This window comes from Pelobates fuscus, chromosome 6, assembly GCF_036172605.1.
Source record: "Pelobates fuscus isolate aPelFus1 chromosome 6, aPelFus1.pri, whole genome shotgun sequence".
Classification (NCBI taxonomy): Eukaryota; Metazoa; Chordata; class Amphibia; order Anura; family Pelobatidae; genus Pelobates; species Pelobates fuscus.
Window position 1 is genome coordinate 300,545,041 of NC_086322.1, and position 144,179 is coordinate 300,689,219.

At 42.7% G+C, this 144,179-nt stretch overlaps 1 protein-coding gene across 2 annotated transcripts; it reads right to left on the minus strand.

The window, feature by feature from the left end:
* Positions 1-25,630: 25,630 nt before the first annotated feature.
* LOC134615163 (cadherin-like protein 26) lies at positions 25,631-95,956 on the minus strand. Of its 2 annotated transcripts, none has more exons than XM_063459624.1 (21): positions 95,891-95,956; positions 86,439-86,513; positions 43,119-43,223; positions 40,469-40,618; positions 37,881-38,025; positions 35,614-35,780; positions 35,031-35,162; positions 34,632-34,817; positions 33,209-33,525; positions 32,992-33,134; positions 32,429-32,659; positions 31,521-31,742; positions 29,544-29,659; positions 28,991-29,041; positions 28,830-28,880; positions 28,302-28,650; positions 27,505-27,561; positions 27,370-27,423; positions 26,431-26,490; positions 25,819-25,905; positions 25,631-25,712 (listed from the first exon to the last, which is right to left on the minus strand). In XM_063459624.1, exons 1-16 carry the CDS (start codon positions 95,930-95,932, stop codon positions 28,528-28,530), a joined length of 2,256 nt encoding a protein of 751 aa, XP_063315694.1. In that variant the 5' UTR covers positions 95,933-95,956; the 3' UTR covers positions 25,631-25,712; positions 25,819-25,905; positions 26,431-26,490; positions 27,370-27,423; positions 27,505-27,561; positions 28,302-28,527. The 2 variants fall into 2 exon arrangements, with proteins under 2 accessions (XP_063315694.1, XP_063315695.1); XM_063459625.1 differs by having other exon boundaries at positions 27,358-27,423.
* Positions 95,957-144,179: the final 48,223 nt, after the last annotated feature.

Sequence of the window (144,179 nt, forward strand, 5' to 3'; positions counted from 1 at the left end):
TATAGATATAGAGAGGACAATGATGGGTTAATAACAGTAATACAGATACCGTGAGGGCAATGATGGGTTAATAACAGTAATTTAGATACCGAGAGGGCAATGATGGGTTAATAACAGTAATATAGTTACAGTGAGGGCAATGATGAGTTAATAACAGTAATATAGTTACAGTGAGGGCAATGATGAGTTAATAACAGTAATATAGTTACAGTGAGGGCAATGATGGGTTAATAACAGTAATATAGTTACAGTGAGGGCAATGATGAGTTAATAACAGTAATATAGTTACAGTGAGGGCAATGATGGGTTAATAACAGTAATATAGTTACAGTGAGGGCAATGATGGGTTAATAACAGTAATATAGTTACAGTGAGGGCAATGATGAGTTAATAACAGTAATATAGATTAAGTTTGTTTGATGAAATATTACACCATTCTTTTAATCATTCCTATCAGACTGCCAGTTTTAGTTTGCGAATGAACATGCAGTAAGCCATACCCAGAGGCACAATGCTTTATTGACCAATATTTGTTTGTTGCTGTGTAACGGAATCCGAGAGCTGCTATAGGGTTATACTGCCTGAAATTAAATTTATCTTCACAATTTACTTTCCTTCCTAAATGGCACTAAAAACACATTTACCTATAAAATATTCGTGTAAACCTTACTAGAAGCTATAAAACAATGATATAAATAGATTGCAAGTTCTTCAGACCAATCACTCATATTACAGTCTGTTAAATTACAGCAGTGTTAATGGAGATATAATATATATATATCGATCATCTTTGAAAGAAGTCATGGAATAAAAGGCACACTGCCATAATATGAGCTGTAGTAATACAATCAACTGTAACATAATATTAAGCTGTAATAATACAATAAGCTGTAATGATAAAATAAAGTGTAATAAAACAATAAGCTGTAATGATAAAATAAAGTGTAATAAAACAATAAGCTGTAATAGAACAATAAGCTGTAATAGAACAATAAGCTGTAATAATACAATAAACTGTAATAATACAATGAGCTGTAATGATACAATAAACTGTAATAATACAATGCGCTGTAATAATACAATAAGCTGTAATAATAAATAAGTTGTAAAATACAATAAACTGTAATAATACAATACGCTGTAATAAAACAATAAGCTGTAATGATACAATAAGCTGTAATAAAACAATGAGCTGTAATGATAAAATAAGTTGTAATAATACAATAAACTGTAATAATACAATAAGCTGTAATAAAACAATAAGCTGTAATGGTACAATAAGCTGTAATAAAACAATGAGCTGTAATGATACAATAAGTTGTAATAATACAATAAGCTACAATAATACAAAAAGCTGTAATGATACAACAAACTGTAATAATACAATACGCTGTAATAATACAATGAGCTGAAAGGATACAATAAACTGTAATAATACAATGAGCTGTAACAATTCAATAAGCTGTAAAGAGAATCACTAGAAAGGTTAAAACATAACGTTTCTTATATATACAGATAAAAGTACTAAGTAAACCCAAAACAAGAGGGGGAGGGAAGGGAGAATAAAATAAAAGGTAAAGCAGAATTTGCTCCCCCTTGAAGAGCCGCTTACCGGCGAAACACGTCGGGCTCAACTAGACACCCAATCCTACTTTGGGATTTATACCTCTCTTTTAAATAGTGACTGAATTTCTGGTTCACTTAATTACCTATTCAGCTGATTAGATGTATATTTTTACAGAGGTTAGACTGAGCTGTAATAATACAATAAGCTGCAATGATACAATAAACTGTAATAATACACTGAGCTGCAAAAATAAATAAGTTGTAAAACTACAGTAAGCTGTAATAATACAATGCGCTGTAATAATACAATGAGCTGTAATTGTACAATGAGCTGTAATAAATAAATTGTAATAAAACAATAAGCTGTAATAGAACAATAGGCTGTAATAGAACAATAAGCTGTAATAATACAATGAGCTGTAATGATACAATAAGCTGTAATAAAACAATAAACTGTAATAATACAATGAGCTGTAATGATACAATAAACTGTAATAATACAATGAGCTGTAATAATACAATAAGCTGTAATAATAAATAAGTTGTAAAATACAATAAACTGTAATAATACAATACGCTGTAATAAAACAATAAGCTGTAATGATACAATAAGCTGTAATAAAACAATGAGCTGTAATGATAAAATAAGTTGTAATAATACAATAAACTGTAATAATACAATAAGCTGTAATAAAACAATAAGCTGTAATGGTACAATAAGCTGTAATAAAACAATGAGCTGTAATGATACAATAAGTTGTAATAATACAATAAGCTACAATAATACAAAAAGCTGTAATGATACAACAAACTGTAATAATACAATACGCTGTAATAATACAATGAGCTGTAAGGATACAATAAACTGTAATAATACAATGACCTGTAACAATTCAATAAGCTGTAATGATGAAAAAAGGAGAGACGTGAACTGTCCTTGTAAAGAGAATCACTAGAAAGGTTAAAACATAACGTTTCTTATATATACAGATAAAAGTACGAAGTAAACCCAAAACAAGAGGGGGAGGGAAGGGAGAATAAAATAAAAGGTAAAGCAGAATTTGCTCCCCCTTGAAGAGCCGCTTACCGGCGAAACACGTCGGGCTCAACTAGACACCCAATCCTACTTTGGGATTTATACCTCTCTTTTAAATAGTGACTGAATTTCTGGTTCACTTAATTACCTATTCAGCTGATTAGATGTATATTTTTACAGAGGTTAGACTGAGCTGTAATAATACAATAAGCTGCAATGATACAATAAACTGTAATAATACACTGAGCTGCAAAAATAAATAAGTTGTAAAACTACAGTAAGCTGTAATAATACAATGCGCTGTAATAATACAATGAGCTGTAATTGTACAATGAGCTGTAATAAATAAATTGTAATAAAACAATAAGCTGTAATAGAACAATAGGCTGTAATAGAACAATAAGCTGTAATAATACAATGAGCTGTAATGATACAATAAGCTGTAATAAAACAATAAACTGTAATAATACAATGAGCTGTAATGATACAATAAACTGTAATAATACAATGAGCTGTAATAATACAATAAGCTGTAATAATAAATAAGTTGTAAAATACAATAAACTGTAATAATACAATACGCTGTAATAAAACAATAAGCTGTAATGATACAATAAGCTGTAATAAAACAATGAGCTGTAATGATAAAATAAGTTGTAATAATACAATAAACTGTAATAATACAATAAGCTGTAATAAAACAATAAGCTGTAATGGTACAATAAGCTGTAATAAAACAATGAGCTGTAATGATACAATAAGTTGTAATAATACAATAAGCTACAATAATACAAAAAGCTGTAATGATACAACAAACTGTAATAATACAATACGCTGTAATAATACAATGAGCTGTAAGGATACAATAAACTGTAATAATACAATGACCTGTAACAATTCAATAAGCTGTAATGATGAAAAAAGGAGAGACGTGAACTGTCCTTGTAAAGAGAATCACTAGAAAGGTTAAAACATAACGTTTCTTATATATACAGATAAAAGTACGAAGTAAACCCAAAACAAGAGGGGGAGGGAAGGGAGAATAAAATAAAAGGTAAAGCAGAATTTGCTCCCCCTTGAAGAGCCGCTTACCGGCGAAACACGTCGGGCTCAACTAGACACCCAATCCTACTTTGGGATTTATACCTCTCTTTTAAATAGTGACTGAATTTCTGGTTCACTTAATTACCTATTCAGCTGATTAGATGTATATTTTTACAGAGGTTAGACTGAGCTGTAATAATACAATAAGCTGCAATGATACAATAAACTGTAATAATACACTGAGCTGCAAAAATAAATAAGTTGTAAAACTACAGTAAGCTGTAATAATACAATGCGCTGTAATAATACAATGAGCTGTAATTATACAATGAGCTGTAATAAATAAATTGTAATAAAACAATAAGCTGTAATAATACAATAAGCTGTAATACATACATTGTAATAAAACAATAAGATGCAATAATACAATAAACTGTAATCATACAATAAGCTGTAATGATACAATGAGCTGTAATTATACACTGACCTGTTATAAATACATTGTAATAAAACAATAAGCTGTAATAATACAATGAGCTGTAATTATACAATAAGCTGTAATAAATACATTGTAATAATACAATAAGCTGTAATAATACAATAAGCTGTAATAATACAATGAGCTGTACTTATACACTGAGCTGTAATAAATACATTGTAATAAAAGAATAAGTTGTAATAATACAATAAGCTGTAATAATACACTGAGCTGCAAAAATAAATACGTTTTAATACTACAGTAAGCTGTAATAATACAATGAGCTGTAATAAAACAATGAGCTGTAATTAATATGATTAGCAATAAAAATAGAATTATATGTAATTATGTAACATGCTGTATTGATACAATAAGCTGAATTGGTTTTGTTCCCTTTTACTGCCTCTAGGAATCAATGTTTGTTTGTGATAAATGTTACAATAAATACCAGTAATAACACTGTAATGATACTAATATAGCTGTAAATTTAGAATGGAAGGAGCGGGGACCTCAGCACATTTTGCTCCTGTGCGTCCATCTTGTCTTGTTGCGACTACTTGTTTGTTAGTCCACCTTGTACTGCGCTGTAGACATTGTTGGTGCTAAATGGATAATGATTAACTCTGTATAAGTTGGTCTTTCCTGACACAGCCTCTAGGAATGCCATGTTTGTCTGTGTCCTGAATGGGCTTTTCATATTAACCCTTCAAACACTGCTGTAACATGCCATGCAGGAGGAGAAATTGATCTCACTGAAAGTGATGGGGACCAAATATCACCCGTTCGGGAACCAGTGACAGAGTCCCTTCTGGATGTCGATTCATTTAGAAAGGCTAAAGATGTCTTCTGTCTTCCACTCTGTCTGACAATGATTAACTCACATTAATAAGATATAAAGGATTTTACATAAAATGGGCTTCATTTAGGGGATAATCCAGGGCTGACAGCGCAGATTAAGACACCCCCCGGCGTTAATGAGGTCATGCATGTTCGCAACCAGCGAGCTGTTAAAACAGATTAAATAACATGGTTTGAGCTGCGATTTCACCAAACTGGCGTCTCCTGAGATCAGCTACGGGGTCTGCTTAACCCATTCACTGCCAGGAACCTCATCACATACCGGGCCTATTATAATTATCTTTTATATAGTGACATGTCCTGTAACGCGTTACATTTATAGAAAGGGGACATCTGACAACAATGGCCTTCCATCTGAGGGCTGTAAATAGAACTTTGTCTGTGCATATTTTACAGAAGTAGTGGATGCAAGGAACTGTTGCCGCAGAGCCGGTAGTTCTTACTCCAGTCAAGAAAATCCCCAGTTCATACATAAAATTTCAGCAAACTGTTTTGTATTTACCGATTCTCTCTTTATTTCATGTTTTCATTTGTGGGTATATACACTGAATATTGTCCTTGCTCACCACTTGTCCTCTTCCCTTATTATATGATATTATCTGTTTTGTTTCCCGGTTATAGTCCCAGCTGCGAATATTGTCCCCAAAAATGGTATTTGACGGGTTTCCTTTAAGATGATCCCCTGTGGATCTGGGGAGATATAGATATACCGAAATGAAAACATGCATAATTTAATTTTGCAGGTATATATAAAAACAGCTTGCAAAAAGCTGCAGATCTCTTATCTGCAGCCTTAGCAAGCCCTCCCCTTCTAACCCCGCCCAGACTTTCTGTGACTGTCCAATCACAAACTTCCCAATACAGCTTTGCAAGACAGGTGCTCTGGGCAATTGCTGCTTTTTGAGTTTAGCTTCACTGAGCTAACCAAACCAGGAAGTAACAGGACCGGTTGTCTGATTGACTGACGGTGGGTGTAACAAGGTTCTTTTAGAAAAGTGCCAAATTCTACTGAATCTGCCCTTTTTGGAAATTGAAAAAATAGAGCTTTAGGTGATTGGAGAGTCCCTTTAATTTAGGCACCGAGATCAGTCTGAATCTGGCGGCCAACTTCTCTTAAAGCTGTACTCTGCCTGCTCCACTGGGTGTCACCCAGCCCAGCCTGGAGTTACTACTGTCTCACAGGTCCTTCACCGTGAGGGGAACATGCGCTCATCTCCCCCAACCCTGGAATAATCTCACACAAGAAGGTTACGTCTGTGTATGATGGTGGGGGGGGGGGGGGGTAATGATGTCAGAGTTTAGTGTGTCAGAGATATCCTTTTATATTTTAACTAGATATTAAAGAATTTGTCTCATATCCTCTCCAACTTTTAATTAAAATCCGTGATACTTCCTGTGGCCATCTTGAAATTAGTTCCGCATCGGGGCTGCTTGGTGCCCGATTTCCTCATTTGTGAGGCAACGGTGCAAAGACAAAATTGAAGATTCTCGAACAACCAAGAATGTTTTTCAGATTGAATTTTAATCTTAGCGCTGTAACTTGTAAAAACCTTCCGTTTGACTCCAACTAAATTAACCACAAGTTATCTGAGCGCAAATATCTCTGATGCCCCGAGGGTAATATTTTGTGTAAATACCCATAATCCTTGGAGCCAGCATTAGCACTAAACTGAGGTTTAGACATGTTAAATAATAATTAACAAGCCTGGTGGTAAATGGTGGAACTCGCCTGTTTTTTAACTTATTTTTAAGCCTCCCTGTGAATCGTAAAATTACGATTTTACCCCCCCCCCCCCCCCCCCCCACAATTTATTTAGACAGTTGTTTTCGTTTGAAGCCGAATTCTCAGCTGGAAACTTGTTTTTATTTTTTAAGAAAGCGAAGAAGCTGTCTGATTTTCCTCTCTGGCGCGTTGGCTGATATCCGTAGTCACATTGATCGCTGTACGCAAAGCCCGTGCCATTCTGACAGCCCGAGACACGGAGGGTTGGGGGGAGATTTTCTGGGATGTGCGAAACATGGACAACTATCAATCAGATAAAACAGTCAATCTATGGAGTGCTCTGGCCAAGCACGTCTTCAGCTGAAAGCCAATTGCGCCAACATTCGTATGATCTCTTCTTTCTGATTGAAAGGCGACACCATTATTAGACACTTTTACAGATCTTTCAGGACATCCCAGTGCAATCTGTATATATTTCCGCCTGTTTATCTGTTTAAAAAAAAAAAATCTGAATCAATTATTTCATTCTGTAGCGTGCTGCTAGGTTCTTTCTGGAACTGAACTGGTTAATCCGGATTGCTGGAAACCAATTATTTATTGTACGAAGCAGCAGAATCTCTAAGAAGCAGCTTACAAAATGGCAGGAGGCATCTTGGCGTGCAGCAGGGTAGGCAGGAAAGCCAGCATAGATTTGGAAGTATTAAGGAGTTTCAGTCGGAGACGGTAACTTTCAGCTTCTACTTTTCTTCTTAAAAGGATTGAAATGGCTCTTCGTAAAATAACAAACCAAAGTTTATATAAATGGGAGAGACAGAGAATTGGGAAATGGGGGGACTGATGGATAATTGCAGCAAATCACTGTCTCGGAAAGCGGACTCTGAAACCCCTTCCCTGTGGATTAGTGTCAGTCAAAGAGCGATTTATTTGGGGTAAAGTGCTAAAAGCAGAGCTGTCACTGTGGAAACCTAAATACTATTGCTGCTGATTGTTCCAGTTTTAGCACATTGCCCCCCGTATTGCTGGCTGCTTATGGAGACAACAGATTGATTCTACCAGTGACACTCTGTGACTAGATGATGTCATTCTGTTAGTGGAAACAGAAATTATGATGTCACCAATGGCTAGCTGCTTTTCAATGTAAACACATTGAGAGAAAAGGCAGTGTTTACATTGCTGCCCTGTAACACCTCTAGGTGCAGTCACTCAGACGACCACTAGAGGTGCATCCTGGGTCAGTGCTGCACAAGTTTAATGATCTTAGCCAAAGGGGTGGAGCGTGGGCAGGGCCAGCCGTGCTGGAAGAAAGGTGAGTGTATACATCTTTCAGTTCGCTGACAGGGGGCCGGGACTAAAATGTGTATTCATAACTATATTATCTCACAAAATGTTAAATTTGGTGTTATCGCTCTCACACTCTCTCATATTGGTCACTGGAAGTTCAACATGGCACCTCATGGCAAAGAACTCTCTGAGGATCTGAAAAAAAATAATTTTTGCTCTACATTAAGATGGCCTAGGCTATAAGAAGATTGCCAAGACCTTGAAACTGAGCTGCGGCACGGTGGGCAAGACCATACAGCAGTTTCACAGGAACGGCCTCGCCGTGGTTGACCATAGAGGTTGAGTGCACATGCTCAGCATCATATCCAGAGGTTGTCTTTGGGAAATAGATGTATGAGTGCTGCCAGCATTGCTGCAGAGGTTGAAGGGATGGGGGGTCTGCCTGTCAGGGCTCAGACCATAAGCCACACACTGCATCAAATTGGTCTGCATGGCTGTCGTCCCAGAAGTTATCCTCTTCTAAAGATGATGCACAAGAAAGCCCGCAAATAGTTTGCTGAAGACAAGCAGACTAAGGACATGGATTACTGGAACCATGTCCTGTGGTCTGATGAGACCAAGGTCAACTTATTTGGTTCAGATGGTGTCAAGCGTGTGTGGCGGCAACCAGGTGAGGAGTACAAAGACAAGTGTGTCTTGCCTACAATTAAGCATGGTGGTGGGAGTGTCATGGTCTGGGCCTGCTTGACTGATGCCAGCACTGGGGAACTACAGTTCATTGAGGGAACCATGAATACCAACATGTACAGTGACATACTGAAGCAGAGCATGATCCCCTTCCTTCGGAGACTGGGCCACAGGGCGGTATTACAACATGATAACGACCCCAAACACACCTTCCAGACGACCACTGCATTGCTAAAGAAGCTGAAGGTAAAGGTGATGGACTGGCCAAGCATGTCTCCAGACCTAAACCCTATTGAGCATCTATGGGGCATTCCCAAACGGAAGGTGCAAGGTCTCTAACATCCACCAGCTCCGTTATGTAGTCATGGAGGAGTGGAAGAGGACTCCAGTGGCAACCTGTGAAGCTCTGGTGAACTCCATGCCCACGAGGGTCAAGGCAGTGCTGGACAATAATGGTGGCCACACAAATTATTGACACTTTGGGCCCAATTTGGACATTTCCACTGAGGGGTGTACTCACTTTTGTTGCCAACGGTTTAGACATTAATGGCTCTGTGTTGAGTTAGTTGGAGGGGACACTGTTATACAGGCTGTGCACTTACTACTTTACATTGTAGCAGAGTATAATTTCTTCAGTGTTGTCACATGAAAAGATATAATAAAATATTTACAAAAATGTGAGGGGTGTACTCCCTTTTGTGAGATACTGTATATTGACGGGAATACATGTTTAAGTTCACTTTGAATTCCAAACAATTTATCCTTTTGTGAATATCTCTGCGTAAAAGGAAAACCGCCCTTTTCAGTGCAGTTGGTGGGTTATTCATTAGAGAAGAATTGCCAGTAAAGCAATCGGAATTTTAAATTTAAGGTCAAATAACGGAACTGAAAGCATAGTTGAATCCGAGAATTTTTCCAGTTTAGCTATTTCTGCTTTAATTTCGAATTCACTTTAAATTGCCAACAATTCTCACTTTAGGAAATAACTCTGTTAAATTCAAAAATTACTAAAGTGCTTTCTGCTTGCCAGCAATTGTAGGATGCGTTACACTGTATACCGCACTAGAAACATGCCGACAAACCGCCGCAGCAGCCGATTCTGACAGCAGAGAGATCATCCTACCCTGCCGCCCGTATCGATTCATCTGCCGGCATGACATAAACTCTGACCATGGAACGGCCATACATTCACACACGTCCAGTACGTTACTTGTATGTTTTCAGCCAGGAGTCTGGGGCGCTGCAGTTTATTTCATTTGGTTTTTGAATCCCTTCATTGCTATTTATTACACGTTGGTAACAGACGGTTTTTGATCTTTACAAAACACACGCTCCTTGCGCAAGCTTTGCATCTCCACTTTGTCTAATTATCCCTGACATCTTGCAAATGTTTGCAAAGTTCTTCAGGGAAAAAATACATACAGCTTTGTCTCTCTGACAACAAAGAAGAAAGTAGAGAAATGTGTTGTTGTTATTTATTTTTTTCGGAGGGAGAAAGCTGTTTGCTTCCCGTTGAAACACGATCGTGATCTTTATATTTGTGCTTTTGGCTGCAGAACCAATAACTCTTTCTGTCTGAGTTATTCTGAAATACTCAGGTGCCATCCGTCATAGCTAGTGTATGGGGTGCAAGCTTGCAGGATGACCACAGATCCCAATTAAATCTACTGTGTCTACGCCTACCATTCGATCAGAAATTCAGAGAAGCGCAGCAGCTCTGCGCGAAGGGAAATGGCGAGATAGGGGTGAATATAACAATGCGCAGTCTGAATATGACAAGCAGCTGTCCCTCAGGTCCTAAACAGAAATCTAGAACTCCTTTCTGAAGACAGAAATAAATTGGAGGTAATAAAAAATTAAATAATATTTCTTGTAAATTTTCTGTACTTTTCAAGGGTTTTATGTCCTTTTGTTAACTAGAAAGGTGCCTGCAAGTGTTGTGTAAGGACAGATGTACAGGATGTAAAGGCAAGACAGAAGGGGAATAGACTTATGATATAATGAGTCGGCCTTCGAAGTCCCATTTCCCATTGATTAGACAGCCTGATATAAAGCAAATTGTGTCCAAACGCACGTCCCAAAGTCAAAGGACACTGGAAAGAGTTAGGGAAATGGCTAAAATACCCATGTACGTGTGACCTTTTGAAAGAAATTTTAAAATGATTTTGGAGACTGCAGTTTTCCAAAACTCTGCGCATGTACAAAGATGGCGGCGGGTTTAGTACGTGATTCGGGTACATTTTGGCTCGGAGTTCGGGTGTTCGGTTGATCACCTGATTGCCCCAAATTGCTGTTCAACCCCAAATTAATTGCTAAGTCTAATTTAAAGGACAACATATGGTCACTAAAAAAAAACCATATGTCTGGAGTTGATTACTTGGTTTCAATCTGCCATTCAGTCCAATTTTTGCAATAACATGTCAATATTTGGTGAATTATGTGTAAATATCTCCATCTTGTGGCATTGATAGATGTTAAAGGGACTCTATAGTGCCAGGAAAACAAACCCGTCCTGGCACTATAGAATCCTACAGAACCCCCCTCCCGCAGCGCTGAAGGGGTTAAAACCTTACCGGTTGTGGGACATTGCACCCAGACCGCTGAAGTGATCTGTGTGCCTACAGTGTCCCTTTAACTGTACTTGCTGTTTTTTTTGGAAAATTGAGAGTATAAATTATGGGAGCTGCCATGAAAGTTAATGTGACATTTCCTCGTCCCGGTTGCAACAAAACCAAAGTGATCTTTCTCTCTGCATACGAAAAATATTATATATATATGTATTGTATATCAGTAAATGCCCTGAAAGTTTACAATTTTTCATTATGGCAAGCAGTATTACTGAGTTTCCCAGCAACAGACAAATGCCATCCTGTCTCCAAATTAACTAAAACTACTAATTTGAATGAAACGCCCTCTCTGCAGGATCAACGGTAACGCAGAGTGGCCTAATTACCTCAGTAATAAGCTGTAAAACGCAGAGTGTCATTACAGTAAGTAGTTAGGCAATAATGACTAGCCTTCTATTGGGATATAAACAGATTACTACAGACACAGTGTCACTTTCCAGGAATATACACCATTGAATTAAAGGAAGACTGTCCCTCTGTCTCTCCTGGCAAATAATGAGTTTAATAACCCTTTAGAATTTTACCTCTGCCTATTCCAACATCAGCAATGGGGGGACCCTAATGTGCGCATTGTGAAGGAGGAGGCTGTATAGAAACGCAGGATGAGATTTATTGAAGTGTTCTGAGAAGCGTTTTTTTTTTTTTTTTTGGCCTCTGGTTTGTTGTTTATTAAATTGTTCTAAAAATGGTCTAAAATGTGCTGCCTGTACTTTTGCCTAAATTCTCTTTATTTTATTTCTCCACGGAAATATGCATTTTACAAAAGACTGCCCATTTTAGAAACAGAACATTTTTTGGAGAAAAGTAACAGGAAGTTTTAAAAAAAAATAAAATGGGTACTTTCTAAAATTACACGTTGCAAAAAAAGAAACAGATTAACAGATTTTATAAAAAAAAAAAAAAGACAAAACTGTCTGCAACACTTTGATAAACCTCTCCCATTGTTTCTGTGTCTCCTCCTATCCCCATTCTATACTGACTGCCAGATGTAAAGGGCGGAGCTTATAACAATGATTGACAGGGAGCTAAGATGGAGGGGCTCTCTCTATACTGACTGCCAGATGTAAAGGGCAGAGCTTATAACAATGATTGACAGGGAGCTAAGATGGAGGTGGCTCTCTCTATACTGACTGCCAGGTGTAAAGGGCGGAGCTTATAACAATGACTGACAGGGAGCTAAGATGGAGGTGGCTCTCTCTATACTGACTGCCAGGTGTAAAGGGCGGAGTTTATAACAATGATTGACAGGGAGCTAAGATGGAGGTGGCTCTCTCTATACTGACTGCCAGGTGTAAAGGGCGGAGCTTATAACAATGATTGACATGGAGCTAAGATGGAGGTGGCTCTCTCTATACTGACTGCCAGGTGTAAAGGGCGGAGCTTATAACAATGACTGACAGGGAGCTAAGATGGAGACGGCTCTCTCTATGCTGACTGCTAGGTGTAAAGGGCGGAGCTTATAACAATGATTGACATGGAGCTAAGATGGAGGTGGCTCTCTCTATACTGACTGCCAGGTGTAAAGGGCGGAGCTTATAACAATGACTGACAGGGAGCCAAGATGGAGGTGGCTCTCTCTATACTGACTGCCAGGTGTAAAGGGCGGGGCTTATAACAATGATTGACAGGGAGCTAAGATGGAGGTGGCTCTCTATACTGACTGCCAGATGTAAAGGGCGGAGCTTATAACAATGATTGACAGAGAGCTAAGATGGAGGTGGCTCTCTCTATACTGACTGCCAGGTGTAAAGGGTGGAGCTTATAACAATGACTGACAGGGAGCTAAGATGGAGGTGGCTCTCTCTATACTGACTGCCAGGTGTAAAGGGCGGAGCTTATAACAATGACTGACAGGGAGCTAAGATGGAGGTGGCTCTCTCTATACTGACTGCCAGGTGTAAAGGGCGGAGTTTATAACAATGATTGACAGAGAGCTAAGATGGAGGTGGCTCTCTCTATACTGACTGCCAGGTGTAAAGGGCGGAGCTTATAACAATGACTGACAGGGAGCTAAGATGGTGGTGGCTCTCTATACTGACTGCCAGGTGTAAAGGGCGGAGCTTATAACAATGATTGACAGAGAGCTAAGATGGAGGCGGCTCTCTCTATACTGACTGCCAGGTGTAAAGGGCGGAGCTTATAACAATGATTGACAGAGAGCTAAGATGCAGGTGGCTCTCTCTATACTGACTGCCAGGTGTAAAGGGCGGAGCTTATAACAATGATTGACAGAGAGCTAAGATGGAGGTGGCTCTCTATACTGACTGCCAGGTGTAAAGGGCAGAGCTTATAACAATGATTGACAGAGAGCTAAGATGGAGGCGGCTCTCTCTATAGTGACTGCCAGGTGTAAAGGGCGGAGCTTATAACAATGATTGACAGGGAGCTAAGATGGAGGTGGCTCTCTCTATACTGACTGCCAGGTGTAAAGGGCAGAGCTTATAACAATGATTGACAGGGAGCTAAGATGCAGGTGGCTCTCTCTATACTGACTGCCAGGTGTAAAGGGCGGAGCTTATAACAATGATTGACAGGGAGCTAAGATGCAGGTGGCTCTCTCTATACTGACTGCCAGGTGTAAAGGGCGGAGTTTATAACAATGATTGACAGGGAGCTAAGATGGAGGTGGCTCTCTCTATACTGACTGCCAGGTGTAAAGGGCGGAGCTTATAACAATGATTGACAGAGAGCTAAGATGGAGGCGGCTCTCTCTATAGTGACTGTCAGGTGTAAAGGGCGGAGTTTATAACAATGATTGACAGAGAGCTAAGATGGAGGCGGCTCTCTCTATACTGACTGCCAGGTGTAAAGGGCGGAGTTTATAACAATGATTGACAGGGAGCTAAGATGGAGGCGGCTCTCTCTATACTGACTGCCAGGTGTAAAGGACGGAGTTTATAACAATGATTGACAGGGAGCTAAGATGGAGGTGGCTCTCTCTATACTGACTGCCAGGTGTAAAGGACGGAGCTTATAACAGTGATTGACAGGACGCTAAGATGGAGCTGGCTCTCTCTATACTCACTGCCAGGTGTAAAGGGCTGAGCTGATAACAATGATTGACAGGGAGCTAAGATGGAGGTGGCTCTCTCTATACTGACTGCCAGGTGTAAAGGGCGGAGCTTCTAACAATGATTGACAGGGAGCTAAGATGGAGGTGGCTCTCTCTATACTGACTGCCAGGTGTAATGGGCGGAGCTTATAACAATGATTGACAGGGAGCTAAGATGGAGGTGGCTCTCTCTATACTGACTGCCAGGTGTAAAGGGCTGAGCTGATAACAATGATTGACAGGGAGCTAAGATGGAGGCGGCTCTCTCTATACTGACTGCCAGGTGTAAAGGGCGGAGCTTATAACAATGATTGACAGGGAGCTAAGATGGAGGTGGCTCTCTCTATACTGACTGCCAGGTGTAAAGGGCGGAGCTTATAACAATGATTGACAGGGAGCTAAGATGGAGGTGGCTCTCTCTATACTGACTGCCAGGTGTAAAGGGCGGAGTTTATAACAATGATTGACAGGGAGCTGAGATGAAGGATAAACGGAAATGAATTGCTACGTTCCATTTTATTTTTCAGATCTCATAAACACATATTTGTTTAAATAGGCATAAAACTTAGTGGTAGCCCCCCTTTCAGATAATAAGATTTAAAGGGACAGTCTGTGTCACAGGATCGGGGCCTTGGGTGAGGACTATATGGAATTTATAATATAGACCACATTAAAATTACATTTTAAAGTTCTCATATACCCTTGTAAGTGACAACACAACATGTCCTGTCTAACACACGTCTTTGTTTCCATGTTCGTCTACAGTACATCGGTTAGACATGTATGCTTAACTTGAACATGATAACCTTTAAATTGTTCAGTGTTCTATAATGTTGACCAACTGTTATGGTGGGTTTTACCTTGTACCTGTGTGTGCTGTTGGGGCCATGCAGGTCATTCTGTTATACCTTCATGCACAACAAAAATAAAGAATTGTAAAAAAAACAAACAAAAGCTCTTGGAACAAAAAATAGCATCTATTATTGGATTACACATTCAGCATACCTGGCCGAAAACAACTCTTCTGACTCCTCTGCTTTTCATACGAGCATTTAAAATCCTCCGATTTAAGAAAATAAAAGGATTTTAGAATATTTTAGTGAGAATGATTGCTGGTTGCTTTCTCTGGAGACGAGAATTTGTCGAGCCGCCGTTTTTCACAAGATGTAAATAGACTATTTCTGTTATAATAGGGACGTGTCATGCTTTGTATAAACAGGAACTTAACTAATGCTGGATAAGTGGCCGTTCGTAATTATTTCATAAAAAGTATTATTGCACAGCGTCCCAGCAGTCATACCGTCATAGCTTTGTTTGAACAGGTCGTGTACCTATAAAACAGCGTCGGCAGTGGGTACGCAGTGTCTAAAGGTAATTAAAACCACTGAATCATATTTTATATTTATATCGGTGTTCTAGTCCCTATGTTAAAGGTTATACATCAGGAAATGCAGGAGTAATTGACACTGTAATGGAACCTTGCTGTTGTCCGGATATATAAAATTAAAACATTGTGGATCTGTGTTAGCGGTTACATGGAAATCAGTACGGACATTATAAAAGCCATGGCGGTTCCACATCCATTCTAAATCTGATATTAAATTTCATCACCTTGAAGCCCTGATGTTTCAGATATTATTGAATAGCTCAGCCGTTCATATGAAGGATTGTGTGAGATGCCAGAATATTCATACTTGTTTCTAGTCTGGCAGCTGCTTGCCTGAGTCTCCCTTTCATGGTATACCAACTACCTGTCTGAGTCTTTCTTTATGGTAATCCGGCTACCTGTCTGAGTCTCCCTTTTATGGTACACCGACTACCTGTCCGAGTCTCCCTTTTATGGTAATCCGGCTACCATCCTGAGTCTCCCTTTTATGGCATACCGACTGCTCGCCCGAGTCTTCCTTTTATGGTATACCGACTACCTGCCAGAACCTGCCTTTTATGGTATACCGACTACCTGCCTGAACCTCCCTTTTATGGTATACCGACTACCTGCCTGAACCTCCCTTTTATGGTATACCGACTACCTGTCCGAGTCTTCCTTTTGTGGTATACCGACTACCTGTCCGAGTCTTCCTTTTATGGTATACCGACTACCTGCCTGATTCTCCCTTTTATGGTATACCAATTACCTAACTGAATCTCTCTTTTATGGTATACCAATTACCTGCCCGAGTCTCCCTTTTATGGTATACCGACCTGCCCGAGTCTCCCTGTTATGGTATACCAATTACCTAATTGAGTCTCCCTTTTATGGTATACCGATTACCTGCCCGAGTCTCCCTTTTATGGTATACCGATTACCTGCCCGAATCTCCCTGTTATGGTATACCAATTACCTAACTGAGTCTCCCTTTTATGGTATACCGATTACCTGCCCGAGTCTTCCTTTTATGGTATACCGACCTGCCCGAGTCTCCCTGTTATGGTATACCAATTACCTAATTGAGTCTCCCTTTTATGGTATACCGATTACCTGCCCGAGTCTCCCTTTTATGGTATACCGATTACCTGCCCGAGTCTCCCTTTTATGGTATACCAATTACCTAACTGAATCTCTCTTTTATGGTATACCGATTACCTGCCCGAGCCTTCCTTTTATGGTATACCGACCTGCCCGAGTCTCCCTGTTATGGTATACCAATTACCTAACTGAGTCTCCCTTTTATGGTATACCGATTACCTGCCCGAGTCTCCCTTTTATGGTATACCGATTACCTGCCCGAGTCTCCCTTTTATGGTATACCAATTACCTAACTGAATCTCTCTTTTATGGTATACCGATTACCTGCCCGAGCCTTCCTTTTATGGTATACCGACCTGCCCGAGTCTCCCTGTTATGGTATACCAATTACCTAACTGAGTCTCCCTTTTATGGTATACCGATTACCTGCCCGAGTCTCCCTGTTATGGTATACCGATTACCTGCCCGAGTCTCCCTTTTATGGTATACCGATTACCTGCCCGAATCTCCCTGTTATGGTATACCAATTACCTAACTGAGTCTCCCTTTTATGGTATACCGATTACCTGCCCGAGTCTTCCTTTTATGGTATACCGACCTGCCCGAGTCTCCCTGTTATGGTATACCAATTACCTAATTGAGTCTCCCTTTTATGGTATACCGATTACCTGCCCGAGTCTCCCTTTTATGGTATACCGATTACCTGCCCGAGTCTCCCTTTTATGGTATACCAATTACCTAACTGAATCTCTCTTTTATGGTATACCGATTACCTGCCCGAGCCTTCCTTTTATGGTATACCGACCTGCCCGAGTCTCCCTGTTATGGTATACCAATTACCTAACTGAGTCTCCTTTTTATGGTATACCGACTACCTGCCTGAGTCTCCCTTGTATGGTATACCGAGTACTTGTCTGAGTCTCTCTTTTCCTATATATTTTCCTGTATCTATAATTATCATTCAAGTGATTGTGGAATGCTGGGCGAAGGGTTCCCACTACTAATCTTGTTTCCAGTGTTTACTGCAAATAAAATAAACATTAGTTATGGTTATTAAATAAGGAGGTATAATAGGAGAATACATTACTGGAGATAAAAATATAATATATGGAACCTTGGAGCTCAGATTTCTAATTCCGTCCTTTGTCCATTGTCTGACTTTCAGTAAGACTATTTCTCATTGACACAGAGCAATTTCTCACATGCCGCACCTCTAGTCAACGTCTCCAAGTGGATTTGTAAGAGACGGTAGCCGTGTCCTTTTTAATCTCCGAGCTTTTCACACCAGAATCGTGTAGGCCATCTTCTCAATAAGCAGGGAAACCGAGCAATGATTTTAATCTAATTCTTTCAGACAAGCCTCGGAGCGCACAGAAACTGTAAAAAGCTCATTAAATGCTGATCCTTCCCCACTCGGGATCCAGGGGAAAAATGTGCGTTTGGCTTAGAGTTTGTGTCAGTTTTACATCCATGACCGATGGCGACTAAAACAGGTCAAAAAAGCAACATGCTGGGTGCAAGGCCAGAGCTTTCATCTCTTCATCGCTCCCAAAATATGAACCAAAACCGCATGGACACACACTGAGCTGGAATGCAGAGTTTGTTCATTTTTAAGTCATCCTGCAGGAAAGGGTTTTTATTTCCTGTTACATTCTGAAAAATAAAGAGCTTTAATATTAAAACGTCAGTCTTCTAACTATTTGCCTTACTGCAGGTAGCCATCTTAGTCTACTTTTCATGGTTTTAACAGCAACGAACTGTAAAACCTGCTGCAGCTATAATCCCACCTCATCATTTAAATATGTCACGGAAGAAATTAGACTTCCCTTTGCCGTACAAGTATTTGTATGATGTGTGCCACCTATTCCAACATGTTCTTCCGTTTTAGAATACGAGGTTCTTTCACATTCTGAATAGTCCTTACATGGAAATGGGGTAACTCTGCCCCGGGAAATTCTTGCATTTCAGAAATTCATTTCTCCTGCTAGAACAGTACAGTGCCCACAGGGACTAGAATTAATGGCTCCCCCATCTGCTGACACCAGATAATCTAGACATATCATCGTTATAAATACACATGACTTAAAGTTGCCATTCTCTTTGTTCATGTTGCTGGTGGTGAAGAGCGACGAGGTACACGGGGTAAATAGACGTCCCGGTAATTCGCAGACTACGCAGTGCTCTTTACACACATGCACTGTGAGAATACGACCCTGGGGTCTCTGCTACAGAAGTTATAGCAGTTCAGGCACGTTATCGTCCGTGGGTTTCTTTCACTAACATGCACAGCTAACTGCTATACTAAGCACTAAGACCCGCTACATTGTCGTGTATCCACCAAATATACTGCACTGATAGCTCCAGTTCATATAGGATATTTTATCTAACGAGTCCACTAGCAATTCTCTATGAGTAACTACTCTATAGTGGATGACAAAGAGTAATATACCTGTATACGCTAAGAGACACACAACTCCTTCTTGGTAAATCACAAACACCTTTATTCTGGTTCATAGACAGAATATATAGCAGTTCTCCAAATAACACATAAACAACAGTGACCAATCAGGGACGTAAAAAGCCCAATTAATTATAACATGGTAAATTCAAACAACAGAGAGCCTAGTTTAAACCAGGCAATTCAATTACAGGTACAAAAGACAACAGGTAATGTTATTAAAAATATCAAACTCTAATTAAGACTTTATGTACAGGTAATTCCAAACGGAGGGGGGGGGGGGGACAATTAATCTAATTATCAGACCCCACTCTGCCTCCCTAATTTGGTACAGAGGATGTGCCATGACTGCAGGGGGTAAACCATCAACCATTTACTGTGACACAATGTAATCCTGCAGAGCCTGCTTTATTTTTCGAATTATGCATTGTACATAAATCAATAGGGAACATGGCTATGGTCTCTGGCATCTTTGGCCAACCAAGAGACAACATAGACCTAACATGATGACACAACAGTAACAAAAGCTTTGGTCTTTTACAGTCATATTCGTCAGATGCACACACACACACAATATTCACAGACTGAAGTTATACGACGATGAGCGGTAACCGCCTGTCAGCCCCTGGACCCGTTTGCACATTATTTGTGAAGAATTTGCCCCTATTGATATTTCTGTCTCCTCAACAGCTGAGCAGATATAAAGTCATCCATCTCTCTAATTCTCTTTAGCATTAACACTCTCTCCCACATTAGCGGTAATTTACATCTTGTGAAGTTTTATCTCCCAGACCCAGCTCGTCCTGTAAATAAACTGGTGTCAAATTGGGAATAGGAGAGCAATGAATGGCTGGCAGCGAGGTGCTGTGGTGTGATAAGCTGGCAGAGACAGAATATTTACAGAACATTTCCATATAATTAGGGCTGGCTGGGATATTGCTACGGTGGCCTCTGGATTCCTGGCCCCTGGTCGTACGGACCTGGTTTAACATTTCTCGGATGTTGTGGACTCTCCATCTCCCTGACCTCTGTTTCCTCAGTCGTTTTCTTTGGTTTTGCCTTTTATTTGCGTTTATCCCTGTATTATCTTATATTCCGGAGAGTCTGTCACACTTTTTTTATTATTTAAATCCTCATATTATAAAATTTTCATGTTTAACTCGTAAAGGACCACAATAGTCACCCAGACCACTTCAGCTCAATGAAGTGGTCTGGGTGCCAGGTCCCCCAGGTTTTATTCTTTCACATGTAAACATAGCAGTTTCAGAGAAACTGCTATGTTTATAATAGGGTTAATCCAGCCTCCAAATTGATAATGCTTTCCTATGAGACCGGCTGAATGCGCGCGCAGCTCTTGCCGCGCGTGCGCATTCAGCCGCATGGGAGGAGAGGAGGAGGATCGGAGGAGGAGAGCTCCCCGCCCGGCGCTGGAGAAAGGTAAGTTTTAACCCCTTTCCTCTCCCCAGAGCCCGGCGGGAGGGGGACCCTGAGGGTGGGGGCACCCTCAGGGCACTATAGTGCCAGGAAAACGAGTATGTTTTCCTGGCACTATAGTGGTCCTTTAATCCAGCCTCTAGTGGCTTTCTTCCTGACAGCCGCTAGAGGCGCTTCTGTGGTGTTCAATGTGAAAATTGCATTGAGTACGCAGAACGCCCATAGGAAAGCATTGAGAAATGCTTTCCTATGGGCGTTTTTAATGCGCGCGTGGCTCTTGCCGCACATGCGCATTCAGCTCCACTCGGGAGCTGACGTCGGAGGGGGAGGAGAGGTCACCAGCGCTGAGGGAGCCTGGCGCTGAAAAAAGGTAAGTGGCTGAAGGGGTTTCAACGAGTTTGTTTTCCTGACACTATAGTGATCCTTTAATGTATTTTATTCCAGACACCTTTCTTTTTTTTTTAATCTGACCTTTTTCGAGTATAATTGGCAGCGAGAAACATCAAGGAATTGCTCACTGGGTTGACAAACAAAAATATATCCTATTAACAATTAACTAAAGGTGCCCTAAATCTACTGAGAATATTCCAGCTGAGTTTATACATTAATTCTATGTACTGTGTTCTGTTTATCCGCAGTTTGTATTTCTGCAGCTCTCTTCTTCTCTCTACGCTTCTTATTTCCCAATTATTTTATGATGAAATATTAAAATGTAAGCAAAATTGTGTAAAACAAAGTGCGCAAAGGCTCCTGGTAACTTGACAACTGTTAAATAGACTCTATAGGTACCTAGACTGCTTCATCTCAATGAAATATCTCAATGACGTATCTCAATGAAGTATCAATGAGGTATCTAAATGAAGTATCTCAGTTAAGTATCTCAATGAAATATCCCAATGACTTATCAATTAAGTATCTCAATGAAGTATCCCAATGAATTATTAATGCAGTATCCCAGCGAAGTATCAATGATGTATCTCAATTAAGTATTAATTAAGTGTCCCAATGTAGTATCTCTCTGCAGTATCAATGATGTATCTCAATGAAGTATCTCAGTGAAGTATCTCAATGACGTCTCTCAGTGAAGTCTCAATGACGTCTCTCAATGAAGTATCAATGAAGTTTCCCAATGGACTATCTCAATGAAGTCTCAATGACGTTCCTCAGTGAAGAATCTCAATGAAGTATCTCAGTTAAGTATCCAAATGAAGTATCTCAATAAGGTATCTCAGTGAAGTATCCCAATGAAGTATTAATGAAGTATCTCAGTGATGTATCTCAGTAAAGTATCAATGATGTATCTCAGTGAAGTATCTCAATGATGTATCCCAATGAAGTAGCTCAGTGAAGTATCCCAATGAAGTAGCTCAGTGAAGTATCCCAATGAAGTATCTCAGTGAAGTATCAATAATGTATCTCAATGGCGTATTAATTAAGTATCTCGTGATGTATCTCATTGAAGTATTAATGATCTCAGTGAAGTCTCAATGACATCTCTCAATGAAGTCTCAATGATGTTCTTCAGTGAAGTATCTCAATGAAGTATCCCAATGACGTATCATTGAAGTATCTCAGTAAAGTATCTCAGTGAAGTATCAATGATGTATCTCAATGAAGTATCCCAGTGATGTATCCCAATGAAGTATGTCAGTGAAGTATCAATTATGTATCTCAATGAAGTATCCCAATGAAGTATCTCAGTGAAGTATCAATGAAGTATCTCAATGAAATATCCCAGTGAAGTATCTCAACAATGTATGCCAATTAAGTATCCCAATGAAGTAGCTCAATGAAATATCCCAATGACGTATCAATTAAGTATCTCAATGAATATTAATGCAGTATCCCAGTGAAGTCTCAATTATGTTCCTCAATGAAGTATCTCAGTTAAGTATCAATTATGTATCTCAATGAAGTATCCCAATGAAGTATTAATGAAGTATCTCAGTGATGTATCTCAGTGAAGTATAAATGATGTTCCTCAGTAAAGTATAAATTATGTTCCTCAGTGAAGTATCTCAGTTAAGTATCAATGATGTATCTCAATGAAGTATCTCAGTGAAGTATCCCAATAAAGTATCTCAGTGAAGTATCCCAATAAATTATCCCAATGAAGTATCTTAGTAAAGTATCAATTATGTATCTCAATGAAGTATAAATGATGTATCTCAATGAAGTACCCAGTGAAGTATCTCAACAATGTATCCCAATTAAGTATCTCAGTGAAGTCTCAATGACGTCTCTCAATGATGTTCCCCAGTGGAGTATCTCAATAAGTATCAATGAAGTATCTCAGCTAAGTATCCCAATGACGTATCAATGAAGTATCTCAGTGAAGTATCCCAATAAAGTATCTCAGTGAAGTATCCCAATAAATTATCCCAATGAAGTATCTTAGTAAAGTATCAATTATGTATCTCACTGAAGTATAAATGATGTATCTCAATGAAGTACCCAGTGAAGTATCTCAACAATGTATCCCAATTAAGTATCTCAGTGAAGTCTCAATGACGTCTCTCAATGATGTTCCCCAGTGGAGTATCTCAATAAGTATCAATGAAGTATCTCAGCTAAGTATCCCAATGACGTATCAATGAAGTATCTCAGTGAAGTATCCCAATGAAGTCTCACTGACGTCTCTCAGTGAAGTATCAATGATGTATCTCAATGAAATATCCCAGTGAAGTATCTCAACAATGTATCCCAATGAAGTAGCTCAGTGAAGTATCCCAATGAAGTAGCTCAGTGAAGTATCAATGATGTATCTCAGTGAAATACCTAATTGAAGTATTTCAATGATGTGGTCTGGGTGTGGTGCCCCTGCAACTCTTGCCTTGTAATGTTAAACATTGCCATTAGAAGATAAGGCTAATATTACAAAGGGTTATTCACTAAAGTGAGAATCCAAAGTGAGTTCCTAGTGAATTTCAAATTTGAGGCCACCGTAGCTGAATTGGAAGCATGTCTAAACTAGAGGGAATAACAATATATCAGGTTTGGCCTCTGATAGGGAGAGATAGTAACAAGGGAGTAACAATGTTCAGGGTACTGCTTTATGTCCTCTGATGGGGGGGAGTGAGTACTGAGGGAGTAACAATGTACCTGGTACTGCATTCTGACCTCTGATGGGGGGGGGGGCTAGTACTGAGGGAGTAACAATGTACCAGGTACTGCATTCCAACCTCAGTTTTGGGGAGCTAGTACTAAGGGAGTAACAATGAACCAGGTACTGCATTATGACCTCTAATGGAGGGAAGCTAGTAACAAGGGAGTAGCAGTATATTGGTTATTCCACTCTGTTGTCTGATAGAGGGGGGCTAGTAACAAGGGAGTAACACTGTATTGGGTACTGCATTCCAACCTCTAATAGGGGGGAGCTAGTACTGAGGGAGTAATAATGCACCAGGTACTGCATTCTGACCTCTGATGGAGGGGGGCTAGTAACAAGGGAGTAACAATGTATCGGGTACTGCATTCCGGAGCCTGATGGATGGGAGTTAGTACTGAGGGAGTAACAATGTATCGGGTACTGCATTCCGGAGCCTGATGGATGGGAGTTATTACTGAGGGAGTAACAATGTATCGGGTACTGCATTCCGGAGCCTGATGGATGGGAGTTAGTACTGAGGGAGTAACAATGTATCGGGTACTGCATTCTGGCCACTGATGGATGGGAGTTAGTACTGAGGGAGTAACAATGTATCGGGTACTGCATTCCGGCCACTGATGGATGGGAGTTAGTACTGAGGGAGTAACAATGTATCGGGTGGTGTTCATTGCTGGTAAGGTCAGTGAGGAAGCAGTTTTGCCTGGTTAGATAAACACTTGTCTCTCTCTATCACCATCCACACGTGTGATTATTACTGCGAGATTATGCTTTTTCAGTAACGGGGCTTTGTGCTATGATTTCTCTGTTCAATAGAAGACCACGAGCGCCCTCTGCTGGTTCCCACATACATTACACTGCTTAACATCACATTGGCCTAGTCTAGTTTAATGCAATAAAATCAGTGCTGGTTTTGGTGATTACTGAACAGGCATCAAGTAATGCTGGGGATAAAGTTATCTGTACTTATGGTATGAGAGGGTAACCATATTTTAATGGCCTTCAAGAATAATGGCGTACAGCATCAACTGGGCATGAAGGTCATCAAGTACGAATAGTATGCTGACCGCTCCCTGTAACCTGGGATAAAAATGGTAACTTTCTAACTGTATACAAAACCAAACTATTCAACCCGAGAAGTGCTGTAAGAGCTAGGCAACAATGTATGTTCTATTACTGCAAGACTGGGAAATTCAGGAATATCTCACCCTCTGTCCTGTACAGGCGATTAGCTACACACAGCCCCCTGTACTGTACAGGTAATATAGCTACATAGATTTCTTCACCTGTACAGGTAATATAGCTGCACACAGCCCCCTGTCCTGTACAGGTAATATAGCTACACAGCTACACAGATTGTTCTCACCTGTAGAGGTAATACAGCCCCCTGTACTGTACAGGTAATATAGCTACACACAGTGCCCTCTCCTGTACATGTGACGTGGTTACACGTACAGTTATGTTAGTAAGTTTTCCAGTGGAATCTGCAATACTCTAAATCCCCAGCAGGGAATGCATGCCACCTGCTACAAAATGCTTCCTGGTCCTGTTTCATTAATCTTCAACCAAGAAGGTACAGTAATGTAGGGATACTGGGTGTGATGCATCTCTGGTCCACAGGTTATTTTGCATTTGGGGTTATACGGTTTAGATCAGTGCATCATTTGTCCATTTATTGGGCCCAGTTATGTTGAAGGTTCCTCCACGGGTCTGTTCAGTATGTGCTCGGCACAAATATCTTCCAGAATGTTAAACTTGGAGCCCAGGTTCTCAACGCAGTCCAAGCCGACGACACTTCCCGTGATCGTAATAGCATCCAGGGAAGAGGCTCTGGACAGTTCTCCTTCCTCAACGAATGTCCGTGGCTTGTATATTTCCAGGTCACCTGCAAAGGACTTGAATTTCTGGAACAAAAATTATTGGAAGTATCAGCAACAGTGTAATCACTTGAGAAAGTGGGCAATTTGAAGACTGGTCTAGAACCTTGAGTTCGATTTCTACCTGTTTCAGGATAGTTTCCATGGTTCTCGAAGAGTTTCTGCTCATTGAATTGGTTGCAGACAGGTATGAGCGACGATGTGTACTGATCTGTAATTATTAGACAAATAGAATAATGGTAATTGTAGTCTTAGTCATCAACAAGTCTTGTTACTTTCTAATGCCATTTTATTATCGTTAATCACCCCTACATTCAAAAATCAGGTCATGATTGGTAATTATTCAACCAGACATGAAGAACTGGTTTAAATACGCGGCCAGTGGGGTCACTGAGTGCCCCATGCGTGTTGTGCACAGGCTGATATTTAGTGTTTGTCTGGTACTTAGCGACCTTCGATTATCTTGCAATCCTTAGATTTTATTCATAGAACTAAAGGCACGGTCCCTGGGAATGCCTCTAAATTGAGAACTAAGAAAGGGCAGGACGGAGTTTGGAACAATGCTGCTCTAAAACGACAGGGCTCTACAGAATTTAGTTTGATAGACAGGGGAGTGCATACAGATAAATTAATGATGCGAGATGAGTTAAAGATACAAGATGTTTCGGTAGACAGAGGAACAAAACACAAACTCTTTATGGAGACAGTTGGCGGAAAAAAACAACCAAAAACGTACTGTGCTCCGATAGGTGCCATTGCGATTCAAGGTATTCATTCTTCGGTTTCTATCGTAACTCTGAGGGAAAATCAGATATATTGTTATAGATTGGTGCTTTATCGCACATTTTGGAACTGAACAATGTTTGGGTTTGTTTTTGGATCATTTTATTAGTTCGTATATTGCAAAATGTAATGAGTAATGTTTATCGTTTTTAATAAAGGGTAAAGTGTTTTGAAGAAGGGGTGACTCACTGGGCCCTGTTAGGGTCTTTCAGGGCACTAAGTGCCACTAGTAACATTCGTGGGGGTCTGCTTTCACACACTGATCTAGGGGTGTGCAATTTGTTTTGCAACAAATTAAATTTTATTTGTAATTTGGCCATTTCGGCAATTTGAAATTAAATACATTTCCGAAAAACAAAAATGACAGTATCTTTGATAAATCGATTATTTTTGGATTAATTCATTTTGATACGGCTGGCTGAAACAGTGGGAGGGAATGGGTAGATAAATAGGTAAAAAAAAAAAAAAAAAAAACTAATATTAATTAATAATACAATTATTTAGGGTGGTTTAATATTTGCAAATTGCAGAAAGGAGTATATTTTTGTTATTAAACTCCTTTATTAAAACACATTTTTTTATAATTATTACATTACAATATAGAGTATACGATTATATTATACTATTCCCTTAGGGAACAACGGCGTTTGGAAATTTAGTTTCCTTCCAAATCAAATCATTTTCAAATTTCAGAATGACCAAAATTCAGAAATTAACGAATCGAAACTAAACAAATTTGTCTTACCTGCACATCTCTAAACTGCTCCTTTTATTTGCCACTGATATAATAATTAATCGAACAAGTTCTTTATAATCATACTAAACACGGTCGCCCAAAGTACCGTGCACCTCTAATGCTTAGTAACCATGACAACATTACCTCCCGACTCACCGAGTGCCGTCTAGCCGTAGCTCGATTGAAGGCTGTATAGTATGATGTTTGGGGCTAAAAATACAAGAAAGGATATAATGCAATCTCTGATGGTAAAAATGTTACTTAATAACCCCAAACGTGCCATTTGCGTACCTGTATGCTATGGGAACGAGCCAACTTTGGCTTAATTTGCCCAACAGCGTCCGATGACTAAGGGAAGAATAAAAACGTGAAATTTAATTAAGGAAAATGTAATTAAGCTATACTAATTAAACATATCTTTTTGGCATTTTAATCATGGATAATGTTGCTAATTATAATAAATTGTGAGCGTGAGCTCTAACAGAACCTGGACAGGTAAGACAGCAAAAAACTCAAATAAATTAATATTAAAATGAGCACAAACATCCCACAGAAACAATTTAAAATAAATTCCTCATTTATTCCTCATTAAGATTTATATACGGACATCGACTTGCTCTTTCTGTCCCCTTCTCTCTCTTTCTCGCTGTCTCTCTCTGTCTATTCTCCCTCTCTGTCTTACGCGTTTCTCTCTGTTTACGTTTTCTAGCTCCCTGATTGCCCATTAGTGTCAGTGACAGACGGCAACTATACTGATGATGAACTATTTGATATCTTTCTCTCAGATTTCCCTGGAATTATTTTTTTTATTTCCCCCCCCCATCTTCAAAGGTGCTGTTTCTTGTCTATCTCTCAGTCCATTTCCGTATGATGGCTGTAACTATAACTCTTCTCCCTGTTTGGGTTCTTGCTGTGGATTTATCTCTCTCTCGCTCAAACTTTAGCTAAGTTTTTAAAATGAGTCCCTCTTGTTCAGTTCGCAGTCCCAGGGGCTCCAGCAGAAAACAGTCAACTCTGCTGATTTGCCTGCAGTAAAAAGTGAAAACATTTATTTTTAATTAGTCAGCTTTTACTTGCTTGCGTTCTACCTTTTTCTCATAAGCATGTAAATTTATTCCTCGGCTTCTGCCAGAAACCTGCAAATATTTCACCGGTTTGCTGATTTGCGAATCTCGTTGGAAAAAAAATAAATGTGCAAATGCTTTTAATCTGAGCCCCGGCAACGTGTATTGCACATCTGTATGTGTGAATTGCTGGTCAGCGTTCTCAATCTAGATCATTGACTGTCTCCTCTCTCGTACTCCCTCCCAGAATTCATACAGATTGATACGGATCTGAACAAATGGCATAAAAAAAATCTAAATATCTTACTGAGAGTACCGGTGTGTACTGGCTACTGCGTCCGGGAAAATTCCCAACCATGTCATAATTTGTCTCCTATTAAAAATGAATAAAAGTAAAGAATAAAGAAAAAAATAAATAAAAGTATACACGTTATTAAACTGCAATATAGACAGTCCGTTAAAGAAATATTAATAAAACAACTCATAAAGTTGCAATGCGTTCTGACGACCATTTCACTGATGGGAAACACAAGAAATACTTTGCACTGTTACCTGGTTGTGGAACCCCGATCCGGCCATATTTGCTTTCAGCATTGCTGTATCCTAAACAACAGAATACAGATAGAGTGTTACAATGCAGCAAGTGGCATCGATAGTCCTATGATAAGGTCATGTTATCTCCCGATCTATCTGCAGTCAGCATTTATTATTACCTGGTTATTGGACAAGAGTCCAGCCGTGTTTCCATTCAAAGGTGCTGAACCCTAAGAAATGATTACAGAAAATTTTTATAGTCAAATGGAGTTTTTGTCATTTAGTAAATTCATTATTAAATGGGAAGTCTAACCATTCCTCAAAAGAATGTCTCATTCTTATATAGAGAGAGTCAGAGAGAGAGCCCAGGCACACAGACACAACGTTTCGGCTGGTACAAACAGCCTTTCCCAAGTAATTCTTGGGTTTTGTGAAAACCTCCTGTATTGATAGTGGGGGTATTATAATATGTATCTATAGTAGACTTGTACAAAAAATTAGTTCGGACTGGTTTATCTGAAACCAACACCTTTTTATCTATATTCGATCCGTCCTGGATTTTCTCCAGTGAATTAGACTCCGCAGGTAAATCTCAGGCAAATCGGTTCGTCCAGATTTGATTTGGACAAGCTGGTCGGAACCAATTTTTGCACAAGTTTAATCTATAATGAAGCTGATAGCACAATTGTGTACGATCTCCAATGGCGTCTTGGCTGGGCGTTGTGTACTCACTACGTAATCCTTGGTGCCTCCCTCTTCGTTGTATATAATAATGGAATTTAACGGTTCGTTTTCCACAGGAATCATCTCCTTCTCCTTGTTTATCTTGCACACTAACAAGCTCAGCCCTAATTCACAGGAAGAGAATAAAAGACACACTTTATTATTATTTTATAAACCTCATCAAAATATCCCGGATTTCAGAAAAAAACTAGGGAATCCCAGTTGGATTCTTATCTTACTGAGTGTATAAAAACCCCCAAAGGAATATTCCATTTTAAAAATGGGTCATTCACTATTTAGTGAATATACTCCCAATAAAAACATGCATGCACACAGTTCTTATAGCTGCATCATTTGCAAGCCCTCCCCTTCTTCCCTGTAAGATACTTCCAGTCTCTGCATGGGGAAATAACCAATCAGAGACTTCTAATTGAGAAGCCTCTGTAGCTGTCCATTCATGCATGGGCACACTGCAACAGTGTCCAGGAAGAAGGCTGGTCTGATGTAAGGTCTGTGAGGACCTTCTTCTTGTTGTTTAGTTGTTGGTGCAAATATTCTTGCACTAGGGGTTAACCCCCATTCAGGAGATTTTCTACTTTGGTACCCCCTTACCCTTCGATTTTTTCTAAGGTCTGTGAGGAGGAATAGGGAGAAGGCATGCGTGCTCAAGTAGAAACAAACCTCCCTGGCTTTTATAATTTAATGATAAAAGTGCCAATTTCTCATAGAATGCAAACTAGAATTATAATAGAATACTCCTTACCCATAAAGCACTTCAGCACTTTAACTCGGGAAATCAATGGCAGTGAGTATCTTCTACATATATCTCCAATATACAATGTGAATTATAGTAACCTGGTATTGGGAAACACAACCAGGAACTAAAATGTTTACAATGTTAGAGCTGAGAAGGGAGGCAGAATGGATATATCATGCAAAGTGACGAACTCATCTTCTACATTAAAATAAAACTAATGCCATCTATTATTTTACACAATCGCTGCACACCTATCGTAATTGAGCAATTAGCGTAGTGCTAGATATCTTTCAGTGGGATTTTTCTCTTTTTTGTGAGCATACATTTTCATTTTATAAAATCCTTATTGATCACCATCTTGGTGAAAACCCCGAACGCCGTATTGTGAACCCAATAATCTGTGGTTTTCATCGTTCCATCAACGTATTACCTGAAGGCTAATTATATTCATTATCTCGTAGAAGGATCCGTTAATAGCTTTAAAGTAGTCGGATTACAACCAATTAAAAGATCATATGTCTTGCTGGATACATGTATTTATTCAGGATAAAGATTCACCTGGCAGCTATTGGCAAGACACACCCACGGGGAAACACTTTTAGACCAGTCACTGTTTGGTATGTTGTAATTGCTCAGGATAAACACAAAATAGTCTCCTCTGGCCCCGACCCACACCTATAGAGTACAGGGATATTTTACGAGTCAGTCTTCCGTAGCAGGTTAATGGAGGTGGGAAGGCTGGTCACTTAATAATATTCTTTAACCTATGGTGTCAGAGTCAGGTTAAAGTAAAAGAAATGTGCGTCATAAAGAGACACACCAAACATGCAGTTTAGCTTGCTGAAGTGCTTTATGTGTGAAGAAGGTGTCCTCTTTTTTTCGTTTTACATAAAGTTTAGATTTCAGTAGAAATTGTCACTTTTATTAAGGAACCTTGTTACACCCCCCCTGGCTGTCAGACAACCGGTCCTGTTACTTCCTGTTTGTTTTTCTCAAAGGAGCTAAACTCAAGAGGCAGCAATTGCCCAGAGCACCTGCCTTGCAAAGACTTCTCATTGAACGGCATTGGGAAGTCTGTGATTGGACAGTCACAGAAAGTCTGGGCGGGTTTAGAAGGGGAGGGCTTGCCAAGAGATCTGTAGCTTTTACAAGCTGTTGCATGTTTTATTTGGGTATATCTATTAAACAGTAATGTTTATTCACCAGAGAATTGTAAAAATGACACATACCAAGAAATACAAACATAGCCAGAAGTAGTAGGATCACGGCACCTCCCCCCATTATAGGTGGTCCAGTCATTTTCTCTACACAGGCGTTTCCTTCCAGACATTCGCACACATAGACCGTGAGATTCTGGAGGGAGGTGAACCCCTGACGGTCGTATATTTCCAGGTGCAGAGTATGATTGCCCGGAGACGCATCTTTCAGTTTCCGAATTTGGAGCACATCGGCTACAAAGGGGAACATAGAATTTACAGTCACATGTTAAAGGAACCTACCGCCCACTGTGAGGCTTCAATGGCCTCTTTCCATAAATGTACAGTGGGTTATTGGGGTAGTAGGCAGTTACAATTCTTATTGGTGTTGTTAATTTTCAAACAATATGTCATGTTTTGTTCGCTGCTACTCCTCCCTAAATCTTGTCTATTAGAAAATGAAAGTGATTATTAATTATTCCATCAATCTCTGAGTACAGAATGCCTTTCATGTGACACTTTACCTTAAAGAGAGTCACTTATGAGAGATTTGGGTAAGGAGTGGCCCCGTGTGGCCCCAGGGGTTGGGGAGAAGGATTGACAGGCAGTGCATTCTTCCAATAACCGGATCTGCAGGTTTCGTAGTGAGAGGGCTGTTATCCGGTATTTCACAAGGTCATTGCTGCAGAGCGGACACCCCGGGGTAGAACCGTACATTGTGTTACACAATCAATGGGTATTTGAAGTAGTGTAGGAGTATATGTGTGTCCAATGAGACCGATACTGCACTGTACTTATATGTAAATGGACCTGTATACTGCAGTGTGTGTGTATATAAATATATATACATATATACAGCGACACCTATACTGCACTATATGCATGCACAGGGTTTCCTCTACTGTAATATCTATATACTGTTATAATCTCCTAGACCGTACCATGATTGTTCATGACTTGTAGTTTCTTTGTCTCGTAGTCTTTGTCCAGGACATCGAAGTGGTATGGTCCAGCATAGGGTTCCAAGTCTTTGTCTCTGACCATGGCTGAGATAATGCTTTCCTCTTCGCTGTAACACGTGGCCATGAAGGGGTACTCTAAGCTGGGAGCGTTATCGTTGATATCCTTCAGGTTAATGAACAGGTTGGCAGTCCCAGTCAGTGAGGGGATCCCTTCAAAAACAGACAATTTGGGATTAATTACTGTGTATTGTCTTACATCAAAATGACACTGAGAACATCTCAAAACCCAACAGGACACTCGATACAGCACTTACCTTACATTTTGGGCTATACCCAGGGGAAAGTGTATTTTACTGAGACTAATCTACACTAGGGACCCATATCACTCTCTAATTACAGATTAATCAAGATTAAAGTGGTCTATCACCATTAAGAGGCCTTTTAGGATTCTGTAATTTCTTAACCAAGTATTGCAACGCCTAGTTGTCTAGACTTCATTGTCCCTGACATATATGTGAAGCCTGTATGGTAAACAAACTTACCATCATCTACTGCCAAAATCTTCACCACGTACTTGCTGTTAACCACATATTCAGACTCTCTGTCCATTGGTCCTTTGACTGTAATTACGCCGGTGTCTTTGTCAATGGCGAGCCAGTCGGCAGTGTCATTCTCTATTCTGTATCTGACAAATAACACATATATTTTTTGTAAATGGACTGATTACCCATAGTTACAGGAAAATCTTCAGATACTTACTTGATTTTATTTGGTTTTACAACATCCATATCTTTGGCTTCCACTTTCTTCAGGACTGTTCCTGGTTCCATGGAGTGTTCTTCCATAGAAATGGCTATTTTATCTGGAATAAACAGCGGAGGGTCGTTTACGTCCAATATATCCACCACCACTGATTTCGCTGGCAGAGCTGACCTTCCTGTCTTGCTGTCTTTGGCTGGCGCCAGTTGCCATAAACCAGTCTTCGATTTCTCCATCACTTTGCAGCTAAAATGGGGTTCCTCGTTTTCTACCAGAACGGACAGTTGGCTTTGGGTGATTGTCTCATAATCTAGTGGCTATCGGGAAAAAAACAAAAACACCATAAATGTTAATTTCTTAATAACATTCCCGGAGACTGCAGCTCCTCTCCAAACATTGTCTCTATGATGGAAATTATACAGTCCCGAAAACTCTGGCAGGAAAATGAACGTTATTTGTCTGCTGGTGCTCTGCATTAACATGATAGCTATAGAGTACCATTAACCCTTGTATGACTCTATATGTCTTGCAATGGCCATCAATCATTAAACAAACAGCTAATAGATGATAACATTTCTCCAGGAATGATGAGATAGGAGGCTGCGTTCAGACTGGAGAACCAGAGATCAAGATAATGCGGAGGAAAATTGGACCTCGCTCGGTTGGTTATGGCCCCAGTACAGGTACCGAAGGATGGGTTATATGTGTTAGAGGTCTCTTTATTTCCCTTCTACAATATCCCACACTACAAATGCTACAGGAGATTGTTATAAGAGACAAGTAAGCTTTCTTTTCTGAGTAACTTGAAATCTTTCCTATTTATCATACCATCATGCATCTTATTCACATTCTGAATGGAACCCCTATGGAATCAGTTTGGAATTAATCAGATATGGGGCAATATATAAATAGGGTGATATATCGCAGTATTTACTCATGTGTCTAACTGGGGGTCAGTTTCTTGCAATCTGTACTATAAAACAGTAATTCTTCATTCCCTTTAATCTGTTAACCTCCAGAATACATATACTTTGTAAATAATGGCAATGGTCGTCAATAACCCAACTGGCACACATCTCTCCTTCATGCAAAGAGTTAATGAACTGACTACAGGTAATTATCAGTCTTTGTACTTGTAGTAAACAGAACTCACCTGCAGGGGAAGACAATGCGTACCTTAATTTTACTTCTATCTTCTCAGTTCTCATCTTTACGTCTCCCATGATGCTTTGCCAACAATATAGGTATAGGCGCATTATTGGAGATATAATCCTGCTTTTTGCTGTGCATTATAAATAGCTCAATGTGTAATTATCAATTATAATAAAAGACCTCTATGGTCATTTTCTGTATGGTGTCAGATTCAGATGATAATATATGCAGGATATGTTTCTATATAACTTTTATCAGGATCTGAATGTACCTTGACCACCATGAGAAGTCCTTCATTAGTCACGGGGTCCGTTGTTATTATGAAATTCCCATCATCGTTGCCTTCTGTGATTGAGTAAACCGCCCTCCAAGCCGAGGTGTTAGGCGTGTCCGAGTCAGAGACCCCAAATCTCAGGATGGTCACATTGACATCTCGCTCTGGGACAGAGGCCTGAAGCTGGGGGGAAAAGTGTGTCAAACATCAGTAACGCAGCAAAAGGATAAAATAAATATCGTTGTGACACACCATTGAGACATATCGTTGAGATGAAATGGGGGTGGGGCGGGGGGGGGGGTGTGCTTTTAAATGAGAAAATAGAAATAGAAGATGAATTGAGTTCTAGAAACATTTGCAGGTTTCACCCCACTCTGCGATGCCCTGTACCTGTACCTGCGATGCGCTCCAGACTGGTAAATGGTTGTTGCGATCAACAATATAGATATTAACTTCACAGGAGCTGCTGAGCTGGATGTCCTCACCATTGTCCTTGGATTCGACCACCAATTTATACTTTTTATTTCTCTGGGAAAGAAAAGATTACAGACAGATCAGGATGGTGGAAATAACAATGAAGAAAGTTTAGACAGGAATTTGAAGTGATCAAGTAAGTTAGGCAACAATCAACGACAGTGTGCACGGCGTACCGGGGCACTCAAGGCTGTAGGTTACTATAATGAGGACAAGAAATCCAGGTTAAGGAATATATACAAAGAAAAAGAGTAATGCAAGTTATATTCTGAAAGAAATTCTGCCATTAGCAGTTTTTTAATGATTCTGTATCCTTGACTGCAATCTGGTCTCAATAGATACAAAATGCAAACTGCAAATTACAGCCACCTGGTGCGGGCTGTCACCAACTAAGCTAAATGTGACGATGACAAATTCCCCCCTATTTACAGAAACTGCACCCATAACATCACAACCGGCACACTGCGAGCTAGTCAATACACCCGTTCTCGCAAGTCTGTCGCACCTCGTAATCCAGACATCCTTTAAACGAAATGAAGCCTTTCTCTGGTTCGATAGTGAACTCGATGTCGGAATCAGTCGGCATCTGTGACACAATACGATACACCACCTTGGAATTTAAGCTGTCTTCTTCATCTAAATCTGAAGCCAACACCGTAAAGACCGTATTTCCTACCGTACAGAGATATACAAATGACACAATATTAACATGGTGGCAGTTCTCAGCCACAAAATAACTAGCAGAAACATTACACTGGTTTCCATGGTAACTGTGCCAATTTTACAATTCTGCCCCATAATTACTCTTCATACAGAACCCCACTGTCTCCAGACTTCAGAATTAAGTAATAACCACAAACCAAGTTTACTGTTTGATTTATTGGGACGCCTTCTCCTTCACACCCAGCCGTGACATTCTACAGCTCTGACCCTGTGACGGGGCGGACAGACTCTACGCCTTCCACAAATGTTATTGGGAAGCAGCATGTGTTTCCATGGGAATATTAATCTTTGGAAAACAAGCAGGCTCTATGGGGATTATTTACTGTAAAATACATTGTTGGCAACTGATTATGTATCAAATAGTAATATCAAAAGAAATATAGCAGTCAAAAAAAAAAAAAGTAGCTGTACTTGAAATGTTGGTAATTTTACCATAACACTGTTCAGTGAATAAATCCCTTATAAGTAGAATTTTTGTATTTTCTGTCTGTCTGTTCTTTTTTACCCAGCAGATCCACAATATAAGACTTTTTTATTTCTTTCCCTGTTGTAACCATGACAAATGCTGCATGAACGTAGTCCCATGTAGCCAAAGCGCAGCTAAGCGGCGAAGGGCCTTGACAGGAGTTAGGAGGCGGGCATAGGAGGAGGAAAGGAAGTATGGAGTTATGGGTAAGTGGGATGGGAGATTTAAATAGGCAGCCATTTTGAGTGAATTCACTTTTAATTTCCTACCTGACCGGGTTTGTCCCACCCACCCTCCCTGTATTTTGTTTCTGGTGGGGGTTATCCCATTTTTTCACAGCGGCGGGATAGGGAGCTGAAGGAGAAGGAATAGGCTCCCTGGGATGAACGTGAAAGAAACGGAAAACTGTGGTCATTGGTGGTTGGTAGGTTTCGAGTCCTGTCGGTGGCTCAGAACCTGGTGGGGTAGAGGTATCCGGGTATACCCCTGCCGTGGTTAATTTATGTTTAGCACTTTAAGTTGGTATGTTGGAATAATGTTGGTATATGTTATATATATATATATGTGTTATTTATATGGGGGTCATTGCCTTTTATATTAACAGAAGGATTCGGATGCGAGGGCGGAGTATGGGGGGCAATGACCCATGTTTATTTGTTAAGTTATTATTGTGATTATTATTATTAATTTATAATTAATATATTGTTATTATTATTCAAGATTGTTTAATAAAGCTGTGGACAAATTTTCCCATATACTAGAGTGTCAGTGCGTTATTGGGTTAGGTATGTGGGAGGGTTGTCCTGGAGTCCGACTGCCCATATGGCGACTATACACCAGTCATGTGACTGTGCTTTATAAATAAATCAACATTAATATGATATTAACAATATATCTTAACACGTCCAGAATTCCCTGCGTCCGCCATCCAAGAAACCACATTTTTGATATATAACAGAAGAGAAATCAGGAAAATTCCAGTTTGGAACTTTTCCTACTTAGCTATTAGAAACTCAGAGAAATGCGTTTATATTTTTCTCTGGGTTTGTCCCAGCTCAATATCGGTACAACTCATATTACCCTCAGCCAGATATAAGACAGTGTTGATTTTATCTTCCAGCACACTGGAATTAATTACCACCGCAACCAACCCAGTATATTTCATGCCCATGGGCAGAGGGTTAAATCTGTGTAATCATAAAATAACATAAGTTGTCTTCGGGCATTAATGAGCCGGTTATTAAAATGTAAAATTCTTGTATAACAACAGTGTTTCCAATTGATTCTGCGAGGTGTGTTAACAGGACCAGAATGCAGGACTATTGACTGGGCTGGAGACAGGCGTGCGGTGGGATCAGCCTTTTTTTTGTGGAGGGAAAATGAAAGACATCAAAACAACATTTTTGGAAGCAGATAAGTGAGTGTGTCGGCTGGTGGGCACAGTTAGTTGGTGCATCAGGTAGCAATTAAATTGTTTGAGACTGTGCTAGAACCGCCGTGCAATTAGCAGGCAGCTGGGACACGCAAACAGGCTGACCTGAGTGTGCGGTGAGCAGATGGCGTGTACGGTTTAGTTGCTGTACCTTGCACAAAGCTTTCATTAACATAAACTTCATAAGACTTCTGGCTGAACTGTGGGACATTGTCATTAATGTCCAAGATCTTCAGCTGAATTCCGAGTTTTGTCCCCACTTTGCCGGAGGTTTTGTTTATAGCGTTGAATTTCCACTGAAAGGGAAAGAAGGAAAAGAGAAAACAAACATTTTCAAAGAGTTTGCAATTAAAACACGTCGGGGAGTGAGACGAAGGAGATGGGAGGGAGAGGAGAGAGAATGGAAGGAAAGGTGATAGGAATAAAAGGAAGCAGAGAGATACAAAGTGTCAGCTGGGAAGAAGTAAGAAGCTTTAGATGGAGAGGGATTTCATTTACTGCCAGTGATATGGAGACAATATTAGAATATTGTGAGCTATTTCCATGGGACAGAAAGCACAAATATTGACCCGATCTGTCCCAGCCTTTTGCAAGACTTACTAACAAGACAGATATGGTGATGTATCTGCTTAATTACAGGTACATCTACCGTTAACTCAGGTGTATCTCTATCTGACATTAACTAAGGTGTATTGCTATTGGCCTTTAGCACAGGTGTATTGAGCAGCATGTTAATATAATGTCTCTATGTGCACATAATGGCCACAAACAATATGGACAGTTACGAGACTAAAACTAGTGATCTGTGCAATATAAGGCATTGCAGGCTGCTACTGCGTTTAGCATAAAAGTACTGTAGTGGGCATAACGCACCCACCCTCCTTTCTTGCAGGAATGAAGCTTTATATACCGTCTCTTGCGCTGAGTGGAGTTTGGAATGGACAAAATGTAAGTAAATAGTAACAGCTTGTGACAGATTCGCAGTCCAGCCACTATGCCGAGACATTCACCCCATTTGCTCACTTAAAACTAAAGTAATATTTCCAGATTTTCCCCCCGTCCTTTATCAGGCGCAGCCCCGAAGAGCGCCCTCACTGCAACCCACCCGGTGACCGAGTCTCGCAGGGGAAGCAGCAAATCTCCTAGTGGTCACTCTGGCCAAGACTTTAACCGGGTGGTGATTCAGCACCAGGATTGCGTCAAGATCGCTCTTTTTAACCAGAGGGGAGAGCTATCCTGTGAGGACTTATTTGTATAATTCCGTATGTTTTGGGGTATATTGTGATGACATCTTGATGTCTTTGAGATAATTAACTTAGCGGTTCTGATCTAGTTATCGCACAGATTCAGAAGCGTCAGCGTGGGATTTACATTGTTCAAGCCATGGACCCTCTGTTGGGGACGTGCAGGGCTCAAGGCCCCCGTGGGCCCACCTCCAAGCCCTCCAGGGCCTGCGTCCAAATCCCACCCCAGGGCCCGCCTTCAAATCCCACCCATGGGAGATCACACACAGACACACGCACTGATACAAAAAGGACAAAGATACACACATACTGAGACACACATACATACTAACAGACACAGGGGCCCGGTCGGGCTATTACACAGCCGCAGCGCTGACCGGGCCTCTGAAGATATAGGGCCCATCGGGTGGTCCTAAATGCTTGGGCCACCCAATGGGGCCCATCAGCGTGCGGGCACCGGTGGCAGTTCTGCCGCTACACGTGGTGCCATGGGCAGCCAAGCCCCCAGGGCCGCCGGACCTGTTTCAGCTGTCATGGTTGTCACCCCCTGATGGCGGCCCTGTGGACGTGTGTATATTTATTGAGAATAAGTGTACCTTGTTCTCAATAAAGACAGTTCTTCTTCACCCTTCACTAAGTCTCAGCTAGTGTTTGGGTGACACGGCTATAACAGCTATAATCACTGCAGGTATCCAGCGCTGAGTGCTGAGCTCTGTCACAGCTAAATTGTGAAAATGGAACCCAAACATTGATAGGTAGGAAGGGAAGGAGAACACAGAATAGGGGAATTTAAAATAATGAGCATGACATTTGGGCCACAATACCCAATCTTAATAATTAATGGTCAGAAAGGAAGTAGTGTAAAATGGCACTTTCACCAAAATAGACGTTTTTAGAATATATGCAAAAATTATCTTCTTAAATATATTACTTAAATATATAGAAATATATCCCAATAAATTCACAATAAAATAAATACATTCCAGAACAAATATCTTAGTGATTTTATTGCACAATCTTAGACGCTGAAAAATTCATTGCTGGTCCCAACACTGACAAGACAAATTCAGAGGGTTATTTACTAATTCACCAATGAATTTCAAATTTTAGAACAAAATATCTCAATTGAAAAAAAAATGAAATCTATGTTTCTACGGGTTTAGCCTAATATGTGACGTTTCCTAGACATTCACAGTAGTTCACAGTGAAACTTTATCACGGTTTAACAAATGATTATTATAGACCGGAAGAGTAAATACCATCGGATGAAATTAGAGATTAAAGACTCAGGGAACCATGGAATTATTGTGATGAACTACACACTAACTTGCACAATGTCGGGATAAAACATCAGAGAGGGGAAATGTAGCGACTCGTATCTTAAATTTTAGTGAATAAACCACAAGATCCAGTTTAAAGGGTGGTGGATGCATTACCCCTTTCCTTTTCTATATTTTGTGAAATCGCCTACCGGATGACAAGACGGAATACTCACTTGGAACATTGGAGTGGCTTCGTAATTTATTTTCTGGTGCACGTAAATAGATCCATCGTCCTCATTGATGTGGAAGAGCCCCTTAGGATCCTCGTCCACCCCTATCCCCGTCAGCTTGTACTTCATTTGGTCATCTTCTTCTACTTGTACCTGTCAGACGTGGGGGCAGACAGAGAAACAGATAAATCACTACTGGCAAACGTGCGACTCAAACTCACTTTAACGAAGGAGAGATGGCAGACTGGGAGGTGGGAGGAGAGATGGCAGACTTTGCTGTGGGAGGAGAGATGGCGGACTCTGCAGTGGGAGGAGAGATTGCAGACTTTGCTGTGGGTGAAGAGATGGCGGACTCTGCAGTGGGAGGAGAGATGGTGGACTGCGCAGTGGGAGGAGAGATAGTAGACTTTGCTGTGGGAGGAGAGATGGCAGGCTGGGCGCTGTGAGAGGAGAGCTATAAGACTGCGCAGTGGGAGGAGAGATGGCAGACTGTACACTGTAGGAGGAAGTTAGCAGACTGCACTGTGGGTGGAGATATAGCGGACTGCGCAGTGGGAGGAGAGATGGCAGACTGTGCACTGTGGGAGGAGAGATGGCAGACTGTGCGCTGTGGGTGGAGAGATGGCAGACTGTGCACTGTGGGTGGAGAGATGGCAGACTGTGCATTGTGGGAGGAGAGATGGCAGACTGTGCACTGTGGGAGGAGAGATGGCAGACTGCACTGTGGGTGGAGAGATGGCAGACTGTGCACTGTGGGTGGAGAGATGGCAGACTGTGCACTGTGGGTGGAGAGATAGCGGACTGTGCGCTGTGGGACGAGAGATGGCAGACTGTGCACTGTGGGTGGAGAGATAGCGGACTGTGCACTGTGGGAGGAGAGATGGCAGACTGTGCGCTGTGGGTGGAGAGATGGCAGACTGTGCGCTGTGGGAGGAGAGATGGCAGACTGTGCGCTGTGGGAGGAGAGATGGCAGACTGTGCGCTGTGGGTGGAGAGATGTCAGACTGTGCGCTGTGGGTGGAGAGATGGCAGACTGTGCGCTGTGGGAGGAGAGATGGCAGACTGTGCGCTGTGGGTGGAGAGATGGCAGACTGTGCGCTGTGGGTGGAGAGATGGCAGACTGTGCGCTGTGGGAGGAGAGATGGCAGACTGTGCGCTGTGGGAGGAGAGATGGCAGACTGTGCGCTGTGGGTGGAGACATGGCAGACTGCACTGTGGGTGGAGAGATGGCAGACTGTGCACTGTGGGTGGAGAGATGGCAGACTGTGCGCTGTGGGAGGAGAGATGGCAGACTGTGCGCTGTGGTTGGAGACATGGCAGACTGTGCGCTGTGGGTGGAGAGATGGCAGACTGTGCGCTGTGGGTGGAGAGATGGCAGGCTGTGTGCTGTGGGAGGAGACATGGCAGACTGTGCGCTGTGGGTGGAGACATGGCAGACTGCACTGTGGGTGGAGAGATGGCAGACTGTGCGCTGTGGGTGGAGAGATGCCAGACTGTGCGCTGTGGGTGGAGAGATGCCAGACTGTGCGCTGTGGGAGGAGAGATGGCAGACTGTGCACTGTGGGAGGAGAGATGGCAGACTGCACTGTGGGTGGAGAGATGGCAGACTGCACTGTGGGTGGAGACATGGCAGACTGCACTGTGGGTGGAGAGATGGCAGACTGTGCACTGTGGGAGGAGAGATGGCAGACTGTGCACTGTGGGAGGAGAGATGGCAGACTGCACTGTGGGTGGAGAGATGGCAGACTGTGCGCTGTGGGTGGAGAGATGGCAGACTGTGCACTGTGGGTGGAGAGATAGCGGACTGTGCGCTGTGGGAGGAGAGATGGCAGACTGTGCACTGTGGGTGGAGAGATAGCGGACTGTGCACTGTGGGAGGAGAGATGGCAGACTGTGCGCTGTGGGAGGAGAGATGGCAGACTGCACTGTGGGTGGAGAGATGGCAGACTGCACTGTGGGTGGAGAGATAGCGGACTGTGCACTGTGGGAGGAGAGATGGCAGACTGTGCGCTGTGGGTGGAGAGATGGCAGACTGTGCGCTGTGGGTGGAGAGATGGCAGACTGCACTGTGGGTGGAGAGATGGCGGACTGTGCGCTGTGGGTGGAGAGATGGCGGACTGTGCGCTGTGGGTGGAGAGATGGCGGACTGTGCACTGTGGGTGGAGAGATGGCGGACTGTGCACTGTGGGAGGAGAGATGGCAGACTGTGCGCTGTGGGAGGAGAGATGGCAGACTGCACTGTGGGTGGAGAGATGGCAGACTGCACTGTGGGTGGAGAGATGGCAGACTGCACTGTGGGTGGAGAGATGGCGGACTGCACTGTGGGTGGAGAGATAGCGGACTGTGCACTGTGGGAGGAGAGATGGCAGACTGCGCGCTGTGGGTGGAGAGATGGCGGTCTGTGCGCTGTGGGTGGAGAGATGGCGGACTGTGCGCTTTGGGTGGAGAGATGGCGGACTGGGCAGTTGGAGGTGAGATGGCAGACTGTGCACTGTGGGAGGAGAGCTGACGAGAGTTAGGGTCACACTTATTGCTTTAACTATTTTGCTTTCTGAAGGACAATGAATAATGCTCAGAATTGTCTGTAAAATAAAATGTGATGATGAACACAGTGTATAGAAATTAGTTTTTCAGTAAAATTTATTGTACAAACCCTGCCAATGAATTTTGGGTATGGGCCGGGCAATTCCTCCTGAAGTTCAAATGTGTCTATGATCCATGCGCGCTTTGCGCGTTTCAGGGTCTCCACGGTGGATTGCTGCAAAGACAGGGAAGCGATCAGGGATGGAAACCACACAGATATAGGACATGTGATTAATCTATTTATACTCCAATGTGGTTCATTCAGATGGTGCATTTCAGTATAATTATAGACAGATTTAATGATAACTGGGCTGCATATTTACAAAATCCAATATATCTGGGTTGAAAGCACTGAGGACTATGCTGTCACTCATTATACACACTCACCCTAATAGTACATAGGGCATGCGTGTGCCATGGTCACAGTATGCACAGGGGGCACATTTCAGCCCCACAGGCCACTAATATTGAACAGCCCATCACATCCTCTTACAATACACACAGCCTCCCACACACACAAAACACATTTCCACCCTCCCCCACACACACATATACAACCCAATCACAACACACATCACCGCTCCGTCTCTACAGCCACTTCATACACAACCTCCCATTTACTAAGCCAGATCACACATAATGGGTAGATCTCTTATTGTACCTACGTGCAAAAACATAATATAACCCAATCTCCACCCCCTCCCTCTTACCATTTTCCTATAACTCCCCCAATATAGCAAGGAGAACAGATTGAAAAACCATCGCTGGTTGCTTTAATAAACCATAATTAAAAGGCATCCAACATTTAACTGAGAAAATAAATAACAAGTACTAGGACAGAATAACTTATGTCTAGGGTGGTGGCATTGAGGCCCTAATTATTCAGATCACAAGAGGATGCAGCTCCCACCTATTCCTGCAGTGAAGCCCCCATTGCTTTCGCCCAATCGGAGGCATACAGGATCTTAGGGTAGACTGCACCTCACCTATATGCTCTAGAAGGGTTCCCCAACAGGCCAACAGCCTAACAGAAACTTGCCGGTACTCCCATTATTTATCTCTGCATTACACTGGACCCGCACCTTCTTGCAGGAGCGGCAAATGGGACAGAACTATTGCTCAACAGAACAGTGGCACCGACAGACCAAAGTAACCGACAGCTGCCACAGGAGAGTTGAAGAAATAAACCAGGCAGGGTGGTGAGCTCGACAAACCGGGCCTCGCACCGGACAACTAACCACCCCAACTATGGAGAGGCGAAACTCAGTGCCGAACCCCGCCGGCAAGTGCTCTGCCGAAAACCCAGTGTGGGAAAAATGTGAAGAGGAGAAAGCAGAGAGAGACTGGCAGACTGGAAAAGCCCCCAATAAGCTATGAATAGGCCCCTCATTTCTGCCAAACAAAAAATATCTACTCGTTTGCGCTCCCCTCCAAGGAGACAACCCCTTAATTTGTTACGTGACCACTAGGGGGCCCTCCACTCCCATAATACACAGTATTCACATACAAACAATATACAAAGGCTCCCCACATATATAACTACCATACAGCCTTCATCACACACAAACGCAGAATGCCTACAAATACAATCGTCAATCCAGGTGGCGTGACTGTCGGAAATGCTAGTTAGGAAAAAACAAGAGAGGGGACAGAGAGAGACTGGCAGAGAACTAGCAGGAAAACGAGACACATACTCGTTGTAAAACGAGACGCGTACAGTATGAGCCGTACAGAAAGACACTGACATAAAAAGAGAAGAAAAAGGAAGAGACAGACTGACAGACAAAAAAACTATAAAGGAAAATGAATAAGAAAAATAAACTAATGTGGAATACACAAGGGGGTTGCATGTGGATTTATGCTTTGAGGAGTGAAACCCCTTTTATCAGCCCTGATGGAGCCTATACATTTTATTTGTCAGTCCTTGAAGTAAAATAGCTGAGAAGCATTGCTTAAGAGGTTAGGTTTTAGTGTTACGTTAATGCATGTTTCTTAAACCTGCTTGACCGAACCCTTCCCATCTTGCGCTGTGTCAACACAATGAGACAATTAAACCATAAAACACCTGCCCCATAAATCTACCAAAAATGTCAGGAACCACCTGAATGGGACGTACTAAAAACAACTGAAATGTTTGTCTTCCTCAATTTTACCAGCAGCGAGAACAGTATTTATGCATGTGTATAGCTGCTGGCCCAAATTATTAGAAGTATTTTTTTGCTGCTCAGTTATGTACAATAAATAGTTTGCATTTTAACCCTGCCTCCTCCGTTTTTAATAATTATTGTACCTGCTTATATGATGTCACACCTCCATCGTTTGTCATGACAGGTGCATTGTCACCAGTTGGGCAGGTTCCCAACACAACCCCCCCAGATAAGACACTGACACTACTGATATAACATAAGATAACTATTGATCATAACTAACGTAACAATAAAAGGTAATGACCCATAAACAATATAATTAACAATGTAACAACACATACACAACAAATAAAGTACAAATACATTTTCTAAACAGAACCGTGGTAGGGTTATGCCCAGATACTCCTACACCCCCGAGGTTCTGAGCCACCGACGGGCTCGAAACACAATAACCAACCGTAACGCCCTAACTACCCCTGCAATTTACCCAAATTTGGGTCGAATTTCTAAACCCTGAGCAAAAATGAATCACAAACCAAACAAGGCCAGGCATGTTCGTTATAATTACTTATTCCGAATTCCACTCAAAAAAAGAGATGATTGATGGCTAGAGGACAGTCTCTAGAGGAGGAAAAAAATGAGTCTTAAAAAAATATATATATATTTATCTATCTATATATATATATTTTTATATAGATATGTAAAAAAAACTACCAACGTTTCAGTCCAGCCTATGGACTTTCCTCAGGATCAACCCCCAGGATGATCCTGAGGAAAGTCCATAGGTTGGACTGAAACGTTGGTCATTTTTTTAAAAACATAGAATAATAAAGGAAGATTTTTAATAAGACCATGAGTGCTACTGACGATAACGGTCATTTTTATATATATATATATATATATAATGCACCAATCAGCGTACTGCAAATTATACTGTATACGTGATATTTATAAAATGTATATTATGCATGTATTTTACAGGACACTGATTGGCCTGTTTTTGTGTCTTTTTGTTTTTGTTTATCTGATTAATTTTCCAAAATGTAATAACATTTTGGACGAGCAGAACCACCATTTGGTCGAAATTCTGCAGTCCAGATGAATGTCTTATGTTGGGGCAAAGTTTTTGCCTTGCAGCATGGCCGCTGAGTCAGTGCAATGCCAGCAGCACTTAATGTAAAGCAGTACCCAGGCTCTGATGGTGTGTGAGTAAACACTGCATTAATATTACAGCGTGTTATACTACGTCTCCCGGCAGGCTGCCTGTCAGAATGGACCACAGGGGGCGCCCTAAGAGCAGAGTTTCTGTAAATTGTATGTCTACCAGTGTAAAATGGATAATGTTAATTGTGAGAGCTGTTAGAATAAAGTGAATGATGTTAAACATCTCACTGACTGTGTTAATTAAATAGTAGTAAATAATCTCATTCGAGGCATTCCACACTTGTCCCGACTTAGCTAAATTTTATAGGGACACCTGCATTCAAGCAGGGATTTTCTCTGTGACAGAGTATTAGAAGAAAAGCTAATTACTGTGAATTAGAAAGGCGATACATTCATACTGTTTAACCCCAGTATCTGCTCATTCACTCCAATAATCTTCTTATTGATTTCAAGACTGTGATATTCTGCACATGACTAAAATGTTCTTATTCACCCCAAGACCCTGAGAATCTGCTTGTTTATTTTGAGAATCTCCCTCCCTGATAGTTATAACCTCTCTCCCCCTGATACCCTGATAGTTATAACCTCTCTCCCCCTGATACCCTGATAGTTATAACCGCTCTCCCCCTGATACCCTGATAGTTATAACCTCTCTCCCCCTGATACCCTGATAGTTATAACCTCTCTCCCCTGATACCCTGATAGTTATAACCTCTCTCCCCCTGATACCCTGATAGTTATAACCGCTCTCCCCCTGATACCCTGATAGTTATAACCTCTCTCCCCCTGATACACTGATAGTTATAACCTCTCTCTCCCTGATACCCTGATAGTTATAACCTCTCTCCCCCTGATAGTTATAACCTCTCTCCCCCTGATACCCTGATAGTTATAACCTCTCTCCCCCTGATACCCTGATAGTTATAACCTCTCTCCCCCTGATACCCTGATAGTTATAACCTCTCTCTCCCTGATACCCTGATAGTTATAACCTCTCTCCCCTGATACCCTGATAGTTATAACCTCTCTCCCCCTGATACCCTGATAGTTATAACCTCTCTCCCCCTGATACCCTGATAGTTATAACCTCTCTCCCCCTGATACCCTGATAGTTATAACCTCTCTCCCCCTGATACCTTGATAGTTATAACCTCTCTCTCCCTGATACCCTGATAGTTATAACCTCTCTCTCCCTGATACCCTGATAGTTATAACCTCTCTCTCCCTGATTCCCTGATAGTTATAACCTCTCTCCCCCTGATACCCTGATAGTTATAACCTCTCTCCCCCTGATACCCTGATAGTTATAACCTCTCTCTCCCTGATACCCGGATAGTTATAACCTCTCCCCCTGATACCCTAATAGTTATAACCTCTCTCCCCCTGATACCCTGATAGTTATAACCTCTCTCACCCTGATACCCTGATAGTTATAACCTCTCTCTCCCTGATACCCTGATAGTTATAACCTCTCTCTCCCTGATACCTTGATAGTTATAACCTCTCTCCCCCTGATACCCTGATAGTTATAACCTCTCTCCCCCTGATACCCTGATAGTTATAACCTCTCTCTCCCTGATACCCTGATAGTTATAACCTCTCTCCCCCTGATACCCTGATAGTTATAACCTCTCTCCCCCTGATACCCTGATAGTTATAACCTCTCTCCCCCTGATACCCTGATAGTTATAACCTCTCTCCCCCTAATACCCTGATAGTTATAACCTCTCTCTCCCTGATACCCTGATAGTTATAACCTCTCTCTCCCTGATACCCTGATAGTTATAACCTCTCTCCCCCTGATACCCTGATAGTTATAACCTCTCTCCCCCTGATACCCTGATAGTTATAACCTCTCTCTCCCTGATACCCTGATAGTTATAACCTCTCTCCCCCTGATACCCTGATAGTTATAACCTCTCTCTCCCTGATACCCTGATAGTTATAACCTCTCTCCCCCTGATACCCTGATAGTTATAACCTCTCTCCCCCTGATACCCTGATAGTTATAACCTCTCTCCCCCTGATACCCTTATAGTTATAACCTCTCTCCCCCTGATACCCGGATAGTTATAACCTCTCTCTCCCTGATACCCTGATAGTTATAACCTCTCTCCCCCTGATACCCTGATAGTTATAACCTCTCTCCCCCTGATACCCTGATAGTTATAACCTCTCTCTCCCTGATACCCTGATAGTTATAACCTCTCTCCCCCTGATACCCTGATAGTTATAACCTCTCTCCCCCTGATACCCTTATAGTTAACCTCTCTCCCCCTGATACCCTGATAGTTATAACCTCTCTCCCCCTGATACCCTGATAGTTATAACCTCTCTCCCCCTGATACCCTGATAGTTATAACCTCTCTCTCCCTGATACCCTGATAGTTATAACCTCTCTCCCCCTGATACCCGGATAGTTATAACCTCTCTCTCCCTGATACCCTGATAGTTTTAACCTCTCTCCCCCTGATACCCTGATAGTTATAACCTCTCTCTCCCTGATACCCTGATAGTTATAACCTCTCTCTCCCTGATACCCTGATAGTTATAACCTCTCTCTCCCTGATACCCTGATAGTTATAACCTCTCTCCCCCTGATACCCTGATAGTTATAACCTCTCTCCCCCTGATACCCTGATAGTTATAACCTCTCTCTCCCTGATACCCGGATAGTTATAACCTCTCTCCCCCTGATACCCTGATAGTTATAACCTCTCTCCCCCTGATACCCTGATAGTTATAACCTCTCTCCCCCTGATACCCTGATAGTTATAACCTCTCTCTCCCTGATACCCGGATAGTTATAACCTCTCTCCCCCTGATACCCTGATAGTTTTAGCCTCTCTCCCCCTGATACCCTGATAGTTATAACCTCTCTCTCCCTGATACCCTGATAGTTATAACCTCTCTCTCCCTGATACCCTGATAGTTATAACCTCTCTCCCCCTGATACCCTGATAGTTATAACCTCTCTCTCCCTGATACCCGGATAGTTATAACCTCTCTCCCCCTGATACCCTGATAGTTTTAACCTCTCTCCCCCTGATACCCTGATAGTTATAACCTCTCTCTCTCTGATACCCTGATAGTTATAACCTCTCTCTCCCTGATACCCTGATAGTTATAACCTCTCTCCCCCTGATACCCTGATAGTTATAACCTCTCTCCCCCTGATACCCTGATAGTTATAACCTCTCTCCCTGATACCCTGATAGTTATAACCTCTCTCCCTGATACCCTGATAGTTATAACCTCTCTCCTCCTGATACCCTGATAGTTATAACCTCTCTCCCCCTGATACCCTGATAGTTATAACCTCTCTCTCCCTGATACCCTGATAGTTATAACCTCTCTCTCCCTGATACCCGGATAGTTATAACCTCTCTCCCCCTGATACCCTGATAGTTATAACCTCTCTCTCCCTGATACCCTGATAGTTATAACCTCTCTCTCCCTGATACCCTGATAGTTATAACCTCTCTCCCCCTGATACCATGATAGTTATAACCTCTCTCTCCCTGATACCCTGATAGTTATAACCTCTCTCCCCCTGATACCCTGATAGTTATAACCTCTCTCCCCCTGATACCCTGATAGTTATAACCTCTCTCCCCCTGATACCCTGATAGTTATAACCTCTCTCCCTGATACCCTGATAGTTATAACCTCTCTCCCTGATGCCATGATAGTTATAACCTCTTACTCCCAGTAATGTGTCTGAGTGTATAACAGAGCTCTACAGCAATAATACTCCCAGTAATGTGTCTGAGTGTATAACAGAGCTCCACAGCAATAATACTCCCAGTAATGTGTCTGTATAACAGAGCTCTACAGCAATAATACTCCCAATAATGTGTCTGAGTGTATCACAGAGCTCCACAGCAATAATACTCCTAGTAATGTGTCTGTGTATCACAGAGCTCCACAGCAATAATACTCCTAGTAATGTGTCTGAGTATCACAAAGCTCCACAGCAATAATACTCCCAGTAATGTGTCTGAGTATCACAAAGCTCCACAGCAATAATACTCCCAGTAATGTGTCTGAGTGTATAACAGAGCTCCACAGCAATAATTTTCCCAATAATGTGTCTGAGCGTGTAACAGAGCTCCACAGAAATAATACTCCCAGTAATGTGTCTGAGTGTATAACAGAGCTCCACAGCAATAATACTCCCAGTAATGTCAAAAAAGAAAAAGGGTAATAGGCGCTCACTATAGAAACCAGGCAGCAGTATACAGGACAAGGATTCCCCAACCTTGTGAGTGAAATAGTAGAAAGAGAGAGGGCGTATACCGCGCTTATAGTATTAAAAATAAAATATACAAAGATACATACATATGTTCTTGAGTATTTCAATTAGTCGTGACCTCAAAGGGAAATACAAATAGAAAAATAATAGCGCAATACAGCAAATATATTTATAGAAATAAATGATAAGAAACTAAGTACAGTCCACTCACATGAAGTAGAGCTATAACAGAGCTCTACTGTAAAAGCGCTTGGACGGTACAATCCCCGTCTTGGGATTCGTGGTGGTTGCCGCAGATGTATTCAAAGGTGCCAAATATGGAGTTGGTATAAAAAGAGAAAATAGCAGCAATATGGTGAAGTAAGTCCAAGTGGTAGAATAAAATAGTAAAAAGTAATGTACTTACACTTTCTAGAGCATGTAACCTGCTCTAGTGTGAACAGCTTAGGTGGTATGATCCCCACCAAGGATATACAGGATACCAGGAAATGAAGATAATAAAAAAGTAACTTAAAAGTATACTTTAATGTAAACAGACTAGACAATGAATATTAAAATATAGATATAAAATATAATATATAAAATATAGTCCCACTTAACGCGTTTCGCCTGATAGGCTTCTTCAGAAGTGTGGTGTAGAGTTCAAACAGTCCGTTTATATATCTTCTTTGATGATTAGATAATTTCCTGGTGAGATGACTTCCGGGTTTCGGCTTTGTGATGGTGCGCATGCGTCAGACCGGAAATGGCGCAACATCCGTGTCGCACCGGAAGTGATGCGTTGTTGTGATGCAGGCCGGAAATGGCCGCGGCATGTCCATAAGGGGAGGGGGAGCGTGATGACGTGACACTCGTGGAACGCACGCACACCCAGGAAGTGGTGTGCGTCGCGTTCCAGACGTCACTCCTAAGTCCAATCTTAAAGGGAGTATCGGCTGTAATGACCGGGTGATGGCGTGGCGGCCATATTGGATAAGGGCAATAGTCCATAAATATATGAAAAAAACACATAAATAATACATGATAAATAACACAAGCAATGATTAAAGGGAAAGTTGATATTCTGTTAGTGATAACATATAATCAGAATAAAAAACAAGAATAAAAGGGCAGCTTTACTAAATGGCTAAAACCTCTAAAGTGAATATAGTGACAGTAGCTTTGCAAGCATAATTATCAGAGTACAGATATTGTAAATAGGTGCACCTAATTGGTGGATGTTGGAGTATACTCTGAGAGAGGGTGGACAAATAATAATTAAAGCGCATGGCTTAAATTATGGAGTAAAAATATAGAATAAAAATAAAAATAAGAATATAAAATATATTTATATAAAAACGGGGTACTAGTAAAAATCTGATATGAAAAAGAGGGAAGATAAAAATTTAACCATAAGGAATCTATAAAATATAGAGTGACTAACTGAACTTTAAAAATACTTATAAAAAATTATAAAAAATTAAAAAGGTCGAAGTCCACATTTAACCCCTTGGGGTGTAGGGTATCTAGTTGATATACCCATTGCATTTCTGTTTGTCCAATCTTTCTTATAATATCTCCTCCTCTCCAGTGGTTTTTCACTATTTTAATACCAATAAAAGTAAGGTGCTTAGGATCATTGTTGTGCATGCAGAAGTGTGCTGGTATTGAATGGTTTTGTACACCTTTTTCTATATTCCTGCAATGTTCTGCAATTCTGGTTTTCAGTGGTCTGATCGTTCTGCCCACATATTGAAGGCCACATGAACATTCTAATAGATAAATTACATTTTTACTGTTGCATGAAATGACATCTTTAATATTATATATTTTATTTGTATTGTTTGATTTAAACTCAGTAATGGTTCTTTTAGTAGTTTTTGTTTTCTTACATGCCATACAGCAATTACATTTATAAAAACCCTTTTTGTCCATAAAATTGTTTATCTTATTAGGACTCTTTTTTGTAAAATTTTTTGTCAAATGCATTTTAAGGTTAGGAGCTCCTCTGAATATTATTTTTGGTTTATCAGGGATTAATTTACCTAAAATTTCGTCTTCCTTCAATAGGTGCCAGTGTTTCATTAAAATTTTCTTTAATTGTCTGTTTTTGTTATTGTAATCTAATACGATTGGTAGGGTAAAATCACAATTGTTCTGATTGGCTGGAGTTTTAACCTTATGTATAAGTTGGTTCCTATTGGTTGTGGTAATTTGGTTAATAGTTGCATCAATGTGGTTACCATTATAGCCTTTTTGTATAAAACTTTTTTTCAATGTATTTGCTTGCTCTAAAAACACAGAATTATCTGAACAATTTCTTTTTAGGCGCATCATTTGGCTTTTGGGTATGTTGTCCAGCCATATTTTATTGTGACAACTTTCAGTGCTTATATAGTTATTAACATTTACATCTTTAAAATGTGTCTTTGTTTGTATTTGATTATCTTTAATGTATATATTTAGATCTAAATAGGTCACTGCAGTACTACTAAAATCAGCTGTTAAAACTATTCCTTCTTCATTTATGTTTAAAAAAGAGATAAAATCCTTGGCCGAACTCATAGAGCCCTTCCAGATGAAAAAAAGGTCATCTATATAACGAGAGTAGGATACCAGGCTTTCCACCCAGTCATGCCCCCTCCACACGGCTCGGTCCTCCCACTCCGCCATATAGAGGTTGGCATAACTGGGTGCAAACCTGGTACCCATAGCTGTGCCGGTTTTCTGTAGGAAGAAGCTATCTTTGAACCAGAAATAATTATATTTTAAAATTAGATCTATGCCTTCAATAATAAAATCAGTATGTTCTTGAGGCATAGAGTCATCTCGTTCTAAAACAGATCTAATTGCTTGGCATCCCTTATTGTGCTGAATGATCGTGTATAGTGACTGAACATCACACGTAATGAGTATATAATCATTGTTCCAGGTAATGGTTTCCAATTTTTTCAAAAGATCTATTGTGTCTTTTAAGTAAGATTTTGTTTGTTTAACGTACGGCTGCAGCATTATGTCGATATACTCAGATAGGTTGGAGAGAAGGGATCCTATTCCTGACACAATAGGGCGTCCCGGTGGGTTATTTAAACATTTATGAATTTTTGGTAAAAAGTATATCACTGGGGTTTTGGGGAATAGTATTTTTATATAATTATACTCCTTCTCATTTAAAATTCCAATTTCCTTACCTCTATTTAAATAGTCGTAAAATTTTAATTTTATATCTCCTATTGGGTCACTGTCCAATTTAATGTAAGTATTAGAGTCATTGAGCTGTCTATAAGCTTCTGTTTCGTATTTATCTTTAGATAAGATGACGAGGCCTCCGCCTTTATCGGCTGGCTTGATTACTATTGAAGTATCGTCATATAGTTCTTTTAGTATTTTTATTTCTTTTCTGCTCATATTTGGTCTATCTTTTATTTTTTTAGTGTCTAGGATTTTTAAGTCCTTGACTACTTTCTTTTCGAATATATCTAAAGCACTCGATTTGAAATGTGCCGGGTAAAAGGTGGATTTGTTTTTTAATTCACTATCTTTATAAACTTTTGGATTTGTATTCGCTGTATTAGCTGATTGGTTGGTTTTGCTTTTATCAACAAAAAAGCGTTTTAAGGTCGCATTCCTAACGAATTTATTCACGTCAATGTAAGCTAGGAAGGAGTTGTATGACTTTGTGGGGGCAAACTTTAAGCCTCGTTTTAAAATGTTTGTTTCTGTTGTGTTAAGAATTTTATCAGATAGATTGAATATACCAGTAGGTGTCTCCTGTGTTTTTTGAACTAGAAGCTCTCTAGTCTTCCTTTTTTGGTGTCTTCTACCTGATCTCCTCCCTCTAAGCATCTTTTGCGATGTTTTATAGGTGAGATGTTGAGTTGGTGAGTTTGTCTCTCTCTGTTGGAGGGGATCTCTAAAAAAGATGTCTCATCAAATTGGTCACAAAAAGATAAGACATGATATTTATTGTTCTTAGTTAGGTCTTGTGGTGATGGTGGTTTGTTTTGGTCTAATCTCTTGTAGGTTTTTTTGGGGATTTCCCAAGAGTACTTTCTATTTCTTAATTTATGTTTGGGGGAGTCTGGCACAAATGTGTATCTGTGAGTTTTAGGTCTAACAACAAGGGGTGATTCTTGAGCAACGTGGTGGGTGTGATATTTGTGTTTGGTACGATCTTCGTTTATTTCTAAATCGTGTGAGTTGGAGGATTTGTAGTGGAAGCGAGTGTTCGGATAGTGAGTATTCTGTTGATATCTAGTATTAAATTTATCATATCCTTTGTTGTGTCTCTCATATCTTGTGTTATGCCTTGGGGATCTATCCGGTGATTTGTGACGATTATTGTGAACATATTTCTTTTCGTGAAATTCTTTACTTTGTAACCTTTTGTGTCTAAATTGATGACCTCCTTGTGTATTTGGGTTGTAGTTAGTTCCCCCATTTTTCCATCGGTTTTGAATATTTGGTTTTTTTATATTGTATGTACGAACTTGTTTTTGGGCATAATCGTATTTGTCTCGGTTATATTTTTGAATTTTTATTTTCTTTGTATCGATTTCAATTTTTTCTACTGTTTTTTTTATTTTTTGGGATGCATTATAGTACTCTTCGGTGTCCCCAAAAGGGATAAGTTGCTCCCGCAATGTATTAATTTTTTTATCTATTATAGATAGCTTCTCGTTTTTAACTTTAATGAGACTTTTCATTAGTCCGAATGTACAATATTCTAGATGGTTATACCATTCTTCCATAAATTTTTCATTTTCAGTATCTGAGGTGGGCATTTTAAACAACCTGAGACCTCTAGGGGTTATTTTCTCCTCTACATATTTAGTTAATGTTGCAATCTCCCACCTTAATTTCATTTCTTTTGTTAGAGAGAATTCTAATTCTTTTAGTAATTCTGGTAGATTATCGAAGACAATTAAGGGCTCATTGGTATTCATTTCTTCTAATTCATTAAAAACATCATTGATGTTAATGGTATATGTAGCGGAGAGCCGATCTTGCACAGCTATTCTCCACTAGAGATTCCAGTGAGGCTCAGGAACAAGGTGATGTTAAGTCCATAGGCAAGGTTTCCAGCAGGTAAAGTAATACAGCAGTATCCCCATCGCAATCCCAATAACTGGACGACACACAGTTTCAGGAGTAGACTGACAAGCTTTATTCCACAGTTCCTTATAAAGCCCTCTCCCATGCAAGGGAGGAGGTTCTAACACTTAAGACATTATCCAATCTCTAAGTAGTAACCTCCCACAGATCTCCTCCCCTCCTCTAGCATCATAATCCCCTTATTGTGTACACAGTTTTCCCCGAGTTTTGGATGTACCCTAAATACTTGGGGTACATCCACAAATCCAACATCCCCAGATAGCTCTATTCTGGGGGACCAACATACTTAAAAATTAGCCCATTCAGATGAATGGTTCGTGAGATATGGGGTTCCAAAGATTTGACCGACCGCATGGGTAAAGTATCCGAAAACAGTTCCATGCATTTTGGCCCTGCGGTCGGTCACAAACAAGGGAATGAAAACAGGCGAATTGCCTGTGTTATAGAGCCTGGAGAGGGTTTGAATGAATTCCCTTGTTTATGGGGCTCTTTCTACCGAACGGCGGGTCATTCGGTAGTTTCCATACGAATTTCTGGAAGTATGGAGGTCTCAGCGGTGTTTGCCTAGTCAAGTGTCCGATTTTAGTTCCAGACACTCGACGGCAAAACACCGCTGTTCGGTAGTTTAAGATGGCCGCCGCCACGTGTTTGTTTCCCGAATGGCGGCCACCCAGAGGACAAAGACCACACTGCACTGATTGCCAATTACCTGTTTGCAACATTGTTGCAAACGGTAATTGGAGGCACACTCATTCCTGGGTGGTCTGGTTGTTCGGTAGTTTCATTCCCTTGTTTTATTTGAATGATTCTACCGAACAACTAGAGGAATACAATTCTTTACATACATTTAACTGTCATTATACCCGGATACCATGCTTTCTATACATGTACATACACATTAAACCAGCCATATGACCAAATACACTTATTCTCATACATGTCGTGGGACAGCCCGGTACCAATCCGCTACACTGCTCCCCCTTGCCCACAAGCCGGCATACACAGTCTGATCCAACACGGATCGGCTTGGGGATGTCCGGGGGCTCACGGATCATTTCTCTAAGTCAGTTTGTCTTGACAACCCGTCAGCATTTCCATTCTGCTTACCCGGCCGGTACTGGATATTAAAGTCAAAAGGCTGTAGCGCCAAACTCCAGCGCAGCAGCCTGGCGTTGTCTCCAGCCACCCGGTTCAGCCAGACTAACGGGTTGTGATCCGTGAGCAAGGAAAAGGGCTGTCCATATAAATAGGGTTGTAGCTTCTTTAGGGCCCACACCACAGCCAGGCATTCCTTTTCGATGGCGGCGTAGCTTACTTCTCGAGGTAACAGTTTGCGACTGATGTAAGCCACTGGATGTTCCCCACCATCGGCCCCGACTTGACTCAGTACTGCCCCCAATCCAAACATAGAAGCGTCTGTGTGAACAAGAAAACGTTTAGTTGGATTGGGAGCTGCCAAGACAGGGGCATTTATCAGTGCATTTTTCAATTGTTGGAATGCCTGCTCACACTCCGGGGTCCAGTTTACTTGGCGGGGAAGGTTCTTACGGGTCAGGTCAGTGAGGGGTTTGGCCAGGGCGCTATAATTGGGAACAAACTTCCGGTAATACCCTGCTGTCCCTAGAAACGCTAAAACCTGGGTCTTAGTCCTAGGGGTGGGCCACTGGGCTACAGCCTCTACTTTGGCGGGTTCGGGTTTTTGTTTACCGCACCCTACTCTATGTCCCAGGTATTGTACCTCAGCCATGCCGATACTACACTTGGCCGGCTTCAAGGTCAGACCTGCTTCCCTTATCCTATCTAGTACAGCTCCGATGTGAGCTAAGTGTTCCTGCCACGTATTGCTAAAAATAGCAATATCGTCCAGGTAGGCACATGTATAGTCCTGGAATCCATCTAGGAGTCGATCCACCATCCTTTGGAAGGTGGCTGGGGCGTTTTTCATCCCAAATGGCATGACCTTAAACTGGTACAAGCCAAATGGGGTGACAAAGGCCGACTTCGGGATGGCGTCTGGGGCCAGGGGGATTTGCCAATACCCTTTACACAAGTCAATAGTGGTGAGGTATTGGCCCCTGGCCATTCTGTCCAGTAACTCGTCTATCCGGGGCATCGGATAGGCGTCAGATACAGTCTTCTCGTTCAATCTCCTATAGTCCACGCAGAAGCGGGTCGTACCGTCTCGCTTTGGTACGAGGACTACAGGAGATGCCCAAGGACTGTCTGAGGGTTCAATCACCCCCAGTTGGAGCATTTCGTCGATCTCCTTACGCATGTTTGCCCGTACCGCTTCTGGAATGCGGTATGGCGTCTGGCGCATGGGTTGTTGCCCTGGGGTCTCGACCCGGTGAGTTGCCAGAGGCGTGTATCCAGGTACATTAGAGAACGTGTCGCGTTTCTCTTCCAATAGTTGCTGTACCTCGATCCGCTCCTGTGGGCTCAGCCGATCTCCCAGCGTAACCTCCCCTAAATCTCCGGACAGCTGCCCATCCCCCAGCAAATCGGGGAGGGGTAAGCTGTCAAACTCTTCCGTGTTAGGGGCACAGATGGCGGTTACCTCCTCAGTACGCTCGTGGTAGGGCTTCAGCATGTTTACATGGAGCATGCGTCGCCCCCCAGTCCCTGTGCAGGGGCCGATAATATAGGTGGTATCGCATCTTTGCTCCACCACCTTATATGGGCCCTGCCAGGCGGCCTGTAACTTATCATGTCGGACAGGTTTTAAAATTAGTACCTTCTGCCCGACCTGAAAGCTACGGTCCCTGGCTCCCCGATCATACCATGTACGCTGGCGGGTCTGGGCCTCCTGAAGGTTTTCCCGTACCGTCTTGGTCAACGCTTCTAGGCGGTCCCGAAAGGCCAACACATATGGTAGGATGGGAGTGCCATCTGTGCTCCGGTCTCCCTCCCAATGCTCTCTAATAAGATCCAATGGGCCTCGGACCCTCCTTCCAAACAATAATTCAAACGGGGAGAACCCTGTGGATTCCTGCGGCACCTCCCGGTATGCAAATAGGAGGTGCGGCAGGAATCGTTCCCAGTCCTTGTGGGTCTCTGCGAAGGTTCGGAGCATCTGCTTCAAGGTACCATTGAATCGTTCGCAGAGCCCGTTCGTCTGGGGGTGGTAAGGGGCGCTGATAATAGGCTTAATGCCACAGATCCTCCAGAGGTGTTGGGTGAATTCTGCGGTAAACTGGGTACCCTGATCCGAGATAATCTCCCTGGGTAATCCCATCCGGGAGAATATCCGCATGAGGGCATCCGCGACCGTCTCAGCGTGGATGTTGGTCAGAGCCACTGCTTCTGGATACCTGGTGGCATAATCTACGACCGTTAAAATATACCGTTTTCCTGACGGGCTAACTTTATTGAGGGGGCCTATCAGATCCACCGCTATTCGGCTAAAAGGTTCCTCTATTATGGGTAAGGGGTGAAGTTTAGCCTTCCTGCGATCCCCCCTTTTTCCCACTCTCTGGCAGGTATCGCAAGTCGTGCAATATCTGCGTACTTCCTGGCTAATCCCTGGCCAGAAGAAACTCTGGGTTAGTCTGTACCTGGTGCGACTAACCCCTAGATGTCCGGATAGCGGAATATCATGCGCTATCCGGAGTAATTCAGCCCTGTACCGCTGTGGTACCACTAATTGTCTCCTCGCTATCGGGTCTAACCCCGTAATCTGTTTGGTTGTTTCCCTGTATAAAAGTTGTTTATCCCAGATAAACTTCTCTCCCTCCGCCCCGGGGGAACCCGTGCCAACCTTGTCCCTATACACCTGAAGCGTGGGGTCTGTTGCGACTTCAGCTACAAATTCATTAGGTGGAGCCCAGGGGACACATTCTAGAGGGGGGGTAGGGTTGCTTACCTGGACCTCCGGCAGTGTGTTGTGGTCCTGGGTGCGGGCCTGTTGTCGGGTGACTACAGGGTTGACCTCTCCTGTGGTGGGTGACTGGGGCTCAAAAGCAGAAGTGAGCCTCCCCAGATCGTTCCCCAATAAAACCTCCGCCGGTAAATGTGGCATCAACCCCACCTCCACTTCCCCTGCCCCCGCTCCCCAATGTAAATGTACCCTTGCTGTAGGTAGCCGGTACACTGCTCCCCCAGCTACCCGGACGGCAACAGTTTTGTTCAGTTTTGCCTGATCTGAAATCAGGTGGCTCTGTACCAAAGTGATGGTGGCTCCCGAATCTCGTAATCCCCGGACTGCTGTACCATTCAGATATACCGTCTGTCGATGGTGCCGTAGATTATCCACATTGGCCTGGACCGGATCTGCCTCGTGCAGTACCTCCCATTGTTCCACAGTAGTAATGGGGACTGCGGAACCATATGGGGTGGTGACTAGGTCCTGGTAGTGGTGGGCTGCGGCCGCCCTGGGTGGAGGTGGGCCTGGACGAATCCAGGTGGAACGGTCCCGTAGCTGTGGGCATTCCCTTTTATAATGTCCCCACTTCTGGCAGTGATGACAGGGGCCAGCGGTGGGTTGTCGGAACCGGGGCTGTGCAGCGGGTGGTGGAGGTGGTGGTAGCGGTCTCGGTGGAGCTGGGGTGTAGTTGTTTCCCCCGAATGTTTTAAAGGTTGCTTTTGGAGCTGCAGGTTTTTGTGACCTGCGTGCATCCAGGTAGTCATCCGCTTTCCTAGCCGCCTCGGTAAGGGAAGTAGGGTTTCTGTCCCTTACCCATTCCTGGACCTCATTGGTTACTCCCTCATAGAACTGCTCCATCAGCAACATTTGTATTACATCCTCCATAGAACGTGCCTTGCTAGCTTGCACCCACCCGAGCGCTGCCCCCTGTAATCGGCATGCCCACTCTGCGTGCGAGTCCTTCTCTGTTTTCTTTAGATCCCGGAACCTCCGCCGGTATGCCTCGGGTGTTATAGCATACCTGGCGAGTATAATTTCTTTCACTTTACTGTAATTCCTTATTTCGTCATTAGGTACAGTCCGATATGCCTCTGCTGCCCTCCCGGTTAACCTTCCGGCCAAAATAGGTACCCAGTCCTCTGCGTTAATTTTATGCAGTGCACACAGTCTTTCAAAGTCTTGCAGGAAAGCGTCTATATCTTCCTCTGCCTCCACATATGTTTTAAAAGCCTGGTATGGTATTTTAGGCTTACCTTCCTGTGGCACATTAATTGCAGAGCTTTGTTCTGGTGCCTGTGTCCTTAGGATGAATTCTTGTACCTCGGCCATTGTCCTGGTAACAATTTCTGTTGGGGGGTTTTCCCCATAAAAGGATAGCCTGAACTGAACCTGCCTCTGGAATTCCGATCCTTGTGGTGTTCCTCCCGGCTCCCTCTGTGCCGGAACTGAATCGCCCTCCATTCTGTACTCTGCCATGAGTTCTGTAACAAGTACTGCTTTCTTCTTATTGCTGGCTTGTATACCCCTTGCCTCTAGGAGGTCCTTTAGCGTGGAGCGTTTTAGCGCAGAAAAATCAATCTCCATCCGTACTCCATTTACGCTTGTTCCTCTGTGAGTTTGGATCCCAGCGCTGCCAACCAATGTAGCGGAGAGCCGATCTTGCACAGCTATTCTCCACTAGAGATTCCAGTGAGGCTCAGGAACAAGGTGATGTTAAGTCCATAGGCAAGGTTTCCAGCAGGTAAAGTAATACAGCAGTATCCCCATCGCAATCCCAATAACTGGACGACACACAGTTTCAGGAGTAGACTGACAAGCTTTATTCCACAGTTCCTTATAAAGCCCTCTCCCATGCAAGGGAGGAGGTTCTAACACTTAAGACATTATCCAATCTCTAAGTAGTAACCTCCCACAGATCTCCTCCCCTCCTCTAGCATCATAATCCCCTTATTGTGTACACAGTTTTCCCCGAGTTTTGGATGTACCCTAAATACTTGGGGTACATCCACAAATCCAACATCCCCAGATAGCTCTATTCTGGGGGACCAACATACTTAAAAATTAGCCCATTCAGATGAATGGTTCGTGAGATATGGGGTTCCAAAGATTTGACCGACCGCATGGGTAAAGTATCCGAAAACAGTTCCATGCATTTTGGCCCTGCGGTCGGTCACAAACAAGGGAATGAAAACAGGCGAATTGCCTGTGTTATAGAGCCTGGAGAGGGTTTGAATGAATTCCCTTGTTTATGGGGCTCTTTCTACCGAACGGCGGGTCATTCGGTAGTTTCCATACGAATTTCTGGAAGTATGGAGGTCTCAGCGGTGTTTGCCTAGTCAAGTGTCCGATTTTAGTTCCAGACACTCGACGGCAAAACACCGCTGTTCGGTAGTTTAAGATGGCCGCCGCCACGTGTTTGTTTCCCGAATGGCGGCCACCCAGAGGACAAAGACCACACTGCACTGATTGCCAATTACCTGTTTGCAACATTGTTGCAAACGGTAATTGGAGGCACACTCATTCCTGGGTGGTCTGGTTGTTCGGTAGTTTCATTCCCTTGTTTTATTTGAATGATTCTACCGAACAACTAGAGGAATACAATTCTTTACATACATTTAACTGTCATTATACCCGGATACCATGCTTTCTATACATGTACATACACATTAAACCAGCCATATGACCAAATACACTTATTCTCATACATGTCGTGGGACAGCCCGGTACCAATCCGCTACAGTATAATTGTCTCGATATTCGAAAAGAGACATACTATAATGATCTATAGGGCTGCCTATATGAGGAATTAATGGTAGTCACAAAAGAAAAAGGGTAATAGGCGCTCACTATAGAAACCAGGCAGCAGTATACAGGACAAGGATTCCCCAACCTTGTGAGTGAAATAGTAGAAAGAGAGAGGGCGTATACCGCGCTTATAGTATTAAAAATAAAATATACAAAGATACATACATATGTTCTTGAGTATTTCAATTAGTCGTGACCTCAAAGGGAAATACAAATAGAAAAATAATAGCGCAATACAGCAAATATATTTATAGAAATAAATGATAAGAAACTAAGTACAGTCCACTCACATGAAGTAGAGCTATAACAGAGCTCTACTGTAAAAGCGCTTGGACGGTACAATCCCCGTCTTGGGATTCGTGGTGGTTGCCGCAGATGTATTCAAAGGTGCCAAATATGGAGTTGGTATAAAAAGAGAAAATAGCAGCAATATGGTGAAGTAAGTCCAAGTGGTAGAATAAAATAGTAAAAAGTAATGTACTTACACTTTCTAGAGCATGTAACCTGCTCTAGTGTGAACAGCTTAGGTGGTATGATCCCCACCAAGGATATACAGGATACCAGGAAATGAAGATAATAAAAAAGTAACTTAAAAGTATACTTTAATGTAAACAGACTAGACAATGAATATTAAAATATAGATATAAAATATAATATATAAAATATAGTCCCACTTAACGCGTTTCGCCTGATAGGCTTCTTCAGAAGTGTGGTGTAGAGTTCAAACAGTCCGTTTATATATCTTCTTTGATGATTAGATAATTTCCTGGTGAGATGACTTCCGGGTTTCGGCTTTGTGATGGTGCGCATGCGTCAGACCGGAAATGGCGCGACATCCGTGTCGCACCGGAAGTGATGCGTTGTTGTGATGCAGGCCGGAAATGGCCGCGGCATGTCCATAAGGGGAGGGGGAGCGTTCCCCCTCCCCTTATGGACATGCCGCGGCCATTTCCGGCCTGCATCACAACAACGCATCACTTCCGGTGCGACACGGATGTTGCGCCATTTCCGGTCTGACGCATGCGCACCATCACAAAGCCGAAACCCGGAAGTCATCTCACCAGGAAATTATCTAATCATCAAAGAAGATATATAAACGGACTGTTTGAACTCTACACCACACTTCTGAAGAAGCCTATCAGGCGAAACGCGTTAAGTGGGACTATATTTTATATATTATCTTTTATATCTATATTTTAATATTCATTGTCTAGTCTGTTTACATTAAAGTATACTTTTAAGTTACTTTTTTATTATCTTCATTTCCTGGTATCCTGTATATCCTTGGTGGGGATCATACCACCTAAGCTGTTCACACTAGAGCAGGTTACATGCTCTAGAAAGTGTAAGTACATTACTTTTTACTATTTTATTCTACCACTTGGACTTACTTCACCATATTGCTGCTATTTTCTCTTTTTATACCAACTCCATATTTGGCACCTTTGAATACATCTGCGGCAACCACCACGAATCCCAAGACGGGGATTGTACCGTCCAAGCGCTTTTACAGTAGAGCTCTGTTATAGCTCTATTTCATGTGAGTGGACTGTACTTAGTTTCTTATCATTTATTTCTATAAATATATTTGCTGTATTGCGCTATTATTTTTCTATTTGTATTTCCCTTTGAGGTCACGACTAATTGAAATACTCAAGAACATATGTATGTATCTTTGTATATTTTATTTTTAATACTATAAGCGCGGTATACGCCCTCTCTCTTTCTACTATTTCACTCACAAGGTTGGGGAATCCTTGTCCTGTATACTGCTGCCTGGTTTCTATAGTGAGCGCCTATTACCCTTTTTCTTTTGTGACTACCATTAATTCCTCATATAGGCAGCCCTATAGATCATTATAGTATGTCTCTTTTCGAATATCGAGACAATTATACCATTAACATCAATGATGTTTTTAATGAATTAGAAGAAATGAATACCAATGAGCCCTTAATTGTCTTCGATAATCTACCAGAATTACTAAAAGAATTAGAATTCTCTCTAACAAAATAAATGAAATTAAGGTGGGAGATTGCAACATTAACTAAATATGTAGAGGAGAAAATAACCCCTAGAGGTCTCAGGTTGTTTAAAATGCCCACCTCAGATACTGAAAATGAAAAATTTATGGAAGAATGGTATAACCATCTAGAATATTGTACATTCGGACTAATGAAAAGTCTCATTAAAGTTAAAAACGAGAAGCTATCTATAATAGATAAAAAAATTAATACATTGCGGGAGCAACTTATCCCTTTTGGGGACACCGAAGAGTACTATAATGCATCCCAAAAAATAAAAAAAACAGTAGAAAAAATTGAAATCGATACAAAGAAAATAAAAATTCAAAAATATAACCGAGACAAATACGATTATGCCCAAAAACAAGTTCGTACATACAATATAAAAAAACCAAATATTCAAAACCGATGGAAAAATGGGGGAACTAACTACAACCCAAATACACAAGGAGGTCATCAATTTAGACACAAAAGGTTACAAAGTAAAGAATTTCACGAAAAGAAATATGTTCACAATAATCGTCACAAATCACCGGATAGATCCCCAAGGCATAACACAAGATATGAGAGACACAACAAAGGATATGATAAATTTAATACTAGATATCAACAGAATACTCACTATCCGAACACTCGCTTCCACTACAAATCCTCCAACTCACACGATTTAGAAATAAACGAAGATCGTACCAAACACAAATATCACACCCACCACGTTGCTCAAGAATCACCCCTTGTTGTTAGACCTAAAACTCACAGATACACATTTGTGCCAGACTCCCCCAAACATAAATTAAGAAATAGAAAGTACTCTTGGGAAATCCCCAAAAAAACCTACAAGAGATTAGACCAAAACAAACCACCATCACCACAAGACCTAACTAAGAACAATAAATATCATGTCTTATCTTTTTGTGACCAATTTGATGAGACATCTTTTTTAGAGATCCCCTCCAACAGAGAGAGACAAACTCACCAACTCAACATCTCACCTATAAAAAATCGCAAAAGATGCTTAGAGGGAGGAGATCAGGTAGAAGACACCAAAAAAGGAAGACTAGAGAGCTTCTAGTTCAAAAAACACAGGAGACACCTACTGGTATATTCAATCTATCTGATAAAATTCTTAACACAACAGAAACAAACATTTTAAAACGAGGCTTAAAGTTTGCCCCCACAAAGTCATACAACTCCTTCCTAGCTTACATTGACGTGAATAAATTCGTTAGGAATGCGACCTTAAAACGCTTTTTTGTTGATAAAAGCAAAACCAACCAATCAGCTAATACAGCGAATACAAATCCAAAAGTTTATAAAGATAGTGAATTAAAAAACAAATCCACCTTTTACCCGGCACATTTCAAATCGAGTGCTTTAGATATATTCGAAAAGAAAGTAGTCAAGGACTTAAAAATCCTAGACACTAAAAAAATAAAAGATAGACCAAATATGAGCAGAAAAGAAATAAAAATACTAAAAGAACTATATGACGATACTTCAATAGTAATCAAGCCAGCCGATAAAGGCGGAGGCCTCGTCATCTTATCTAAAGATAAATACGAAACAGAAGCTTATAGACAGCTCAATGACTCTAATACTTACATTAAATTGGACAGTGACCCAATAGGAGATATAAAATTTAAATTTTACGACTATTTAAATAGAGGTAAGGAAATTGGAATTTTAAATGAGAAGGAGTATAATTATATAAAAATACTATTCCCCAAAACCCCAGTGATATACTTTTTACCAAAAATTCATAAATGTTTAAATAACCCACCGGGATGCCCTATTGTGTCAGGAATAGGATCCCTTCTCTCCAACCTATCTGAGTATATCGACATAATGCTGCAGCCGTACGTTAAACAAACAAAATCTTACTTAAAAGACACAATAGATCTTTTGAAAAAATTGGAAACCATTACCTGGAACAATGATTATATACTCATTACGTGTGATGTTCAGTCACTATACACGATCATTCAGCACAATAAGGGATGCCAAGCAATTAGATCTGTTTTAGAACGAGATGACTCTATGCCTCAAGAACATACTGATTTTATTATTGAAGGCATAGATCTAATTTTAAAATATAATTATTTCTGGTTCAAAGATAGCTTCTTCCTACAGAAAACCGGCACAGCTATGGGTACCAGGTTTGCACCCAGTTATGCCAACCTCTATATGGCGGAGTGGGAGGACCGAGCCGTGTGGAGGGGGCATGACTGGGTGGAAAGCCTGGTATCCTACTCTCGTTATATAGATGACCTTTTTTTCATCTGGAAGGGCTCTATGAGTTCGGCCAAGGATTTTATCTCTTTTTTAAACATAAATGAAGAAGGAATAGTTTTAACAGCTGATTTTAGTAGTACTGCAGTGACCTATTTAGATCTAAATATATACATTAAAGATAATCAAATACAAACAAAGACACATTTTAAAGATGTAAATGTTAATAACTATATAAGCACTGAAAGTTGTCACAATAAAATATGGCTGGACAACATACCCAAAAGCCAAATGATGCGCCTAAAAAGAAATTGTTCAGATAATTCTGTGTTTTTAGAGCAAGCAAATACATTGAAAAAAAGTTTTATACAAAAAGGCTATAATGGTAACCACATTGATGCAACTATTAACCAAATTACCACAACCAATAGGAACCAACTTATACATAAGGTTAAAACTCCAGCCAATCAGAACAATTGTGATTTTACCCTACCAATCGTATTAGATTACAATAACAAAAACAGACAATTAAAGAAAATTTTAATGAAACACTGGCACCTATTGAAGGAAGACGAAATTTTAGGTAAATTAATCCCTGATAAACCAAAAATAATATTCAGAGGAGCTCCTAACCTTAAAATGCATTTGACAAAAAATTTTACAAAAAAGAGTCCTAATAAGATAAACAATTTTATGGACAAAAAGGGTTTTTATAAATGTAATTGCTGTATGGCATGTAAGAAAACAAAAACTACTAAAAGAACCATTACTGAGTTTAAATCAAACAATACAAATAAAATATATAATATTAAAGATGTCATTTCATGCAACAGTAAAAATGTAATTTATCTATTAGAATGTTCATGTGGCCTTCAATATGTGGGCAGAACGATCAGACCACTGAAAACCAGAATTGCAGAACATTGCAGGAATATAGAAAAAGGTGTACAAAACCATTCAATACCAGCACACTTCTGCATGCACAACAATGATCCTAAGCACCTTACTTTTATTGGTATTAAAATAGTGAAAAACCACTGGAGAGGAGGAGATATTATAAGAAAGATTGGACAAACAGAAATGCAATGGGTATATCAACTAGATACCCTACACCCCAAGGGGTTAAATGTGGACTTCGACCTTTTTAATTTTTTATAATTTTTTATAAGTATTTTTAAAGTTCAGTTAGTCACTCTATATTTTATAGATTCCTTATGGTTAAATTTTTATCTTCCCTCTTTTTCATATCAGATTTTTACTAGTACCCCGTTTTTATATAAATATATTTTATATTCTTATTTTTATTTTTATTTTTATTCTATATTTTTACTCCATAATTTAAGCCATGCGCTTTAATTATTATTTGTCCACCCTCTCTCAGAGTATACTCCAACATCCACCAATTAGGTGCACCTATTTACAATATCTGTACTCTGATAATTATGCTTGCAAAGCTACTGTCACTATATTCACTTTAGAGGTTTTAGCCATTTAGTAAAGCTGCCCTTTTATTCTTGTTTTTTATTCTGATTATATGTTATCACTAACAGAATATCAACTTTCCCTTTAATCATTGCTTGTGTTATTTATCATGTATTATTTATGTGTTTTTTTCATATATTTATGGACTATTGCCCTTATCCAATATGGCCGCCACACCATCACCCGGTCATTACAGCCGGTACTCCCTTTAAGATTGGACTTAGGAGTGACGTCTGGAACGCGACGCACACCACTTCCTGGGTGTGCGTGCGTTCCACGAGTGTCACGTCATCACGCTCCCCCTCCCCTTATGGACATGCCGCGGCCATTTCCGGCCTGCATCACAACAACGCATCACTTCCGGTGCGACACGGATGTTGCGCCATTTCCGGTCTGACGCATGCGCACCATCACAAAGCCGAAACCCGGAAGTCATCTCACCAGGAAATTATCTAATCATCAAAGAAGATATATAAACGGACTGTTTGAACTCTACACCACACTTCTGAAGAAGCCTATCAGGCGAAACGCGTTAAGTGGGACTATATTTTATATATTATATTTTATATCTATATTTTAATATTCATTGTCTAGTCTGTTTACATTAAAGTATACTTTTAAGTTACTTTTTTATTATCTTCATTTCCTGGTATCCTGTATATCCTTGGTGGGGATCATACCACCTAAGCTGTTCACACTAGAGCAGGTTACATGCTCTAGAAAGTGTAAGTACATTACTTTTTACTATTTTATTCTACCACTTGGACTTACTTCACCATATTGCTGCTATTTTCTCTTTTTATACTGTGGCAAACCTAGCCACTTCTGGACTATATGTATTGCAGGTTGTCCATAGGCTGAATATATACTGTATGTCCTTACCTGTATAAGTGCTGTGTTATGGCCGTTCGCATGCTGGCAGCCGTACGCTGCCAGCATACAAAGCATTCGTCCGACGAAACACGGCTATCCCAGCCGTTCGCCGTACGAATGCGGGCTCCCCAGGTAGACCACACATTCACAAGTCGTGTGGCACCAATTAACCGATTGCAACAATGTTGCAATCGGTAATTAAGGGCTCTCCTAGGTGACCGCCGTCCTGCTACCGACCATGCGGCGGTCGGCCATCTTGGATCCTTTGTCTCTGCAGCGGTGTTCGGTCGTCGAGAGCCTGGAACTGAATACGGCTACTCAATGATCCGAACACCGCTAGACTTCTAGAGCGTTCGGGAGTTCCGCGTTCGGCACATTCTGTTCCCCATAGATGTTCGGTACCTTTAAACCGAACTCAATGTTTTAATGTATTTTGTGCGGCGTTCGGTTAGTTTAGCTGGGATCAGAGCGGTATTCTCACTAAATGTGCCCGCCGACCCCAGCTATCTACCGAACGGTCATTCGTCTAAAAGCGAGCAAAAATGTATAAAATATGGATTTCTGTATAAATTGTCGGTTTTGCTCCACGAGGGGATAATCCACTTAATCGTCCATTTTAGTGGGAGTATCCCTCTCGTGTAGCAATGCCTGTTGGGATAATTACAATGCCTGATGGGAGAAATCCCCTGTAACAGCTGTAAGGAAACCCCTTGCAAGGGGAACTGCATAAATATGGAAGTCTGTGAATAAAGCAAGTTAGTTGACTCCCAAACTGTGTTTCGTCCGGTTATTGGGAGGATGGGGAATATTGCCGTGCTTTCTGCTCTGACTGTGGATTTCCTGAGAATACCAACGGATATCGTGGACTAATATACTGCATTCCGTTACAATTGGTGGCAAGCGACGGGATCCGAACCTTACAGCCGAAAAGAGGAGTTCGTGTAACTGGAACTACCGAACAAGGAAAGCAAAGGCAATTCGTATGGAGATTGATTATACCATACTGAAACGACAGACTTTAAAGGAACTACTAGAAGCCAGAGGGAAAGTAGCCAGCAGCAAAACCAAGGCTACCCTAATCGCCGAGCTGATGGAGGGAGACCAAGCCCGCAGCGCTACACCCCCAGTAGTTATGGAGGAAACCCTCTATGAAAGAGAGATGAGGACCAGGCTAGCATTTTTGCCGCAGCCTATATCGGATGCCATGTTGAACCTGGTAATGGCAAATGTGCAGGAATATGTTATGGCACACAGCCCGCAACACACCTTGACTCGAACCGAGTCCAACCCCGGGTCCCTTTACAACCCGGTAAAGCCCAAGATCCCGTACCAGGCCTTCAGAGCTTTTTGCGAGGAAAAGGACGAAATAGATGGGTACTTGCAGGACTTTGAAAGACTGTGTGATCTGCATGAGCTAGAACGGTCAGTATGGGTGCAACTGCTAGCAAGCAAACTAGCAGGTCGGGCAGCCGAAGCGTACCGTGCTGTGCCCAGTGAGGACAGCAAAGATTATGAAAAAGTAAAGCGCGCAATCTTGGAGAGGTATGCCATTACCCCAGAGGCATACCGGCGCAAGTTCAGACACTTGCGCAAACCAGAGCGAGATTCGCACGCAGAATGGGCACACAAATTAGATCAAGCCTCCCAAGGGTGGATACAGGCCAGCAACGCCACCACCATGGAGGAATTGCGTCAGATGATGTTGCTGGAACAATTTTTTAACGGATTGTCACCGGAGACTCAAGAATGGGTGCGAGACAGAAAACCCCTCACCCTAACCGAAGCGGCTAGATTGGCCGATCAACACTTTGATGCCCGGAGGCACCAGGGACCTGTAGCCAAAAGCTACTCCCGACCCACAGGACTACCTAGCGCTACACCATCTCTAACGCCCACAGCCGCTCCGTTCCGTCCCTCACAAGGACAGATACCGCCACCCTCCAGATACAACGGGCGGGCCAACATCCAATGCCATTCATGTAAACAATGGGGGCATATGGCCCGAGAATGCACCCAGAATCGCGGCAGGCCCACCTGGAATCAGGGGCGTCCAAACCCCGCACCCAGGGCGGCTGCTCACCATTACCAGAGGGAACCAGCCCCTCAGGATTTGTGGAGTGTTCATGCGGAGGAACCCCTGGGTATATTGCACGAAGTAATGTCGGTCCGAGCCACCGATAACCGGCAGCATCACCGGCAGCTGGTAACCCTTGAGGGGAACGAAGTTCAGGGACTGCGGGATTCGGGAGCTACCTTAACCCTAATAGCACCCCATTTGGTATCGGAGGGCACGCATACCGGCGGATCTGTGGCTGTTCGGGTAGCCGGAGGAGCTGTATACCGACTACCCACGGCAAAAGTACATTTGAACTGGGGTGCGGGAGAGGGGACAGTAGAAGTGGGACTAATGCAGAACTTACCCGCAGATGTTGTGCTAGGGAATGATTTGGGTCAGATGACCTCTGCCTTTGTTCCACAGGCCCCCTACCAGGAAGCCCATCCAGTAACCACACGGCAACAGGCTCGCACCACGGCTACCCCGATACACTCTGAGGCTCAGGTAAGAGACCATGACCCCCACCCGACTCCCATATCCTGGGATACCCCGACTACCTTTGTCACTGAAGTACAGACCGATCCCACTCTACAAGTCTATAGGGACCGGGCCCAAGCTGACCAGACAGGGTTAGAGGGGGAGCAGTACACGTGGGAGAAAGAGTTATTGTACCGTGTCACGGCCAAGGACGTGGGGGGGTCTGTCACCTTGACTAACAAACAGTTAGTAGTACCGCGAAAGTATAGGCAGGAGCTGCTCAGAATTGCTCACGATATTCCCTTGTCAGGACACCTAGGGATGACCCGTACCCGATACCGCCTGACGCATGCGTTTTTCTGGCCCGGAATCTCACAGGATGTGCGACAGTATTGCACCTCCTGCGACGTTTGCCAGCGAGTAGGTAAACGAGGGGATCGTTACAAGGCCAAGTTATGTCCCCTACCCATTATTGCCGAACCCTTCAGCAGGGTAGCAGTAGACATAATAGGGCCCCTGCCAAAACCCAGTCCCTCTGGTAAAAAGTATATTCTAACCGTGGTGGACTACGCCACCAGGTACCCCGAAGCTGTGGCTCTCCCTAACATTCACGCTGAAACCGTAGCTGAAGCCCTAATGAAAGTATTTTCCCGGGTAGGGTTTCCCCAGGAAATAATATCCGACTGGGGCACCCAATTTACTGCCGAGGTCACCCAACATATGTGGAAGGTATGTGGCATTAAGCCAATAGTCAATTCCGCCTACCACCCCCAGTCCAATGGACTATGTGAAAGGTTTAATGGGACGCTGAAGCAGATGCTTCGGACGTTCGGGGAAACCCACAAAGACTGGGAGAGGTTTCTGCCTCACCTGCTCTTTGCCTATAGAGAGGTCCCCCAAGAATCAACCGGGTTCTCCCCATTTGAACTATTGTTTGGGAGAAGAGTACGGGGACCCTTAAACTTGATTAGGGAACACTGGGAGGGGGAGAGTACAGCTAGCGAAACCCCTATCGTATCATATGTACTGGAGTTCCGGGACCGTCTGGAGGCGCTAACTCAGGCTGTGCACACCAACCTCCAGGCGGCTCAGCAACGTCAGCGACGCTGGTACGATAGAGGAGCCAGGGACCGCAGCTTTCAAGTGGGACAGAAAGTTTTAATTTTAAAACCTGTCCGCACAGACAAGCTGCAGGCCATCTGGCAAGGCCCATACCAGGTAGTGGAGCAGCGATGCGACACTACCTATGTAATCGGCCCCTGCTCAGGGGTGGGGAAGAGACGCATGCTTCACGTAAACCTGCTCAAACCCTACCATGAGAGGATAGAAGATGTGACGGCAATCTGTGCCTCCGCCTTAGAAGATCAGGAGAACTTGCCCCTACCTGATCTATTAGAAACGGAAGAACCGGTAGAGCCTTCCCGGGGAGTTCAACTGGGGGAGCGGCTAAGCCCTCACGAGCGTGCCCAGATACAGGCGCTGATCGTAGCTAAAGGGGCTACCTTCTCAAATTTACCTGGGTACACTCCGCTAGCCACCCACCGAGTGGAAACCCCGGGACAGCTACCTATGCGACAGGCGCCATATAGGGTTCCGGAATCCGTCCGGACCCATATGAAGGCCGAGTTGGATGAAATGCTGCAGCTAGGGGTTATCGAACCCTCAGATAGCCCCTGGGCATCACCGGTAGTCCTGGTGCCTAAAAAGGATGGCACTACCCGATTCTGCGTTGACTACCGGAGGCTGAATGACAAGACAGTGTCTGATGCCTACCCGATGCCCCGGATAGACGAGCTGTTAGATAAGATGGCCCGGGGTCAGTATCTCACCACCATTGACTTATGTAAGGGATACTGGCAAATTCCTTTAGCCGATGATGCCATCCCCAAGTCGGCGTTTGTCACTCCGTTTGGCCTGTACCAGTTTAAAGTCATGCCCTTCGGAATGAAAAACGCTCCGGCTACTTTTCAGCGGATGGTAGATCGGCTACTGGACGGCTTCCAGGACTATGCCTGTGCCTATCTAGATGACATAGCCATCTTCAGCCAGACCTGGGAAGATCACCTAGCTCATATAGGGGCGATCTTAGACCGTATTGGGGAAGCTGGGTTAACTTTAAAACCGAGTAAGTGCCACGTAGGTATGGCCGAGGTGCAGTATCTGGGACACCGAGTAGGATGTGGGCAGCAGAGACCCGAGCCAGCCAAAATTGAGGCCGTAGCTAAGTGGCCTACCCCCAGGACCAAAACCCAGGTGCTAGCGTTTCTAGGGACTGCAGGGTATTATAGGAAATTTGTACCCGACTACAGCACCCTGGCCAAACCCCTGACGGACCTGACCAAAAAGAACCTTCCTCGACTGGTTGTCTGGGCCCCAGAGTGTGAGCAGGCATTCCAACAACTCAAGACCGCCCTAACTAATGCTCCCGTGTTAACCGCTCCTGATCCAACTAAAAGATTTCTTGTCCACACAGACGCTTCAATGTTTGGATTGGGGGCAGTGCTGAGTCAAGTGGGAGCCGATGGCGGAGAACATCCCGTAGCCTACTTAAGCCGCAAGTTGTTGCCCCGTGAAGTGAGCTACGCCGCTATTGAGAAGGAATGCCTGGCCGTGGTGTGGGCCCTTAAAAAGTTACAGCCGTATTTGTATGGACAACCTTTTTCCTTACTCACAGATCACAACCCGTTGGTGTGGCTAAACCGTGTATCTGGGGACAACGCCCGGCTGCTGCGCTGGAGTTTGGCGCTGCAGCCCTTTGACTTTACCATCCACTACCGGCCAGGAAAACAAAACGGTAACGCTGACGGGTTATCCAGACAGACAGAACTAGAGAAGTGATCAGTGAGTACTCCCCCGGACATCCCCAAGCCGATCCGTTGGGATCAGACTGTGTATGCCGGCTTGGTTCTGGGGGAGCATTGTGGCAAACCTAGCCACTTCTGGACTATATGTATTGCAGGTTGTCCATAGGCTGAATATATACTGTATGTCCTTACCTGTATAAGTGCTGTGTTATGGCCGTTCGCATGCTGGCAGCCGTACGCTGCCAGCATACAAAGCATTCGTCCGACGAAACACGGCTATCCCAGCCGTTCGCCGTACGAATGCGGGCTCCCCAGGTAGACCACACATTCACAAGTCGTGTGGCACCAATTAACCGATTGCAACAATGTTGCAATCGGTAATTAAGGGCTCTCCTAGGTGACCGCCGTCCTGCTACCGACCATGCGGCGGTCGGCCATCTTGGATCCTTTGTCTCTGCAGCGGTGTTCGGTCGTCGAGAGCCTGGAACTGAATACGGCTACTCAATGATCCGAACACCGCTAGACTTCTAGAGCGTTCGGGAGTTCCGCGTTCGGCACATTCTGTTCCCCATAGATGTTCGGTACCTTTAAACCGAACTCAATGTTTTAATGTATTTTGTGCGGCGTTCGGTTAGTTTAGCTGGGATCAGAGCGGTATTCTCACTAAATGTGCCCGCCGACCCCAGCTATCTACCGAACGGTCATTCGTCTAAAAGCGAGCAAAAATGTATAAAATATGGATTTCTGTATAAATTGTCGGTTTTGCTCCACGAGGGGATAATCCACTTAATCGTCCATTTTAGTGGGAGTATCCCTCTCGTGTAGCAATGCCTGTTGGGATAATTACAATGCCTGATGGGAGAAATCCCCTGTAACAGCTGTAAGGAAACCCCTTGCAAGGGGAACTGCATAAATATGGAAGTCTGTGAATAAAGCAAGTTAGTTGACTCCCAAACTGTGTTTCGTCCGGTTATTGGGAGGATGGGGAATATTGCCGTGCTTTCTGCTCTGACTGTGGATTTCCTGAGAATACCAACGGATATCGTGGACTAATATACTGCATTCCGTTACATATACCAACTCCATATTTGGCACCTTTGAATACATCTGCGGCAACCACCACGAATCCCAAGACGGGGATTGTACCGTCCAAGCGCTTTTACAGTAGAGCTCTGTTATAGCTCTACTTCATGTGAGTGGACTGTACTTAGTTTCTTATCATTTATTTCTATAAATATATTTGCTGTATTGCGCTATTATTTTTCTATTTGTATTTCCCTTTGAGGTCACGACTAATTGAAATACTCAAGAACATATGTATGTATCTTTGTATATTTTATTTTTAATACTATAAGCGCGGTATACGCCCTCTCTCTTTCTACTCCCAGTAATGTGTCTGAGTGTGTAACAGAGCTCCACAGTAATAATACTCCCAGTAATGTGTCTGAGTATATAACAGAGCTCCACAGCAATAATACTCCCAGTAACGTGTCTGAGTGTATAACAGAGCTCCACAGCAATAATACTCCCGCATATCAGTGTTCAGAGGGCTCTCTGATCAAACTGACATTTTTTTTCTCTTCATTTCTGTAAAAAAAAGTTAAGTAACCCTTTTAGTGCCATCGCACATAATTGACCTGCGATCAGCAATTTTATTTTAGTTTTTGGGTTGGGTGTAGGGTTTTCTGTCGGTGAAAGTGGGAATTGGGGGTTGGGTGAGGTAGTGGGTATTAAGCAGGAAGGTGAATTAAAGGGACACTATAGTCACCAGAACAACTACAGCTTATTGAATTTGTTCTGGTGAGTAGAATCATTACCTTCAGGGTTTTTGCTGTAAACACGGTCTTTTCAGAGAAAATGCAGTGTTTACATTACAGCCCAGTGATAACTTCACAGGCCACTCCTCAGATGGCTGTTAGAGATCCTTCCTGGGTCATGGCTGCCTAAAATGCATCCAAACATTCAGTGTCTCCTCCCTCTGCATGCAACACTGAACGTTCCTCATTGATTTCAATGTATCTCTATGAGGAGATGCTGATTGGCCAGGGCTGTGTTTGATCATGCTGGCTCTGCCCCTGATCTGCCTCTTTCTCAGTCTCAGCCAATCCTATGGGGAAGCACTGTGATTGGATCAGGCCACCACTTCTGATGATGTCAGCAGTCAGGTTTTGACTATTGACTATTCTGAGTCAAACAGCATGAAGAGCTACAGCTTCAGGCTTGAATACAGTAAGATTTTGCTATTTTTAGGGAGGCATGAGGTGCCCATGGGGGCTAGATGGTGGTTTTAACAATATATATAATCTTTCTTTTGCCTACGGCGGCAAAAATCCTTGCACGGCCCTGCCTGTTGGTACAGTCAGGGAAAGTTCATGACCCCTGGTTTGGTTGTTGGGCAGAGTAGGACAAGTCACTGGGCAGGTTTGATGACACAGCTATTGCTGGGGAAAAGAGCTGGCTGGGGATTGGTTGCTGGCCATGAGTGAGCAAAAGAGCGGGAAGCCAGGTAAGTATAAAAGTGGCAGCGTGAGCGCAATCCCTGTCAGCGGTCTTTCAAGACAGAAGAAGCACGGAAGGACGACCCCCGCCCTCCCTCCCCTATTCGCTAATTTTCTTTGTAATTATTGTCGTGGTGTTGGAAAGCATGGGGGTAAAGTCATCCTCAGGTTCACATTCTGAGGAAGGATATGTGTTAAATGGTTGTATATAAAAGGCGGTCAGGTTAGCTATGACTGACTGACTGGCAATTAAATGATGGTGAAAGTGAAAAGTTTATGTGAATATGTTACCGTTATCAAGTTATGGTGGTATGCCCCTTTTAAGCTTTAACCCCTTAAGACCGGAGGGCGTACTATTACGTCCTTTTAAAAGCGGCTCTAAACGCCGCCGGACGTAATAGTACGCCCTCCGGTTTTTAGTAACTTACCCGGTCGCTGGCGGTCCCACGCCGGCGATCGCGGTTCGGGGGACTCCCAGGGAGCCCCCCGCGGCACGTCCGCCCTCCAGGAGCCCTCCCGGCCATGTGAGAGTGAGGTCCTTGCGAGGACCTCACAATCACATGGCCGGTATAGCTGCCTGCTGCATTGCCAGCAGGGGGACCAACTGTAATGACAGTTGGTCCCCCTGCTGGCTGAAAATCAAATAAAAAAATGTTAAAACAGTGTAAAAATAAATAAATTATATACTTAGATCATATATATATATTATATATATATGATCTAAGTATATATATACACATATACACACATACACATACACCGTCTAGGTGTATTTTAATATTAATATATATATAATTATATATATATATTAATATCAAATTACACGTAGACTGATACTGATTAAATATATATATAATTATTGTTATATATATATTTATAAATAATATAAAAAAAATTAATATGTAAATACGTAAAAAAATTAAATAAAAAAAATAATTAAAAATAAAATATTAAAAAATATATAGATGTGTTTTATTTCGTTCTAACTGTATTCTGATATTAATATATATATATTTATATCAAAATACACTTATAACGAAATAATATATATATCTATATACATAAATATATACGTATATATCACTATATATATACCTATATATAAATAAAAATATTAAAAAATATATATATATATATATATACGTATATATACACATATGTATATATATACATATATTAATTCTACACATATATTTATGTAATAATTTTACATAATTAGGTATCCTAATTAATTACAATTAGCGGGACCTGCCTGACCACCCATGCCGAAAGTATAGGGAATTTAATTTGCTAGCACTATATTTAACCCTATAACTTTCCAAGACACCATAAAACCTGTACATGGGGGGTACTGTTTTACTCGGGAGACTTCGCTGAACACAAATATTAGTGTTTCAAAACAGTAAAATGTATTACAACCATGATATCGCCAGTAAAAGTGACGTTTTTTGCATTTTTCACGCACAAACAGCACTTACAGGGACGATATTATTGCTGCAATACTTTTTACTGTTTTGAAACACAAATATTTGTGTTCAGCGAAGTCTCCTGAGTACAACAGTACCCCTCATGTACAGGTTTTATGGTGTTTTCAAAAATTACAGCGTCAAATATAAGGCTTGTGTTTAATTTTTTTCACATTAAAATTCGCCAGATTGCTTACGTTGCCTTTATGACCCTATGGTAGCCCAAGAATGAAAATTACCCCTATGATGGCATACCATTTGCAATAGTAGACAACCAAAGGTATTGCAAATGGGGTATGTCCAGTCTTTTTTAGTAGCCACTTAGTCACAAACACTGGCCAAAATTGGCGTTTTTTGCATTTTTCACACACAAACAAATACAAACGCTAACTTTGGCCAGTGTTTGTGACCAAATGGCTACTAAAAAAGACTGGACATCGCTTATTTGCAATACCTTGGGTCGTCTACTATTGCAAATGGTATGCCATTATGGGTGTAAATTTATTTCCTGGGCTACTATACAGTCTCAAAGGCAACGTAACCAATCTGGCGAATTTCAATTTCAAATGTAACATGCTATATTTGACCCTGTAACTTCCCAAAACACCTTAAAACCTGTACATAGGGGGTACTGTTTTACACGTGAGACTTTGCTGAATACAAATATGTGTATTTTATTGCAGTAAAAGCAAACAGTATTATGACATTGACAGTTAAAATGTCATGAAGAACGAAAAAAATCAAAAAAAATCTTATTTTCTCCCATTTTTTTCATATTAAATTATGTTTCATAGCTAAATATTTGATATTAAATGAAAGCCCTGTTTCCCCTGAAAAAAATGATATATAATAAGGGGGGGTGCATTTAATATGAAAGAGGTGAATTACGGTTGGACAGACATATAGCGCAAATGCCAGGTTTTGTTTACGTTTTGTTTCGTTCACAACTTGTACATTTGGCTGCGGTGTTAAGGGGTTAAATAAACACCCCGGCCAAGCCCATTGAAATATAAATAAACTGTGTCTGTGTTTATTGTGTGGTCTAAGCTATTAATGCGAAATATTGCCTACCATCTCATACTCTGCTATAACCACAACTTGATTTGCCTCAATGTGTGAAAATGGCAAGTTTATTGAATAACCCTGTGAGCTATTTATTGATAATCTGATAAACATGCAGGTGTGCTCTGCTTGAAAGCACCCAGGTGGGACTGTCAGACAGACACAGGTCTAATTAACCCCAATTAACCCACGTCCAGGGAGGGGACACAGGAAATCTGCCCGCATATAGCAGGCCTAAAGCCGGGTGGCAGTGAATTGACAGAGAATCTCATGATTATGGTAACTATGCTGACAGACTGCATGTAATGAGACTCAGCCCTGGGGTGGATTAATGTACCCTGTAATTTCAGGAAAAACATTACAGTAAGAATGATTACTGTTTTAACACAGCCCCGTTAATCATTTTATCTGTATCTAACATTGGGACCTTCTCCCATCAAGAAACTATTTGACTATATATATTTGTGTCTGTGTATATATTGAAGTGACAATAATATAAAAGGTTGTTTATAGTGCAGTCAATTTAAAACTGTAAGTGACATTGTTGTGCAATCAATAAAGGGACATTTTAAATATATACACACACACACACAGTGTATATAAAACTTTTTTTTTCTTTTTGATTCTACTGCAAACAATGTCACTTATTTTAACTTTATTTACTGTGCTATAAACAACTATTTGTATTGTTGTCACTTAAAAAGTGGTGCCCCGAGTCCATGTGGAGGAAGGGAAAACAAATCCGGCAGAAGGGATCCCCTTCATTAAAATTGATGTCAGTTTTACAGCATATGAATGCTACGTACTACTAGAGGCAGAAAAACGTTCTCCTCCCACATGGTTGCTTTATCAGCATATTTTAGAAATGTTATTTTCATCACATTACCCCAGTTAGTGAATAAGTAAGTGTCTGTTTTTTTTTTTATAGTGCCATTTTGTGATCGTTCTGTGATTCTGAAGATCCCAGTAATACACCTCGATGCTATGTGATCCCATCTATTCTAAATCCGGGTGGGATACAATTATCGTGACAATCCCCACCAGCAACCTCTTTCTGGAAACCTACCGTCTAGGATGTGAATAGGTAAGTCCTAATCAAAAACCAAACCTGTTCCAGAGGCTAGTCCTTATTGAAGTGGCTTTGATTTAAATCATTAGTGACGCGACTGAAATCATGACTCGATCTTAAATGTAAAGACTTTTTATTCTTACTGATTGTTATAAATTTTAATACCTGAACCTGATGAAGATTTTACAATAACTCTTCCAATTAGTTTAACAGCTCTATCAGAATCGATTGTGTTCTAAACCATTAGAAATGTATTGATAATGATGAAATGATTGCAAGGTGAACAATCTCCAATTAAATGGGTTAATCCCGATTCCCGTATATGTGGAGACCATATTAAACTAAACGTGTTCATTATGTACACATTACATTACAACAATAGAATTAAGATCATTTTTCTGTACATTATTTTAATTTATATGCTACAAGTTCAACGAACTTGGATTAATAAAAATACCTTGTCAAAACTGTAAACATTGCATAAATATACAGCTCATGCTACATAACTGATCCCTTTTTCATGCTGAATAACATTTGGTCCATAATGCATCGTAAATAGAAAACTATCTTCGGATCGTAAAATCAGATTTATTTAAATATCAACCTTGATTCCCATCACACCCTGTATTGCTATTCCTTCGATGTATCACACACAGAGGGGGAATTGTATTGAAAACCAGAATTCAGTGGCCAAGCCGTGGCTATGGCTGAAGTAGCGTCTCTCTCTCTCTCTCTCTCTCTCTCTCTCTCTCTCTCTCTCTCTCTCTCTCTCTCTCTCTCTCTCTCTCTCTCTCTCTCTCTCTCTCTCTCTCTCTCTCTCTCTCTCTCTCTCTCTCTCTCTCTCTCTCTCTCTCTCTCTCTCTCTCTCTCTCTCTCTCTCTCTCTCTCTCTCTCTCTCTCTCTCTCTCTCTCTCTCCGTGTTCCGACAAGTCTTAATATATTCACTTGGCAAATATAGGTCACATTCTATACTTCAATCGTCAGCACTTTTATAAAAGGGGAAATACAGAACCGGGGCGGGAGTAGCAAGCAATACAGCTTAATTTTTCATTCCAGGCATTTTGCATAAAATATACAGCTTCCATAAAGAACGCCACATTCAAACCTTGTGCAACATGGAGGCGAACTACCCCATTAATAAGGGTGATGGGGAAACCCTAGTTATGATGAAAGGATAGAAAACGGCATTTGTTTTCTAGAGAGGTGGGGGAAAGACACCTTAGAGGGGATATGATAGCTCTACATAACTATATACAGGGTCAGCACAAACCACTATGTTCTAACCTATTCATTAGCAGGAATATACAACCGGCAAGAGTTCACCATTGAGACTGGAAGAAAGGCAATTTCACTTACAACAGATGAAATGGCTCTCTGTAGTAAAAACAATAAAGATGTAGAATTCTCTGCCCTAAGAGTGTGTGTTGAACTCTACAGATTTTATGGATTAAATATTAGATGGAAAGTGGTTTGTATCACCTTCCTCATCTGGAGAATGTATATATTACAACCTGACTTTTTTATTGTCCACACAGTATGCAGAAATTGAAGAATGGGAGTTGGCAACTCTGATAAAACCTTCAGGTTAAAGGGACACTATAGTCCCCAGAACAACTACAGTTTATTGAATTTGCTCTGGTGAGTAGAATCATTACCTTCAGGCTTTTTGCTGTAAACACTGTCTTTTCAGAGAAAATGCAGTGTTTACATTACAGCCTAGTGAGAACTTCACTGGCCACTCCTCAGATGGCTGTTAGAGATCCTTCCTGGGTCATGGCTGCCTAAAATGTATCCAAACATTCAGTATCTCCTCCCTCTGCATGCAACACTGAACTTTCCTCATTGATTTCAATTTATCTCTATGAGGAGATGCTGATTGGCCAGGGCTGTGTTTGAATCATGCTGGCTCTGCCCCTGATTTGTCAGTGTCAGCCAATCCTATAGGGAAGCACTGTGATTGGATCAGGCTACCACTTCTGATGATGTCAGCAGACCGTTTGTTTTTCTCAGTCTAACAGCATGCAGATCTACAGCTTCAGGCTTGAATACAGTAAGATTTTTACTATATTTATGGAGGCATGAGGGGCCCAAGGGGGCTAGATGGTGGTTTTAACACTATAGAGTCAGGAATACATGTTTGTGTTCCTGACCCTATAGTGATCCTTTAAGCATGTCCTTTGATGTACAACTTGTATAATTTCCGTAGTGTGATTATAGGCCAATGGATTATCTGAAGATTTGCGTAGCGCTGTGCAAACTTTACACGTTAAAATAATGGATGAGACTGCATTACAGAAGCCAGCAATCCTACCTTCCCAGTGATGTGCCGTGTTCCAACGATGGAATACTGTACTTTGTGCTTTAATCCAGTCTCCTAGTGGGCCATGGTAGGCGGCTTTTGGATTTAGGGGAACCTACCTTCCTGGTGTGTTCGGACACTTCTTATCCTCTCAGACCCGCTTCATTTTCAATCCCTCAGCATGAAGATTGAAATGTATTCTTGGATATAATTGTTCCAGACCACAGGACCGTTTAAATACCTTAACCCCTTGTAAACCCTCCTGTGTAACAAAGGCTAATGTCCATGCATTCAGGGCCGGACTGGGAATTAAAAGCAGCCCTGGAAAAAAATTATTTACCAGCCCCATAATGCGTCACGCCAGCATAATGTGCAAATACAGCGTTAGAAAAGATAATTTAAGATTAAAAATTATTACTCCAATGTAAAAAAAAAAAAGCACATATAGGCTTCAAAAAAACCAAGAGTGCAGATTTATTTTAAGCAGACGTGCCTTTGCATATAACCAATGTTTCAGTCCAACTACCATGATATATTAAGGAAAGCTTGGTCATGGGACTGAAATGGTAAATGTATGTAGCGCACAACTGTAAAAAATGACGGTATCTTGTTTAGTTTAAAGTCCTGTGGGTGCGCTCTTCACTTTAAATATGTTATTGTGCTGGAGTATGCACCTAGCAACAAGACTTGGCCAATATCTGCTCATTACATATGGTACATATCAATTACATTTCTCTGTGTATTACGTATATATATATATATATATATATATATATATGTACATTAATATATGTGTAAATATAATAGGCATAATTATATATATATATATATATATAAAACTAATACACACATTAATATACGATAGATAGATATAGATATATATATACACCCACACCAGTGGCGGATCCAGAGCCTGATCTCGGGAGGGGCACTTATAGATTTAAAGAAATAATCCATGCACAATAACCACTACTGCTCTGTGTAGTGGTTATGGTGCCAGGAGTGCCCGGACCCGCTCCCAGAGTAAGTAGTCAAACCGTTTAAGAACAGTTTGACAACTTACCTGGGGTCTGCTGGGATATGGGGCTGTAGTAGGGTATAGGAGCAGTGGTGCAATGTGTGAGGGGTGCAGTTTGTGTGAAAGGTTCAGTGTGTAGGGTGTGTGGGGCAATGTGTGTTTGGGTGCCTGTGTGTGTGTGTGTGGGGCAATGTGTGTATGGGGGGGTCTAGGTGTGTGTATGGGGCTAGAGGTCGCAGTGGTGAGAGTGAACTCTAGCCCGTTGCTCCAGCGCTAGAGTTCACTCTCGCGAGAGCTGGAGCGTTGCCACTGTAACCGCTGCAACGCTCTGTACTCGCGCAAGAAGGACCCGGAGGAGCTGCAGGCTGAGCTCCCGGGTCCTCTCTTCCTCCCTCCCTTGCCGGCTGCCTGCATGGTGCCTCCAGAACAGGGAGGGAGACCTCTGATCTCCCCTCCGGTCTGTGAAGGCACATGGTGCTTGGACAGTGCCAGCCTGGGGGGGAAAGGGCAATTGCCCGTTGCCCCCCCTGGATCACACACACACATCTATGTTTCTTTCTCCCCCTCACTGCTCCTCTGTGTCCATGTCTCCCCTCTCCTTCCCAGTCACTCTCTTCCCCCTCTGCCTCTTTCGCCCCTCCCCTTGTGTATCTCTCTTCCCCTCTGTTTCTTTTTCCCCCTTTTCCCTGTCTCTCTCTCCCTCTCTAACATCTCTTTCTCCCCTTGTGTCTCACTCTCCCTCCCTCTCTGTCTCTCTCTATTCTCCCACTGTCTCTTTCTTCCCTATCTCTGTTTTATTCCCCCCCTCCCCTTGTGTCTCTATATTACAACCCTTGTGTCTCTATATTACCCCCCCTTGTGTCTCTATATTACACCCCCCCTTGTGCCCCTATATTCCCCCCCTTGTGCCCCTATATTACCCCCCCTTGTGCCCCTATATTACCCTACCCCCCTTGTGCCCCTATATTGCCCCCCTTGTGCCCCAATATTACCCCCCCTTGTGCCCCAATATTACCCCCTCCCCCCTTGTGCCCCAATATTACCCCCCTCCCCCTTGTGCCCCAATATTACCCCCCCTCCCCCTTGTGCCCCAATATTACCCCCCTCCCCCCTTGTGCCCCAATATTACCCCCTCCCCCTTGTGCCCCAATATTACCCCCCTCCCCCGTGTGCCCCAATATTACCCCCCCCCGTGTGCCCCAATATTACCCCCCCTCCCCCCGTGTGCCCCAATATTACCCCCCCTCCCCCCTTGTGCCCCAATATTACCCCCCCTTGTGCCCCAATATTACCCCCCGTGTGCCCCAATATTACCCCCTCCCCCTTGTGCCCCAATATTACCCCCCCTCCTCCCTTGTGCCCCAATATTACCCCCCTCCCCCCTTGTGCCCCATCCCCTCCATTTACCTGAGAGTAGTCAGAGGGGGCCGGCCGCTTTCTAGGCTGGTGCCGTCGGGCCGGGTGGCAGCCTCGCCGGTCCGGCGGCACTTCTAATGCTGAGGACGGAGGAGCATGAAGGAGGAGGGAGGAGCATGTCTCTGTACCATGCTCCCTCGCGGTTCCTGTGCTGGGAATTGTGGGAACCGCGAGGGAGCATGGTACAGAGACATGCTCCTCCCTCCTCCTTCATGCTCCTCCGTCCTCAGCATTAGAAGTGCCGCCGGACCGGCGAGGCTGCCACCCGGCCCGACGGCACCAGCCTAGAAAGCGGCCGGCCCCCTCTGAGTGTGCCACCGGACCGGCCACCCGGTGGCACATACCTCTGCAGCCCCCAGGTGCCGCGGCCCACCGGGAAATTTCCCGGTATCCCGGTGGGCCAGTCCGGCCCTGCATGCATTGTGACTGCTAAGACTAATAGTCTGGCTTATTGTCCACTGCCAATGGCAACTAATGTGTCACAAAGACTCGCACGTAGCACCAATTTCTATGCAACTACCTGGTTGAATGATACCAAATCTCCACTTAGAACTGATGTGTGGAATTGGCAGGTTTAGTAATTAATTGGCATGAGCGAAACAGTTATCGCTTACGAGAATAGGCATGGACACCACCATAAATGCAGGAAAAAATCCGTTCTTCCACAGAAATGTGAACCTCCCAGTGGGGAACACACATTCTAGAGCAATATTGGACTGCGTTAGACAAACTACGCAGACTGTTCTCTATTGTACTCTTAGCCTATAAGACAGACCGACTAAATGCCATCACAGTCCACTTTGTCACATTGTCACTTTTCTTTCCTTTCCTATAAGGTAATGTATCATTACTGGAGTAGATACAATGTATTGATCATGTCGCCCACCATGAACTATTTACAGTCTCTCCCAGCTCAGAGATCACTGACATCCAGACAAGTCTAATGAAGTGATTCTATAGGAATCTAATATTGTATATGGGTCACTGAGCTGACATTACAGTAAAGGAATGGGTCAATGAGCTGATGAAGGAATATAACTCTGATTCCTGTTAATCTAAGAACCAATGTCAGAGGTGTCATTTATTATTGTTGAATGTGTTCACACATTGTGTATAACTGATCATGCTGGTTATCAGCGACTTTTCTAAACACGGTCTTTCTTTTCACCTGAAGTAATGCGTGTTGGGATATCTTACAGGTGTATCTGAATAGATCCATAATGCGGTCACAGTTTGTGTGTAGTTTATTAAACAATTTATTTTGTATATGACTTGCGCAGCTAGCTACGTACCTTTCCGCTGAGTTTGGGTTCCGCCTGGGCGATGGCCACTGTCTCATTCTGCAGGGATATATCCGCGCACAGAACCTGCAAAATAAATGGTTACTTAATAGGGCTGTAAAGGCTGCGCCCCTCACATTGGTGATTCCCCTTTTAATGAAACCTTTTTTTTTTGCCACATGTATGTGCAATGTAAACCCTGTGACTGTCATGTCTTGAGGCTTGTTATTCTATTAATCCTGTCCGCTCCGTGAAACTCTGAGAATATTGTATTGTAGAGAAGTGTGCTCTTTCCTCAATTTAATATTTTTCAGGTTGTGCCTGGGGCTAGTTTGAAGGACGAGTACAACCGGTCTGACAAGTATCGCTGATAGACAGCAGGTGTGAGGTTACTGGTCTGATATCAGTCCTGTCACTCTGTCAGGGTTACAGGCCAAGGTCAGTGCAGGATGGGACAAAATCTCAATATTCAGCTACTAAACTGTGCACAGAATAAGCGAGCGACCGGCACACCTAGACATGCGTAATGAAGTGTACTATATAGCCGAACTCTCACGTACAGACTGCATCGTGTACCCTACAGTGTATAAACAATGTGTTACACTGTATATAGCATACATGCTCTATCCTCTGTTACTGTATATAGCATGCATGTAACACACAGGATAGAGCATGTATGCTATATACAGTAATACACAGGATAGGGCGTGTATGCTATATACAGTAATACACAGGATAGGGCGTGTATGCTATATACTGTAACACACAGGATAGGGCGTGTATGCTATATACAGTAATACACAGGATAGGGCGTGTATGCTATATACAGTAATACACAGGATAGGGCGTGCATGCTATATACTGTAACACACAGGATAGTGTATAAAGCTATATAGCATACACGCTTTATCGTGTGTGTGTGTATATATATATATATATTTTTTTTTTACGCAGGCTCTATGCTGTGTATACATTTCTGTATAACGTGTGTAACTGTCTTGAGAAATGTATCACAAAGCTCTCTAAGACCCCCTTCCCTTCCCCACCCGCCAAGAAGTCCTCTTTGACTTAAATGTTGACATTCCATTTTGAATTGATTACAATGTGCAGTTTAGTAAATAACTTGGTGTTGTAATGCCTGTAGTTTTTCCATTGTAAATCGTTTCAGCTGCTGGGTGAAGTGTGTGTGTGTGTGTGTGTGTGTGTGAATTGGGATTTGCTCAATAAAACGCAGACTTTATACATTTTACATGATGTCTCCTTGTGAAGTATTACAGGAGCTTACACTTTGATCCACTGAGTTTACCGCGTGTAATCTGAATAATATGGGAATGCTTTTATCGGAGTCTTCTCCAGGCGAATCTGGTCTTTGTTGTGGTAAATCTATCCGCTTAAATGTGGAGATTAAGCCCCACTTGATCATCACAAAAGACCTATCCGATTGTGGTATGCTAACCCCAGAAACCAACAAAGCCTTCTAAACAAAGATTCTATTGGATTTTCCAAACCCGAACTGGGTAAAACTAAAATAGTCTTTACTGTTTGATTCACGTGTTTTCTAACTAAAATATTGGCTGCTCAATGTTCTTTACAGATAGTTTTGATATTGCAAATTAGTTCAATAATTGTAATTGCTCTTAAAGGACCACTATAGGCACCCAGACCTCTTCAGCTCAATGAAGTGGTCTGGGACTGGGTGCCAAGTCCCTCTAGTTTTAACCCTGCAGCTGAAAACATATCAGTTTCAGGTCAACTGCTATGTTTCACTGAGGGTTAATCCAGCCTCTAGTGGCTGTCTCATTGACAGCCGCTAGAGGCGCTGATCACTGTGAAAAGACGCTGACGTCCATAGGAAAGCATTGAGTAATGCTTTCCTATGGGCGGTTTGAATGCGCGCAGCTCTTGCCGCGCATGTGCATTCGCTGACGTCGGCAGGAGGAGGAGAGTTCCCCAGCGCTGAGGGAGCCCGGCACTGGAGAAAGTTAAGTGGCTGAAGGGGTTTTAACCCCTTCAGCCCAGCGGGAGGGAGGCCCTGAGGGTGGGGGGGACCTAATGACCCTATAGTGCCAGGGAAAACTAGTTTCTTCTTTTGTTTCATCTGATCTGTAAAGCCCACCCTCCCCCCATTCATTTTTATTTTTTATTTCCACCTCTCTGAATCTGTTATATTCCACACTGCTAGTACAACCTTCCCAGCCACATCTTCAGCCTCACTGAGACTTGTAGAAAGGAGATTTCACCTACAGCAGAAAACCCTAACCTCCTACAGAGGTTGTACTACGAAATTCCTTAGATGCATTAAAAGGGGCTAATTGTATTTGTATAATTATAAATGATTTAAAGTAGTGTTTTTGTCTGTGTGTGGGGTGTGTTTTATTAGAGGGAGAAAAAAAGTATTCTTCGTACAAGCCTGTCATTTTGGAAATTCTAACCTGTCAGGACATAAATTTGTTTAATTTAGGTGTGTTGTTTTCAACTTTAACCCATTCCTCCTAACAGTCTCTCACCCTGGGTTCCAGAGGCAGAGTGCACAGACTATATTTCTGACATTGCAGAGTTTCTCTGAATTGCTCCCGAGGGTTTATTCCATCAGACTCTAACAAGAACCAACAATACGAGGTTGACTGACCCCCAGTGAATGCCAAAGTTAACAAAGGGACTACTTTCTGCTTTTCCGAAGCATAGTTGCTAACATTTTTTAAATTCCAGGGACACTTTGCAGCACAGCTATCAATTACTAACGTACCACACCCAAAGCTCTGCCCACTATGTCCAACCCACAGAATTACAGAGAATTGAGATGGTAATTTTAAACTTAAGGCCAAAGTAGCGGAGTTGGACAAATTCAGCTGCACTATTTCAGCCTTAAGTTTGAAATTCCCATCTCAATTCTCTTTACTGATCCAGTAAGTACACAGGCTCAAAGACCAACAAGTTCACTGACACAAAACACAAACTCAGATACAAATAAAAAGGCTCACTGACAGACAAAACTGACTCACACACAAGCTTACTACTGACAAACTAATTTGTATAGACACACAAGGCTCACAGACAAACTTACTGACACACAAGCTCACTACAGACAAGCTCACTGACACACGCAAGCAGTGCCATCTTAATAGCGTTATGGGTCCCCGGGCAAAGCAGTGCATGTGGCCCTACCTACACAACAAATTATAGGAATAAAAATGATTGATTTAAAAAAAAAAAAAAAAAATTAAATTCTATTTATTGGTACCTCCAACAAATGCAATACATTACACTGACTGCTGAACACATGCACACAGACTGCAGAGTACACACAACAAACATACACACCGTACACTGAATACATACACCTACTGCTGAATGCACACAGACTGCTGAATACATTCTGAGTGCGCACACACAGACTGCAGTGAGGGGTGTGTGTGTGGGTGGGGTGCTGTACCGTCATGGTGAGTTGTCTATAGCCTGCAACTCTTCTGGCTGCAGGCTGTCTTCACTCTTCCCACATGCAGAATGCAGTGTCAGTGGGTGGGGCTTGCCTTGTGGGGGGTGGGGCCTATTCACTTGAGGCGGAGCAGGAACACCGGGGAAGCTACTGGGAATTCAGGAAAGGAGACTGTCAGTGCTCCCTCCGGCTCCCCAGCAGCCCCAATGCAGCCGCTCCAGCACCTCTCCACAGCCCCCAGCATCTTCCCAACAGTGTGTACCTCTGTCCTGCATTCCCTTGGACTGTAACGGGCAGCTACAGTCCCATGGAAAATAATAAAAGCATATGGCCCTGCAAGTTGCCGGGACTGTCTCGGGAGAGTGAATTGCCTAGGACAGACTCCAGCTTGCCGGTACTGTCCCGGCAAAAACAGGACAGTTGGCAACTATGCTTTTTCCACAAGGCCAAATGTAGTTAGCCCTCCCCTGGGATAAAATAACTAAATGCATGCCCTTCCGTGATATTAATGCCATTCTGTGTTTCAGTTAACCCGGAAGAATGTTGAGTGAAATTGCAGTAATTCACTAAAATTTGTGGTTTGTTCTGAGTGGGGGGTGTGGTTTTAATTCTCCTAAAGCCTTCATAATCCATGTTTACAAATCCTAGGATTACTTGTTAAAAGTTCAATTTTACCAAATTTAGGCCATGAAAGTTGAACGGGAGAAGTTGTACATTGAGCATTTTGGTTTTTCAATTCAGCAATACAATTTGTGTTTAGCAAATAAACCCCAATGTTCAGTAAAACGAGAGCTGCGCATTTTCTGCCATATTCACCTTGCACAGACTAAGTCAAACTGAAAAAGTCAAGCTGTTTTAAATTCCAAAAGTTCTGTGTCAATTTACCCCATTCTCAGCCCTCCAGGTGCTCTCATCCTTTAGAGACCACTCTCCAATTTAAGGCGACCAAGCACCGGCGTCAATGACTCCTAAAGCGATTCCATCCAGGTGCAGCATAATTTTCACCAGTTCTCACTGACAATATTCTGGTCTCTATCAATCCTAAAATTACGTGAACTTTCGTGCTTATTAGTCTGTCCTGTTTGTGCAGTGGCAATACGTCAGAGGCCTGGTCATTTTTAAATCCCTCTAGCTTTTGTGCCAGTGACCTCTTCTTCTTTGCAAACCCGTAAAGGAACATTATAGGGTCAGGAACACAAACCTGTATTCCTGACCGTATAGTGTTAAAACCACCATCTGGCCCCACCTTAGGCCCCCCTTAAATATAGTAAAATCTTACTTCTGTTCAAGTCTACAGCTGCTAGCTCTGCCCCTGATTTGCCTGCTTGGCTGACATCAAAAAGGATTCTCTGAGCCAATCACAATGCGTTCACATAGGAAACCATGGGATTGGCTGAACATGTCAAGGATGCATTGATTCAATGTATCTCTATGAAGAAAGTTCAGTGCCTGCATGCATAGGGTGGAAACACTGAGGGTCAGTCACACTGTGCAGCACTGCCCCAGGAAGCACCTCTAGCAGCCATCTGAGGAGTGGCCAGAGGAATTACCCCTAGGCTGTAATGTAAACCCTGCATTTTCTCTGAAACAAACAGTGTTTACAGCAAAAAGCCTGAAGGGAATGATTCTGCTCACCAGAACAAATTCAATAAGCTGTAGTTGTTCTGGTGACTACAATGTCCCTTTTAAGTGTATTGTTTCTGTTGGGTTTTCTTTGGTTCTGGTTCTAGTACTCTGGTTCCTAAATGCAGTTTAACCCCTTAAGGACCAAACTTCTGGAATAAAAGGGAATCATGACATGTCACACATGTCATGTGTCCTTAAAGGGAAACTCCAGTGCCAGGAAAACGATTAGTTTTCCTGGCACTGGAGGGTCCCTCTCCCTCCCACCCCCCAATCCCCAGTTGCTGAAGGGGTGAAAACCCCTTCAGTGACTTACCAGAGGCAGCGACATGTCCCACGCCGCTGCTTCCTCCTCCCCCGGCGCTCCTCCTTCTGCTTATGTCGGCCGGTGGGCGAGACTGATCTCGGCAGCCGGCCGAGGAGACCTAATGCGCATGCGCGGCAATGCCGCGCATGCGCATTAGCGCACCCCATAGGAAAGCATTGAAAATGAATTTCAATGCTTCCCTATGGGGAATAGAGCGACGCTGAAGGTCCTCACACAGCGTGAGGACGTCCAGCGACGCTCTAGCACAGAAAACCTGTGCTATGAAGCAGGAAGTGTCCTCTAGTGGCTGTCTAATAGACAGCCACTAGGGGAGGACTTAACCCTGCAAGGTAATTATTGCAGTTTATAAAAAACTGCAATAATTACACTTGCAGGGTTAAGAGTAGTGGGAGTTGGCTCCCAGACCACTCCAATGGGCAGAAGTGGTCTGGGTGCCTGGAGTGTCCCTTTAAGGGGTTAAGGAAAAGCGCATGAACACACAAGTTACACTTTACAAGGCTTTTAAGTAGTAAAATGCAATTAATCACCCCCCCCCCCCCCCCCCGCGCCCGTATTTTGGCATCCATGACCTGCCTTGTGTTTTGCGCTATACTCTTATTAGTCATGATACATCATCTAAACCCGGCCAATCAGAGGTCTGTTAATACACCAGTCTATCCGTCCCTGTTCCTTTGGTATGTGCTGGCCTATCTCTTGCTGAACAGCCTTATAGTTTCTTGACATCGATCTATCGAACAACCTGGGGATGTAAAATAACAGCATCACTGTTAGCAGTGGCCACTTGTTTAGCATTCTTATAACTTTTAATGTCATAAGTCTGAAGAAAGCAGATTTTCTTCCCTTCGTCCCCTCCCCATTTCAAAGCTGCAAGAAGTACTATTTTTATTTTTTCCTTCCTCCCACTATTTGTCGATTTCACCCAATTGAGTTTTTCTTTCATGGTTATAAAAGGAGGAATATCTCTAAGACAAACCATATCCTGACCCTGTGTCCGTATTATCTGAATATATTTAGGGCCAATTAACTAAACCCCCAGTTGTTACTGTCCTGCCAGACATTCTAACATTTATGGCCGTGAACTTGGTAAAGATTTGTACCAAACTGGGGCCAGTCGGCATACACTACCGGTCCCAAATCCAGGGCCGGAGCAAGGATTTTTGATAACACTGCAGGGCCAGATTAAGAGCCCAGTGGGCCTGGTGCTGACAATTATGATGGGCCTATTTACAGAATCTTATCGAGTGGAGATGTTGCCGGAGGGAAAGAAAACAGCAGCTATAAGAAAACACATACCCTAGGCTAATCTCTCTAATTAGTTTTCATCTTTTAAGTAAATCCATACCCCCTAACAGCAGTGTCCAATGAAGCAGGAAGTCAATTGGCACGGTAAAAGGGTGGGCCACTGACGCGAATCACGTAACCTGCCAAAAGGGGGCATGTTTGTCCAAAGAATTGGAAGGCCAGACTGGCATGAATACATGTCAGGCTGCCTGCCAATCCTGCAGCTGGCCAACTAAGGGCATACTATGCAGACAGCACCCTGAGCTTGACATAAATGCGTTTAATGATGTGCTCGCTCAGCGCTTTCTAAGGACTGTCCCCTAGCACTCGCTGGTCCACTTGTCTCCTTCCCTTCTTACTAGCAGGCAGAAGCTCCTGGTATATAGTCTGGGACAGAGAAAAGCTGTATGTAGTAAGTGTAGAAGAAAGGGAACATGCCACAGTGTTAGAGAGACCAAAGTCCGCATTACCTTAACTATCTATATTCATTGTCAGCCACTCCACACAAGTTTTGTTCGCATACATCCCTCTTAACTTTCCATACTTAAGCAAGGAGTATGTGAAGAGTAGTTGGTGTTACCACCTCTTTTGGAAAAACATTCTGCCCTTACTAATTTGCATAATTAATTATGTATTGGTGACATCACATGATGTAAATCACAGGGAGTGACATAAAAGAAAATGCTGTAAAATCACAAAAAATCTACTTTACAGTTTGATTCTGCTGTATAAATGGATTGCTCCCAGTGTCTCAAGTCTCCCTATGTATCAGTGTACCCATGTGTTGATTACCCCAGGTCTCAATGTCCCTCAGTGTCTCAATGCCCCATGCCTCCCAGTGTCCCCAAGTATTCCCATCTGTCTATGGCCCCATGTCTCCCAGGGTCCCCATGTCATTAGTACCATGGGGAGACCTGGGGACTCTCTGTGTCATAATGTGTCTGTGTCCCTATATCTTTCAGTGCACCCATGTCTCTTTGCAGCCTTTCCCCATCCCTCACTTCCCTGAGCTGTAGGCTGGAGCTGCTCCCCTGCGGATTAGTGAGTAGAGATAGGCATGGAGGAATACGCTGGAACTTCCTATCCCTCCCTTTCTCCACACACAGCGATCCCTACTGGCCATTGCATCGTAATCTCTGTTTATATTGAGAAAAATACCAGCATTTGTATTCCCGTTATTACTGCAATACCGGCACCGACCAGTCAGCCTCAAATACTGGTTGTGCCAGTAAAATACCAGCCAGGTGGAAACACTAAGAGTAGTGGTTTAAAAAAAAAAAAAAATATTCATGGGCCTGGAGCTGCAGCTCCATCAGCCCCTATGTTAATCTGGCCCTGCTACACTGGTGACGCATAAAAAAGGTTTGTTCCTGCATGTCCTGTAACCCACTTTATCTTCTGTTTATCCCCTCTTTTGAATGTCTGACCCCCTTCAGTGTCTTAGCACCTTCCGTAAGGAAGGTGCTATCTCCCCAGCCCCTTTGTATGTCTTTCACTCTTGGACAGGCACTGATACAGGCGCACACTCGATCTAGACATACAGGTAAACTGTCATACAGTGACCACTATATACATACTGAGCCCTGAGCATGCTGCCTGGCTCTGGTGTCCCAATTGCCAAGCCCCACCACTAATGCACTGTCCCGCCAGCCATGCTGTGTGGTACACATGGAGCAGGGATACGATGTGTTCATATCCTCGCCCTCTCCACACAGCCTCTGCCAAGAGCCAGACACGGTGCCGAACAGATGTGACAGCTCGGCCACGGTACATAGTGATCGGCGCTATGCGCTCTCCTTCAGCCTTTCCGCCCCCGGGATTGGTGTGCCCTGTACCACCTCATGGAAGCACTGGCCCCTCCCTGATCCAGCCCCTGTCTCTGCCCACTCTGGCCCATTACCAGGTCCTGACCCTGTACCCCCTGTACACACTCTTAATGGGACCTACATTTCTGCTCTGAGATTGTCCGCTTTGCTGCCTTTCTAGTAAGAGCCTCATTTGACAGATGACTAATTTGTATTCTACTCAAGCAATTATGGAACAATCTTAGATTCTTTACATACCGGTATAATGCCCACTAAACAGATTCCACCTTTTACATTCGTTGTGGGTTTAGAGCATTGGTTTAATATTAGTGGTCATTTAGGAGGATTCTGGTTAGAAACACATTATTAAAATGTGCTTGTATGATACCAATTTTATTATAGCACACCGTTATGTCATTTAAGCTGCACACTCTCAATTTGAACACAGGGTTTATTTGTTGAACAGGTAACTAAATTGCAAATATTTGGTTCCAAATAACCAATTTAAAAAACCTTCCTAAATTAACTGTCTGCAATTCACTGTCCTGCTGAGGAATATATGTATTCTTCTCCTGCATAAACTACAGGGTATAGAAACTCTTTATTTATAATGGGTTCATTTATAACCTCCTTTCATTCTGTATCTCATAAATACAAACTACCCCACACTCTCCCTCGCTTCAAATGATCCCGTCACAATAAACGTATCACCTGCAATGGACGCAAGTCCTCTGTATGCCACCAACCAACTGTACTGAGGTGCAGCCCCCAATTACAGATGGATGCCCCCTTCTAATAATGTGAACTTCACCCTTTAGTGAAACATTACTGACAGTCTTCAAGCTTCTAACAGATTTCCTACAGTCCAGTTTACTCTTGAACTTGGAAGTCTAAACACAAGTCCATGTAATGACTACTCCTTAGATAAGGAAAGATGGACAGTTTTTGGGTTTGAGAACAGTAAAAAAAAAAAATCCTCGTATCCTCTTACCAAAATCTGTAGCCAGACGAGGCTCTGTCCCCAGCTTTCCATGTTCAAGTTGAATGTGTCCGAGCCTTGAACAACAGCTTTACTGAGATAACTGTGCAACCCTACACCGAGCTGTTAATTCCTCCCATCAGGGCGATTCTACGACACAAGCATGTCTATGCTAATGACATGGGCCCTAGGATATGCCTGAGATATGATCTACAGTACTGTCGTGGGTTAGGTTTCAAAAGAAAATATTCTAACCGTAACATCGACCAGCGTGGGATTGCTGTCCTGTAAAAATATATGGGAGGAAAAAACTTACTTGGTCCCCCCCCCGCTCCTCTCACATTTGTTAATAATCTGTATGCAAAAACCTGTAACATCAACTGAAGTTTGAAGATATATATCATGTAATAATTAGGGGTACGGGTTGACTCCCCTCAAAATCCCTTTCTGCTGCAATGAGTGAATCAAACGCGGTTAGTCAATCTATGGACTAACAAATCGCAGATATTAACAAATCAATTTTGTTCATTATAGATGTGACCACCTTTAATTCACTCAGTGCAGCTGAAAGGCATTTGAGCAGGAATCTAGATATGGACTTGTGTATACTGGATTTCCTACAAAGTTGGATATTTTATCTATTTTTGAAATGGCGCCTGGTGAAAGCTGATTAGTTATGATTTGCCCAATGCTGATGTTAAAAACCTTTATAGAGGAAGACGTTGTTGCGCGTTTGTGCCAAATTATGCTATGCTCACAGCCATCCAGCGGAGTGTCATAGTCAATTTCGCTCAAATAATTCCTGAAACAACGCATGGCACCTCTTGTGGTTTTTCTATTTTTATTTTGGGGGGGGGGGGTTCCTTGACTTGGCATTTCTTGATGCATTGCACATGTGAATAGGCGCAATATTTTAAATGCCAGGGACTGGCTGGTCCCATTTAAATCCCTGTCCCCTTAGGACCAGTGGCCTTTCATGCTTCCATGCCCTGAACAAGCTTATTCCTTGTTGGTGTTTCTAATTTTCACCTGGCTGGTATGGCTTCTGGTTTCCCTTACCAGCTACATTATTTGTCCTTGGCTTTATCTTGTTTAGTACATTTGTTCTGGTTTATTCTCACCGATCCTTCCTATTTCTATCTAAACCTTAAACCCGGCCACTCTAAGGTTCAGTAATTTGCTTGTCTATCGCTCTCGCTTTACCTTTTATTAGGTTGCAGACCTATATCTAACTGTGGGCTACTGACCTTACAAAAAGACCATTGTGTATCTTGTTATCCTAAGTAAGCGGTTGGCCTCTTTCCAGGACCACAGGATAGATCAGCTGCGACAGTCAAGGCTTACCTTTGCCACACCACTTTCAAGTTCTGAAAATAGGGAGCCGAGCTAAACTAAATGCTAGTAGTCAATTTCATGGAAGGGTTATTGGTTATAATTGGCTTACATTGGCTTCCTGTATGCTATAGGAGTCAATTCAAGGTACTAACTCACACCTATAAAGCACTGAACAACTCTAGCCCCTCTTATATCTCCTCACAGATCCATAGGTATGTCCCTTCTCGGTCTCTCCGTTCTGCCCGTGACCACCTCCTGTCCGTTGTCCGCACTCGTACGGCCAACTCGTGCTTGCAGGACTTCTCACGGGCGGCTTCCTTCCTGTGGAATAGCCTGCCTACCGCCATCAGACTCTCCCCTAGTCTTGCATCTTTTAAGAAGTGCCTTAAAACCCATCTCTTTAGGAAAGCTTATGGCCTCCAAGACTAACCCTTACCTCACATACCTGTCTCTTGCCCTCTCCTAAAGGGCAGCCCACCTTATTTGAGTGTAAATTCCTGTACTAATGTGTTTTACACCCCACCTCCTATAGAATGTAAGCTCGTTTGAGCAGGGTCCTCTTCAACCTATTGTTCCTGTAAGTTTATTTGTAATTGTCCTATTTATAGTTAAATCCCCTCTCATAATATTGTAAAGCGCTACGGAATCTGTTGGCGCTATATAAATGGCGATAATAATAATAATAATAATTGTAGATGAAGTTGCTGGCTGAGATATTGCCACTGGTGTTGAAGAATTTGTCTCCAATTTGACTTAGGCACTCTAATTTATACAGTGCAGGCTGTCAAAGACTGGGACAAGGCAAAGAGGTCATTTGTTTGCATAGTCTCAAAACTTTCCTGTGCAGAGTAGGGTCCTTCTACTCCTAACAGTGTGAATTCAAGAAAGAACCAATGCAGTTAGGGCAAACTTGTCTGTCTGAGGCAGAGAAACCGTGTAGGAGATGGAAAGATCTGTCTTTACTGTGGGAAGAAGTGTAATCTCTGTGCTAACTAACCAATCAGGCCGGGAAATGCCAGCATCTAAGCCAATTTATGAGGCGTGCCTTGGGTATAAATATTTTATCCCCTAAAAAAATCGAAATAACTTCTAGTCTACCTCTTTTGGAGGGTCTTCATGAGGACATTGATGGTAGACCTCTCTTCAGTCAATAAACTTTGAAGTCCGAAGCGCAGTAGTGATTATAAATGTGAATATAGGTCCCAATCCCTCAAACTTGAGCCTAGACTTTATGAAGGGGTAAAATTATCTGTTTAATCCAGGCTCCATGGCCTGCTTTTATACAATACAGGGACGTAGGAAAAAAGCTCATGACACTCCCATAAACACACCCACAAAATGTCCCCAAAAGGCCATGTCACCATGACGAAGCATAAAATGACAAATTATAGAAAACACAAATACACATTTCCCACCTAGGAACCCCCATAGTTTATACATGCCTGGATCTGAGCACCCAACATATCTGAAAAGTTCTCAGATGCCACGAGCACAGCCAAAACGCCACCAGGGTAAAGTTATGACCAGCCGCATACATGGTCCTATGCCCAAAACCGTTCCAGGGGCATTTTGTGCTTTTGCCGGTCAACTTCGGGAGTTCCATACAGAATAAATACTGAACGCACACTCTGGCTATTTAGTAGCGTTTGTTTGTATGGTTCATACGAACAAACCTACCGAATGGCGCTCGCCTAACGTGTGGGAAGGAAGCAGGCGTTCGTCAAAGTTCAGCGGTGTTCGGGAGTCTCCGTGTCCAATTTTAGTTCCATGCGCCCAAACACCGCTCCCTGCATTCCTGCAAAGAAAATGGACGCCAACCCAGTTCCCACAGGTTTGTGCATACGAACAGCGGCCATCCAGCCGCACAATTTTAACACTCGATAATTGAAGTGTCGAGAGGTTACCAGGGGTTAACAAGCCCAGAGGTGGTCCGCAGTTCGTGAGTTTGTTCAGTTTACGAACAGTACAAACAAATCCCACAAATCAAATCTTTTTACCAGCCTTTTCTATGGCCCATAGTCAGTGGGCAGGAGGCTAGCCTCCACACTCCTACAGGAGACTGTGTGGCGAACGTCCAGGCAAGGGGGCATTCGTCACACTGTACCTATCTAAATTTTATTTTTATATTGTATTGCACACTGAATAAACTTCTCTTCAGTGTGTACAGATTCCTGCTCCTTATTCTGATGTAGCTTTGGCAGGAGTAGGCAACCTCAGACACTCCAAAGGTTGTAGACTTCATCTCCCCTGATGCTTTGCCAGCATTATGGGAAACTGAGTCCACAACATCTGGAGTGCCGAAAGTTGCCTACTTCTAAGCTATGGTATTTAATAAGACTGAAGCAGTTAGGTTGCCACCTCACCACTTATCTTATGATTTGGCAACTGATCTCTTATTATGGACTAGTCTTCCCAGGGGTAGAAATTGCCCATTGTCACCTACTTAGAATATGGTTATATAGAGGTTTATGTTGGAAATGCTTTAAAGGGACACTATAGTCACCTGAACAACTTTTGCTTAATGAAGCAGTTTTGGTGTATAGAACATGCCCCTGCAGCCTCACTGCTCAATCCTCTGCCATTTAGGAGTTAAATCCCTTTGTTTATGAACCCTAGTACCACCTCCCTGCATGTGACTTGCACAGCCTTCCATAAACACTTCCTGTACAGAGAGCCCTATTTAGACTTTCTTTATTGCAAGTTCTGCTTAATTAAGATTTTCTTATCCCCTGCTATGTTAATAGCTTGCTAGACCCTGCAAGAGCCTCCTGTATGTGATCAAAGTTCAATTTAGAGATTGAGATACAATTATTTAAGGTAAATTACATCTGTTTGAAAGTGAAACCAGTTTGTTTTTTTCATGCAGGCTCTGTCAATCATAGCCAGGGGAGGTGTGGCTAGGGCTGCATAAACAGAAACAAAGTGATTTAACTCCTAAATGACAGTGAGTTGAGCAGTGAAATTGCAGGGGACTGATCTATACACTAAAACTGCTTTATTTAGCTAAAGTGATTTAGGTGACTATAGTGTTCCTTTAAGCAATTTTTTTTTTTTTTTAAATCTCTATATTCCCTTTTTAAAAAGAAAGGTGGGGGGAATACGTCTTTGTAGTGACGGGGGTTTAAACAAAATTATATCAAAAATGCAAATCCCATTCCTCTTATCAAGCTAGTTGACAGAATTAAGGGATCTAAAATATTACCAGGTTAGAACGAAGAGCTTAAAACTTGATGAGAATTATGGAAGGACATGAATGGGGAAAAGTGCCTTTAATATTTATCCAGCGTTACGACTATACTGTGAAGTATTGTTGTTCTTTTAATGCTCTGGCCATTTTCCAAGAATTTATTATTGACTTTTTAGAATATTATAGAATTATATAATTACATAAGATTGATTATTCAAGTTTCATTCCACGGACCTAGTCTTTCATTGTCAACAAGTGCGTTAAGTTGTTGGAATATGGTTTTTAAGTGTCTATTTGAAAAAGACCAAACTTCCTTCTGGGGGTATATCATGTCTTCATCTGGTTTATTTCCTATGGATTTTCAGACTAACTATTTCCAAGAACTTGGAGCAGGGATGGGGAATGATGGAGAGTCCTTTACAGAGTGTCTGATCCCAACAACTGGACTTCTTTTAACCTAGAAGTTGTGAGAACCTTTAAAATGCCTTTCTTACCCCCTATCCTCAAACACACATTACCCAATAAACATTGTATGTTGGAGGTGGCTACATCCAAAATTTGAGTTGGGCCATCCTGTCTAAGAGCTTCTGCTGAGGCCTTTCTTTGCCAATGAACTTTCCAGTGTTATGACATTGGTAATAAACTTCTGGCCACCAATGTAGCACTTACAGGAGACACCTACTGGAAGGGTCAACCTGAGTCTAAACGGATTTAAGGTTTCCCAGACTCGCCTTTTGTTTTTGACCTCAAGTTTATCTTGTTTAAATATTCGTTCTGGCTTGTTTTCACTGACACTTCCTATCTCCATCTAAGCGTTAAGCCCGGTCACTCTAAGGTCCGGTAATATGCCTTTCTATTGCTCTTACTTTGTCTATTGGTAGGTTGCGGATCAATATCTTGCTGTGGATCTACTCAAAGTTACTGACCGAAAGTAAGAGAACAGAGTAGTGTTTGTGAGTGTGTGGGTTGTGTTTTTGTGGAATGGAGAATTGTGTAGAGACCAAGTGGGAGTGCTAGAGGGTGGAGTTTATTCTATGTATTTCAGTTACTACTACAGAAGACCTTGTCAGACCGTAACCGGTTATCTGAATTTAATTTCCCAGATCTGATTAAATCAGTTTAGAAATGCCGCCGGCAGATATTTGTATAATGTAACCAGAGCAACAAATATCTGTTTTGTGTCAGGATCTGGCATAATTTGCCTGTCTGTCGGCAGGTCATGGGTCACAATCTGAACCCATTAAACGAGTAAAGGTCCAAGTTATCCGAAGCAGTATCGAGGTATACCCCCAAACCTTGAAAGACTACAACTCCCTCAATGCATTGGCACCTACACTTTTGCCAAGCCTAAGCTTAACCCTGTGGGTGCCACACGGACCTGATTCTAAGCAGTCAGACGAATCTAAATGGATTTTAAATATTATCATGCACTTTGCCTGAGACATTGTTGGCAGAAAATAATGGAGCTGTCTCGGGGGTTACCTGGGAAGCTCTTCCATTGATAAATTTTGGGCAAATGTTGGTACGATTTTTTTTTTTTTTTTTTACATCTGTACAATAAATCTAGCCATCGGTTTTATTAACTTCTTGCTCTAATTTGTGGTGAAACATTTTCCCCGTGTGTTTCAGCAGGTGAGTTGCAGAATCTGTGCCCCCCATGGGGTAAATCCCTTCCAGATTAATCAAGTTTTAAAAGAATCTGCAAATCTTGGCACGTGTTAACGATATCCGACTGTTGCAATTTGTTATCTTTACCTATGGATTCTTTCTGTGTGCTATAGAACTTAGTTTAATGTTGTTGCTCTTTCTTCTAGATTGTAAAATAGAGTTGTAGAGCTTTATAGGGTAGACTACAGTGCTCTGTTTTACACTCTCATACTGGAAATCCCACCATTACTGTAACTGACACTGCGATGTAAAATGCCATGTGTAATCCAGAAAGTAATAAACATTTCACTGCTCGTAATGAAAGAATGCAGCTGTCATATGCCATAGCAACGCTCACTCCATGCTAGGTCTGTGGCCTGATCGATGCTGGACACAATCATTTACGGCATATTTCCTCCGCTCTTATTCTGAATCATTATTGCCGTCTGTACATCAATCTCTGTATCTGTCACCATTAGAACCATTTTCTCCGTAATCTCGAAGCAGGACGTGCTCATTGCTTCTGGTAAATCTACATTTGAAAACTGCAACTTACACAGACTTGTGGCCTATAAAACAATATTGATGCTGCAAAATGTAAGGATAATGTTAACTCTGAGAATAAATAAAATACCAAGTCCTGTGGGTGCGTGAATAAAAATGTCACCTCATAATATGCCACATTTTGCTCTGTAAGCCCAGGAATTGTATCAAAGATCAAATACACACTCTAGGAAACAAATTGGGTCATTTATCAAAATCTCTCAGGTAGAAAATGCAGACTGTGGAGAATTAATCAAAAGACAAAGTGCCTCACTTTGGGGTTTTACTAAACCTGCTTTTATTTTTTAAATCTGATTATTGCAGAGTATAATGTTATCTGAACCCAAGACAAGCTGTCATTCGATGTAACGTGCCAGGAAAGGCATTGTTTTTACAAATCCCAGAGTAATCCGATTTACCAACACTGGGAATCTTTGACTCTTGCGTCCAACATGCCTTTGTGCCCTCCGGAGGGGACCAGTCCATTTCTCAATGAGACCTTGCATAATCCAGGAAACCCTGTATCCAATCTTTCATGAAGGAGGGTCTGCTTTGCTTTATATATCAAAACAAGCTAGTAAATTAGGTGGACAGCGCTAAAAATTACTATAATAAAATCATACATACACAGGTAGCAGAAGATCTCGCAATTATGTGTCTTACTCAAAAAAAAAATAAAGGAAATAAAAGTACAATTGTAGTGCAGTATGTTATGAATAATATGGTGATAAAAATATATTCCAAATGGGCACTCACGTTTTCCAGAGCTTTAAAAGCTCTATTTTAGGGGCCTGGATGGAACAATCCCCGTCTAAGGATTTCTTTTTGCTGGTATCAGATTCCCAGGGTAGTGCGGTTCATCATATGAAAAAAGTAAGGATGTATACCAATGGTACAGTATGTATGTAAAAGTAGGATAAGTAAATAATATGTGACCTACTTACATTTGCTAGAGCAATGACCTGCTAGGGATATATGTAGATCCAGAACAGCAGAGTGATGGTGAGAGGATAAGGAGCTCAAGAGTGACTGGGTGTTAAAACAGAATCTTTATTAATAAACAGAATGAATAGAACTATTTAAAAGTGTACTATATAGTAAAAAGAACTATAAATAAAGCCAGTCCTTGTAGGCAATCCTTAATCTCCACTTGACATGTTTCGCTTACAGCTTTCTCAAAAGTGAATCCCCAAATTATTCATAACATACTGCACTATCATTGTACTTTTATTTCCTTTTTTTTTAAGAGCAAGACACATAATTGCGAAATCTTCTGCTACCTGTGTATGTATGATTTTATTATAATAATTCTTAGTGCTATCCACCTAATTTACTAGCTTGTTTTGTTCTATTGTTCACAAGGTAAAGAACTCCTTGTTGGTGAATAGCTGCTTTATTGGATAGAGAGCACTTATCACTTTTTTCACTATCTGTTTGCTTTATATATCCACATGTTGTACAGTACAACCCAATTGAACCCAAAAAGCAATCCTTCCTGTCTACGCAAACACCGGCTTTCATGGCAACTTAAAGAATGAGGTTTAAAGGGGAACTGGTATTTTTTTAAAATATTTTGTTTACTCATCCCTATATTTAACAGTATGTAATTGTAAGGTGAATTTAAAATGTTACTTTTTAAAAATGTTTGTTTAGAACTTCACACCTCTTTATCCTGTAATTGAGCTCCTCTATATTGGTTCCCTGTCGGTCATTGTTACAAGTTCCGTCCGTGACACCTAGCAGTCAGCATACAGAGAGGAGGAGAAATGAAACAATGTTTTTGTTTTTTTTGCTCTTCGTGTACAATGTTGTACAAATAATTGCCATTTGATATTTATTTAATATAAAACAGAACATCTAATGAGAATAAGGTTAACACAGGTTTATCTTAAATTTTCAGTAGTGTACATTTCAGAGAAGTGTAAGTGCATATTGTATACATATTCCCTACCTCCCCCCCCCTTTTTTTTTTGTCTCTTTGTCCCTTTTTTTTTTTGGTAAAATGCTGGTCATGGGAGCAAAGCACAATGTGAAATCTCTCCATTCAGAAGTTGGTCTTTGTGGAAACCCGGCCGGTCTGTCTGTCCAGCAATCCCTCTCCATCTTCTCTGAAAAGCTATTCGCACGCTGTGGGAAGACTTGGTAAATCTACATTTGTAAACTGCAACTTACACAGACTTGTGGCCTATAAAACAATATTGATGCTGCAAAATGTAAGGATAATGTTAACTCTGAGAATAAATAAAATACCAAGTCCTGTGGGTGCGTGAATAAAAATGTCACCTCATAATATGCCACATTTTGCTCTGTAAGCCCAGGAATTGTATCAAAGATCAAATACACACTCTAGGAAACAAATTGGGTCATTTATCAAAATCCTGGGGCAATATTGTGGGAACGATTGGGGAATCTGGAGAGGTTGGTGAATACAGATTTCACAAAACCCTCTTGTTTGCCCATTTCTCCTCAGATAAGCATGTCTGGCTCTGTGGACTTTCATTCCTGTTTCTTAGAGCACAGACTCTTGCCTACAGAGTACTGGGGGAACTGCGGCTCCAGTCACAGTGGGCTTCAGAGGGATATTTGGGTGGCCACGTTTCCGTGTTCACTGCAGAAACCCAACCTGTTTATCTCCTGTCATGGTGGGTTGTACAGCATAGCACAGTGTCTCAATAAAATGGTATTGCATCCCCCAGGTGAACAGTCGAGCTGTTACAAACCAACCCTTGTTTCTTCTGAACAAAGTAAATAGAAAGGTTCATGTAGAATAGCTGTTCCCTTTTTTTGTATTTTTTTTAATTTTTGCTCTTACGTCATTTGCTGAGCCGCTGGCATTGTGGAGACTGATTTCAGCTCCAGGACATGAAGGGAAAACATTTTAAAAATGCAGCTTACTGACATATAAGCACTTTTTTATTTTATATTTTTTTTTAGTTTTTATAGATCTGGAACTTTTAAGTTATGAAATATAACTGCCAAATGTCCGGGGCACAATAAGCTTCTCCTAGTGCCGGTCTCTGTATTCCGGCAGTAAATAGTCTGAATGTCACGAGGAAAATCAAAATGTGATTATCACAGCGAGTTTTAAACTTTAAAAAAAAAAAATTGTTAGTTTTTTTTTCCTTTTTTTTTTTCCTTCCAATTCACATGACGATGTGAATGTTTTGAGCATACAATCACTGATTGCTTTTATTGAACAATTCAAAGCATCCAAAATGTAAAAGACTAAATAACAAATTCTAAGACAGAATACCTGACTAGGGTGGTGGCACTGAGACCCTAACTATACACCTCAAACCACGAGCAGATGTGGCCTCCACCTAGTCCTGCAGCGGAGCCCTGTTACTTCTTAAAAAGAATTGTAAATAAAAACTGGCATATTTTACAGGAACATGAAATGCGTGATTTTTTAGGGGATAAACCTAAGTTCATTTTCAGAGGGGCAAGAAATTTTAAGCAAATTTTAACCTCAAACTATGTAGACAAAGAAAATAAAAATGAAAAGTGCTGGATTTTTATTATTTTCTAATTAAAGTATTTATCCTTTATTCATCTGGTGATCCTGGTTCCTGATTTCTGCATTAAGAAGACTTTTTGACGTTTTTCAAGGGACCTATATTGCATTATCTGCACCAGATTGACAAATCTGCTTTAAAAGTTTAGAGCCAACTCAGAAAGGCTCTAAATATTGTGAGTTTTCCAAGTTTTTCTTATATTTTATTTAAGTCTGAGATGTATTGCCCTACGATGGTTTTTTTATGCTTACAGAACCTAGGGATTCCACTTTAGACTAAGGATATCATTCATTGTGTGCGCAACCACCGTCCTCTCTCATTGCATAGGTGGCAGTGTGAGGGTTAATAGAATGCTGTGCAGACAGCCCCCGTTAGGATGTAAAGCACACTATTCCTGGTTATTGGGGGAGCAAAGCCATGATGTGTCGGCACTTTCACTCTGTCAGTCTGATTTTAATTTTGGGGAGAGGCCCTTTCCCCCTCTTGACCTGTGCGGCAGACACCTACGGTAGTGGCTATTTTTGCCAGGACAGGATAAAAGTATGGCTTTCAGTGACTATTCTCAGAGCATCCAATGTGCTAATTAGCAGGTGTTTGTGGTTAAAACACGAGGCCTGGTCACATAGTTTAGGGCAGAGGTGACCTTGACCTGGTCTTGTGTCAGGAATGGCCATGTGATTGTGTGTAAGCTGTGCTTGAATCTCTCCAGGTTACCGTATTCACACGCACTGTTTGGGAGACAAACTGTTTGTCCCTCAGGCGTGTTTAGAGTTTAAATAATGAATAGACTTGTTTTAGCAGCTCTCTGTCTTGTCCTCCTTGTAGCCAGTGTTTAGTAGGTCTGTGTTAGGACATTCATTGAGGGAGCTTTAACCCTTTCAGAAGAGTCTCCATTCTATGCGGTCTGTGCTGTGAGCTCGCTATACAGGGGGCTTTATCCATGTAAAGCCGGGCTGTCCTCCCACCTGCTGCTCCATGGTGTGAACTGCACAAGGCACAGTAAATTGTGCCAGAAGCATTACTTTTATTTGCCAGCCCTGCCTACTCGTGCAATAAATCTGTTAATTGTTTGTGGTTTCTGCTAGAGGACATGTTTTCAAAATGAGGTGTGTGTGTGCCAATCCTATATAATTATAAAATACACTAACTGTCAATCAGATTAAATAAACATCAATCCTGTGAGTCGAAAGCCAAATCACAGGACACGTTCCTTAAAGCTGGGGGCGGCAAGACTGATACTCTGTGTGTGTGTGTGTGTGTGTGACTGATACTGTGTGTGTGACTGATTTCTTTGTGTCTTGGTTTCTAGTTCTCTCCCGCGGCTTTTGGTGTAAGTGTTTGCCGTTCTTGTTGCTAGTTGGTGTGTTTCTATATTTCTCCCCTCCCGATACCTGCAGTTATTTTGCAGTGCGTTCTTGTCACAGATCAGTTTTCTGTCCTGTTTAACTTGACTCTGTAATACGAGGAATATTAAGGTTTCACCAAAAACACTCCAGCTGGGAGCTGCCTACAAAATCCACAAGGAAACTAACTGCACCCACACTAAAATTGCCATGTAAAATTAATTTAAATACATTGGGGGTAGAATTACACATGTGCTCCAGTGACAGTCATGATTTTTCTTCAGACCTGACCCGCAATCCCAGAGTTGTGAAAGTGCCCACAGCGACGTACAGGGGAGATGAGAATGTGGCCCTGTGTTGGCTCTTCAAAGGCGCACGTTATTATTTCCCTTTATATAGCGCCAACATATTCCGTAGCGCTTTACAATATTCTAAGAGGGGGGATTTAACTATAAATAGGGCAATTAGCCAACATATTCCGTAGCGCTTTACAATATTCTAAGAGGGGGGATTTAACTATAAATAGGGCAATTAGCCAACATATTCCGTAGCGCTTTACAATATTCTAAGAGGGTTGATTTAACTATAAATAGGACAATTACAAAAAACCTTACAGGAACGATGGGTTGAAGAGGACCCTGCTCAAACAAGCTTAGTCTATAGGAGGTGGGGTATAAAACACATTAGGACAGGGCACACTTGAGACAACCATTGTAAAAGTCTTGCTATTACTGTGGTAAGAGGGCAGTATATTGTATAAGGCTTGCTATTACTGTGGCAGTATATTGTATAAGGCTTGCTATTACTGTGGTAGTATATTGTATAAGGCTTGCTATTACTGTGGTAGTATATTGTATAAGGCTTGCTATTACTGTGGTAGTATATTGTATAAGGCTTGCTATTACTGTGGCAGTATATTGTATAAGGCTTGCTATTACTGTGGCAGTATATTGTATAAGGCTTGCTATTACTGTGGCAGTATATTGTATAAGGCTTGCTATTACTGTGGTAGTATATTGTATAAGGCTTGCTATTACTGTGGTAGTATATTGTATAAGGCTTGCTATTACTGTGGTAGTATATTGTATAAGGCTTGCTATTACTGTGGTAAGAGGGCAGTATATTGTATAAGGCTTGCTATTACTGTGGTAAGAGGGCAGTATATTGTATAAGGCTTGCTATTACTGTGGTAAGAGGGCAGTATATTGTATAAGGCTTGCTATTACTGTGGTAAGAGGGCAGTATATTGTATAAGGCTTGCTATTACTGTGGTAAGAGGGCAGTATATTGTATAAGGCTTGCTATTACTGTGGTAAGAGGGCAGTATATTGTATAAGGCTTGCTATTACTGTGGTAGTATATTGTATAAGGCTTGCTATTACTGTGGTAGTATATTGTATAAGGCTTGCTATTACTGTGGTAAGAGGGCAGTATATTGTATAAGGCTTGCTATTACTGTGGTAGTATATTGTATAAGGCTTGCTATTACTGTGGTAGTATATTGTATAAGGCTTGCTATTACTGTGGTAGTATATTGTATAAGGCTTGCTATTACTGTGGTAAGAGGGCAGTATATTGTAAAAGTCTTGCTATTACTGTGGTAGTATATTGTATAAGGCTTGCTATTACTGTGGTAGTATATTGTATAAGGCTTGCTATTACTGTGGTAGTATATTGTATAAGGCTTGCTATTACTGTGGTAGTATATTGTATAAGGCTTGCTATTACTGTGGCAGTATATTGTATAAGGCTTGCTATTACTGTGGTAAGAGGGCAGTATATTGTATAAGGCTTGCTATTACTGTGGTAAGAGGGCAGTATATTGTATAAGGCTTGCTATTACTGTGGTAAGAGGGCAGTATATTGTATAAGGCTTGCTATTACTGTGGTAAGAGGGCAGTATATTGTATAAGGCTTGCTATTACTGTGGTAAGAGGGCAGTATATTGTATAAGGCTTGCTATTACTGTGGTAAGAGGGCAGTATATTGTATAAGGCTTGCTATTACTGTGGTAAGAGGGCAGTATATTGTATAAGGCTTGCTATTACTGTGGTAAGAGGGCAGTATATTGTATAAGGCTTGCTATTACTGTGGTAAGAGGGCAGTATATTGTATAAGGCTTGCTATTACTGTGGTAAGAGGGCAGTATATTGTATAAGGCTTGCTATTACTGTGGTAGTATATTGTATAAGGCTTGCTATTACTGTGGCAGTATATTGTATAAGGCTTGCTATTACTGTGGCAGTATATTGTATAAGGCTTGCTATTACTGTGGTAAGAGGGCAGTATATTGTATAAGGCTTGCTATTACTGTGGTAGTATATTGTATAAGGCTTGCTATTACTGTGGCAGTATATTGTATAAGGCTTGCTATTACTGTGGTAGTATATTGTATAAGGCTTGCTATTACTGTGGCAGTATATTGTATAAGGCTTGCTATTACTGTGGCAGTATATTGTATAAGGCTTGCTATTACTGTGGTAGTATATTGTATAAGGCTTGCTATTACTGTGGTAAGAGGGCAGTATATTGTATAAGGCTTGCTATTACTGTGGTAGTATATTGTATAAGGCTTGCTATTACTGTGGTAGTATATTGTATAAGGCTTGCTATTACTGTGGCAGTATATTGTATAAGGCTTGCTATTACTGTGGTAGTATATTGTATAAGGCTTGCTATTACTGTGGTAGTATATTGTATAAGGCTTGCTATTACTGTGGTAGTATATTGTATAAGGCTTGCTATTACTGTGGTAGTATATTGTATAAGGCTTGCTATTACTGTGGTAGTATATTGTATAAGGCTTGCTATTACTGTGGTAGTATATTGTATAAGGCTTGCTTACTGGCTAGGGCGACAGGTTGCTCATGGTGTCATAGAGCTAGGCTATTAGCTGGGGGTGCAATACTCCATGTCACGATGTCATACAGCTGGGTTACAGTTTTTCTTGGATGCTGGCAAATATTGGTTTGGTCTGACTACATTTATATGAAAAACGCAGTTATGTTGGTTTGTTTTTGGATGACATTTTGTCCATTTTCCTTTGGAATTTTGGCTGCATTTTGCAACCGTTTAGCAGATAACTCCCTACATTGGTACCCTTGTCTTTGTATCCGTTTCATATATGGTCTGTTCAGCAAACTACTCCTCGGTGTAGCTCTGCCTCCCTCTGCTGGCTAAACTATTTGCTACATTTTGCACTTTCTGTTTGTTTTCAGAATGTTTGTTTTGATTCTGAGAATTTAAATCTCCTATATATCACAATATGCAAGTCTGTAGAACAGGGCTTCCACGCCATTAATCAGCCATAAAACACCCCGAGATGAGGAAATCTGTTCTCCGGAAGGTTTCCTCTCCCCCTGTGAACGCTACCAAAGCGGTGGGGAAGTCTAGCAGAGGTAAGTACACGCAGGCCCCTGGCACTCCAGGTACATTCACATAAGGTCACGCTCCCACATGTCTTCTCTAGTGCCACAATGTGTAAATGTATTCCTTCAAAATACACAATTTTTGTTTAGCTACTAAACTTCTAAATAGTTTGAGCTAAGAATTTAGGGGCATCTTGATACTCTTTAATGTTTTTAACAATGCGTTGGTGGTTGCTGTAGTACAGGGTTTCCCAAATAATTTTTCCCTTGAAACACTTTGACATGGTTTAGCAAAACTTTGGAACCCCAAGAAAAAATGTGTGCCGTAGAGCAGCGCAAACCTTTCAATGAGCAGAGTGTAATGAAGCCCACGGAACAACGCAGAGGGGGAGTGGGCCTTGACAGGGCCAGAGAGTGGGCAGGGTAAAGATTTGGGGGTGGGCTTAGGGTAATGCAGCGTGGGGGTGGTCTAAGAGCGAGTTAAATAGCGGCCATCTTAAAGAGGAGCCATTTTAACAGAAATTCACTCACCTGTTCTTTGTCAGGTCTGTGGGTTTCCTCTGTTTTCTCGTTTCTGCAGGTATGGCGTCGTTAGAAGAGATCCTGGAGGGAGTCCGAGCGGCTGTCAGGGACCGGGGCATGGCGTGGCTACATCAGCAGCTCGGCGCTGCTGCAACTTCCCAGGAGTCGGAGCGGAGGCCTACACGGAGGACGAGGCCACCGCAGCGTCTCAGCCCGGGTGTGGCACCCGCAACTCGTCGTCGGAGGAGCCCGTCGGTCGAAGACAGGGAGATGGCGACTGGTTCCGGCAGCGGTTTGTCGAGGCAGGCGGCGCCGGTCCCTGGGACGGCTAGCCAGGCGAGGAAGGCCACGGCGAAGGGAGTGCGGGGGAAGATGGCGCCCCGCGGATCTGCGGTTGGCAGGAAGACGGGAACGGAGCCGGTGTCCAGGACAGCTGTCGAAAAGAGTGGGTCGGGAAGCGGCCAGGAGGCCAGGGAGGCCGGATTATCAGGAAGCGGTGAGTCGAACACCAGGGGGGGTTTGGGGAGTCAGGGCGAGAGTGTTGCTGCTGGATCTTCTCTAGCGGTCCCGCCTCAGGAGCAGGGGGATCAGGTCAGCAGTGGACAGAGGGCGGCCTTATCGAGGGCCAGGTCGGGGAGCGGGACAGAGGGAGGAGAGAAGGGGCGCTGCAGGCTCAGCCACAATCCGAAGAAAGCGGCAACAGCCAGGGATGCTTCTGGTAGTCAGGCGGTAGTGGTCAGCGGAGGACAGGAGACGACGTGTAGTGGCCAGACGGGCTGGGATGGGCGGGGGCCCATGACGGCTGGCGGAAGCAGGCAAGGCAGAGAAGAGCGGGAGGGCCTGGCAGGCAGCTCCCAGGGGGGTGTGAATAGGAGGCCTAGTGTTTGGAGGGGAAGGAGCGAAGAGCGGCGCAGCGCTAGCGCCTGGCACAGCAGAAGCAGGTGCATGGACAGAGGTCGGATGAGTGAGGGTAGGAGCCCGTCACGGGACAGGCGTAGCGACTCCAGGCACAGTTGCGGAGTTAGGCAGCGGAGGTCCGTTTCTAGGAATTGGAGGGGGAATAGTCGGCTGAGTGCATCCGGTTCTTCGGATAGGAGTGGCCAGGATCGGAGGCGGAGGTCTGTCAGCAGGGACGGTAGGGCGGCAAGGAAGAGCCGGGATTGGGACGGAAGAGAAGAGCGTAGGGAGCACAGGCGGGCAGGGGACTGATCACACAGACTGCCCAGGTTGTCGTCTCCTTACAGGTCACGGAGTCACACGCCCGCGGTTCCGAGGAGAGACCAGGAGATCGGGAGTAGGCGATTTACGGAAGCTCCGGGGCCTGTCAGGGCCGGTGGAAGGACGGCATCCCCTGGGCCTGAGGCGGCCGGGGGCAACAGTGGTGAGTCGAGCTCTGCATTACATCCAGGAACACTCATAGGCTGTTTGAAATCTTTATTGGACTCGTGGGAGGAAGGTAGGGAGTCACAGCAGTTTGGTAGAGTATGGGCCACAGACGGGGACCAAGGTAAGGTAATTACTAGTAGAGGTTCGATATCGGGGGGGGGTTGCCAGTGGGGACGCGAGTGCCGCGCTTCCGCCTGTGGAATCGACTGAAGGGGCGTCAGAGCAGGAGGCAGGGTTCGGGGACATCTCGGAGGCCGCACGGCAAAACGTGCACGTGTCCTTCGCGGGGCCCCTTGGTTGTCATTTGAAAGGGGAGGTGAAGGAAAAGATATGGAAAGGTGAGTTCGTAGAAATCTTTTCCCTTCTTCCCCTAGAGGAGTTCCTAGACCTCAAGGAAGAGGACAAGAAAGACGCCAAGAAAGAGGAGGAGGAAAAGAGGCGTAAGTATAGGAAGATCCCGAAGACTTTTGGGAATTGGCTGAGGGCATTTTGTATTTTGGCCAGCGTTATAGGCGAAAAGCGTCCGGATTGCTGTTCCCAGCTATTTTGCTATCTCGACGGGATAGGAGATGCGTACCGGACTTATGGGGGGCTGGCGTGGTGGAAGTACGACGAACAGTTTCGTCAGCGGCTAGCAGCGAATGCATCCATGCGGTGGGACCAGATGGACCTGCCGCTTTGGATGCGGCTGATGATGGCGCAGAAATCTGCTCCCTTTCCGGGGACAGCCGGCGCGGCCACTGGGAGCGCTGCGTCGGCGGGTCCGAAAAAAGGTTTTTGCTGGGCGTTTAACGAAGGCCAGTGTAAATGGGGGGGCTTCGTGTAGGTTTAGACACGAGTGTTCCGGTTGCGGCGGGAGCCACGGGGTCAGTAGATGCTTTAAAAAAGGGAAGAGTAGCACAGGGGGAGGTACGACAGGAACTGCTGCTACAGCGACTACCGCTGGGGCGGTCCCCGGTGAAGGTCGACGTGATGTTGCCTTGGCTAAGGCAATACGATAGTCAGCAAGATGCAGAGTTTTTATGGAAGGGTTTCACGGAGGGCTTCCGGATCCCCTTCAGGGCAAAAGGTCCGAGTGGGGTAAGCGCAAATCTTAAGTCTGTGCTGGAACATCCGGGGGTGGTTGGAGAAAAGTTGTTGAAGGAAGTCTCCTTGGGAAGGATGGCGGGACCGTTTGCGGATCTGCGGATATCCCCTTTGGGCGTGGTTCCCAAGAAGGAACCGGGTAAATTCCGTATGATTCATCATTTGTCGCACCCGAAAGGGGGTTCGGTGAATGATGACATTGACGCGGACCTGTGCTCGGTCTCCTATACATCATTCGACAAAGCCGTCGAGCTGGTACGGAGAGCGGGTCGGGGGGCGTTAATGGCGAAGGTGGATGTGGAAGCAGCGTTTAGGCTGCTCCCCATCCATCCAGATTGTCATCACCTCTTAGGTTGTCATTTCGAGGACGGGTTCTTTGTAGATTTGTGCCTGCCTATGGGTTGCTCTGTGTCATGCGCCTATTTCGAGAAGTTTAGCACGTTCTTGGAATGGGTGGTGCGCAAGGAGTCGGCGGGGGGGATCGGTGGTGCACTATATCGATGATTTTCTATGTGTCGGCCCTCGAAATTCGGGTAGGTGCGGTCAGCTGCTGGGGACTCTGCAGTGGGTGTCGCATACATTTGGGGTGCCTTTAGCTGCGGATAAGACGGTGGGCCCCACTACGTGCATTTGTTTCTTGGGTCTGGAAATTGACTCGTGTGCTGGAGAGTGCAGGTTGCCAGTAGATAAGCTGCAGACTTTACGACAGGTGGTAGGCGCGGCAAAAAGGGCAAGGAAGGTTACGTTACGGGGCTTGCAATCTCTTCTAGGGAGCCTTAACTTTGCATGCAGGGTCATTCCTATGGGGAGGATATTCTGTAGGAGGTTGGCTCAGGCAACCAGCGGGGCGCGGCGGCCGTCTCACTATATTAGAGTGTCCGCCGACATGAGAGAAGATCTAGAGGTGTGGGATCATTTTCTGACCAATTTTAATGGAACGGTGTTTTTTAGGGTGCTGTCTGTGTCGTCTGAGGCTATAGGGTTGTTTACGGACGCGTCGGGCAGTATTGGTTTTGGTGCTTATTTGGCGGGAGAATGGTGCGCGGAGGGGTGGCCGGAAACGTGGTTGTCATCCCCGCTTATCAGAAACCTGGCGTTTCTGGAACTGTTTCCCGTGGTGGTCGCGGTGTCGCTCTGGGGCGAGGAACTTGCCAACAAGAGGGTCACATTTCATTCAGACAACATGGCTGTGGTGCAGGCGATTAATAGCCTGTCTGCTAGCTCGCCGCCGGTGGTGCGATTGTTGCGGCGGTTGGTTTTGCTCTGTATGTCTTCTAACATTGTGTTTAAGGCTAGGCACATTCCGGGGTGTAAGAATGTGGTGGCTGACGCTCTATCTCGTTTACAGTGGGAACGTTTTTGGGAAGCGGCTCCTGGTGCAGCGAAGGTGGGGCGGGTGTGCCCAGTCGAAATGTGGCAACTCGGGATGGCCTGCTTGGGGAGTGCATAAGGAAGTCGCTGGCGCCAAGCACCTGGTCGGCGTATGTTAAGGTCTGGAAAGTATGGGAGGAGACGGTGAATCAGGTAGGGGGGGAGCTTTCCGCGGAGCGGAGACTGGACGTTTTGTTGTGGATTCTTTGCCAATTATTTGTTAAGCAGGCCTCTCCGGCCATGGTCGACAGACATATGTCGGCCCTGGCTTTTTTTATTTAAGTTCAACGGGTGGGAAGATGTTACTAAACATTTCTTGGTTCGGCAGGCTATCAAGGGCTTCAGGAGAGGGAGGAAAACGGCTGACTCGAGGCGGCCGGTATCTTTCGGGATGCTTCAACGGTTGGTGGAGCTGCTTCCCTCGATATGCCGCTCGCCATTCGAGGTTGAATTATTCGCAGGTGCATTTGTGTGGGCCTTTTTTGGGGCGTTTCGTGTCGGCGAGCTGGTGAGTGGGAACAAGGCGGGGGTTGGGGGTCTGCAACAAGAAGACGTGGTGATCTGTGCTGACAGGGTGAGTATCAGATTGTGCAGGTCAAAAACGGATGTTTTTTAAAAGGCTGCACGGTGGTCTTGTATGGGTTGCCAGGGTCCAAGGTGTGCCCGGTGCTGCGGGGTGCAAGTTATTTAGCGCTCCGGACGGAGGGTAAGGGCTGTTTTTTGATACACGCTGACGGGTCAGCGTTGTCACGTTTCCAGTTTACCAGGGTCTTCCGGATAGGCCTTGGGAGGATGGGCCTGGAGCCCATGCAGTTCGGTACTCATTCATTCCGTATTGGGGCCGCGACAGAGGCGGCGAGGTTAGGTCTGGGTGACGATAGGATTAAAAGGATTGGTAGGTGGGAATCCTTGCGTTTCCGATCGTATGTGAGGCCCGACAGGCTGGTGTAAATTCAAAAAAAAAAAAAAAAATTTGAAAGTTAGGTCATTTGAGTGATGGTGTTGGTGACGGGACTGTGGTTTGGAAGACGATGTACTAACTTTTATTTCGTTTCGGGTTGGACAGTGTGGGTGATCGGCCATTCGTTTGTGTATTGGGCACAGAAGAGAGCTGCAGCTAGAAGGAGCGGAACACAGCTGGGCTTTCCTCGGGAGCGGGTGGCGATCTCATGGTTTGGTTTTAGGGGATTTAGCTGGCAAGGTTTGAGCAGTGTTTTGTTCAGGAAATTGTATGGGGGGGCAAAGCCTGATGTGGTAGTGTTGCATGGCGGGGGGAACGATTTGGGGCTTGTCCCTCAGAGGGAGTTAGTGAGGTGGATGAAGAGGGACATGGATCGGCTGTTAGGGCTGGTCCCTGGCGTTGTAGTGGTGTGGTCGGAGATGGTTCCCCGATTTGCGTGGAGGCACGCTAGGGACTTGGATGCGGTAGCCCGTTGCAGGGGCAAGGTGAATAGGGCGATGGCAGCATTTATTAGGCGTTTGGGGGGAGTAGTTGTCCGACACAAGGAGTTGGAGGGTATGTTGCCCGGTTATTTCAGGAGAGACGGGGTTCATTTGTCAGATGTAGGGACTGACTTGCTGAACCTGGGTTTTCAGGAGGGTATTGATAGGGCCCTGTTTTTGTGTAGTGGGGGTCGCGCATGTCCTTAAGGGGTCAAGGCATGTGCTATGGCGGAACAGGGCATGGTAAAGTCGGAAGTTGGCTGGAATTGGAAGTGGATAGGCCAAGGCCTAGGCCGGAGTAGGCCAGGTGGATCAGAGTGTTGGTAGGTTCAAGCTCTTCGGTGGCTACGAACCTAGGGGGTAGGGGTGTCTGGGTACACCCCTACAGTAACGTTTGGTTGGGGCCTCTTTGGTAGGCCGTGTGTTATAAGTTAAATGTTATTGAAATGTTATTTATTGTTTAAGTGCTAGGGTCATTGTCAGGGGTATTGTATGGGGGGATAGTAACGAAATGTCAGAAATGACAATGACCCTAAATTTGTTAATTTGTTTAAGATTTAATAAAAGCTGTGGACGTTATACTCCAACAGAATAACCGGTGTCCGAGTCTTATTAAAGGGAATTTAAAATAACACCTGCCGAATAACGACAGTGCCTATGTCATGTTCTCTTGTGCTGGCAAATTCTTTTTTTCCTGGCAATCCGCATGTCTGCAGTTGCGTGAAGTCGATTTCGATACTTTGTTTTTGTTGCAGAGTAAAGCAAGAATCCAGTTTCACATAAGTACGTGCTCGCAAATGGCAACAAACTTTGATTGCCCGCTTAGACAATTCTGGGTATTCTTCACGTAAATCACCCCAAAAAGCAATAAGAGAAACTTCTTTAACTGTTTGGCTTAGTTGACTGGCAGATGTTATATCGATCAGATTCTCAAAATCTACTTCAGAAAAATTGGCTGGCTTGTCTTTTATGAATGGACTTTGAACCCACTCATTATTTTAATTCAATAATGGAAAATACTGATTAATAGATGTGGTTAAACGGCGAAGATGATCTAAAATTTCATCTTCAAGTTCAATTTCTGATTCTTCAAGAAAATCCTTAAGTGTTGGCAAAGTGTTCAAATTATTTTGCTGAACAGATGAGGTCCAAAGCTGCAGCTTACGAGTGTGAAAATATTATTATCTCTTGGGGGGGGGGGGGGGGGGGGGGGCAGGGCCTAGCAGCCGAGCTGGCCAAACGTGTTGGTGCAGAGCTCTGATAAAACTAAGCTAAATCTTGGCTAATACTGGCCACAATCGTGACTTCTACAGTCCTGCACCAAAACTACTCATTACTGAAACGAGTGGGAGCTCGTGGATACAAGCATTGAGAACTTCTGACGAGATATACCACACTCCTCATATGCGGCCTAGCACAGAAGGCAGCCTCATGACAGGGAGAGGCGGCTGACCTCCCAACATGGGGGACCACATTGAGCAGCAGCCCTGCGGATACCCCGCATCCCCCCCTTCTGGGCCGGTGGGGGTTATCCCGGTCCCCGCTGGGGAAACCTCCATCTCTACAGCACATAGACCCTCTGCCGGAGCGAAACTGCAGGCCGAGCCCAAGATGGCCGCCAAGTCCCAACCTGAGCTATCTCGAGAGGGTTCAGACATCCAGGCATGGAAAAAGAGCTATGAGGCCCGAGTTGACCAAATCTGTCAAGACTTCTGGAGGCGTTTAGAACACAGACCAACCCCCCAGGACTCTCCTGCTACACAGAAGATTACAGCTGAAACTGCTGTCCGCCAAATCCAACGCTGGGGAACACCCGCCTTGCCAACAGACATACCGGAGGTCTTTCTGGGCGCTGGAGAGGATAACACCACTGCAAGACTGCCTTGCCGTCCCGCCGCTTGCTGGCAAGGTGCCCTGAGGACACTCGGGGCTGGTGGCCCCCTTCCGTACAGAGTGGTGGACTTGGGTGTCCCAGTCCTAGCAGCCCGCCATTAATGGGCATCGGATAAGCAGCCCCATATGAAGACCACAGAGCCCTTAATGTACAGCCTGCTCTCAATGTTTAATGGACTTGACTTAACTTTTACTTTATCATCTCTTTTCTGTTTATATGCTAGCTTGATTTAACTTTTACTTTACCTCTTATGTTTATATGTCAGCTAATATAAAATGCCACTCTCTGCACATAACTGACAAATGGCAAGTCTGTAATATTACCTGTGTGAGACTGGTCTGTAGGTCTTGATTTACAAGATAAAATAGCATAAACATCCCCCCCCCCCCCCCCCCCGCAGTCGCAGAAACATCTAAGCTCGGGGTGGGCATGCTATTTTAACCCACACTCTACAAATTGTTTCTTAACCCCTTAAGGACTGAGCCAAATGTACATGTTGTGAACAAAACAAAACGTAAACAAATCCTGGCATTTGCGCTATATGTCTGTCCAACCGTAATTCACCTCTTTCATATTAAATGCACCCCCCCCCCCTTATTATATATAATTTTATTCAGGGGAAACAGGGCTTTCATTTAATATCACATATTTAGCTATGAAACAGAATTTAATATGATAAAAATGGGAGAAAATAAGAAATGTTGTTGTTTTATTTTTAGTTCTACATGACATTTTAACTGTCAATGTCATAATACTGTTTGCTTTTACTGCAATAAAATACACATATTTGTATTCAGCAAAGTCTCACGTGTAAAACAGTACCCCCTATGTACAGGTTTTATGGTGTTTTTGGGAAGCTACAGGGTCAAATATAGCGTGTTACATTTGAAATTGAAATTCGCCAGATTGGTTACGTTGCCTTTGAGACTGTATAGTAGCCCAGGAATTAAATTTACACCCATAATGGCATACCATTTGCAATAGTAGACAACCCAAGGTATTGCAAATGGGGTATGTCCAGTCTTTTTTAGTAGCCATTTGGTCACAAACACTGGCCAAAGTTAGCGTTCGTATTTGTTTGTGTGTGAAAAATGTGAAAAACGCCACTTTTGGCCAGTGTTTGTGACTAAGTGGCTACTAAAAAAGACTGGACATACCCCATTTGCAATACCTTGGGTTGTCTACTATGGTAAATGGTATGCCATCATGGGGGTAATTTTCATTCTTGGGCTACCATAGGGCCTCAAAGGCAACGTAAGCAATCTGGCGAATTTCAATGTGGAAAAAAATGCAACACAATCCTTATATTTGACGCTGTAACTTTTGAAAACACCATAAAACCTGTACATGAGGGGTACTGTTGTACTCGGGAGACTTCACTGAACACAAATATTTGTGTTTCAAAACAGTAAAAAGTATCACAGCAATAATATCGTCCGTGTAAGTGCTGTTTGTGCGTGAAAAATGCAAAAGTCACTTTTACTGGCGATATCATCGTTGTAATACATTTTACTGTTTTAAAACACTAATATTTGTGTTCAGCAAAGTCTCCCGAGTAAAACAGTACCCCCATGTACAGGTTTTATGGTGTCTTGGAAAGTTATAGGGTTAAATATAGTGCTAGCAAACTAAATTCCCTATACTTTCGGCATGGGTTGTCAGGCAGGTCCCGCTAATTGTAATTAATTAAGATACCTAATTATGTAAAAATATTACATAATTTTGCTGGCCCCCCCTTGATGGCAATGCAGAAGGCAGCTAACCCGGCCATGTGATTGTGAGGTCCTCGCAAGGACCTTACTCTCACATGGCTGGGGGGGGGGCGCAGGAGGCAGGTTATCCCTGGGATCCCAGGTGAGTCCCCCCCAACCGCGATCGCCGGCGTGGGATCGCCGGCGACTGGGAAAGAATAGGGCGTATTACGCCCTCCGGTTTTAAGGGGTTAAACATGCTCCATCTCTAGTACCCAGCAGATACTAAGCTACAGAATAAACTAAAGGTTAACGCGTTACACTAGTATCGTAATGTCTGCCTACCCAGTATGCCTCAATAATGCTTGTTGCCTTTGCATTGTCAGACACAAATAGTTTTAGCCTGTATTACAACAAAGAAGCGCAGTATTAAGTCCATACATCACGTTTACACTATAGAACGCAAGACACACAGGACGCTCTATTTCCCGAGCTCATGGTTCACCTTATACCATATTCACTCTAGCTACACTTACCTTGCATAACCCTCGTGTGTTTGGTGTTTAACCCGAAATGTATACTGCAAGTTGTTATGTAAACTCATGTTAAGCCTGTTCAAATATCAACAAAATTGTGCACAGACTCATACCACTGTTCTGCCTGCATAAAGCGTGTACGCTGTTGTGGCGTTTATTCATGCAATGTACTTACCATAAAGAATAAAAAAAAGAATAATTTAAAAAATATATATATTGTATATCTCTTGCATTAAAAATTTGTTTTTGTTTTTTCCTTGGAGTCATTTAATTTTGTGAATATGTCTGCAAGATATGCTAATTTGGATAACCACAGAGTGCTTGTTAATCCATCAGATAATCCAGATTTATGATCCTGGTAATATGCAAACAACTCTTGACGCAAATCAAACTGTCACGCCACTCCATCGCTGATTTGCCCTCGTGCAGTACTCTTACTCACCACTGTTTCTGTTTGGCACTGTTCCTCATTTCTTTTCATTTATCACTTCACCTGGTCCTTGTTTAGCACCTATTTAGTTTGGGTTCTCCCCTCACTCCTGGCCAGATCATTGTTTCTTGTCTCCTGTTTCCCTGGTTCCTGGTTTCCCGTGATTCTGGCTCCTGGCTCCTGCCTCCTGGATCCTACATACTGTTCTTTGTTCCTGTGTTCTCCTGGTCTTCGTCCTGTGTCCTCCTGGTCCTTCGTTGCTGTGCCCTCCGATCCTGTGTTCTGGTTCCGTGGTCTCTGCTTTATTTCCAGTGATCCTGACCCTGCAGCCTGGTTCATTTATTTTGCCTTTGGTCTTGCTTCCTGGTATATCTGCCTTGTGATCTTTGGATCTGTGTCCTACCTATTACTAGTGGTGCCTGCACAATCCTGCCTTCATACCAAAGGACTATTTAAGTATTCACTGCCAGCACTATTCATGCTTATCCTATATTGTTATATACATTTTGTTCTGTGACTTTGTATATATTTATTATGTTGTTTTGTTATCTTTTTGTACTTTGATTCTCTATAATATATATTTCTTTATTTGCACTATTCATTGTGTCTTTTGCATTTATTCTTTGTTAAATTGGTTCCTACATTTAAAGGGATAGTGCTGTCTCTGGGCAGCACCTCTTCATGTCAATGACACAAACATTCTAACAAGGGCTTTACCTCGTGATAGCCAACGGACATCTGAATGCAAAAGCAGAGCAGAGTGGTGACTAAACAAATATCTTCACATATAATTTTAAATAGTCGTGACTGTAATGGTCGACTTTTTATAAAATTAATATCTGGACCAATTCGTTTTAAGTAAGAGTAAAATATTTTTAGCTACCGGTGCATGTCTGTGAAGTACACAGTGAGAGCTGGTGCTGTTTTTTGCTACATTTCTTATTCGTGTCACAGCGCCTGCCACTGCTTTGGCACCATCACTGCACACATCTACACATTTGTCCCAATTTTATACTGTGTGTGCTCATGAACTTCTGGATACAGTGAAAGATTTTCTCACCAGTGGTATGAGTTTTTTCAAAGTTTCACACAGAAGCAAGTCTTCTTCAATCTGTTTGCCAAAATTATATGTAACAATTGAAAGTCCTGCAACATCTGTGGACTCGTCTATTTGCAGTGAGTGCCCATCACATTGATGCAGTCGACATTAGTTCAGTATGGATGTCATCAGCAAGATCATGAAAATGGCACAGCTTCAATTTATTTTTTACTCAACTTCTCCCTTAAAATACATGACACGATTTCTTGGGCACGTGGTTTTATTAGTGATTCCCCAATTGTGTGTGTGCTTCTCCTGCCAGTGCTATGCGGTAACTTACTCTGTAAGAAGCCTCTGTGGCTTTTTCATTAGCTTTTAGATTTTTTTTTTTTTTGCTCTGATTGTTAACTCTTAGCTTTCACTTAAATAAATCAATGTCTTTATCTTTGTACTCTGCGTGGTTTTGCTCAAAATGACGACGTGACTTAGCAGGTGCTAATGAACTGTTTGTCAATATTTTATTGCAAAGTACGCATTGTGCTTCAGGACAATCTTCATTTCTGGCACGTGGGAATCCAAATGACAAGTAGCTATCATCATATTTTCTCTTCTTTGTTTTAGAAGATTGCCTAGCATTGTGTGTGTTGAGGAACAGTAGATAAAACAATTTCGGACATGTTTTCTGCATTTTTTGTTGTATCTTCTTTCTCAGTTTCAATAAGTGCCGAACAGGTAGAAGCAGTAATGATTTTACTCTGAAGAGTTTCCTGCTTTAACCAGCTTTCCAAATTCATGGTTGTTTATTGGTGGTAAAAAAAAAAAATAATAAAAAAAATAAAAAAAACACTTTGAAAAATACAGATCTCACAACCTGACTGAAAAGGATGCTGATTTTGATAACTCTTAGAAAGAACTGAACTAAAGCAGGATTTTTTTTTGTAATTCTTTATTTTTGCTTAAACGGAAATACATTTAGACAGTAAAGGCTTTCGCAGAAGTCAAATCACAACGCAAGTGTTGTGCGTTTTTACAGAAAGGAAACGTAGTTGGTTAGTGCAACTTAAAAACAGAGCTTTACATCAAGCACGTCCTCATACCCAGCTATTCGCTTAGTTTTAGCATTTATCACTTACAGGGGCTTGACTGTCGATCTGTCACTAATGATCGTCATGTTGCTTCAGCTTATGTATTGGTTACATAAAGGTAAATTAAAAACCAAAAGAGAACTAAAACTCAAGTTAACAGTGAGTTAATAAACCATGACTTTTGGTAAGGAACACTCTTCCATGACCCCTTTACTACACCCTGTTCCAAATGATTATGCAAATTCTATTTAAGTGTCACAAAGACTAAATATTTTGTTTTTCAGTTTAATTCATGGATGGCATTGTGTCTCAATCTGACACCTGTGATAATTAAATTGCCAGGTGAGCCCAATTTAAGGAAAAACTACTAAAGGAGGGTGTTCCACATTATTAAGCAGCAATATGGGGAAGAAAAAGGATCTCTCTGCTGCTGAAAAGAGTTAAATAGTTCAATGCCATGGACGAGGTATGAAAACATTAGATATTTCATGAAAACTTAAGCGTGATCATCGCACTATTAAGAGATTTGTGGCCGATTCAGAGCACTCTTTCTCTCTTTCTCTCGTTCTCTCTCGTTCTCTCTCGTTCTCTCTCGTTCTCTCTCGTTCTCTCTCGCTCTCTCTCGTTCTCTCTCGCTCTCTCTCGTTCTCTCTCTCTCGTTCTCTCTCGTTCTCTCTCGTTCTCTCTCGTTCTCTCTCGTTCTCTCTCGTTCTCTCTCGTTCTCTCGTTCTCTCGTTCTCTCGTTCTCTCGTTCTCTCGTTCTCTCGTTCTCTCGTTCTCTCGTTCTCGTGTGTTCTCTCGTTCTCGTGTGTTCTCTCGTTCTCGTGTGTTCTCTCGTTCTCGTGTGTTCTCTCGTTCTCGTGTGTTCTCTCGTTCTCGTGTGTTCTCTCGTTCTCGTGTGTTCTCTCTCTCGTGTGTTCTCTCTCGTTCTCTCTCGTTCTCTCTCGTTCTCTCTCGTTCTCTCTCGTTCTCTCTCGTTCTCTCTCGTTCTCTCTCTCTCTCGTTTTCATACCCCTAACCCAACCCTACATTTGCCCGAAGTCCCGAATTCTGGAATGCCGAACCAAAATGAATATTTTGCCCATGCACATCCCTAAATCCTACTGGCAATATGGAATTGCTTAATTAATAAGACTGGGGTGGATATAATTCACATAAAATATTGAAGAGTATGTTGGCCATAAACTGATGGAGACCCAGTAGCAAGATAAAGACCACTTTATTTTTGTAAAAACAGAAAAGTAGTGTTTGAGTATTTTTAATTTTACTTTACGAATGTATTTCACCTTATTCAAAAAGGCCAATGCAAGCCATAACATAACCTTCAGGGGTAAACTTCTATTCACCAAAGAAACTTCCACTCCCCAATAGCAAGTGGAAGTTTTAAACCCGGCATGAATGCATGCATTTAATTATGTGCTTTTTTTATTTGTTTAATTGGGGGGGGGGGGGGGGGAGATATCTAAACTGCTTGCAAAATCTGCATATCTCGTGTCTGCAGTCTTTGCAAGCCCTCCCCTTCTAACCCCGCCCAGACTTTCTATGACGGTCCAATAACTGACTTCCCAATGCAGCTCAATGAGCAGTCTTTGCAAGGCAGGTGCTCTGGGCAATTGCTGCCTCTTGAGTTTAGCTCCACTGAACAAAACAACCAGTAACAGGACCTATTGTCTGACCGCCAGGTGGGTGTAACAAGGTTAACTTATTAATGTACTAATGAAAACTACACTATAACATTATTTTATTTTTGCTGTCTGGTTGTGACATAAACTTTATTGTGGGGTTTAATTCATGAATATTTGCGGTTTAGTTAGTAACCCTGCAGGTATTCTAAGTAAAATGTATAATAAGGACAACAAATTTAAGGAGTTGACAAACATCTGGTAATTGAAAACAAAATGTATGTAGAATACTGGACGTTAAAGCGGCACTGTCATGCCGAACTTGACTTTATTTAATCGATTCCTCTTCTCTCCCTCTGTCAGGATCTGTTCTTCATTTCTTCCAGTCTGCTCTAGTTTTCTTTAAAACATAAGACAAAGTAGGAACTTTGTCTTATGGAGGTTTCCTATGCCTGACCATCTCTGACCAGCAGAGGAGCAAAGTGTGCTCTGTTTCCTGTGGTCAGAATTTTTTCCCACAATTATCACCTTTCCTCCATGATCTTGCGATGCTTCCTGTCAGTATTCCTGAACGCCAGCGAAACTACTGAGTGAATTTCCTCCTAATAGAATAAGGACAGCTTCTCCATTCATGTTAGGACGCAATTCAGGACTTTGTTGGGATCGAATTTAATTAGAATAAATGAAACTCCAATCCTATTCGTGCCGCGGCTGCATCTTACAGCCGCTTAGTAGATAGCTCCCGAATTCCCACGGTATTAGGGAGCTATCTACCAAAAGGCTTAAAGACCTAAACTGGTCTTTCAGCCAAATTTACTAATACCAAGTAAAGATTACTTATTAGTAAATTCTGCCCCTACTCGCTATATTGCAAGTAAGGGCATGACCACTAAACAGTGAGCAGCCATTGGATGCTCACTGTTAAAATAAACAGGGGTTATTGGAGTTAAGAAGCGGCACACTCCCCATATGGGTCTGGCGTTCGGTAATTTGGTTGGTTGTCGAACACGACAATAGGCGAGATGGCCGTTATTTTACCGACTATGAGCACAAAATATAGGAAATAACACGCTCACTTTCATTTAGAGCCCCCACCTGCCGCTCATGGGTGGGGGCCAAAGGGGACTTTATGTCCCCCATTTAGTTGAATAGCCCCCACTCCCGGGCCACGGGTGGGGGATCATGGGGACACTATGTCCCCTCGCTAGTTAATAGATGCTCCACCATGGGGTCATTTTTCTAGAAGGGGGGCTTTTAAAAAAAAAAATTACAACATTGAGCAGCCACAGGCATGCCCCTACTTCCCTACCCCCATAGAGTGAGGGAGGACACTGCTCCCTGCCGCTTCTATTTTTACATTTTACAAGGAGGGAGCTGCGAGCCGGTAGCTCCCTCCTTGTAATAAACTGACCAAACAACGATATTCGGTGTGTGTTCGTCTGACATTTCTATTCATTCGTCTATCTGACGAATGGTTGAAATTCCCGTCCGAATGCTGAACTGGGCATGTGCGGGAATTTCACAGCACTACCTAGTGTGGGCAGATGTGTTCCACAGGGACTTCATCTACACACACAAAGATGGCGGCACCCAGGACCTAGGTCCGGGCAGAAAAGAAAGTTTAAAAACTAGGTAATATGGGCTGCTTAGGGGCATTTGGGGGTGACTAGGGGACAATTTAGATGTAGTGGAGTCGGGACTAAGAAAAACAAAACTGGGTTCGGCCATGACAGTGCCGCTTTAAATTGGCAACTCTATCACTTACGCAAGAATTGAAGAGACTAGAATAGACTATACGCTGGAGAGGGTGGGAGTAAATCTCCTTTTTAAGCAAATTTCACAAGTAGTTGCACACAAGCTCTGCAGATGATATTAAAGCACACCCTTCCTGTGCAGACCGCGTTTACGACATGATCTCACCTACATGACCAGTTGATCTGTTTTTTACTTTAACCATTTTCCTGGATATTTAATTCTCCTGGCCCCCAGCAGCTGGTGAGCCTTTGAAAAACATTAAATTTGTCAGACAATTCGCTAGAACATCTTCGAACAACATCATCAAGGTGGAGCTCATCCATCAGGAATTAGATTAACTTCATTGACCTGACGGAAGATTTCTAATTATAATATCTAAGATCAATGAAGTTAATTATACTTTTACACATATTTATCTACCTAATGTTGCTCCTGTACCGACTTTTAAATAAGATTCTCGAGAAAGCTGAATAGATTAGAGATGGCACTTTTATTATTGCTGGAGACTTCAATTGTGTTTTGGATCAGGATATGAATAAAAAATTAATGAAAAGGGGGATAAAGTCAATGGTAGAATTATAAAATATGCTAGATCCTTAAATAAAACCCTGAATGATTTGGATCTATATATTTGTAGAACTTTTAATCCTGAAATAAGGGATTATACTTTTTTTTTTTCTTTTATCAAAAGTTCATATGTCCTGTATATATAAATCTATAAATAAATAATCGACTAGACAGAACTATATAAAAGACAATGTTTGGTCAGATCACAGTATTATTACTTTTGGTATTAAATAAACTTATCCTGTAAAAAAAAAAACAGATCAACATGGAAGCTACATAACAGACTTCTATATGGTAATAAGAACTGTGGGAAAAACTTAAAAAAAAATGTGTGTTTTTTTTTTGTTTTTTTACCCCTTAAGGACACATGACATGTGTGACATGTCATGATTCCCTTTTATTCCAGAAGTTTGGTCCTTAAGGGGTTAAAGAATATGACCCTGCAGAAACTTCATATAGTAATACATGGTGCACGTTTAAAGCAGTGCTTAGAGGAAAACTGATTAAGATGAAATATGAATATACCAAAAATAAAGAGACTTATCGGCTTTATAAATTTCTTTATACAAAGTCAGCACAAAACCAAGTCGACCCTAATCAGCAAAGATTAGGTGAGATATCAGAATTAGAGGAAGATAAATCAATGCATAAATGAAAGAATAAATAAATAACTGGGGTAAATAAAAACTTAGAATTTCCTGTAGGGGAAATAAGACTGAAAGGATGTTAACTAGTAAATTGAGGAAACAAGCTAGCTCACGTATAACTATAAAATTATATAATAAGGTGTATATGTCTCCTTATGATATTGGTATTTGCTTTAATAAATATTTTGGACAATTATACAATTTAAAGACAAATAGCTCACCAACTGTATAATATATCAACACTCTGAATACTCTGATACTCTGAATAGAAATGTAAGTAAAGAGGTAGAGAAAGCAATCTCCAAACTAAAGATAACTAAAACACCGGGTCCAGATGGATTTACTAATTTATTTATTTTTTAGTTTAGATCACAGTTGAGCGGACATCTGGCCCTATTATTTAATAACCTTGTCCGATTAGGTTCTTTTCCACAGGAAATGACACAAGCTAATATTTTTCCTATATTAAAACAAAGAACCTTCAAGATGTCTCTAGCTACCGACCTATCTCCTTTAATCAATACAGATATTAAATTATTTTCTTCTATTAGTGCAGAACGTTTAAAAGAAGTAATCAATAACTTAATTCATCCAGACCAAATTGGGGTTGTACCCAGGAGATGGTCAGGATCTAACACTAGGAAAAATGATATATTAGATGGTTTGAAGAAAAGGGAAGTACCATAGTTAATTTATAGTAGTTGACGCCGAAAAGGCGTTCAATTGATTAGGTTGGGCTTTTTTTAGATTGTCTTACGGGCATGTAATATACAAGGATGGATATTAGAGGCAATTATGGCCTTATATAAAAATCCATCAACCAGAGTTGTCGGGCCAAATATATGCTTTGACTGGATTATGATTAATAATGGTACGAGGCAAGGATGCCCATTATCTCCCTTATTATATATACTCTCAATAGAATTGCTTGCAATAAATATCAGGAACAATCAAAGTATTCAAGGTTATAAACTGATGACCTCTTATTAACAATTGAAAATCCTAAAGCTTATTTGGATGTATTAATGGGAGAATTTAGTGACTATAGTGAGGTTTCTAATGATAAATTAAATATAGATAAGACCACTCTGGTGGGATTGGCACTAGATGATAATACTAAGAGGGGAATAAGTCATATGGATTTACTTGGGCTAAGAACAAATTCAATTATTTGGGGATAACAATTACAAAAAATATAGATAGAATGATGGAAATTAATTTTATGAATCTCCTTAAATCTACAAATTATTGAAATAATGGAGATATTTGGAAATATCATGGTGGGGTAGGATTCATGTTATAAATTCGTATCTATATTTTACCAAAGTGGAACTACTTCTTCCAAATTATCCCTCTAAAAGTTCCAGATAGTCTGCTTTCCCTCTTACAAACCTCCTTTTCTTTATATCAAAAGGAAAAAATAAACTTAGAATTTTTACTTATCCTATCTCAAAGACCGGAAGATGGAGGTATAAATTACCCAAATATTAGCTTTCAATACATGGCTGATATAATATCACACTTTTATAGAATCAAACTCAATCATTCTAGGGAAGGATGGTATAAGATAGAAGCGGAGGCCCTTGGACTAAAATATCTCAATGGACTTATTTGGAATATTCAAACAAGAAAAACGCAGATTATTTCGATAGAGAGTACAATACTTAAACAAGTAATTTATACTTGGCTTGGCATTAAGAAAATTGTGGGTGTGCATAACGCGATATTAGTTTTTAGATATAGCGGCTATCTAAGAGTTTTCTTTTTTACTGTTACAGGTAAGATTCATCTGTAGGAAAAGGTTACTGATTGCACAAGGTTTGATTTCCTGTTGGTAATTATAAGGCATTTGATTGGATTAGGTAGCTACTTGCTATTGATTGCTATTCAAATTAGCTATTGTTTGCTAATAAGCAGAGGCCTGCCCAGGTGTTAAACATTCCTAGTGGGAGGTGATTTTAGGAGTATATAAGGGCTGTTGTCATTAGCTTGGCTAATAGAGCTTGGTTGCTTCATCTAAGTGTTGCTTCTAAGTGTGTGTGGTTGGAGATATTCTGGAGAGTGTTGCTTCTAAGTGTGTGTGGTTGGAGATATTCTGGAGAGTGCTGCTTCTAAGTGTGTGTGGTTGGAGATATTCTGGAGAGTGCTGCTTCTAAGTGTGTGTGGTTGGAGGTAATCTGAGGTATTCAGGAGGATAAATAAAAAGTTAAAATGAATTTGATTTAAATGATTCACCTCATTGGAATGGCAGACTTAGTTCAGTGTAATAGTTGCTATGCATTTGTTTCACGTTCCACTTTTTGGAGGTTTGGTTGTTGTGTAATCTGTAGACGGTTCTCTATTTTGCGGCAGGAGATTGTATTTTTGAAGTCTGAGATTTGTAAATTATCTGGTAAACAACCTCAGGCTCAAACTGCTGCAAAGCCACTGCCGCAGAGACATAATAGGAATGGCAGATGGATCACTGTAGGATCTGGTACACTTAGAGTTGTGGATAAAAGGCATATTGCACAGTCTGTTGCTCTACATAATTAATTTTCTGCACTTTCAGAGTGTAATGGTGTCATGGAGACAGGCACCGAGGCTAGTGGTGTTGTGCAGAGAGGCACTGAGGCTAGTGGTGTTGTGCAGAGAGGCACTGAGGCTAGTGGTGTTGTGCAGAGAGGCACTGAGGCTAGTGGTGTTGTGCAGAGAGGCACTGAGGCTAGTGGTGTTGTGCAGAGAGGCACTGAGGCTAGTGGTGTTGTGCAGAGAGGCACTGAGGCTAGTGGTGTTGTGCAGAGAGGCACTGAGGCTAGTGGTGTTGTGCAGAGAGGCACTGAGGCTAGTGGTGTTGTGCAGAGAGGCACTGAGGCTAGTGGTGTTGTGCAGAGAGGCTTGAAGACTATGGTGAGGCCTAATAGAAAGCAGTTGTTGTTGGGGGATTCCATCAGAAGAGGTGTGGAGATGGACACTGGTGGTCTTGTGAGGTGTCTTCCCGGAGCTACTGCTCACAGAGACTGGAAACGTATCTGTAATATTGTTAAGCAAGCAAAGCAGGAAGGGGAATTGGATGTACTTGTCCATTTAGGGACAAATGACTTGGCTTGCAATGAGGTTTCAGAGGTTATGGAAGTTTTTAGTGTTTTTGCCAATGATATACGGCAGGTTGCTTCCACACTCATTCTCTGAAGTTCTGCCTGTGCATAACACTCAGAATGACAGGCGGATGCGTATTAGGGACTTTAACTTGTGGCTTGGTGAATGGTGTCGGGAGCAAGGATTTGGCTTTATTTCTCATGGTAGCTCTGTTTGGAATGGAAATAAACTGTACAAAAAAGATGGTTTGCATCTTTCTCAAAAGGGAACAAACATTCTCAGTGAGCAGTTCAGAGGTTTTGCTAGGATGTATTTAAACTAGGAGGGGGGGGCAAAAGGGTGATAAAACATCAATCCAATTGTCCCCCAAAACAAGGACAGAAGGTGCATATGGCAAGTGTGTTAAAAAATGATCAGCTTAGAGTCATGTCTACAAATGCTCGCAGTTTAGGGAATAAGATCCATGAACTTGTGGCAATAATGGCAACTGATAGTGTAGATTTAGTCGCTGCTACTGAGACATGGTATAATGACATGGTAAAAATGACTGGGACATAGCAATACCAGGGTACTCTTTATATAGAAAAGACAGGGGTGGGGCGGGGCCTGAGCTTCATGGCGGCTGGACGTGTCTCGTGCGAGCTCCGAGCCCAATCTTCATTCCGAGCCGGAATAATTGCACTCCAGCCAGCCAGGACCCGCAAAAACGCATCGCACTTACCTCAGGAGCCAGCCGAGGTGCCCCGGGTCTGCCGCCCACGGGTGCACGGAGCTTTCACAGAGGGTGCCGGGAGTGAGGCCTAGCAGTGGCGTCAGACAGGTGAGGCGGCCGATCCCCCGCTCTGCGCTACCTAGTGCCCTCCTAAGCCTGTAATAAGTGCCCTGTTTCCCCCCCCCCGGACCGGTGGGGGTCATCCCGGTCCACCCTAATCCGCACCTGGAACCAAGCGACACACGATAATTTGCCCTAACTAGCCGAGCTATCGAAGCATATACGAAATGGCCGCCCAGCACAAGCCAAGAAGAGGGACCACAGACGGCCACCCACACTCTCCCCCCCTGGAGTCTTTGAATCGACTATACCTAAGCTTCTGCAAGGCTCTTCATGACAGGGGTTTGACCTACTCTCACGCAGCTAGGGTGGTCGCCTCGTGGATCCGTCCAGCGACACGCCGCCGCCATTACGGACTCCCGTTGCAAGCCTTCAGGGTGGCCAGCCTGCCGAACAAAATCCGACAACCTAGTCAGCGGAAAAAGGTCCCGAGCAAACTGGGCGCACACACCCAATCTCACCCACGCAGGTATGAGACCAACGGGCAACTCCACAGGCCCAGCCACGCACCCAAACATGGCATCTCAGACCAGCAAGTCACTCGGTCCCTATCCAGGGCTTCAGCAAAACACCACGCCACAGCACCAAAGAACATGGAGAGAAAACAAACCGGAGAGGGACTCACACCCAGTGCAATCAAGATCGCCTTAATGAACCCCCATGTTCCAGATCTTTGTTTCCCAGACTTGGGAATTGGCTGACTGGACGCAGATCATAGATCAGTGAAGTCCCTACTAAGCTAGTGACTTTAATATCCATGATTATAATGCCGGTTTTATACAGTATCACTACTCTGTGTATGCTCGATTTGCTCTCAAGTTTACTCCTTATATACAGTACAGCTTTGCTAGCATAATATCTTGTTCACTCGTTTATCCTCATGATATGAAAACCATACTACTGTTATTACTACTATATGATCATACTATGCAGCAACGCAACAACCCACTAGTTTTGTTTAAAGCGAAAATGTATAACCAGTTATGTTTCAAACTATACATACACTCACGCCATTACTAAGCATTTATACACATCTAGGAATGCATCTATGGCGTATAGATAAGCCTGTAACAAAAAATATAAAAATGCGCATGTAGCGCTGCCACTGTTTATTAACTCGATGATTTGTACATATACGCTGTTGTGGCGTTCGTCAATATTTCTGTAACCACCTGCGCAACAAAAATAAAGAATTAAAAAAAAAAAAAAAAAAAAAGAAAAGACAGGGAAGGCAAGAAAGGGGGAGGGGTGGCCCTGTATGTGAAGGATAGCATAAAATCTAGCCTAATAAAGGTTAGTGAGGCGAACATAGAGTCCGTTTGGGTTACGTTAGAATTTGGTAATCGGAGACGGCGCCTGGCTTCCGGGAAAGATGGCTGCTCGGTGTTAGAGCTCCGCGGGAAGCAGGCACACAATAGCCTACAATAGCGGTCGTCCACAAGTCCGAGCCCAGCACTCCACAGCACAAAGCCCCACAAACGCAGCACACCATGGGGGGAGGCAGAAAATCTAAAACCAAAGCAGCGGTCGCCCTGATATTCCGGAGCCGCGGGGAACCCGACAGAACACGTGGCAATGGCGGCAACGGCGGACAAGACTCTGAATCAGAGTCAGACGTAAGTGAAACCAGCCACACACAGGACCAGGGTCCCCTCACTAAAAGTGACCTGCAAAGCCTCCTACATGACATTAAAAGCAACATGGCAGCAGAGTTCACAAAACATTTAGCCCCCCTAAAAGAAGAAAGGGCTGACCTGAATAAAAGGACATTAGATATAGAAGACAGAATGGAGCAGGTCACCTCAGCCTCCACTACCCAAGCACAAACCATCCTGGAACTAAAAGAATAAGTCAGAGCCCTTGAAGATGCACAGGAAGATTTAAATAACCGATCGAGGCGAAACAATATTAGAATTAGGGGGATCCCTGAATCCATCACCATGGACACTTTAACAGCCACATTAAGAGAAACCCTCTGCGGCCTATTACCAGAAGCGCCACCGGCAGAGTTGCTCATGGACAGGGCGCACAGAGCACGAGAGCCCCAGCCTTAAACGCGACTTTACCCAGAGACGTAATAGTGCGCATGCACTACTTTCACGTCAAGGAGGCCATTATGAGAACAGCGCGGGATACCCCACTACAAATCGAAGGCCATCAGGTCCAATTCTTCCAGGACCTGGCCCCAAGCACTCTACGTAAACGGAGGGAGCTAAGACCCCTCACACAAGCGCTGACCCAACAAAGAATCAGATATGCATGGGGCCACCCGTTTAAGCTCCTGGTGCGCAAGGACAACCAGACCTTTACCCTCCACCACCCGTCAGAAATGGCAGAATTTGCAGACCATCTCGGGATCACAGGTCTGGACCAAGGACCACACCAGTCACAAGCTAGAGCACCCTCCCAACGACGCAGAGGCCCTGGAGGACCCACAGAACACAGAGACTAGCACTAGCCACACAGGCACGCCAACCGCCAGATACCCAACAGCGACTCGACCCACGCAAACAAGAGCCCAGAGATCGCCCGACCGCCCGCTGCACACCCTTCACAAAGAACAGACACCTTTTCACGCACAAAGAAAGAGACTGAAATACCCTACAGCACATCCAGAAATAGAGACAATCCAAGAGACAGCAAGTATAATGGGGGCCCCGCCTGGCCAGACCGTAGAAAGCCGCCTCGGGGGGAGGCGCCGCGCTCTGACTTGACACGCTCTCCTCCCGGGCCCGCTCCGGGCTCGGGCGGGCGGGGTGGCCCTGCCCCTCTCCCCCTGGCATTTGCCCGGGGGGGTGGGGGGGGCCCCCACGAACCCGCCACGGGTCCCACTAGAGATAATAGAGGGCGGGGCCGGATCCCCCCTGAGGGGAATACATAAACCCCAACTCCCGCTGTGAACCCGCGCAGCATCCACCTGGGGAACGGGCACCCAGCTAGACAGAACATAAAGCGGGGCTCCTGGTGGCGCTCGCCCCCATGCGGGTCGCGGGGGGGGTGATGTTGTTGGGGAGCTCTGGGATTGAGTCTGAATCTCTCTCTCGGGGCGCTCTGATGGTGTCGTTCCCCGTGTGGCCGGTGCGGGGGTGGGTGCTGCTGAGAATTTAGAATTGCATAAACACCAGAGGAGGAACTACACCATCCTTCTAGTATTCCTGTTTTAAGTATGTAGTAGGATTATAATTGATGTTATATAGCTTACTATATTAGGGTTTTGTACAAAACGCCAGTATCTAGATTTTTGTTTTTTTTCCTCTTCAACATGTTGTGGCCCTGAAATGAGTTGCTCTGCTAACCAATGATACTAGCTACCAATACTGAATTATGGGCGGATCGACCTGGGAGGGGTCGGGTGCCGCCCCCCCTCCCCCCGTGCCCCCGGCTGGGGGTGGGGGGGCGGTGGACGCGGTGGGAGGGATCTTATTGGCGTACTAACGGGGACTGAACAACATGTTAAATGTTTAATGTTTATTGTTTGATGCTTGATGTTGATAACAGACACACAACCGAACCTCAGGACACGGACTTGTGAGTAAAATGACCATTCCACCATCACAGCCTGCAAGCGAGACTCTGACAGGCCGACGAAACCCACTACACACCTACACCACAACCCAAGACAAGACAGCCAAGGAGCTGCCAGACGACTACCCCGACTCCTACTGGCCCCAAGGATAAGACCAGTAGACTAACCTCTCCCACTCTCCCTGCATCGACCGGGCCCCTAGGGGACCCTGCACCTGGGGCACGGGATACCCATATCTCGGAACACACGAACACACCTCATATCCAGATAGTAACCCAGACACAGAAGCACAGTAACCACAATGCCCCTTACAATCAAGTGCGTGTCAATCAACGCACAGGGACTCAACTCCCCCTCCAAACGACACAGCCTCCTGAGATGGGCCCACAAACTTAAAGCGGACATACTCTTTGTCCAAGAGACCCACTTCACTGCCCAAAGAGCATTTCCCCTAAGGAATAGATACTATAACCGAAGTTACTTTGCAAGCTCGCTAAACACAAAAACGAAAGGGGTGGCCATCCTAATTCGCTCATCCTGCCCGATTACGGGCATAGCAAGCGCAGCAGACCCCCAAGGCCGGTTCCTAACCATCACGGGATACATAGGGACCAATCAATACGCATTCAGCACCATATATGCTCCGAATATACCTGAACCTACTTTCTGGCCCCTATACTCGACACACTTACAGACATACACAAATATACCGATCATCATCGGGGGAGACTACAACGCAGTCTGCACCCCGGCTATCGACAGACAACACCGGCCCAGGACACAACATAACAGAAATGACACTCTATTTGCCAACTTCCTATCTACCCAACATCTTATAGATATCTGGAGGGCCCAACACCCGACCACGAAAGACTTTACCTTTTACTCACACCCACATGCATCATACTCACGCATAGACACATTCTTAATATCCCCGAAACTACTCCCCCAAATAACTGACACAACCATAGGACCGATAGCATGGTCCGACCATGCTAACATCACACTGACCCTAAATATACCCCATCTCAAAAGGCACTGGACGTGGAGGCTCAACCCTCTCCTACTACACGACACAACACTCACAACGGAAATCACTAAAAACCTCACAGATTACTTTGAACTAAACTCCACAGCAGATACCTCCCCAATCTTCCTATGGGCAGCTCACAAAACAGTCATCAGGGGGCACTTGATTAGTCTAGCATCAGCCAAGAAACGTCAAAGGCAACAAAGCCTCTTAACTGCCCTAAAGGATCTCCGCCAACTGGAAACAGAACACAAGAGACACCCTAAGCCGGCCACCCTAGCCCAACTGACAGAAGTACGACGCCTAGTGAAACAGCTCACACAAGCCGACACAGCAAAAGCCATGATGTGGCTTAAACAAACATATTATGAAAAGAATAACAAAGCAGACACGATGTTAGCACGTCGCCTTAAAAAGAGAATAGAGTCTAAACAAATACATAAAATAAGGACCCAATCAGGACAACTGAGCAACAATCCAGATAGGATAGGTGAAACATTCCACAACTATTTCGCAGCGCTATACAACCACTCCCCCACATCAAGTGAAACGGGACAACTAGACGAAATGGCCATGACCGACTTTGCAGACAAATTGAACCTCCCTATCCTATCCCAGACCGCCAGAACCACATTAGCAGAGGAAGTCACGGTGGAAGAAATAGCAGCGGCGCTCAAAACCTTTAAACCCAACAAAAGCCCAGGACCAGACGGTTACACGGCATTATATTACAAAGAATTTAGCCCCATCCTACTACCACACCTTACACGAGTATTTAACACCCTATTACAAGGTGAAACGCTACCACCGGACATGACTAAAGCCCACATCTGCCTAATACCGAAACCTAACAAAGACCACACACAACCTGAACACTTCAGACCAATCTCCCTCCTTAATGTGGATCTTAAAATTCTCACTAAAGTCATGGCCAACAGACTGAACTCCCACTTAGAACAGCTAATACACCCGGACCAGGTGGGGTTCATTGCCAACAGGCAAGCTCTGGATAACACACGCAGAGCCATAGACCTAATCTGGGTTGCGCAGCACAGACAGATCCCTATGACAGTCATTTCACTTGACGCCGAGAAGGCATTTGACCGCCTTCTCTGGCCATATCTATACCACACCCTTACGAGATACGGCTTCCCAAACAACTTCATCACCTTTTTAAAAGCCATATACCACAAACCACAAGGTGCCCTTCTGCTCCCCAACATCACCCCACCACGCTTTACTATTGCGAACGGAACACGACAGGGTTGCCCTCTCTCACCCCTCCTATTCGCGATCTCGCTAGAACCCCTATTGCAAGCAATCCGCACCAATCCTGACATTAAAGGATTACAAATCAGAGGGGAAGACTTCAAAGTTGCAGCGTACGCAGACGACGTCCTGCTAACGCTCACTGACCCCGAAACATCAATAGGAACCCTACTGACCCTCATACAAACGTACTCCACATTAAGTGGCTATAGACTCAACGTCACAAAATCAGAGCTCCTACCGATAAACATAAACAAAACACGATTGGCACACCTACAAAATCTATTCCCATTACGTACCCGCCTTGACTCCATCACGTACCTAGGAATCCACCTGACAAGTGACTTAGCGCACCTATACGAAGCGAATTACAAACCCATGCTTCAACGGGCACGTGAAGACCTAAAACGATGGCAACCACTAGGGATATCGTGGCTAGGCAGGGTAACCTCAATTAAAATGAACCTCTTACCCAGATTCCTGTACATGTTTCAAACCTTGCCCATCCCCGTCCACAAACAAGACCTTAAAGCACTTCAGAGAGAGGTAGATTCCTTTGTCTGGAACGGCCGAAAACCAAGGGTACAAAAAACCACGCTATATGTCCCCAAAAAGGCAGGTGGCCTAGGACTCCCGAACTTCACACACTATATGATAGCAACACGCCTAGCCCAAATACAACAATGGCATCTCCCACCAAGCAAAAAGCGATGGGTGGACCTGGAGCACCTGATATTTGGCAGGGACCATCCATCCCTATACATGTGGTTACCCAAAGCACAAAGACCATTGCCACCACCCACATCCCCCGCGATAACATACTCCCTGGATATATGGGACAAAGCGAAAGACAAATACGACCTATCATCCTACTTATCCCCGATCTCCCCAATCTGGAGAAACAAACTGTTCCCACCAGGACTAACCCCGACACACTTCGCAAGCTTTGATAACAGGAATATCTGCAGACTAAAACACCTATACGCAGCAGACACAATCATTGCATACAACGACCTACCAGACAAAGACACACTAAACACATTTGACCACTTCAGATACATCCAACTCAGAAGTTTTGCCTCTACACCCATCATCAAACAGGCAGGCACAGCCCCCCTCACGCGATTTGAAAGAGACAGCATGAGACACCCACTGAGAAAGGGCCAAATCTCAGACCTCTATACCACCATAGCAACACACCCTACCCAGGTAAAGCTCCCCTACATTAGAGCATGGGAAAAAGACCTAGGCACATTGGAAGACCCCACGGAATGGAATGAAATATGGGAATCCATAGCCACCACCTCAATATGTGTCACCCATAAGGAGCAAGCATATAAAATGCTGTTCCGATGGTACCTGACGCCACAACGGCTAGCCGCTATGAAAACAACTCACCCCAACCTTTGCTGGAAAGGATGCGGAGAGGTAGGCACCTTCCTCCACTGCTGGTGGTCGTGTCCTAAATTGAAACCACTGTGGCAAAGCATTATAGCCCTGATCACTAGAATATTCGACAGACCATGCCCTATGGATCCCTGGCTACTACTATTATCCAAACCCATAGATGCCTACACAAGAAGGGAAAACAAACTTATAGCCAGAATAACGCTCGCAGCTCGCAGAGCGATAGCAGAACAGTGGGCAACACCACACATCCCTTCACAAACCACCATCACACACAAGATACAAGATAGCGCAAACATGGACAGACTAACAGCCCTGATACACGAGACAACCACACAATACCATAAGATTTGGGACCCATGGCTAAACGGAAACACCTCACTACCTTGGTAATAACACCCAACCCAATACACCCCAACAGTGACCCAACTTCACGATGCCGCACCAACAGAGACACACCCATGCTACAGCACACCCCCAGCACCCATAACACGCAAAACAAGCCTGGGCCCGTGGCCCGGGGGGTGGGAGGAACCGGGGGGACCGGCCGATGCACCCCTACCCCACCCTATCCGACTCCAGACAAACCCTGACTACCCACCCACTACCCTTAACCATCCTCTTATGAAAGACTCCCACAGTTTTGTTATAACACTTCTACTAGCTAACAACAATACAATGCAGAGTTATACTAAGTGGGCAAACAAACTCGAAAGAAACAAGCGCATTGTTACTTTACTGTTCATATTTATGCAATGTTAAAACTTTCTTAAATTTTATTATATAAAATACCAGAGCGGACACACTTTCCAATGCAGATGTGAAACACTTTCCTACTGCACAAACTTGTTTGAATCTGAGAGATGTCATGTTTGAAATGCATAATATCATATCCATAAGAGACTTAAACTCCTGACTATCACTATCACAACAGCGAACTGGATAATCATGACACAAACGATGTTTGTTCTGAATGTATTGGATATGTGTTCGCTCTTTGGAATAAATAAAGAATTTTTAAAAAAAAGAATTTGGTAATCACACAGTGACTCGTGTAGGTGTGATTTATAGGCCCCCAGGACAAATTGAAGAGTTAAATAATCTACTAGTTGAAGAAATAGCTAAAATGACAATGAAGGGTGAAGTTATCATCATGGGTGACTTTAATCTTCCTGATGTGAATTGGAAAACAAAAATAGCTGCTTGTGCCAGGAGCACACATATTATAAGCTCCCTACTGGGATTGTCTCTAAAACAAGTAGTTGAGTAGCCAACTCGTAAAGAGGCCATACTAGATTTAGTGTTATCAAATGGAGATTTGGTATCCGATATTACTGTAGGTGAAAGTTTAGGATCCAGTGATCATCAGTCAGTGTGGTTTAATATAGGAACAGTGACTGAGTCACACCACACAAAAACAAAAGTTTTAGACTTTAGAAAAACAGATTTTTATACAATATGTGTAAAGGAGTCATTATCAGACTGGAGCAATTTAAATGGCGTCCAAGAGAAATGGGATTATTTAAAAGTTGCACTACGGAAGGCAACAGAAAATTGCATTAGGCTTGTCAGTAAAAGCAAAAAATTCAAGAGGCACTGAGGCTAGTGGTGTTGTGCAGAGAGGCTTGAAGACTATGGTGAGGCCTAATAGAAAGCAGTTGTTGTTGTTGGGGGATTCCATCAGAAGAGGTGTGGAGATGGACACTGGTGGTCTTGTGAGGTGCCTCTCTGTGGTACTCCGCAGATGTGGCCAAAATAGTAAAAAACAAAGTTAGCATTTAGTAATTCTAAGAAAACCCAGAGTGAGGAAGACAGAATGACCTATAAGATTAGGCAGAAAGAGGCTAAGCAAGTTATAAGAGCTTCCAAATCACACACAGAAGAGAAAATAGCACAGTCAGTAAAAAAGGGGGACAAAACTTTTTTTAGATACATAAATGAGAAAAGAAAAGTAAAACAAGGATTAGTTAGCTTAAAAACAAAAGAAGGAAGGTATGTAGAAGAGGATAAAGGTCTAGCTGACTGCCTCAATGAATATTTTTGTTCGGTATTTACAGATGAAAATGAAGGAGAGGGAACTCAGTTAAGAAAAAGGATAAATGAGTCATTTATTACACGTGAGTTTACAGAGGAAGAGGTTCTATTTCAACTGTCAAAAGTAAAGACAAGTCAATGGGACCTGATGGAATACACCCAAAGCTATTAAAAGAGCTTAGTGGTGTACCAGCAAAACCATTAACAGATTTATTTAACCAATCATTGTTAACAGGCGTAGTCCCAGAAGATTGGAAGTTAGCGAATGTTGTGCCCATTCACAAGAAAGGTAATAGGGAGGAGTCAGGCAACTATAGGCCAGTAAGCCTTACTTCAGTAGTGGGGAAAGTGATGGAAACCATGTTAAAGGATAGGATTGTTGAACATCTAAAAACACATGGATTTGAAGATCAGAGACAACATGGGTTTACTTCAGGGAGATCATGCCAAACTAATCTTATTGATTTTTTTGATTGGGTAACTAAAATTATAGATCAGGGTGGTGCAGTAGACATTGCTTACCTAGATTTCAGTAAGGCTTTTGACACTGTTGCACATAGAAGGCTTATCAATAAACTGCAATCTTTGAGTTTGGATTCCAATATTGTTGAATGGGTAAGGCAGTGGCTGAGTGACAGGCAACAGGGGGTTGTAGTCAATGGAGTATATTCGAAGCTTGGGCTTGTCACCAGTGGGGTACCTCAGGGATCTGTACTTGGACCCATTCTCTTTAATATTTTTATTAGTGATATTGCAGAAGGTCTTGATGGTAAGGTGTGTCTTTTTGCGGATGATACTAAGATATGTAACAGGGTTGATGTTCCAGGAGGGATAAGCCAAATGGCAAATGATTTAGGTAAACTAGAAAAATGGCAACTGACATTTAATGTGGATAAGTGCAAGATAATGCATCTTGGACGTTAAAACCCAAGGGCAGAGTACAGAATATTTGATAGACTCCTAACCTCAACATCTGAGGAAAGGGATTTAGGGGTGATTATTTCTGATGACTTAAAGGTAGGCAGACAATGTAATAGAGCAGCAGGAAATGCTAGCAGAATGCTTGGTTGTATAGGGAGAGGTATTAGCAGTAGAAAGAGGGAAGTGCTCATGCCATTTTACAGAACACTGGTGAGACCTCACTTGGAGTACTGTACACAGTACTGGAGACCATATCTTCTCAAGGATATTGATACCTTAGAGAGAGTTCAAAGAAGGGCTACTAAACTGGTTCATGGATTGCAGGATAAAACTTACCAGGAAAGGTTAAAGGATCTTAACATGTATAGCATGGAGGAAAGACGAGACAGGGGGGATATGATAGAAACATTTAAATACATAAAGGGAATCAACACAGTAAAGGAGGAGACTATATTTAAAAGAAGAAAAACTACCACAACAAGAGGACATAGTCTTAAATTAGAGGGACAAAGGTTTAAAAATAATATCAGGAAGTATTACTTTACTGAGAGGGTAGTGGATGCATGGAATAGCCTTCCAGCTGAAGTGGTAGAGGTTAACACAGTAAAGGAGTTTAAGCATGCGTGGGATAGGCCTAAGGCTATCCTAACTATAAGATAAGGCCAGAGACTAATGAAAGTATTTAGAAAACTGGGCTGACTAGATGGGCCGATGGAAAACTCTGGGAATAGACCAGATTATACAACGAGGCAAAATAATACCATTTGCAGAATTAGCTCAAATATATAAACTTTCTAATTCCGAAATTTTTACGTACATTAGGGTAAAACATCTAATAAAAATAAGTCCTAATTTAACTAAAACTTTAAAAAAGATTTTTAATAGTAAAACCGTACCAAAGATCTTAACTAAAGCTATTGACCTAATTTGGGTATTAAATTATATGGAGAATACCCCCCAGAAAATACAATGGGAAAGAGATCTTGACTGTACTTTAGATCAGGATAATTGGTGCAAATCTTTCAATAACATATGTAAACAAGTTCAAAGCATAAATTTAATCGAAATACACTATAACGTTTTTTTATAGATGGTAATTAGTCCCAGTTGGCCTTAAAGATGCCTTTTCAGTTTATAAGGGATAAAACTAAGGTAAACTTGGAGTCATCTCGCTGTGGCTTTATTACACATGCATTGGCCTAAGCTGTCTTTGAAAAATAAAAATCTAATTACCCTATGTTTTGTTTATTTTAAAGTGAATATAGCTCGTAAATGGAAGAGCAATACTGATATTACGTGGGATCTAGTTAAAACTCAAATCCTGGAACAAATTAAGATGGAAAGGGATCTGAGCCCAACATACTTGAAGAAATGTTTTGTGGGACCATTGGCTTGTCCAGACTGAGGAACCAAATGTTATAAAGTAAAAATAAGATATAAATACTGTCCCTGTAGCATTATAAAAAAAAAAAGGAGAAATAAGTTAGTCCACAGGTTAGTCCATAAGTTAGTTAATAAGGTTTTTGTTGTGTCCCCCACCAGACATCGGAGTCTGTTTTGTAATGTAAGTTTCTGTCTTTGTGTATTTTGATTTTATGAATTTCATGACGAACCTAGATTAATCTTATTGGACATATATAGAAATTAAATGTTAATATTTTATGTATTATCTGTGGGGAAAAAAAATATATTAAATAAAAATTGTCAGACAAACCATTATCCCTACAAAATGAAAGAACCGATCTTTATCTTAATGCGCACAGTCAGGCCTGTTCATTAAAGTGAGCATTGTTGATTCTAAGCGAATGTCACATTTTAAGGCCAAATAAGCCATATTGGAATCCTCTTCCAAATCAGCGATTCTTGTAAGTGAATTAAGACCAATTCAGCCAGACATAAGACATTTAACCCATTCACGACCGCTGGTGGTTCAGGACCGTCATCGGAAGAATACCCTTGAGGACCTGAACCTTCATAACGGTAATATTTACTTACCTGATTGCCGCCACTGCTCCCGGTGTGGAGGGACTGCCTGACAGCCCAGACCGTCCCCCCTCGGCGACTTAGGACCCACGCGGCCATGTGATTGCTCTAACAGATCGGTCACATGGCCGCAATAGGCGTCCAAGTATCTGCCTGCAGGGGGACTACCTGAACTGACAGGCAGTCTCCATGCATGTGTAAAATAAAAA

Bases quoted from the DNA above. Each gene is read 5' to 3' on its own strand.
- LOC134615163 (XM_063459624.1), bottom strand. From the start codon at position 95,932: ATGGAAAGCTGGGGACAGAGCCTCGTCTGGCTACAGATTTTG. The intron at 32,660-32,991 runs GTAAGTTTGTTT...CTGTTTTTGAAG, and splicing joins GATTTTGGCAGTAGATGATG to GGATCCCCTCACTGACTGGG. The intron at 29,042-29,543 runs GTGAGTACACAA...ATCATTTCTTAG, and splicing joins GAGGCACCAAGGATTACGTA to GGTTCAGCACCTTTGAATGG.